The sequence below is a fragment of the Aquarana catesbeiana genome, linkage group LG09 (genome assembly GCF_042186555.1).
Source record: "Aquarana catesbeiana isolate 2022-GZ linkage group LG09, ASM4218655v1, whole genome shotgun sequence".
NCBI lineage: Eukaryota > Metazoa > Chordata > Amphibia > Anura > Ranidae > Aquarana > Aquarana catesbeiana.
Window position 1 is genome coordinate 311,976,531 of NC_133332.1, and position 144,179 is coordinate 312,120,709.

Here is a 144,179-nt window from a genome sequence, read left to right on the forward strand (position 1 = left end):
CTTTCTTTCTTTCTTTCCTTTTCTCTTTCTTTCCTTTTTTCCTTTTCTCTTTCTTTCCTTTTTTCCTTTTCTCTCTCTCTCTCTCTCTCTCTCTCTCTCTCTCTCTCTCTCTTTTTCTTTTGACGTTCATTCTTTCCTACTTTCCTTCTTTCTCTCTCTTTTTTCTTTCTTTCTCTCTCTCTCTCTTTGTTTCTTTCTCTTCTTATTTTTCTTATTTCTTTGTTTCTCTGTCTCTTTCTCTCTCTTTCTCTTTTTCTTTCTTTCTTTCTTTCTTTTTTTCCTTCTTTCGCTCTTTCTTTCGCTCTTTCTTTCGCTCTTTCTCTCTTTCTTCGTTCTTTCTTTCCTTTTCTCTCTCTCTTTTTCTTTTGACGATCATTCTTTCCTCTCTCCCTTCTTTCCTACTTTCCTTCTTTCTTTCTTTCTTTCTTTCTTTCTTTCTTTCTTTCTTTCTTTCTTTCTTTCTTTCTTTCTTTCTTTCTTTCTTTCTTTCTTTCTTTCTTTCTTTCTTTCTTTCTTTCTTTCTTTCTTTCTTTCTTCATTCTTTTTTTCCTTTTCTCTCTCTCTCCCTCTCTCTCTCTCTTTTTCTTTTGACGTTCGTTCTTTCCTACTTTCCTTCTTTCTTTCTCTTTTTTCTTTCTTTCTCTCTCTCTCTTTTTGTTTCTTTCTCTTCTTATTTCTTTGTTTCTCTCTCACTTTCTCTCTCTTTCTTTCTTTCTTTCTTTCTTTCTTTCTTTCTTTCTTTCTTTCTTTCTTTCTTTCTTTCTTTCTTTCTTTCTTTCTTTCTTTCTTTCTTTCTTTCTTTCTTTCTTTCTCTCTCTCTCTTCATTCTCTATTCCTCTCTCTCTTTCCTTCATTGTTCCTTCTTTCCTCTCTGCCTTCTTACCTTCTTTCTCTCTCTCTCTCTCTCTCTCTCTCTCTCTCTGTTTCATTCTCTCTCTTTTTCTTTCTTCTTTCCCTTCCTTTCCTTTCTTTTCCTTCCCCCCCCCCCCCCCCCCCCACCCCACCTCTCTCTCTATCATCCAGTATTAGTTATTCTAGTGATATAAGAACACGGATTGTTCCATCCCTCCATGTTATTATGGGACACCTCTGTGTGATGGGGTTGCGTCTTCCTTTGTGCTCTCACACATTTCTCGGACTCTCTCATTGTTCCCATGACAACTACACAGGTATGTACAAAGCCATCCCTTATGTCTCTGTCATTTTCCTCGGGGCTCTTTGCAGAGATTGGCGGCTGGGAAAGGTTAGCGCCATCATCAGGGGTCAGCGCTTATTTACACTTCCATTAGGCATCGATCTGGCGGTGCGGTAATGACCTCTGTTAGATGAATACATGAAATGGTGGGTGGATTGGCGGCGCACCGAGCGGCTCTCTAATAAAGAGCGTGAATTGCTGGGCCGTCTCTTTCACCTTGACATTGTATCTTTCTTCATTTAAGTCCTTGTTCTTCTAATCGAAGCCAGTCCTTGTCCTCGGCGACTCACTTCACTCCGACGCTTGTTATTCCGTCTCACTTCTGGAAAAACAACGACTCCAGCTTGTCCGCTCGCCTCGTTTTATGTGCACAACCAGCGAGACGCCGACGTGTGCGCTGCATGCCAATGTCCGGGAGCGTCCCTCCATTCTGCAGTGTGGACTGGACCTTCTCCCCAGGTTTATGGATGGTGGAGATTAGGTCGGCCGCGTCCAAACTCATTACCATTCCTCTTATAATAGCCGAATGCTTAATATTCTGAGACCTTGGGGCGACCGACGCCTGGGAGGAAGGACTGGCGAGATAAAGACGGCGAGCGAAAGATTTCCTTCCTCGTGTCGCAGTGTTCATTATGGAGCACTTTTTTCTCAAGAACGTTCTGTGCCGGGGGGAGGGGGGGCTCATCCCTACAGAGACATAGAAATCCCAACACGTCCCAGACCAGAAAGGGGGGGGGGGCATAGATAGGCACGGGGCTGATTTACTAAAGCCGAATATAGGCTGTTCATTTTGCAAGGGAATTTGCACTTTGCAAAGGGAATGTTCCCCAAAGCTTAGGGAATGTGGGGAAATATTACCATGCAAAGAAGACCCTAAGCGGTGGCCCTCCTTACATCAGGCATCCCTCCTTACATCAATTGTCCCCCAGTGGAGCCCCCCTTACTTCAGGTGTCCCTCAGCGGAGTCCCTCCTTACATCAGGTGTCCCTCAGCAGAGTCCTCCTTACATCAGGTGTTCCTCAGTGGAGTCCCTCCTTACATTAGGTGTCCCCCAGTGGAGCCCCCTTTACATCAGGTGTCCCCCAGTGGAGCCCCCCTTACATCAGGTGTCCCCCAATGGAGCCACCCTTACATTAGGTGTCCCTCAGCAGAGTCCTCCTTACATTAGGTGTCCCCCAGTGGAGCACCCCCTTATATCAGGTGTCCCTCAGCGGAGTCCCTCCTTACATCAGGTGTCCCCCAGTGGAGCCCCCTTATATCTGGTGTCCCCCAGTGGAGCCCCCCTTACATCAGGTGTCCCCCAGTGGAGCCCCCTTACATCAAGTGTCCCTCAGTGGAGCCCCCTTACATCAGGTGTCCCACAGTGGAGCCCCCTTACATCAGGTGTCCCCTAGTGGAGAACCCTTACATCAGGTGTCCCTCAGCGGAGTCCCTCCTTACATCAGGTGTCCCCCAGCGGAGCCCCCTTACATCAGGTGTCCCCCAGTGGAGAACCCTTACATCAGGTGTCCCTCAGCAGTGTCCCCCTTATATCAGGTGCCCCCAGCGGAGCCCCCCTTTACATCAGGTGTCCCCCAGTTGAGCCCTCCCTTAGATCAGGTATCCCCCAGTGGAGCCCCCCTTTACATCAGGTGTCCCACAGTGGAGCCCTCCCTTACATCAGGTGTCCCCCAGTGGAGCCCCCCTTTACATCAGGTGTCCCCCGGTGGAGCCCCCTTACATCAGGTGTCCCCCAGTGGAGACCCCTTACATCAGGTGTCCCCCAGCAGAGTCCCTCCTTACATCAGGTGTCCCCCAGTGGAGCCCCCCTTACATCAGGTGTCCCCCAGTGGGCCCCCCTTACATCAGGTGTCCCTCAGCGGTGTCCCCCCTTACATCAGGTGTCCCTCAGCAGTGTCCCCCTTATATCAGGTGCCCCCCAGTGGGCCCCCCTTACATCAGGTGTCCCTCAGCGGTGTCCCCCCTTACATCAGGTGTCCCTCAGCAGTGTCCCCCTTATATCAGGTGCCCCCCAGTGGAGCCCCCTTTACATCAGGTGTCCCCCAGTTGAGCCCTCCCTTATATCAGGCGTCCCCCAGTGGAGCCCCCCCTTTACATCAGGTGTCCCCCAGTGGAGCCCCCTTACATCAGGTATCCCCCAGTGGAGACCCCTTACATCAGGTGTCCCCCAGTGGAGACACCTTACATCAGGTGTCCCCCAGTGGAGCCCTCCCTTACATCAGGTGTCCCCCATTGGAGCCCCCTTACATCAGGTGTCCCCCAGCAGAGTCCCTCCTTACATCAGTTGTCCCCCAGTGGAGCCCCCTTACATCAGGTGTCCCCCAGTGGGCCCCCCTTACATCAGGTGTCCCTCAGCGGTGTCCCCCCTTACATCAGGTGTCCCTCAGCAGTGTCCCCCTTATATCAGGTGCCCCCCAGTGGAGCCCCCCTTTACATCAGGTGTCCCCCAGTTGAGCCCTCCCTTATATCAGGCGTCCCCCAGTGGAGCCCCCCTTTACATCAGGTGTCCTCCAGTGGAGCCCTCCCTTACATCAGGTGTCCCCCAGTGGAGCCCTCCCTTACATCAGGTGTCCCCCAGTGAATTAATGAATGAATGATTGTTAAAGCGCTGCAGTTGCGAACTGAATCGCCTCAAGGCGTTGGACCGTCCTGTGTTGTCAAGCTTCTTAGAAGAGGTAGGTCTTGAGTTTCTTTCTGAAGGCCTGATGGTTTTCTTCCATGTGAATGTGAGTAGGTAGAGCGTTCCATAGCCGTGGTCCTTGGACTGCGAATCTTCGTTCTCCCTTTGTTTTGTAGCGGGTTTTTGGAATAAGGAGGAGGTTATGGTTAGAAGATCGAAGACTGCGATTGGGTGTGTAGCGTTTTATTTTCTTGCATAGGTATTGAGGAGCGTTTCCATGTATATATTTGTGGGTGAGGCAGAGGGTCTTGAAAGTGATCCGATTCTTTACGGTTAGCCAATGTAGGCTCCTCAGGGAAGGGGAGATGGATTCCCAGGGTTTTTTTCCTGTTAACAGTCTTGCCGCCGTGTTTTGGATGAGTTGTAAGCGCGCAAGCTGATATTGGGGTAGTCCTATGTAGAGGGAGTTTGCGTAGTCGAGTCTGGAATTGATGATTGTTCCCACAACTGCCGCTTTGTCCTCTTCTGGCACGAATGGGGTGAGTCTACGTAACAGGCGGAGGAGATGGTGAGATCCGCTGACTACTGATCCTATTTGTGCATCCATTGACATTTCTGAGTCAAAAAAGACTCCGAAACCCTTGGCTTTGGTGCTTGGCGAGATGGTCTGTCCAAAGATGGTGGGAGGTGTCCATGGGGTCGTAGTTTTGGAATTTTGGTTTCCGTGTAGGAGAAGAAGCTCTGTTTTTGATCCGTTGAGTTTGAGAGAGCTAGTAGTCATCCAGTCGTCTATCAGAGTGAGGCATTTTTCTAGTTGATGAAGGTGGTCTTTTTCTCCGGTGATGCGGAGGTAGAGTTGGGTATCATCAGCGTATGAGTGGAAGCAGAGGTCCGATTTTCTGATGATTTTGAGGAGTGGGCGGATGTAGGGCGGAAGTGGAGCCCCCCTTACATCAGGTGTCCTCCAGTGGAGCCCTCCCTTACATCAGGTGTCCCCCAGTGGAGCCCTCCCTTACATCAGGTGTCCCCCAGTGGAGCCCCCCTTACATCAGGTGTCCCCCAGTGGAGCCCCCCTTACATCAGGTGTCCCCCAGTGGAGCCCCCCTTACGTCAGGTGTCCCCCAGTGGAGCCCCCCTTACATCAGGTGTCCTCCAGTGGAGCCCCCCTTACATCAGGTGTCCTCCAGTGGAGCCCTCCCTTACATCAGGTGTCCCCCAGTGGAGCCCTCCCTTACATCAGGTATCCCAGCAGTGGAGTCTCCGCCGCCATTAGAGTAGACCAGCATTGTCTAACACAGGTCACTTGCCGAGGGGAATAAGCAAGAGGTGGAGCCGGCCGGGTGGCTGCCAATAGAAATTGAGCTGCCGCTAACCCCCCGCCCCGTGGCCTTTCCCACAACATGTGGGTAGACCGAGGGGGGCCGGCGGCATTTCAATGTCTATTGGCAGCCACCCGCCCGGCTCTGCCTCTTGCTTGTTCCCCTCGGCGAGTGACCAGGCTATACGAGAGCTGGTCTTCTGTAAAACGGCGGCCGGCGGAGACATTTCACTGCCGGCCACGGACCTCTAGCAGCGGCGGAAAAAACGGGAAAACACTGATTTCCCGGGACATTTCCCGGGAAACGCTAAAAGTGGGACAAAGGTCTAAATCCCGGGAATGTCCCGGGAAATTCGGGACAGTTGGCAACTATGGTCTATGCCATAGGCTCTTTTCCGTGATCGGCAGGGCCGGGACAAGGGGGTGGGCAGAAGGGGCAGCTGCCCTGGGCACTGTAGTATCATGTGAGGTGGGGGGGGGCACCACAAGGAGATTGGGGGGAGGGGAATTGTGTTGGAAAGGGGAATTTGGGGGGCTGCAGGGGGTAAGTAATGCTCTAGGAGCGAAAATTTTGGGGGGGGGGATGCTAAGAGTTGTGATTTAGGGAGATTTGTTTTGGAAGGGGGAAAGGAGATTTGTACAAGGTGGGGGGATTTGGGGGGAATTTGTGCTGGGAGGGATGAGTTTGAAGTGGGGGAGAAAAGATGTGTACTAGGACGGGGTCATTTTTTTGGGGGGGGGGCATTTGAGCTGGGGGGACTTGGGGGATGGGGAGGCAAAGATTTGTGCTGAGAGGAGGGGGGATTTATACTTAGGGGGTAAGCATGCAGTGCTCAGTGTTTTTGTGGGGAGATTTAATACTCATACATCTTGGGGGGGCAGTTTGGTATGTTCGCCCTGAGCTCTAGATGTGATCTTGTCCCGGCACTCGTAATCGGTGATGCAAAGTGTCTGAGCGCCACACGGCGCCACAGATCGCCATGCTGCGCGCACAAGTGGTCTTTCTTGCAGACATCATATGACGTCCAATCAGGACACTGAAACCCCCCGCCCGTCAATCTGCTTTTGGCCGGGCGGGAACTGGTTTAAAAAGAAGAGACGTGATTGGTGGTGTCCTGCAAAGCTCTATTGCTAAACGTGGCAAAGATCTGCTGACTTCCATCATCCAATCACGTGCCAGTAAAATTGCTGTTTTTTTAATTTAATTTGATTGGGTCTTCATTGCACGGTAATATTTCCCCACATTCACTAAGCTCCGGGGGAACATTCCCTTTGCAAAATGCAACTTCCCTTGCAAATTGAACAGCCTATCTGCCTTTAGTAAATCAGTCCTATGCCTATCTATCTATGCCCCGCCCCCTTTCTGGTCTGGGAAGTGTCGGGATTTCTATGCCCCGCCCCCTTTCTGGTCTGGGAAGTGTCGGGATTTCTATGCCCCGCCCCCTTTCTGGTCTGGGAAGTGTCTTCATTCTGTTTCGTAGCACAACCGGCTATTTCTTCACACAGAATTCGAATCCTTCTGAAAAGTTGGAATTGGTTCGAAAATTAATAAATTTAACGAAAAGGAAACAAATTCCATTACGAAACGAAATTAGTAACGCAACGAATCTACAATACGAAACAAAACAAATTTTTCCGTTCTGCACATACCTGAGCACTAGTGGCGGTGCGTCCGTAAGAGCGCACGGGCGACGCCCCCTCTCTCCTGCCACCCCCTCTGTGCACTATAAATAGATGAATCTATCTATGGCTGCTGCTGCCACCCCCTATTCGGGCGCCTGACCCCTTTTCGGGCGCCGGGTGCCTGAATTACAGTGGCGGGGGGGGGGGGGGGGGTTTGAAGCACCTGATTAGAGCTATAGGCTCTAATAGGCGTCAATAAAGGTAAACAGCGAGCGCCATACTTGGCGCTCGCAGTTCACCCAGCTGTTCACCCAGCTTTCCTAACACTGAACCGCCTCTCCGCCAATCGGGTCTGTTAGCTGTCACCTGATTGGCTGAAACGACAGGCACTGTGATTGGACTCCTGTCAGGAGGAGAGGGTGGGAGATGAGGATGGCAGGAGACGCACGAAGGACCCCGCTCATCGCTGTCACCCGCTGCCCCACCAAGACAGGCTAAGTGCCGGGCAGACGGCGGGCAAGGGAGGGGGGTCACACTGGGAGTATTCAAGGGCACACTGGCAGCATTTAATGGGCACACTGGCAGCATATGATGGGCACAGTGGCAGCGTTTGATGGTACATTGGCAGCGTTTGATGGCACAGTGGCAGCATTTGGCACAGTAGCAGCATTTGATGGCACAGTGGCAGCGTTTAGCACAGTGGCTGCAATTGATGGCACAGTGGCAGAGTTTGATGGCACAGTGGCAGCATTTGATGGAACAGTGGGAGCGTTTGATGGCACAGTGGCAGCGTTTGGCACAGTAGCAGCATTTGATGGCACAGTGGCAGCGTTTAGCACAGTGGCTGCAATTGATGGCACAGTGGCAGAGTTTGATGGCGCAGTGGCAGCATTTGATGGAACAGTGGGAGCGTTTGATGGCACAGTGGCAGCGTTTGGCACAGTAGCAGCATTTGATGGCACAGTGGCAGCGTTTGATGGCACAGTGGCAGCGTTTAGCACAGTGGCTGCAATTGATGGCACAGTGGCAGAGTTTGATGGCACAGTGGCAGCATTTGATGGAACAGTGGGAGCATTTGATGGCACAGTGGCAGCATTTGGCACAGTGGCTGCAATTGATGGCACAGTGGCAGAGTTTGAGGGCACAGTGGTAGCATTTGAGGGCACAGTGGCAGCGTTTGATTGCACAGTGGCAGCGTTTGAGGGCACAGTGGCAGCGTTTGAGGGCACAGTGGCAGCGTTTGATTGCACAGTGGTAGCGTTTGATTGCACAGTGGCAGCGTTTGAGGGCACAGTGGCAGCGTTTGATTGCACAGTGGCAGCTTTTGATGGGCACAGTTACAGCATTTGATGGCACAGTGGTAGCTTTTGATGGCACAGTGGCTGCAATTGATGATTTTTTTCTAAATTTTTTGTGCCCCCCCCCCCCAAAAAAAAATTTTGAGCACCAGCCGCCACTGCTGAGTGCCATCTTGATCCAATGATGTGCATAAGTGTGGCGGCTCTCCGGGGTCTCTGCCTCCTCATTGGCAGAGACAGCAGCAGGAGCCATTGGCTCCCGCTACTGTGAACGGCAGCCAGTGAGCCAATGAGGAGAGAGTGGGGGCGGGGCTGAGTCACGCTCTGTGTCTGAATAGACAGAGCAAGCTGCACTTGGCAGGAGGGAGGGACCAGGAGTGCTGGCGGGGGACTCGAGAAAATGAGAATCGGGGCTGCTTTGTGCATAACCATAAGACTGGGTTCACATACTGTGTATATATATCTATATAGATATATATCTATAGCTATATATATAGATATATAGCTATAGATATATATATAGATATATATCTATATAGATATAGATATATATCTATATAGATATCTATATCTATATAGATATATATAGATATATATCTATGATATATATAGACAAAGAGGAACATCTTTTTAGAGAAAGAAAGAAAGAAAGAAAGAAAGAAAGAAAGAAAGAAAGAAAGAAAGAAAGAAAGAAAGAAAGAAAGAAAGAAAGAAAGAAAGAAAGATACATTTTTTTGGGGAGTTTAAATTTTTTTGATAAAGGACTTTTCAAACATTTGGGTGTCTTTATTTCTAGGCTACTATGTACCCCATACTCATTCATGCATCTACGGCTTCCGGATTCTGATAAGTCCCCAACCTGCAGATCCCCACAATCACCGGGCAGGGGACCTTATCCTCATTAACACAGGAGCAAGATGCTTTGTCAGGGGAGTCCGCCCCCCCCCCCCCTCTTCCCACCATTGAGGGCATATGGCCTGGTATGATTCAGGAGGGGGAAGGAGTCTCCTGTCTATAACAGCTCCTATAGCATGTCCCCAATCTCCATCAACTCCTATATCATGTCCCCAATCTCCATCAACTCCTATAGCATGTCCCCAGTCTCCAAAAACTTCTATAACATGTCCCCAATCTCCAACAACTCATAAGGCATGTCCCCAGTCTCCAACAATTCTTATAGCATGTCCCCAGCTTCCATCAACTCCTATAGCATGTCCCCAGTCCCCAACAATTCCTATAGCATGTCCCCAGTCTCCATCAACTCCTATAGCATGTCCCCAGTCTCCAAAAACTTCTATAACATGTCCCCAGTCTCCAACAACTCTTATAGCATGTCCCCAGTCTCCAACAACTCCTATAGCATGTCCCCAGTCTCCAACAACTCCTATAGCATGTCCCCAGGCTCCAACAACTTCTATATCATGTCCCCAATCTCCATCAACTCCTATAGCATGTCCCCAGTCCCCAACAATTCCTATAGCATGTCCCCAGTCTCCATCAACTCCTATAGCATGTCCCCAGTCCCCAACAATTCCTATAGCATGTCCCCAGTCTCCATCAATTCCTATAGCATGTCCCCAGTCTCCAACAACTCCTATAGCATGTCCCCAGTCTCCAACAACTCCTATAGCATGTCCCCAGTCTCCATCAACTCCTATAGCATGTCCCCAGTCTCCAACAACTCCTATAGCATGTCCCCAGTCCCCATCAACTCCTATAGCATGTCCCCAATCTCTACAAATCCTTTAGTATGTCCCCAGTCTCCATCATCTCTTATAGCATGTCCCCAGTCTCAATCAACTCCTATAGCATTTTCTCGGTCTCCAACAATTACTTTAGCATGTCCTCAGTCTCCATCAACTCTTATAGCATGTCCCCAGTCTCCAACAATTCCTATGGCTTGCCTCCAGTCTCTACAGTCCTGGACCATCTCCTGTAGAATGTCTGCAACCTCCAATGCCGCGTACACACGATCGCTCATTCCGACAACAAAACCCATGTTTTTTTTTTTTCCGACGGATGTTGGCTCAAACTTGTCTTGCGTACACACGGGCACACAAACCTTGTCAGGAAATTCCGAACGTCAAGAACGGGGTGACGTACAACACGCACGACAAGCCGAGAAAAACTAAGCTCAATAGCCGGTGCGGCTCCTTCTGCTTGATTCCGAGCACGCGTGGATCTTTGCGCGTCAGGAATTTGTGTACACGCGATCGGAAATTTACGACAACGGATTTTTGTGTGTCGGAAAATTTTGAGGTCCAGATCTCAAATTTCGTTTGTTGGAAATTCCGACAGGGAAAATGCCCGATGAAGCCTACACGCGGTCGGAATTCCCGACAACAAGCTCCCGTCGGACATTTTCCCCTGTCGGAAAACCCGACCGCGTGTGTACGCGGCATAAAGAGTTTTTCCAGAAGCGTCACGTTCCCTGAATATAATATGTGGCCCTTTGTTAATGTCGAAGGGCGCATAATAACCAGTGATTACCATTAAGGGGAAGATACGTTCGCGCCTAGGATGGAGATGCCAGCAACCCTCTTTTGTTACAGAATGGACTGCTGCTTCGTGAATCTCTGTAATCAGTGTACATGTACTTGTGCTTTGCTTAAATCATCTCTCCCATATGGTAGATAATGACTTGTCATAGAATCACAAAAGAAAATTGGAAACATGCAATTGAATACATCTCCAGTTGTACATAATGATTACAATGATTATTACAATGCCAGTCAATAGCTCTTGTTGCTGTTGCAATTTCACGTTTTTGTGATATAGCCGAGTAACGGATCCCGGAGGATTTATTCTTTCTGTGTTTTTTTTTTTTCCTCCTTTTGATGTTTTAATTGAAAATGAACTCTTTGCTCATATAGAGCATCAATGTAAAAGTAAGTAGGTTTTGTGTTTTCCAGATATAAACCATTCGTAGCAACCAATGTAACATCAGATGGATTAAATTCAGCTCCTGGAAGCTGAATTCTGCCTGCGATGGATCATTCGTTAATTTGCTTGGTGTCATGTGAATTTAACATATACCTGAGAGCGATTGGCTGTCACATCGGTCACATGCTGAGGGCCCATCGCTCCGCCTCCCGAGACCAAAAACTGTCTATGACGGCTCGATCGCTCGGTCAATGTGCTGGGAGAGCATGATACTGTGGTTGTCCATGGATTTGTGGCTTCTGGGTGTTAAAGCCCACCTTTTTTTTTTGCTGCCATACAAGCACGATATTGTCAAAAGTATTGGGACACCTGCCTTTACACCAGGGATATGCAATTAGCGGACCTCCAGCTGTTGTAAAACTGCAAGTTCCATCATGCCTCTGCCTCTGGGTGTCATGCTTGTGGCTGTCAGAGTCTTGCTATGCCTCATGGGACTTGTAGTTCTGCAACAGCTGGAGGTCCGCTAATTGCATATCCCTGCTTTACACGCACATGATCTTTAATGGCATCCCAGTCTTAGTCCGTAGGGTTCAATATTGAGTTGGCCCGCCCTTTGCAGCTAATATGGACATCGCTTTGTGCACTGGTGCGCAGTCATGTTGGAACAGGAAGGGGCCATGCCCAAACTGTTCCCACAAAGTTGGGAGCATGACATTGTCCAACATGTCTTGCTATGCTGATACTTTAAGAGTTCCTTTCACTGGAACTAAGGGGCCAAGCCTAACCCCTGAAAAACAACCCCACATCATAATCCCCCCTCCACCAAACTGTTCCCACAAAGTTGGGAGTATGAAATTGTCCAACATGTCTTGGTATGCTGATACTTTAAGAGTTCCCTTCACTGGAACTAAGGGGCCAAGCCCAACCCCTGAAAAACAACCCCACATCATAATCCCCCCTCCACCAAACTGTTCCCACAAAGTTGGGAGTATGAAATTGTCCAACATGTCTTGGTATGCTGATACTTTAAGAGTTCCCTTCACTAGAACTAAGGGCCAAGCCCAAACTCTGAAAAACAACCCCCCACCATAATCCCCCCTCCACCAAACTGTTCCCACAAAGTTGGGAGCATGAAATTGTCCAACATGTCTTAGTATGCTGAAGCCTTAATGCCCTGTACACACGATCGGACATTCCGACCACAAAATTCATGGATTTTTTTTTTTCCGACGGGTGTTGGCTCAAACTTGCCTTGCATACACACGGTCGCACAAAGCTGGTCGGAAATTCCGAACGCCAAGAACGCGGTGGCGTGCAGCGCGTACGACGAGCCGAGAATGAGGAAGTTCAATAGCCGGTGCTGCTCTTCTACTTGATCCCGAGCATGCGTGGCACTTTGTACGTCGGAATTGTGCGAACGGATTTTGTTGTCGGAAAGTTTGAGAGCCAGATCTCAAATTTTGTGCGATGGAAATTGCGATGGAAACTGTCCGACGGAGCCTACACACGAGCGGAATTTCCAGACAACAAGCTCCGATCACACATTTTACGTTGGAAAGTCCGGCCGTGTGCACGGGGCATTAGTCCGTAGGGTTCAATTTTGGGTTGGCCCACCCTTTGCAGCTACTATGGACCTTGCTTTGTGCACCGGTGCGCAGTCATTTTGGAACAGGAAGGGGCCATCCCCAAACCGTTCCCACAAAGTTGGGAGCATGAAGTTGTCCAAAATGTCTTGGTATGCTGACGCCTTAAGAGTTCTCTTCACTGGAACTAAGGGGGCCAAGCCCAACCCCTGAAAAACAACCCAAAACCATAATCCCCCTCCACCAAATGATTTGGAGCAGTGCACAAAGCAAGGTCCATAAAGAGATGGATGAGTGAGTTTGGAGTGGGGGAACTTGACTGGCCTCAGCCCAATAGAACACCTTTGGGATGAATTAGAGCGGAGACTGAGAGCCAGGTCTTCTTGCCTCAAAGTCATTGCCTGACCTCACAAATGCTCTTCTGGAAGAATGGTCAAACATTCCCATAGATATACTCCTAAACCTCGTGGACAGCCTTCCCAGAAGAGTTGAAGCTGTTATAGCTGCAAAAGGGCGGAGCTAACTCAATATTGAACCCTACGGACTAAGACTGGGATGCCATTAAAGTTCATGTGCGTGTAAAAGCAGGCGTCACAATACTTTTGACAACATTGTGTACGTTTTATGTGAGCAGCAAGAGGTTATTTCAGCATCCCTGCAGTACCTGGTGACATGATCACTGTTATAGGGGAGGATCACAGAGATTTGCACTATGGAAAAATTTGGTTTGTTTTGGATTAATATAGTTTAATAATTTTCTTTTATCATATTGGTTATGTTAGCATGATTAATTTTCGGAATTTGTTTTGTATATTGGGATTTGGTTATTATATATTTTTTTCAAATCCATTTGAATTTTGGAAGTTGGCTATATTTGCTCTATCCTGTTCTATACCATTTTATTTCTATTCTTCCTCGTTCAATATTTTTATTAAGCTTTACATGAAATTTACATAACAATCTGTAAGCTTATACATGGGAAACAGTCAAATCATGAATAATAAAAAAAATGAGTATATAAGTCACTGTATGTTCTATTTTCTATTCTATTCTTTTCTATTCTTATCATCATTTTATTTCACTTTTATACCAAAATAAATTATAATGAAATGAAATAACGAATTTGAAAAATTTGAAAATTAATTAGATTTAGAAAAATGAAAAAAAAAAATTATTTGAATTTGAATCTATTCTTTTCTATTTTTATCATGATCTTATTTCAATTTGGTATCTTCCCGTATTATATTTTCGAATTGGAATTCATTTTCAAATTTAAATTTGAAAATGAATTTGATTTTGAAATGGAAACATATTGCAATAAATAATCTTTCTAATTTGAATTCATTTTCAAATTATTTTTAATTTCTTATTTCATTACGTTATTTGGTTTCATTATAATTTTTTTGGGGGATTCATTGAAATCTGTTACTACTGTGATTCAGACATTCAGATATATCCCAATCTCTGAACAACAAAAATTTAGTCCATATTTTGATTTGTAACGAATCGGATTGCACATGTCAGCTGACCACTTTTAAACCCAGCGTGCTCGCTGTGAAAGAATAGGCCCGGGAGCAGAAGGGCAGCTTAGGGAGTAGGGGTGCGGTCTAGTGGGGGGTCTGGTGGCCAGGGGACAGCGGGATCTGGGGATGCTTTGCTTCCCTTTTTGTTGATTGCTCTGGTCTCCGGCTGCATGGATCTTTTGGGAAGGGGATCTGTGTCTGGGCCCCTCGCTCCTTCGGTCTCGCCGGTTTCAGCCTGGACGGGGCGGTGGATCGGCGGATGCCCGCCGTGGGAGCGCCTTTGCTGCCGCCAGTGGTGCAGGCGGCTCCACAGCCACCCGCTGCAACAGACGGGTCAACCACAGTCCTCCCTGGGTCTTCAGGGACCTCACAGGGTAATGGGTACCACCCTGGGGGAATTCCTCATCAGACGGGGTGTGGCTGGCGGATGCTGCATGGTGCGAAGTTTATGTGTGCTACGACCTATGAGGGCTCCTTAGGGACTCATTTGAAAGCAGAGATTAGGGAGAAGATTTGGAAAGGGAACTATGTGGAGATTTTTTTCACTGCTGCTACTGGAGAAGTTTAACCTGGACAGGGTTAAACCCGATGAGAGCAATAAAGAGAAAGAAGAGAAGCGACGCTATAGACTTATTCCACAGACATTCATCAACTGGCTCTAAGCGTTTAACATATTAGCTAGCATCATAGAGGAGAATGCGCCGGAGAATTGTTCGGCGTTGTTTTGCTCACTGGGCAGTGAGGCCCAGCGGGTCTATGGGGGGTGGCTGCGATATGACGAGCAGTTCCGGCAGTGGAAGGCTGAGGGACCGTCATTGTGATGGGATCACAAAGACATTGGTTTGTGGATGAAGCTCATGACACAGGCCAGGGTCGCTCCGTCCCCCTTTCCTGTTGGGGCCGGGGAGGTGCCAATACCTTTTCACCATCGGCCACAAAGCGCAAGGGGTTCTGCTGGCAGTTTAATGAGGGCGCATGCAGATTCGGGGGGTTCCTGCTGTTTCCGCCACGAGTGCTCTGGTTGCGGAAGTTCACATTTCTTGTCTATGTGCTTCAAAAAAAGGAAAGAAATCATCTGGCGCTGGAAAAAAGGGAAGACACCAGTGAGGGTGGAAAAAATAGCACCGTACCTAAGTAGGTATCCGAATAGGGATGCTGCGAGAACTTTGTGGTTGGGTTTTCAGGAGGGTTTTTCAAATTCCGAGTTTGTTGGCCAGTATTCCCCCGTTTCGGCTAACTTGAAGTCGGCTTATGTTCATTCTGAAGTAGTTGCTGGAAAATTGCAGAAGGAGGTGGCATTGGGGAGGATGTCGGGCTCATTTTCTGTCCCGCCGGTGGCAGACCTGTCCATGGAAAGTTGTGTCTATGGGAATGTTTGACCAATCTTCCAGCAGCACATTTCTGAGGTCAGGCACTGATGTTGGGGCGATAAGGCCTGGCTCGCAGTCTCTGCTCTAATTCATCCCAAAGGTGTTCTATCGGGTTGAGGTCAGGACTCTGTGCAGGCCTTTCAAGTTCCTCCACTCCAAACTCACCCATCCAAGTCTTTATGTCTGGTTCCCTCTTGGGCAGTCCCCAAGAGGGAACCGAACCAGTTTCGCCTTATCCATCACCTTTCCCACCCAAAATGGGGGTCGGTGAATGATGCGATCGATCCCTCCCTATGTACTGTCTCATACGCATCGTTTGATGAAGTGGTGAGGTGGGTTCAACAGTTTGGTCGGGGGGCTCTTATGGCCAAGACTGATATCGAATCAGCTTTTCGCCTGTAGCAGATGCGATAAACCGGAAAATGGCTATCTTGGCCTTTTTGTTTAAAATGACAGGTGTTGAGGATGTTATGAAGGCGTTTATTGTGTAGATGGCCCTGAGGGGTTATAGAAAGGGTCGATGGTAGGCCAGATTCCCGGCGACCCTTGTCGTTGGGTATGCTGGGAGTGTTGAAGGAAGAACCCTGACCTTAACTCTACTGTACACCTTTGGGATGAACTGGAATAGCCATTGTGAGCCAGGTCTTCTCATCCAACATCAGTGCCTGACCTCACAAATGCTGTGTTGGCTAAATGAGCAAAAGATTCCCACAGAGACACTCCAAATGTTGTTAAAACCCTTCTTAGAAGAGTGGAGAATATTATAGTATCAAAAGGGACCAACTACATATGAATGTCCATCATTATGGAATGGGATCTCCAACAAGCTCAAGGCTCTGCACAGAACCCCTACCTTAACCCTACTGGGATGAATTGAAACATCATTTTAAGCTAGGTCTTCTCACCTAACATCAGTACCTGACCTCACAATTGATATTTTTGTCTAAAAGGGCACAAATTCCCATAGACACACTCCAAGTGCTGTGTAAAGCTTTCTAAGAGAAGTGGAGGCTGTTCCAACCTTAAAGGGGACCAAGTATTTATTAATGCCCATGGTTATAGAATTGGATGTCCAACAAGCTCAAAGCTCTGCAAAGACCCATGACTTAACCTTACCAAACACCTTTGGGTTGAATTGGAATAGCCACTGTGGGCCAAGTCTTGTCAGCCAACATCAGTACCTGACCTCACAAATGCTCTTTTGGCCAGATGGGCAATAATTGCCACAGAGACACTCCAAATGTTGCTAAAAGCCTTCTCAGAAGAGTGGAAGATGTTAACGCATCAAAGGAGACCAACTACATATTAATGCTCATGGTTATGGAATGGGATGTCCAACAAGCTCAAGGCTTTGCACAGAACCCCTACCTTAACCTTAGCAAACACCTTTGGGTTGAATTGGAACGGCCATTGTGAGAGAGGTCTTCTCATTCAACATCAGTACTTGACGTCACAATTGATATTTCTGACCAACTGGGCACAAATTCCTACAGAGAAATTCCAAATGTTGTTGAAAGCCTTCTCAGACAAGTGGAGGATTGTCATGGTTATGCAATAGAGTTTGTTTGTCAGCTTACCTGTCTCCATGTGTTCATCTCTAAAGACCAGCTGTCTCCCACCTGATTGCTTTTATTAACTCTCCTCTAGCATGGCTCCACCCTAGCTCCTATCTGAGAACTCTATATTAACCTCTGCACTGCAGGCCAGCCCTGCTGATCAACCTTTGTGTGTTTGGCTTCCCGTTCCTGCCTGCCGTGTGCTCTACGTTTGTTTCTGTTACTGACCTTGGCGTGTTCTCTACTATTCCTGTCTGCTCGTGACCCTGACCTGTGGCGTGTCCCCGACCATCCCTGACAAAAGGAATAGGGAATCCGCGCAACGGAATTGGGGAACTAAATGGGAGAACTAAATGGTGGACTGCTGCCCTCACATACGCTGACTCCACCGAAATGGAATAAGCGAAAAATTGTGAAAGAAAAAAGGATGTGAGTGTGGCGCCGTCCCAAATCCTATTTTTAAGACCAGCTTCTCAAATAAATTATAAGTGCAGAATTTATATATTAAATTTAAAGTGACTTGTGCTATAATTCATCGAAACGATATTCTGATAAATGAACAAATAAATCAATTCTTCCAATACATTATAAATACCAAAGTGACTTGTGCCATAATTCATTGAAAAAATAAATAAACGAGATCAAATGTATCACACGTGACATGCAAAAATATCATAAACCATAAATTATGTGATTACTAAAGTATTAATGAACAGTCCATATAAATGGTGTTGCTATTTAAAACTGGTTGTGATACGTGCCCAGTGCACCATAAAGTGAAAAACAACGTTTGCTGTGAAATTTCTTGGTGTATCTCTTTAAGCCAAAACCAGGTGTATTCCAAGTGCTGGTGTCTCGCGTTGTGATTGTGCAGAGACTCACCAGCTTTTTATCCCCTTCAGGGGTAGCGTGCAGTCACAGTATGTGCCACTGTGCGGCAGTACTTGGTAGGACCAGGATCAAGGTGATAACGTTAGGACATGAAGGAGAAAGAAAAGGGTTCCATAGTGTAAAACCGTTTAACACTTTTTATTAGGTCAGATACAGGTGGTACTCACATTGTGGTAGATCGAAATGAGCAATAAGCAATAAGCAATAAGATGTTCCAGAGCGTCAGCTACGAGGAGATGTCTGCAAGGCGTCCAGTTTAAGCCACGCCCTATGTACGTTTCGTCACACGGACGTCTACGGGAGCGTGGTCCTTGCATCATCTTCCCTCCCTTATATACTGTGCGGTCTGTAATGAGCTTGCGTTCCAGCGGCCATGTTTTTTGTGCTTGTGTTCCAGCGGCCATGTTTTTTATGTGCATTTGCGTTTAGGCAGCCATGTTTTCTAAGATATTGCGGACCGGAGACCGCGGCCCATTACCTTATGATTATGGCACCATAGAACGGCCAGATAGTGAAGGGACCGAGGTCCCCATCAATCTATCTAAGCCAGAGCTTCCTTATTAAGGGCCTAGCAGTGACACCATACGGGTATATAAGCCCCTTGTATGTTTGTGTCACTGTTACATGGATCAGAATGTGATCTTATATTTTTGCCTGTTTCTACCGCACAGTATACTTGGTTTACAATTAATAGCCTGACCTTACCCTTAAAAATACAATAAAATACACAAACGATATTACATTCTTATCTAATATATTTGTGTAAAACCATTTATATTAAAAAGTATATTATTTTTATTAGAAAGTGCATTTAATTAAGATATATTTAAATAAACCTATTGGTATAGAAAACAAAATTAATAAAAAATTAATAAAAAAAGTACCAAAGGGGAAAAAAAGAAATAAAATAAAATAGAATAGGAATAAAAGTAAAATAGATAAAAATCTTTTATTCTTTTTTGTTAAAAATTAAAAATATTTAAAAATATTTAAGAATTAAAGGATGTTGAGGGTGGGATACTGGGGTTAAGTGTTGTCTGTATATAGGGCCAGGAGATTGGGCAAGGGGAAGTTATGTATGAGAAAATTTATATTAAAATAATATTTGAATATTAGTGTTCTAATAATTATAGAAGAGATAAAAGGGGGATCTAGAATTATTTTTTTTAAAGGTCTAGAAAATAGTGCTACTTATGGGTACATATAAATAAATCCATATGATTGATTCTTAATGTTTTGGGAAAAGAACTGGGCTTTTAATAATTAGTAAGGAAACAACTGAGGTCAACATCTATATTCATTCCTGATGGTTGGAGTGTGTCCAGCTGGAAAATCCATCTAGTTTCGTTTTGTGACACTTTTACTTTTTTATTATCACCCCTCCAGTGCCCCTTAATTTTGCCAATACCGTAAAAAAGCATACCCCTAGGGTCTCTGTTGTGGTATTCTCGAAAATGTCTGGATACACTATGTTTTTTAAAACCATTCTTTATGTTTGTGATGTGTTCCCTAATTAAGTGTTCTTGCATAGCAAGACCACTTACTGTTATCTCACATATATATTATTCTTATTAGTGGGACTGCTTTAGCAGTCCCACTATTGTTATTCGATTTTATTTATTTTTATTATTCCGTACGTTTTTTGGCTCTGCGTAACTTCTGCATACTTTCGGCTATTAAAACCATTTAACTATTAAAATGTTCGTCTCTTTCAGCTGATGATGGGACTTTTTCAACTTTTTTCCTACTATTTATACTTTTTAAAATATTAAGCTTTTTAACACTTTTTTTTTTTAACACTGAAGTCAATGGGAGCATGCTTGAAATCCTTAAAATCTTCTTCCGCTCCCAAAAGTTTCAGCTCCTTCATACTTTCACCTACAGACGCCAAACAAACTTTAAAATGTTCACAAAATATTCAGCTATCTGGCTATATCTTTTCAGTTTGATATCTTTTACAGTTTTTGTGAAAAAGCTGTTTGTTTAGTGGTCATTTCAAGAAATTTTAGCCATTAAACGGAGTGTACTGTGTTGGTTTTGTTGCCATGGTTACCAAAGATTCTGTTATACACAGGGGGGAGGTGGCTGGAGCATCTCAGCTCTGATTACAGAGCCCGGGGGAGGGGACAGACACACCATGTACTGATTTATAATAGAGGAATATGATGGGGCAGTTTTGATAGGGTAATTCTGATGGGGCAGTTTTGATGGGGCAATTATGATGGGGCAGTTTTGATGGTGGCAATATGATGGGGCTGTTTTGATAGGGCAATTCTGATGGGGCAGTTTTGATGGGGCAATTCTGATGGGGCAGTTTTGATGGTGGCAATATGATGGGGCAGTTTTGATGGGACAATTCTGATGGGGCAGTTTTGATGGTGGCAATATGATGGGGCAGTTTTGATAGGGCAATTCTGATGGGGCAGTTTTGATGGGGCAATTCTGATGGGGCAGTTTTGATGGTGGCAATATGATGGGGCAGTTTTGATAGGGACAATTTTGATGGGGCAGTTTTGATAGGGACAATTTTCATGGGGCAATTCTAATGGGGCAGTTTTGATGGCAATATGATGGGGGCAGTTTTGATGGTGGTAATATGATGGGGCAATTCTGATGGGGCAGTTTTGAGGGTGGCAATATGATGGGGCAGTTTTGATGGTGGTAATATGATGGGGCAATTCTGATGGGGCAGTTTTGATGGGGCAATTCTGATGGGGCAGTTTTAATGGGGACAATTTTGATGGGGGCAATTCTGATGGGGCAGTTTTGATGGCGGCCATTTTAGCAATTTAGCTATTCAGCATTCCCACGCATTTTCCCCAGGAAATGCATTTTCTAGTTATTATTATAGCCAAATTTACCACCCTAACTCCTCCCACAATTTTTACACTACATAGACAAGTAATATACCGAAACGTGCAGATTGTTCCCGAATGGTGTGCTATTACTTTGTGGAACGTTTCGCCAAATGGTTCACGAAATATCGTCATTTTTGCGGCTAAATTGGTCCCATAGGAATGAATGGGGAAATGTTCAAAACTAGAGTGGGAGGTGACAAAAGCTGAAAAATCAGGACATGATTTCAAAACTGCCTCATTTTCAAGCCCACCTACACAAATCTTATATCAAAACGTTCAGCTATCCCTGCTGCCACTAAACATGTCCACGGCTAAGCCATAGTCCTGATAGTTTTCACAATATGACCATTTGTTTGCAACTCACGCCGTCCATTGACATTCATTGAAACTACACTCTAGCCCCTTCAAATTTGAAGGGCAATATCTAAACTGCGACCGTGCCTCCATTTTTAATATTTCGGAGACATACTATACATCAAAATCTAGGTCTGGGTCTTGTGATTCTCACAATATAAAGATCTTCGCTGTAGGATTTATAGTTTTTAAAATACGGCCATTTGAATTACTGCACAGTTACTACATCTATCATGGTCCTGTGTATTGTGTATTGAGCAGTATTTGTGAAGCATAAACAGGGCATGAGCGTTGCTAGGAAACAATGATTGTAAACACAAGATGCTGAGACCCCCCAAATGCATGTGGTCATACCTTCATCTGCTAGATGAAAGTATGACAAAAGCTGACCCCCCCCATGATCAGCCAAAATATTATGACCACAACATGATCAGCCAAAACATTATGACCCCCCCATGATCAGCCAAAACATTATGACCACCCCATTATCAGCCAAAACATTATGACCCCCCCATGATCAGCCAAAACATTATGACCCCCCCATGATCAGCCAAAACATTATGACCACGCCATAATCAGCCAAAATATTATGACCCCCCCATGATCAGCCAAAACATTATGTCCACCCCACGATCAGCCAAACCATTATGACCACAACATGATCAGCCAAATCATTATGACCCCCCCATTATCAGCCAAATCATTATGACCCCCCCATGGTCACCCAAAACATTATGTCCACCCCACGATCAGCCAAACCATTATGACCACAACATGATCAGCCAAAACATTATGACCCCCCATGATCAGCCAAAACATTATGACCACGCCATAATCAGCCAAATCATTATGACCGCCCCATGATCAGCCAAAACATTATGCCCCCCCCCCATGATCAGCCAAAACATTATGACCACGCCATAATCAGCCAAATCATTATAACCACGCCATAATCAGCCAAAATATTATGACCCCCCCCATGATCAACCAAAACATTATGTCCACCCCACGATCAGCCAAAACATTATGACCACAACATGATCAGCCAAAACATTATGACCACCCCACGATCAGCCAAAACATTATGACCACAACATGATCAGCCAAAACATTATGATCACCCCATGAAAAAAAAAAAAAAATTAACAATCATTTTTGAAAAAAAATCATTTTTGAAGAAAAAAATCTTTTGAAAAAAAAAAATACATATATTTTTGAAAAAAATAATCTTTTGAAAAAAAAAATCATTTTTGAAGAAAAATGTTCAGCTCTTTCAGCTAATGATGGGACTTCAACTTTTTTACTACTATTTATACTTTTTAAAATATTAAGCTTTTTAACACTTTTCACAGTTACTCAAGCCACTCCACCCAGTTACTCCGCCCGCTCCAGTTGTCGAGGCAAGAACACTTTTCACTATTTCCCCAGAAATTGTAGCTTTTCTAGTTCTTATGTGTAATTTCCTAGTAGTGCGTCCCACGTACTGTTTACGGCACGGGCATTCTAACGCGTAAGTGACGTGTGTATTATTGCACGTTATCAGATCCCTGATTGTGTATTCTTTCCCATTTGCTGTTGACTTAAACTTCGTTATCTTCTTGTTTGTTTTTTTTGCTCTCTCTGCAAGGTAAACATTTCCCACATTTATAAAAGCCTTTCAAGTTGTTGCTTATTCTAATTTGTTTCGGGAGGTCAAGTGCATTATGCACTAGTTTATTTCTAAGGGTTGAGGCCTTCCTATAAATAAAAATGGGTTTCCTTGGTAGCACCGTTTTTAAAATCTGGTCCAATTGTAGTATGGGCCAGTGTTTTTTAACAATCGATTCTATAGTTCTATATTGTCTGTTATATCCAGTCAGGAAGGCAAGGCCCAATAATTACTTTTTTTCTGGTTTATGGGTATTCTGTCTGCCTTCCATTAATCTATTTCTATCTGCGTATCCGCATAAATTGTCCCTTTGGGATACGCAGAAATTGCAGCAACATAACCGATTTTGACGAACAAACAGACATCCTAATCAAGCGGTTTGTGGATAAGGGATACAAAAAGAAGGATCTATTATCATTAAAATAAAAAATAAAAAACATAGATAGAAATAGATTAATGGAAGGCACACAGAATACCCATAAACCAGAAAAAAATAAATTATTGGGCCTTGCCTTCCTGACTGGATATAACAGACAATATAGATTCCCCACTGAGAACGTCAACGTATGACGAAACGCGTCTGGGAGGGACGTGCTGACGTCACCACGTTGCCATAGTGAGGACGGGAGAGTGTCTGATTTGCCGGCCGGCTCCGTTTTTACTTTCGCTTTTAACCTTCAAGTTCGTGTAAGTGCTACTTTACTTTTAATAAACCTAGTATTATACAGTATTATGCTATTGGCTCCTTTTCTATCATATGTGCGCCTGAGCCTGGATCCTACTGTGGCAGGACATATCCTTCTCGTTCCCCATAGGAGCTAGTTTGGGATTCGATACATCTGTTTATCCCATTTAGAGATCCGGTATGCAGGATCTCCTGAAGGTTTGCTGCTGCTTTCTACCTGGTGTTTTTTCCATGCATGGTGATTAATCTCTGGCTTGATTTACCCCGCTCACTTGGTTTTTCTATCTGGTAAGCAGTTTGCACGTATGATTTTCTGCACCTAGAGGATTCATGTCTTTCCCTGGGTGATCATTATATGCCTATTTTTCCTCCTTTTTCTGGTAAGCAGATCTGGGTGCCATTCACGTTTTTTTGTTTTCCTATTTTTGTTTTATTCTATCTTTTCATTCCAGCATTTATATTTTGCATGTTGGTCTGACACTTATACAATCACCCCCAGTTGTTCTCCCTTACACTGGATTCTTATGATCACATATGATTTTTTTGGGTTTAGATTGAGATTGAGTGTTGCACTATTCTGTTTTTGAGGTGTTTTTTTTTCATCACACATTTATTCAGGAGGACTATCACGTCACTTATTTGTGATAAGACCTATTCTTATTTTATAAGAGACATTTTTTTGCACATATTTATTGGTACTTTTTAAATTAATTTTTTATTAATTCTGTTTTCTATACCAATAGGTTTATTTAAATATATCTTAATTAATCAGAACTCCTAGGGGCATTGCGGATGCTTTTCAACACTATTATTCTCAATTGTACAACCTCCCCACACGACCTCAACAGTCTCCACGACACAACCCACAACTCCCTGACATGGAAAATTACATATTGGAAACGGCCCTCCCACGAATAGACCCCCCCTACTTCCACAGCCCTAGAGGAAGTCCTGACGTCTTCGGACTTTCTATTAGCCATTAAAGGATTGAAATCTGGAAAATGCCCAGGGCCTGATGGCTTCTCACCCAGATTCTACAAATCATTTGCACATTAATTAAGCCCCACTTCTCACGGCGGCGTTTAACTATCTAGATGAAGATCACCCTCTCTCCAAATCCCTCCTTTCTGCCACCATCTCAGTCATACCTAAACCCGGAAAAGACCCCTCTCAATGTACTAGTTATAGGCCCATTTGCCTCCTTAATGTGGACGTTAAACTCTTTGCCAAGATCCTAACCAATCGTCTTTCACCCCTTTTACCCTCTATCATACATAGAGATCAAGTGGGCTTTGTCCCTGGTAGAGAGGCCAGGGACAATACCACAAAAGCGATCCACCTGATTTCCTACATCCGTAAACACAACCTGAAGGCCTGCATCCTTTCTTTCGACGCTGAGAAGGCGTTTGACCGGGTCAATTGGCAGTTTCTACGCCTCTCTCTAGAACAGATTGGACTCGGCCCTCATTTATATCCAAGGTGATGGCACTTTATTCTCATCCCACAGCCTCTGTGCTGGTCAATGGCTCCTCATCCACCTCATTTGTGATCTCCAACGGAACTAGGCAGGGCTGTCCTTTGTCTCCCCTGCTTTTCATTCTAGTGATGGAGCACTTGGCTACGGCCATTAGGCAAAACAATAACATCATGGGAATACAGACGCCATCATCTGAAGTTAAACTCTCACTTTATGCAGATGATCTCCTTGTCTACATTCAACAACCCCACACCTCACTACCCTCCTTAATGCAAGAGTTCCGCAGATTTGGAGATCTAGGTAATTTTAAGCTCAACATGTCTAAGACAGAAGCCCTTAACATATCCTTAACTCCCCCTACCCTCGCACAACTACGGGCTAACTTCCCATTCCAATGGGGATCAAGGGGCATCTCCTACCTTGGGGTCACCATCCCATCCAACTTAGCCGACCTTTATAACCTCAACTACCCTCCTCTCCTATCCCGTATCCGGAAAGAATTAGATACGTGGAATCAGACACCACTACCCTGGTTTGGCCGCATCAATACATTAAAGATGGATACACTCCCTAAATTACTATACGTTTTCCAGACGATTCCGATACTCATCCCTCAACGGTTCTTTACTTCTCTACGATCTATGTCTATACGTTTTGTCTGGCAACAGGGGATGTCTCGTATTCGACATGCCTTGTTGACATACCCCAAAACACGGGGTGGGGTTGGCCTTCCGGACTTTGAAATGTACCACAGGGCTGCAGTCCTCTCTAGGATCCTCGAGTGGTTCCCTCGCCCATTCCCCAAGGCATCTACTGCCGTAGAACAGGACCTCTCCACTCCTGACCTTCGAGCTCTGCTCTGGGGATATGGTCGAAAACTGTCCACCTTAGCTAATTTCTCTCCATTAACGACTGCAGCATTATACCTGTGGTACAGAAAGGGACTATTAACATACTATCCACTGACCCCTCACCACTTACTTCGCTCTTTGATCACCCAGACCTCCCTCAGGGCATGAGCTCCAACTCAGTGGGCCCATATTCACGGGATGCCTGGCCTACAGCTAACTCATTCATACACCCGACTACGGGCATGCCTGCTCTTCCAAGAGATAGAGGTAATTGGCTTACAGCACTACGTATTTCCTCCTTTTGCTCTGACCTGTTTTCTTCCACCCACACTCATAGACCTCTGACTAGCTACGAGCAGCTGTGTTCTCTCTTGGAAACGCCTAAACATTTACTATCCACCATTTACAAACTGTTACACTCATTGACTCATGACCAGCTTCCACCTTACACGAGGAGATGGGCCGCGGACCTGGGCAGAGATCTCTCACTGGATGACTGGCAAAAGTCATTTCACTTCACGCACAAGTCCTCCATCTCTTGCCACATACAAGAGAAAAATTTTAAACTTCTGACAAGATGGTACAGGGACCCCCAATCGCTACACAAAATTTTTCCATCTACTACCACGGCTTGTTGGAGATGTGGAGATTTAGAGGGAAGTTATCTACATATATGGTGGAATTGCAATGCCATCCAGCCATTATGGTCACAGGTCTTTGCCATATACAGTAGCCTCTACGATAGGCCTACGGCGCCCATGCCTGAAGTAGCGCTGTCGTCTATGCCAGTATTTCTCAACTCCAGTCCTCAAGGCGCACCAACAGGTCATGTTTTCAGGATTTCCCTCAAATGAAAGGGCTGTGGTATTTACTAAGGCAGTGAAACTGATCAAATCACCTGTACTAAATTAGTGGAAATCCTGAAAACATGACCTGTTGGTGCGCCTTGAGGACTGGAGTTGAGAAACACTGGTCTATGCTACCAGGCTCAATACCCTCTCAGAAACTAACCCTGCTCCGCTTTTTTCTCTCAGCAGCTAGGCAACTTATACCACTCTAGTGGAAAACCACTACCACTCCACCGTTGTCCTCTTGGGTCTCCATTGTTAACGATATCATGCGAATGGAGGAGATGATCGCCCTAGACAATGACACTTATGATAAATTCAAAACTTTATGGCTAATTTGGATTGATTACTCCACCTCAAATGCCCTTAAAAATCTACTAACGCCACCTAACTCAACAAACTCTATTCAGAACTTCCAGTGTGTTGCCCCAGGGCCTGCCTGCTCGACTTGACCCCCCCCCATCCTTACCTGTTCCCTACCCTCTCTCCTCTTCTTTCTCATTCTCTTTACTTCACCACCCTTTTCTTCCCCTCCCTCTTATGATATATGTAGCAGACATTGAAACTAACGATTTTTAGTTGCTCTGTAACATGGTTACTTTATTATTCATGGTATTGAAATTATGCCAAACTAATACTTATCCATTTCTATATTCTATGCTGTTTTATATGTATAGTTTGTTACGCAGGCGAATTGACCTTTACCATGCTATTTACTATATAAAACATTTTGCCAAATGTTGAATGGCATTGTATAACCTTGCAAACTTAATAAAAATATATTTAACTCTAAATATATCTTAATTAAATGCACTTTCTAATAAAAATAATATACTTTTTAATATAAATGGTTTTACACAAATATATTAGATAAGAATGTAATATCGTTTGTGTATTTTATTGTATTTTTAAGGGTAAGGTCAGGCTATTAATTGTAAACCAAGTATACTGTGCGGTAGAAACAGGCAAAAATATAAGATCACATTCTGATCCATGTAACAGTGACACAAACATACAAGGGGCTTATATACCCGTATGGTGTCACTGCTAGGCCCTTAATAAGGAAGCTCTGGCTTAGATAGATTGATGGGGACCTCGGTCCCTTCACTATCTGGCCGTTCTATGGTGCCATGATCATAAGGTAATGGGCCGCGGTCTCCGGTCCGCAATATCTTAGAAAACATGGCTGCCTAAACGCAAATGCACATAAAAAACATGGCCGCTGGAACACAAGCACAAAAAACATGGCCGCTGGAACGCAAGCTCATTACAGACCGCACAGTATATAAGGGAGGGAAGATGATGCAAGGACCACGCTCCCGTAGACGTCCGTGTGACGAAACGTACATAGGGCGTGGCTTAAACTGGACGCCTTGCAGACATCTCCTCGTAGCTGACGCTCTGGAACATCTTATTGCTTATTGCTTATTGCTCATTTCGATCTACCACAATGTGAGTATCACCTGTATCTGACCTAATAAAAAGTGTTAAACGGTTTTACACTATGGAACCCTTTTCTTTCTCCTTCATGTCCTAACGTTATCACCTTGATCCTGGTCCTACCAAGTACTGCCGCACAGTGGCACATACTGTGACTGCACGCTACCCCTGAAGGGGATAAAAAGCTGGTGAGTCTCTGCACAATCACAACGCGAGACACCAGCACTTGGAATACACCTGGTTTTGGCTTAAAGAGATACACCAAGAAATTTCACAGCAAACGTTGTTTTTCACTTTATGGTGCACTGGGCACGTATCACAACCAGTTTTAAATAGCAACACCATTTATATGGACTGTTCATTAATACTTTAGTAATCACATAATTTATGGTTTATGATATTTTTGCATGTCACGTGTGATACATTTGATCTCGTTTATTTATTTTTTCAATGAATTATGGCACAAGTCACTTTGGTATTTATAATGTATTGGAAGAATTGATTTATTTGTTCATTTATCAGAATATCGTTTCGATGAATTATAGCACAAGTCACTTTAAATTTAATATATAAATTCTGCACTTATAATTTATTTGAGAAGCTGGTCTTAAAAATAGGATTTGGGACGGCGCCACACTCACATCCTTTTTTCCCGACTATCCCTGTTTGCCTGTGACCCTGAACCTTGGCGTGTACTCTGTTGTCCTTGTCTGCTTGTGGCCCTGACCTTGGCTTATTCCTTTACTATCCCTATCCTCCTGTTGCCTACTGTGGGTGTGAGCTGGGGGACTTTGGGGGTCGCGACCAGGTGCCAGTTGCAGCCCAGTCCATCCTCACCACTAGAGGCTCTGGTGAACACCTGCTCTTAGACTCCGTGCCCCAGGGAATCCTACGCTCTAACCCCAGTGGGATCCGTGTTGGTGTTCCAGCGGCCCTGCCTTCCTTACACCCGGACTCCCGCAGCAGTCAGCCGTAGGGTCCACTACCTTGCGGTGCACTCCTGATCCCAACGGTGTGCATCTGTCAACTAGCCTCAAGGTGACCTGACAGTTTGATCAGCTGACGTGCCGCTTCCTGCAGCCGATCCATTGCAGGGCATAGTTCGCAGACTCGAGACCCAGGAATCTAATCAGACTAAGGTGATGCTATTCCTTAAGGATCTGGCTTCCCGCTTTGAGCAGCTCCAGGCCTCCTTGGGAAATCCGAACCTGCAGCCTCAAGTACAATCAGCAGCTGCACCTATCGCACCAGTCGCAGCCACACATTCATATTTACTGCCAGCTCCGTCCCGTTTCTCTGGGGACTCCAAGGCCTGCAGGGGCTTCCTCAGCCAATGCACTATTCATTTTGAGCTCCAGCCTCAAAACTTTCTGTCTGATCGGGCTAAGGTAGCCTATATCATTTCCCTCCTCTCTGGTGAAGCTTTAGCTTGGGCTGCCCCCCTGTGGGAGAAGAATGACCTGGTAGTTTCCAGCCTGTCCGACTTCTTGAAGCTTTTTCGTAATATCTTCGAGGAGCCAGTTTGGGTTTCTTCAGTGGCTAGTGCACTTTTACGCCTTTGCCAAGAATCTTGTTCAGTGGGACAATATGCGCATCAGTTCTGTATCCTCACAGCTGAATTGAGCTGGAACAATGAAGCCCCGGTCGCAACCTTTTTGCATGGCCTCTCTGACCGAGTGAAGGACGAATTAGCAGGAAGAGCCATCCCCGCCGGTCTGGACGATGTAATTTCCTTGTGCAATCAGATTGACATTCGTTTCCAGGAGAGGTCCCTAGAAAAAAGACGCCAGCACCCCCTAGGTCCTAGTCAGCCAGAACTCTTCCCCCGTCGCTCTGTGGAGCATCCATTGCCTGCTGAGGAACTTATACAGCTGGGCCGGACCAGAATAACCCAGGAAGAACATGCTAGACGCAGAACTCTGGGCTTGTGTCTTTATTGTGGGGGCAAGGGTCATTTTTGTGACTCCTGCTCGCTTTGTCCGGGAAACGCTCGGGTCTAATACATTTGGAAGGTGGAGTATTGGACCCAGAAACATCACCTTCTCGTCTTCTTCTTCCGGTGTTCCTCCATGTAGGCCCTTCTCCCCAATCGGTCCTAGCATATCTGGACTCCGGGGCTGCCGGCAATTTTATGAACTGGAGAACTGCTTCTTCTATGAAGTTTACCCTTTCTCCTCACACTTTATCAGTGTTTATGGAAGACATCCTCAACTCCCTCTTCCTATGACCTGTTCTTCCGAAATTCCAGCCTTGGCTACTGTTCAGGAATCATTCAATTCCATGTGGGCTGACGTTCATGATTCCCTCCAGAAAGCTGCCAACAAATTCAAGAGTTTTGCTGACCGTCGCAGACGTAAGCCGCCTTCTCTTCTGCCAGGAGACAAAGTCTGGCTCTCCACCAGGAACATCAAACTCCGGGTTCCTTCTCTCAAATTTGCCCCAAGATTCATTGGTCCGTACACCATAACTTCTAAACTGAATCTGGTTTGTTTCAAGCTCCAGATTCCCAAAAGCCTCAAAATCTCTAACTCCTTCCATGTTGCCCTTTTGGAGCCTTTAATCCTCAATAAGTTCTCTCATCCTCTCTCTACCGCAGCTGAGGATAATCAGGAGTACGAGGTTAGCCAAATTTTGGATTCCCGACTCTGTAGAGGTCTTTGCACCTCGTCTATTGGGGAAGTTTTTTATTTGAAGTTCCCCTCTAAACCTGGTCCCAGGCGGGGAAGGGGGAGGTCTCGTAAGAGGGGGGGTACTGTCATGGTTATGCAATAGAGTTTGTTTGTCAGCTTACCTGTCTCCATGTGTTCATCTCTAAAGACCAGCTGTCTCTCCCCTGACTGCTTTTATTAACTCTCCTCTAGCATGGCTCCACCCCAGCTCCTATCTGAGAACTCTATATTAACCTCTGCACTGCAGGCCAGCCCTGCTGATCAACCTTTGTGTGTTTGGCTTCCTGTTCCAGCCTGCCGTGTGCTCTACGTTTGTTTCTGTTACCGACCTTGGCGTGTTCTCTACTATTCCTGTCTGCTCGTGACCCTAACCTTTGGCGTGTCCCCGACCATCCCTGTTTGCCTGTAACCCTGAACCTTGGCGTGTACTCTGTTGTCCTTGTCTGCTTGTGGCCCTGACCTTGGCTTATTCCTTTACTATTCCTATCCTCCTGTTGCCTACTGTGGGTGTGAGCTGGGGGACCCTGGGGGTCGCGACCTGGAGCCAGTTGCAGCCCAGCCCATCCTCACCACTGGGGGCTCTGGTGAACACCTGCTGGCTCTTAGACTCCGCGCCCCAGGGAATCCTACGCTCTAACCCCGGTGGGATGCGTGTTGGTGTTCCAGCGGCCCTGCCTTCCTTACACCCGGACTCCCGCAGCAGTCAGCCGTAGGGTCCACTACCTTGCGGTGCACTCCTGATCCCAACGATGTGCATCTGTCACCTAGCCTCAAGGTGACCTGACAAGGATGTTATAGTATCAAAGGAGACCAACTACGTTGTAATGCTTGTGGTTATGGAATTGGATGTCCAACAAGCTCAAGGCTCTGCACAGAACACTGACCTTAACCTTACACATCCAACATCAGTATCTGCCCTTACACATGCTGTTTTTGGATGAATAGTCACAAAGTACGACAGACACACATTCGAAAATATTTTGGAAAGCCTTTCTAGAAAGGTAGAGGTTGTTACAGCTGCAAAGAAGGGTTCAACTCCATATTGAAGGGCAATGATGGAATACGTCCAACAAGCTAGTGTATTTTTAGACATTTTATTTACTTTAGAATAAAGTGCTTTTTAAAATGCTTGAAAAATACTTGATTCTTGTCCTTCAACATTTAAATATATTATAGCCGGGATAAATATTTAAAATAAATGTACTTTCATTTTTTCAGTGTGGGCCTACTTTAAAAGAAATTCTCGATGCGGATATTGACACCGATGATCTGAAAGATGAAGAGACACCACCAGTTGATTCCACAGAACCATCTTTGGTTTGCGCGAGTCCCTAATCCTATCCTTCACATCTCCGCTTCACATCTAGGCTCTTTTCATATTTTAGATGTAAAAAAAAAAAATAAAAGAACAAACTCCCCAATGCATTTCATGCTGGCCTTAAAATAAATGACAGTCTTTTTTGTTCTATCTAGTTGACCTTCAGCATTTCAATAGCGTGTGCAGAAAAAGACTTATCAGCCTCCTTGCTACATGCATTAGTCATAATAATAATAGCTGTATATATACTTTAGAACACAGAATGTTGAATATGTTTGTGATTTAAAATGTGTACATTTTCAGATTTAATTGATATTAATGTGTAAAAAAAAAAAAAAAAATGGGCTAATATTCTCTGAAGCCAATAAAACTCAATTAAAAAGACAGGAGTATATTTTATATCATTTATATTTTTCAACAGCTAATACTTGTTAATGTGATAATTTGAGAACGATATTTATTTGCCATAATTGGGGTAAAAATAAATAAATAAATAAAAATAATAATTAAGAAAAAAAAGAAAAGAAAAATAATACATATATCTACACTGTAGATATATATATATTTATTTTTTAAATGTAATTACAGATAATTATAAGCCATAATGTGCCCCTTTTGCGGGCTCTCAGTTTGCTTCTTTGTAGTAAATATTCTGTTTTTTTTTAGAGGCTTCAAGATCAAGTTGAAATGAAGTGGAAAATGCACCAGCAGTGACTAGTCTCTTGTTGAATGGTTCAGTCCAAAATCTTAATTAGACAAAGCTTACAGTCACTTTGACTAACTCATAATCCTCTGGGAGTCCTTTATCATCTATTACATTTTTACTTATAAAAATGTATCAGCAGTGACTAATCTCTTGTTGAATGGCCATACCATTCCTGTCCCATTAAAAGGGAATTTATGTTTTTTTTTTTTATTGAATAATAACATCTGGTTGGCTGTTACTTGTTATATTCTACATAGCAACCAACCAGATGTTACTTCTGCATCTATACCCACAATGGACAAGTGACAACTCAAATCAGAACTAGCATCATGAGTGACTAACCTCCTGTTGAATGGCTCAGTCCTAAATTTAATTAGGAAAAGCTTGCCATCTCTTTGGCTAACCCATAATGCCTTGGGAATCCTTTATCAAATATTACATTTTACTTATAAAAATGTATCAGCAGTGATTAGCCTCTTGTTGAATGGCCATATCAGTCCCATCCCATTACAAGGGAATGTACATATTCTATTGAATAATAACATCTGGTTGGTTGTTACATGTTGGTACATTTGGCAACCAACCAGATGCTCCTTCTGAGTCTAAACCCACAATGGACAAGTGACAACTCAAAGTGGAAGTAGTATCATCAGTAACTAACCTCTGGTTAATTGGCTCAGTCTAAAATTGAATTAGACAAAACTTGCTGTCTCTTTGGCTAACCCAGAATCCTCTGGGAATCCTTTTTCCTACATTACATAAGTTGGTACATATAGCAACCAACCAGATGTTCCTTCAGCATCTTAACTCAGAATGGACAAGTGACAACTCAAAGGGGAACTATTCTCCGCAGTGACTAACTTCTCATTGAAGTTAGTCACTGTTCAGTCCAAAATGTAATTAGACAAAACTTTCTGTCTCTTTGGCTAACCCATAATCCTCTGGGAATCCTTTATCATATATTCAATTTTTACTTGTAAAAATGTATCCGCAGCGACTAATCTCTTTTTGAATGGCCATACCATTCATGTCATATTACAAAGAAATGTATGTATTCTATTAAATAATAACATCTGGTTGGTTGCTACATTTTGATGCATATAGCAGCCAACCAGATGTTACTTCAACATCTTAACCCACAATGGTCAAGTGACAAATTAAAGTGGAAGTAGTATTATCAGCGACTAACCTCTGGTTGAATGGCTCAGTCCAAAATTTTAATTAGACAAAACTTGCTGTCACTTTGACTAACCCATACTCCTCTGGGAATCCTTTATCATGTTTTACATTTTTACTTATGAAAATGTATCAGTAGTGACTAATCTCTTGTTGAATGGACATACCATTCCTCTCCCATTAGAAGGGAATTTATGTTTTCTTTTGAATAATAACATCTGGTTAGTTGGTACATGTTGGTACATATGGCAACCAACCAGATGCTCATTCAGCATCTTAACCCACAATGGACAAGTGACAACTTAAAGTGGAAGAAGTATAACCAGTGACTAACCTCTCGTTAATTGGCTCAGTCCAAAATTTAATTAGACAAAGCTTGCTGTCTCTTTGGCAAACCCATAATCCTCTGGGAATCCTTTATCATGCATTACATATGTCGGTACATATAGCAACCAGGCATGTACTGGACATCGGGACTACCGGGAGTTTCCTGGTGGGCCAATGGCTCAGTGGGCCTTTTTTTTGCATCGGCGGGGATTCAGGGAAGGCGGCCAGCAAAGAGGGCAGTTAGATATGAGAGCCCTGAAGGGAGAAGAGCTCCACCCCCTCCCTGACCACCGGAGAGGCGAACAGGAGAGGGCGCGGTCAACCCCCTACGCTTCCAGAACATCGATTCCTCCACCTCCTCTCTGCTCCAAGAACAGTGCGGCCTGGGCCGGATTACAGGCTGACTGGGGGCCCGGAGGAAGAGAACATGCGGGAGGCGGAGGCTGCCAAGGAGCCTCTGGAAGGAGTAGAGCAACGAGAGTACCCTCGAGTCAAGAGAGAGACTCAGCGCTGCTCCTGCTGGCCATCAGGTACCCGGCATCCTACACATACATGCCCGTGCACAGAGCCTGGGGGGAGCAGAGGAGGGACTGCAGATAGGGACAGTGCTATGTGGTCTGTCTCTCAGCCCCCTCCACTGTCTCTCAGCCCCCCTCTGTCTCTCAGCCCCCCTCTGTCTCTCAGACCCCCCCTCTGTCTCTCAGCCCCCCTTCTGTCTCTCAGCTGCCCCCTCTGTCTCTCAGCTGCCCCCCCTCTGTCTCTCAGCCCCCTCTGTCTCTCAGCCCCCCTCTGTCTCTCAGATCCCCCTCCGTCTCTCAGCCCCCCTCTGTATCTCAGCTCCCCTCTGTCTCTCACCCCTCCTCTGTCTCTCAGCCCCCCTCTGTCTCTCAGACCCCCCTCTGTCTCTCAGTCCTCCTTCTGTCTCTCAGCCGCCCCCTCTGTCTCTCAGCTGCCCCCCTCTGTCTCTCAGCCCCCTCTGTCTCTCAGCTCCCCTCTGTCTCTCACCCCCCTCTGTCTATCAGCCCACTCTGTCTCTCAGCTGCCCCCCTCTGTCTCTCAGACCCCACTGTCTCTCAGCCCCCCCTTCTGTCTCTCAGCCGCCCCTCTGTCTCTCAGCTGCCCCCCCTCTGTCTCTCAGCCCCCCACTGTCTCTCAGCCCCCCCTTCTGTCTCTCAGCCGCCCCTCTGTCTCTCAGCTGCCCCCCCTCTGTCTCTCAGCCCCCCACTGTCTCTCAGCCCCCCCTTCTGTCTCTCAGCCGCCCCTCTGTCTCTCAGCTGCCCCCCCTCTGTCTCTCAGCCCCCCACTGTCTCTCATTCCCCCCACTGTCTCTCAGCCCCCCTCTGTCTCTCAGCCCCCCTCTGTCTCTCAGTCCTCCTTTCACACTGGGGCTGGCAGGCGTTGAGGGTAAAATGCTGCTAGTTTTAGCGGCACTATTCAGCTGCTAGCTGAGCGCTTTTGACCGCCGCTGGCGGCCGAACAAAGGGTTAAATGTGCCCATGTAGCGCCGCTACCAAAGTGCTTTGCAGGCGCTCCGGCAGGGGTGCCAATTCATTTCAATGGGCAGGAGCGGTGAAGGAGTGGTGTATACATCGCTCCTCCACTGCCCCAAAGCTGCTGCCTGTGGGACTTTTTTTAACATGCTGCCAGCGCAGCGCCCCCAATGTGAAAAGCCCTCGAGCTCTCACACTGGGGCTGCAGGGGAGGCATTTTTTAGGTGCTTTCCAGGCGCTATTTTTAACCCAGTGTGAAAGGGGTCTTACACTCACCCCCTCTCTCTCTCACCCACCCTCCTCTCACCCCCTTTCCCTCAACCCCCCATCTCTCTCTCTCACTCCCCGCCCCCCTCTCTCTCTCACCCCCTCTCTCTTTCAACCTCTCATGATATACTATAATGGATGTAGGGTCTTTTTGGTGGGTGTGATTTTTATTTTATTTTTAAGGGGGGTAGCATTTTATTGAATTAAATTGGGCCGGTCTGGATGAAGTCCAGGGCCAAATTTTTGTCCCAGTCAAGCCCTGATAGCAATCAACCAGATGTTCCTTCAGCATCTTAACCCACAATGGAAAAGTGACAACTCAAAATGGAACTAGCATCAGCAGTGACTTACCTCTCGTTGAATAGCTCAGTCCAAAATTTAATTAGACAAAACTTGTTGACTGGAACCAACATGTTAGAATGATGGGATCCTACTAAACTACCCCTCAGGGCACCACCCCATCCATCTAAGCATTGCATTATACTACTCTCTCTCCTCATGTAAAAGGGTAAAAAGGGGAGAGTCAAAGCTTTTGACTCCCCTCTTTTTTCCCCTTTTACATGAGGAGAGAGAGGTTAGTACATTGCAAAGCTTGTTGTCTTTTTGGCTAACCCATAATCCTCTAGGAAAACTCTATCATGTATAACATTTTTGCTTATAAAAATGTATTAACTTATTAACTTTACTCTCTCCCTCTCCTCCACCTCCTCTCCCTCCAAGCACCTAACGGTTACCCGTAGAAACCTTCGCCAGCTCAACCCTTCTCTTCTCTACTCTGCGGCTGACCACCTCTATGACTAAAAATCGCACCGCTGTCTTGTACCGACCTAGCCACTTCTGTCTACAACACTTCACTTCTAGCCTCACTGGACACACTGGCCCCCATCACTACACACAGAATCAGGCCCCGACCCCATCAACCCTGGCAAACGGATGATACTAGAAGTCTGAAAATACACAGCCGGGCTCTCGAGCGCCTGTGGCACAAGACAAAGTGTCAGACAGATTTCAGCCAGTATAAATCTGCCCTCCAAAAATACAATTCCAGCCTCCTCACTGCCAAGCAGACCTATTTCATCACTCTCGTTAAAAACTTAGAATCCTGTCCCCGTCAACTCTTCTCTACCTTCAACTCTCTACTTCGTCCTCCACCGCCTCCACCCATTAATTCACTTACTGCTCAGGAGATCGCCAATCACTTCAAACAGAAGATTGATACAATTCGCAAGGAGATCTCTACTCTTCAGATACCGTCCACACCTTAAACCTCATGTTCACAGGTACAATCATTGCTTCCCTCTTTCAACCCCACCACTATTGACGAGGTTGCTAAATTACTTGCTAACGTCGATCTTACCACCTGCCCTCTGGATCCTGTTCCCTCGCAGATGCTACGTTCACCCTCTGGCTCTATTCTACACTCTCTAACCCACATCTTCAATCTCTCCCTCTCTTCTGGCATCTTCCCTAACTCTCTAAAACATGCATTTGCCAGACCCATACTTAAAAAGCCCTCTCTGGACCCATCCAATCTTAACAACCTACGCCCCATCTCCTTGCTCCCCTTTTTATCCAAATTCCTTGAACGTCTAGTCTACAACCGACTGAGCGTCCACCTTGCCGATAATAGCCTTCTTGATCCCCTTCAGTTTGGATTTCGCCCTCAACACTCCATAGAAACTGCTCTCCTAAAACTAACAATCTGCTAGTGGCCAAAACTAAGGGACACTATTCTGTACTCCTACTCCTGGACCTCTCTGCTGCCTTTGATACGGTTGACCACCCCCTCCTCCTCAAAAAACTCCATGCCTTTGGCCTCCGCGACTGTACTCTTCGCTGGTTCTCTACCTACTTGTCCAACCGCATCTTTAGCATTACTTACAATTCTACTTCTTCCTCTCCTCTTCCTTTCTCTGTTGGAGTCCCCCCAAGGTTCTGTTCTTGGACCCCTCCTTTTTTCAATCTACACTTCCACCCTCGGTCAGCTGATAGCCTCCCACGGCTTCCAATACCATCTTTTTGCTGACGACACTCAAATCTATTTCTCTACCCCTCAACCCACTCCATCACTCTCCTCGCGTATCACTAATTTACTATCAGATATATCAGTCTGGATGTCACACCACTTCCTCAAACTTAATTTATCCAAAACCAAACTTATAATTTTTCCTCCCCCACGTGCCCCTCCCCCAATCTCTGTCAAAATCGATGGCACAACTATCAGCCCATCCCCGCATGCCAAGGTTCTAGGTGTAGTCCTGGACTCTGAACTCACCTTTAAGCCCCACATCCAATCACTGTCCAAATCTTGCCGCCTCAACCTCCTCAACATCTCCAAAATACACCCCTTTCTAACCAATGACACAACAAAGCTCTTGATTCACTCGCTGGTCATCTCTTGCCTTGATTACTGGAACTCCCTCCTCATTGGCTTACCTCTACATACTCTATCCCCCCCTTCAATCCATCATGAATGCTGCTGCCAGACTCATCCACCTTACTAATCGCTCTGTGTCTGCTACTCCTCTCTGTCAATCCCTCCACTGGCTTCCGCTCACCCAACCAATTAAGTTCAAAATATTAACGACTACCTACAAAGCCATCCACAACTCTGCCCCCAGCTAGGGAGGGTTGGGACCTAGTCTCAAAATACCAACCTAATCATTCTCTTCGTTCTTCGCAAGACCTCCTGATCTCTATCTCTCTCATCACCTCCTCCCATGCTCGCCTCCAGGACTTTTCCAGAGCCTCTCCAAGCCTATGGAACGCCTTACCCCAATCTGTCCGCTTATCTCCTACTCTATTAGCTTTTAGACAATCCCTAAAAACCCTTCTCTTCAGAGAAGCCAACCCTACCCACACCTAACAACTGTATTTTCATTTTGTCCATCTGATCATCCCCCACAGCTACTACCCTTTGTTCCACTTGACCCTCCCTTCTAGATTGTAAGCTCTAACGAGCAGGGCCCTCTGATTCCTCCTGTATTGTATTGTAATTGTACCGTCTTCCCCGATGTTGTAAAGCGCTGCGCAAACTGTTGGCGCTATATAAATCCTGTATTATAATAATAATAATAATATTAGCAGTGACCAATCTCTTGTTGAATAACCATACCATTCCTGTCCCATTACAAGGAAGTTTATGCTTTCTATTGAATAATAACATCTGGTTGGTTGCTACATGTTGGTACATAGAGCAGCCAATCAGATGTTCCTTCAGCATCTTAACTCACAATGGCCAAGTGATAACTCAAAGTGGAGTGGCTTACCTCCAGTCCAAAATTTTAATTAGACAAAGCTTGCTGTCTCTTTGACTAACCCATAATCCTCTGGGAATCCTTTATGATGCATTATATTTTTACTTATAAAAATGTATCAGTAATGACTAATGTTTTGTTGAATCGCCATACCATTCCTAAGCTTGCTTTCTCTTTGACTAACCCATAATCCTCTGGGAATCCTTTATGATGCATTACATTTTTACTTACAAAAATGTATCAGTAATGACTAATCTTTTTTTGAATCGCCATACCATTCCTAAGCTTGCTTTCTCTTTGACTAACCCATAATCCTCTGGGAATCCTTTATGATGAATTACATTTTTACTTATAAAAATGTATCAGCAATGACTAATCTCTTGTTGAATGGCCATACTATTCCTGTCCTACTAAAAAGGCATTTATGCTTTCTATTGAATAATAACATCTGTTTTTTTGCTACATGTACATATAGTAGCCAACCAGATGTTACCTCAGCATCTTAACCCACAATGGACAGGTTTCAGCTCAAAGCAATAGTAGTATCAGCAGTGACTAACCTCTCGTTGAATGGCTCAGTCCAAAATGTAATTCGACAAAGCCTGCTGTCTCATAACCCATAATCCTCTGGGAATCCTTTATCATGCATTACAATGTTGCTGCATATAGCAACCAATTAGGTTTTACTTTAGCATCTTAACCCACAATGGACAAGTTTCAGCTCAAATCAATAGTAGTATCAGCAGTGACTAACCTCTCGTTGAATGGCTCAGTCCAAAATGTAAGTAGACAAAGCCTGCTGTCTCTTAACCCATAATCCTCTGGGAATCCTTTATCATGCATTACAATGTTGCTGCATATAGCAACCAATTAGGTGTTACGTTAGCATCTTAACCCACAATGCACAGGTTTCAGCTCAAAGCAGAAGTAGTATCAGCAGTGACTAACCCCTCGTTGAATGGCTCAGTCCAAAATGTAATTAGACAAAGCTTGCTGCCTCTATGGCTAACCCATAATCCTCTGGGGGTCCTTTATCATGTATTCCATTTTTACTGCGTATGTGCAGCTTGTGAGCGTTAAAGCTCACGCTCTTTGTGGCCGCACATATGCATTACATGAAAGGCAAGAGGCTGATGCATCTTTGTATGTTCATTCATTTTATTACCATAAATATTAACATTGTGATATTGTTTTAGGCCAGCTGAGCCCACCCTGGAAGCCTGGCTGAAAAACTCCCAGTTGGCAATCCCCACACCCGGCCTTGTTGCTCAGATGTGCAAAACCATTGTTTTTCACCCCTATAATGATGGGAATGAGCACCAACCATTTCCATCCTAGCAACAAGGCAGGAAGTTGGGATTACTAACTGGGAGTTTTAAAGGCAGCCTTCCAGGAGGGCCCAAATGGCCTTTAGATATGACAATATATTTTTTTTTTACAAAGCTGCACAATTTTTTTTTTATATCCACCAGTCCCCCTTGACCGCATAGGCTATTGTCTGAAAAAGGTGAACTTAACCTTTGAATGTTCAGAGCAACCGCTGTGGTCGTGTTGGGATTTTTTTTTTTTTTAACCGCAAGGTCGCTGAGAACTATGGAGAGTCTGTTCCATGTTTGACGTCTATTTTGTGTTGCAAAAATCAATATTTAATATACCTTACATGTTTTGTGTCTTCCAAGTAGCCGAAGTGGTTTCTAGTTCTGCATAAAAAAGCAGAAGCTGACCTTTCACGCGGATATTTGGGGCTGCAAGAAAATGCTGGCTCAAAGGATACGTTCTATGCAAACTACGTTCTGTTCATGTTCTCGGAAAAATCCTGCTGGTGAAGGTGCCTTCGTTCCATTTACGTGGTTCATTGGATGAGGAAACTTTCATCACCCCTAATAAATAATTCAGAATTTAGTCTTCTTCGCTGGTAACAAATCTAAAGTTCTGGTCACTAAAGTCTCCACATCTGAGGCAGGGCTAGAGAAGCAGACTGGAGAATCCATAGAACAACATGGGGATAATGGTGATAATATGACCATATAACACTGTATTCCAGGCAAATCACCTGCAGGGGTGGATTAATGCACAGGCTGGTCTAGGCTGCCGCCTAAGGCCCCACGTGTGCAAGGGGCCCCCGATTGGCTATGATATTTTTATTAATTTATATATATTTCTGTATATGTAGAATAAAAACCATGCCTGCGTGTTATACGAATACGCCGATAAATGTTTTTTTTACCAACAGGATCGGGCGGTCCGCCCCGGGTGCCACCCTTTGGGGGGGGGGGGGTGTCCGGCCAGCTGTACCGCCTCTCCTGGCCCTGGGACAGCGCTGCCAGCATACTTTAAAGTTGAGAAAACATTACTGCCAGCCCGTTCTCATGCGCAGCTCTTCGTGTGTCACTCTCAATGTAAATGGAAGTCTCTTAATACCTCAATTAAATGAAAGCCGCTCTCCTTCTCCCGCTCCACCTCCTTCCCGAGTGTAGCCTTTGATTGCAGGAGGAGAGCGGTCATGTGATCGTCAATGAAACGGCAGAGGAGAGCAGTCACATGACCGGGTCACGAAGAATGGCGTTAATTGAGGTATTTAGAAGCTTTGATTTACAATGAGTGACACAGAAGGAGCGGTGTATGAGAAAGGGCTGGCAGTGATGTTTTATCAACTTTAGAGTATTTTTTCCCAGGAGACCCCCAGTCTGGGCAGGGGGGCTTTATAATGAAAGAGGCTTGTGTGATATGCAGGCAAAGGGGTCTGTGTACTATGCAGATGTCTGTGTACTGTGCAGGGAAAGGGGTCTGTGTACTGTGCAGGGGAGCTGTGTACTGTGCAGGGGGGCTGTGTACTGTGCAGGGGGTCTGTGTACTGTGCAGAGGGTTGTGTACTGTGCAGGGGGGCTGTGTACTGTGCAGGGGGTTGTGTACTGTGCAGGGGGCTGTGTACTGTGCAGGGGGGCTGTGTATTGTGCAGGGGGGCTGTGTACTGTGCAGAGGGTTGTGTACTGTGCAGGGGGGCTGTGTACTGTGCAGGGGGGCTGTGTACTGTGCAGAGGGTTGTGTACTGTGCAGGGGGGCTGTGTACTGTGCAGAGGGTTGTGTACTGTGCAGGGGGCTGTGTACTGTGCAGGGGGGCTGTGTATTGTGCAGGGGGGCTGTGTACTGTGCAGAGGGTTGTGTACTGTGCAGGGGGGCTGTGTACTGTGCAGGGGGGCTGTGTACTGTGCAGAGGGTTGTGTACTGTGCAGGGGGGCTGTGTACTGTGCAGGGGGGCTGTGTACTGTGCAGGGGGGCTTTATAATGAAAGAGGCCTGTGTGATATGCAGGCAAAGGGGTCTGTGTACTGTGCAGGGAAAGGGGTCTGTGTACTGTGCAGGGAAAGGGGGCTGTGTTATGTACAGGGGGTCTGTGTACTGTGCAGGGAAAGGGGGCTGTGTTATGTGCAGGGGGTCTGTGTACTGTGCAGAGGGTTGTGTACTGTGCAGCGAAAGGGGTCTGTGTACTGTGCAGGGGGGCTGTGTACTGTGCAGAGGGTTGTGTACTGTGCAGGGGGGGCTGTGTACTGTGCAGGGAAAGGGGGCTGTGTTATGTGCAGGGGGTCTGTGTACTGTGCAGAGGGTTGTGTACTGTGCAGCGAAAGGGGTCTGTGTACTGTGCAGGGGGGCTGTGTACTGTGCAGAGGGTTGTGTACTGTGCAGGGGGGCTGTGTACTGTGCAGGGAAAGGGGGCTGTGTTATGTGCAGGGGGTCTGTGTACTGTGCAGAGGGTTGTGTACTGTGCAGGGACAGGGGTCTGTGTACTGTGCAGGGGGGCTGTGTACTGTGCAGCGAAAGGGGTCTGTGTACTGTGCAGGGGGGCTGTATACTGTGCAGAGGGTTGTGTACTGTGCAGGGGGTCTGTGTACTGTGCAGAGGGTTGTGTACTGTGCAGGGAAAGGGGTCTGTGTACTGTGCAGGGGGGCTGTGTACTGTGCAGGGGGGCTGTGTACTGTGCAGGGGGGCTTTATAATGAAAGAGGCCTGTGTGATATGCAGGCAAAGGGGTCTGTGTACTGTGCAGGGAAAGGGGGCTGTGTTATGTGCAGGGGGTCTGTGTACTGTGCAGAGGGTTGTGTACTGTGCAGCGAAAGGGGTCTGTGTACTGTGCAGGGGGGCTGTGTACTGTGCAGGGGGGCTGTGTACTGTGCAGGGGGGCTTTATAATGAAAGAGGCCTGTGTGATATGCAGGCAAAGGGGTCTGTGTACTGTGCAGGGAAAGGGGTCTGTGTACTGTGCAGGGAAAGGGGGCTGTGTTATGTGCAGGGGGTCTGTGTACTGTGCAGAGGGTTGTGTACTGTGCAGCGAAAGGGGTCTGTGTACTGTGCAGGGGGGCTGCGTACTGTGCAGAGGGTTGTGTACTGTGCAGGGGGGCTGTGTACTGTGCAGGGAAAGGGGGCTGTGTTATGTGCAGGGGGTCTGTGTACTGTGCAGAGGGTTGTGTACTGTGCAGGGAAGGGGGTCTGTGTACTGTGCAGGGGGGCTTTATAATGAAAGAGGCCTGTGTGATATGCAGGCAAAGGGGTCTGTGTACTGTGCAGGGAAAGGGGTCTGTGTACTGTGCAGGGAAAGGGGGCTGTGTTATGTGCAGGGTGTCTGTGTACTGTGCAGAGGGTTGTGTACTGTGCAGCGAAAGGGGTCTGTGTACTGTGCAGGGGGGCTGCGTACTGTGCAGGGAAAGGGGGCTGTGTTATGTGCAGGGGGTCTGTGTACTGTGCAGAGGGTTGTGTACTGTGCAGGGAAAGGGGTCTGTGTACTGTGCAGGGGGGCTGTGTACTGTGCAGCGAAAGGGGTCTGTGTACTGTGCAGGGGGGCTGTATACTGTGCAGAGGGTTGTGTACTGTGCAGGGGGTCTGTGTACTGTGCAGAGGATTGTGTACTGTGCAGGGAAAGGGGTCTGTGTACTGTACAGGGGGGCTATGTACTGTGCAGGGGGGCTTTATAATGAAAGAGGCCTATGTGATATGCAGGCAAAGGGGTCTGTGTACTGTGCAGGGAAAGGGGGCTGTGTTATGTGCAGGGGGTCTGTGTGCTGTGCAGAGGGTTGTGTACTGTGCAGCGAAAGGGTCTGTGTACTGTGCAGGGGGGCTGTGTACTGTGCAGAGGGTTGTGTACTGTGCAGGGGGGCTGTGTACTGTTCAGGGAAAGGGGGCTGTGTTATGTGCAGGGGGTCTGTGTACTGTGCAGAGGGTTGTGTACTGTGCAGGGAAAGGGGTCTGTGTACTGTGCAGGGGGGCTGTGTACTGTGCAGCGAAAGGGGTCTGTGTACTGTGCAGGGGGGCTGTATACTGTGCAGAGGGTTGTGTACTGTGCAGGGGGTCTGTGTACTGTGCAGAGGGTTGTGTACTGTGCAGGGAAAGGGGTCTGTGTATTGTACAGGGGGACTGTGTACTGTGCAGGGGGGCTGAGTACTGTGCAGAGGGTTGTGTACTGTGCAGGGGGGCTGTGTGCTGTGCAGGGGGGCTTTATAATGAAAGAGGCCTGTGTGATATGCAGGCAAAGGGGTCTGTGTACTGTGCAGGAAAAGGGGTCTGTGTACTGTGCAGGGAAAGGGGGCTGTGTTATGTGCAGGGGGTCTGTGTTCTGTGCAGAGGGTTGTGTACTGTGCAGCGAAAGGGGTCTGTGTACTGTGCAGGGGGGCTGTGTACTGTGCAGGGGGGCTGAGTACTGTGCAGGGGGGCTGTGTACTGTGCAGGGGGGCTGTGTACTGTGCAGGGGGGCTGTGTACTGTGCAGAGGGCTGTGTACTGTGCAGGGGGGCTGTGTACTGTGCAGAGGGCTGTGTACTGTACAGCGAAAGGGGTCTGTGTACTGTGCAGGGGGGCTGTGTACTGTGCAGGGGGGCTGTGTACTGTGCAGGGGGCTGTGGGAAGTTTTTTTTCCTGAAACTTCCCTCTTAATGTAAGGGTGCATGTTATATGCACTCTGAAAATGAAACAAAGGCGCCACTCTAAGTGCAGTAAAAAACATGGAGTTTAATAAAACTGTAAAAAGGTACTCACAAAGGTACATAATGAACAAGCATATTGGCAAAAGCTGCCGGATATCTTGGGAGTGAGTCTGGTCCGTTTCCTGGATTGCAGTGGTGTCCGATGGATGTTGGCACTTCCTGCCGTTGGAATGTATGATTGTTCTGCTGTTGATTATTGCTTGTTTTTATGTGCTGCTGCTGCTGTTTATGGTATTTGTATGGCTTTTATTTTATTGGAATATTACACAGCGTTTCGATTGGTCTCTGTCAGGATGTTGTGATTTTGCCTCAGTTAAACAGGAGCTGCTGCAGACGTTTTTGGCCTAAGTGTTGGTTTAGAAAGGTAAAATCTGTTACCAGCTTGCAGGTGTATTTTGAATGCTTTTTTTCTGTGGCATTGCTGTTTATAGTAGGCTCATGTCTGAATGTGTTTGGGCTGTAGACCTGAGAGTAGCACTTGAGGCGTGTAATATAGGTCTACCCTTTTACACATGGCACTAAATAATTTATTTTCTGGTAAAGCATGCTTAGAAGGGGCCACAGAAAAAGTAGCCTAGGGGCCCATGACCACCTTAATCCTCCACTGATCACCTGACCATTTAACCCCAGAGGAACCCTTCCAGGCCTTTGGGAACCCTACATAAAGCCAAGTCATTGGGGGTAAATGGGAAAGAAAGGCTCCTTACATTGGTGATCAGTGGGAAGAATGTTCCTTACATTGGTGATCAGTGGGAAGAATGTTCCTTACATTGGTGATCAGTGAGAAGAATGTTCCTTACATTGGTGATCAGTGGGAAGAATGTTCCTTACATTGGTGATCAGTGAGAAGAATGTTCCTTACATTGGTGATCAGTGAGAAGAATGTTCCTTACATTGGTGATCAGTGAGAAGAATGTTCCTTACATTGGTGATCAGTGGGAAGAATGTTCCTTACATTGGTGATCAGTGGGAAGAATGTTCCTTACATTGGTGATCAGTGGGAAGAATGTTCCTTACATTGGTGATCAGTGAGAAGAATGTTCCTTGCATTGGTGATCAGTGAGAAGAATGTTCCTTACATTGGTGATCAGTGAGAAGAATGCTCCTTACATTGGTGATCAGTGGGAAGAATGTTCCTTACATTGGTGATCAGTGAGAAGAATGTTCCTTACATTGGTGGTCAGTGAGAAGAATGTTCCTTACATTGGTGATCAATGAGAAGAATGTTCCTTACATTGGTGATCAGTGAGAAGAATGTTCCTTACATTGGTGGTCAGTGAGAAGAATGTTCCTTACATTGGTGATCAATGAGAAGAATGTTCCTTACATTGGTGATCAGTGAGAAGAATGTTCCTTACATTGGTGATCAGTGAGAAGAATGCTCCTTACATTGGTGGTCAGTGGGGAGAATGTTCCTTACATTGGTGATCAGTGAGAAGAATGTTCCTTACATTGGTGGTCAGTGGGGAGAATGTTCCTTACATTGTTGATCAGTGAGAAGAATGTTCCTTACATTGGTGGTCAGTGAGAAGAATGCTCCTTACATTGGTGATCAATGAGAAGAATGTTCCTTACATTGGTGATCAGTGAGAAGAATGTTCCTTACATTGGTGATCAGTGAGAAGAATGCTCCTTACATTGGTGATCAGTGGGAAGAATGTTCCTTACATTGGTGATCAGTGAGAAGAATGTTCCTTACATTGGTGGTCAGTGAGAAGAATGTTCCTTACATTGGTGATCAGTGAGAAGAATGTTCCTTACATTGGTGATCAGTGAGAAGAATGTTCCTTACATTGGTGATCAATGAGAAGAATGTTCCTTACATTGGTGGTCAGTGAGAAGAATGCTCCTTACATTGGTGATCAATGAGAAGAATGTTCCTTACATTGGTGATCAGTGAGAAGAATGTTCCTTACATTGGTGATCAGTGAGAAGAATGCTCCTTACATTGGTGATCAGTGGGAAGAATGTTCCTTACATTGGTGATCAGTGAGAAGAATGTTCCTTACATTGGTGATCAGTGAGAAGAATGTCCCTTACATTGGTGATCAGTGAGAAGAATGTCCCTTACATTGGTGATCAGTGAGAAGAATGTTCCTTACATTGGTGATCAGTGAGAAGAATGTTCCTTACATTGGTGATCAATGAGAAGAATGTTCCTTACATTGGTAGTCACCAACAAAAATGGCAGTTAGAGAGTTGGGAGAAACCATTTACCACTGACAGGGGTGCATAGAATGATTTAATTTGTTAGTCAAGTCTAAATCTCCAAGTCTAACATCCCCCCCCCCAGACTGACAATGCTGCTGTCCAAAGGTGCCCCCTGGGCTGCTCCATCCGTAGTTGAGCCCCCCTAATACAGGAAGTGTGTTACTGGTTAGATCACCAGGGGAAATAAAGAAACAAAAAAACAGGAAAACAAAGGCAGCTACCACATCTAAGGATTGTAAGCTGCAATATATTACATTTTTGCTGTTGGGTTCAGCTACTCTTTAACTTAAAAGAACTTAATTTCCTGGTTCTATTATGTCATCTGATCTTTTTTTTCCACTTTAAAATGTGTCGTCATCATCATAATGAAAGTACGGGGTTTTCATTGGAATGATAAAAGTAGCCATACTGGCAGTGATCTAACACATGCCGGAAGCTTGCTCAGAAAATACGTTTATTTCCTTTTAGTGGATATGGACTTCGTATTTCAACAGTCGGGGGAGAAGACTTGTCGGCTTTTCATGGAAGAATGACATCAGCGATACACAGTGCCGAGGGCCGCCGAGAAGCCAGCTGTGCTTGGCCTGATCTTTTGGATGATCCTGCTTGGAGTTCCCCCCGAGATGCAACCAGCTGTTATACAAAAATGCTAAACAATGAAATTAGAATATCAGAAGAGATGGAGCATGAAAAACACCCTCTTAGGGTTCTATCTATCGTATTTGAAATCACTTAAGCCCCCCCCCCCCCCCCCCCGGCCAATTACTTTCTTAATCCTAAGTCTTCTCACATGTATGTAAAAAAAAATTATATATATATATATATATATATATATATATATAAATTTTTTCTTTTGCTAGAAAATTACTTGGAACCCCCAAACATGATATATATTTTTAAGCAGAGGCCCTAGAGAATAAAATGGGGGGCGTTGCAATTTTTTTTATGTGACTTTGTATTTTACGCAAATTTTGGGGAAAAAAAAAACACTTTTATGAATACCAGTGCACACAAACAAAATATAAAACCCATTTTTTTTTTTGTAGAATAAAAAAAAAAAAGATGACATTACTCCGAATAAATAGATGCCAAACATGAAAAAATTGGAACGGCGACAAACTACGGTACATTGTTACCACTTTAGATTTACACAGGAGGACTGGTGTTAGATTTATTGCTCTGAGGTTCGTGGAGATATCCTGACATGTATGGTGCAGTCGCTGTTTACGTATGTGTGTTGGTGTACATTCATCTTTGCGCACTCTAAATTAAAAAAAAATTTAAACTTAATTACATATACGGTATATATTATTTTTCTTTTATATTTACACTCTCTTTTTTTTCTGTTTATCTCTTGTAATAGCAAAAAAAAAAAAAATTGATAAAAAAAAAAAAAAAAAAAAGAGGCAGTGTGAATATAAAAAAGTAATTGAATAAATAATAATAATAAAAAAAATAAATAAATAAAAAGCATCAGATCACACCAAGATTTAATTGTAATTTATATTTAATTTAATTTTAATATAATTTTTGGTATATTTGATGCCTTCACAGGCCGGTAATGGCTTGCTTATGTTAGACTGAAACCGGAAGTGACAAAATACTCGTTACTTCCAGTTTCTTAGACCATAGAGATGATCGGGAACATTCCAGGCCTCAGTCATCTCTATGAACCGCCAGGTGGGACCCCCTTCCGCCGCCTGTAAAAGCGTTCCGGCGGCTAATTAGCCGATAGGATCGCTTTTACATAAAAATCCATCGCCAGCTTAAAATAAAAGATACCGGGATGATGCCTGTATAACCCCTTCAACCTGATGCCATACGGGTGCATTGCAGGGCCTGAAGTGGTTAATTAAAGCCCAATACTAACTATGTCCCCTTCCCCTCAGCCCCCAACCCAATAACAGCCCTGCATGCATTTGTAGCCCCCTGGAGTTTAGGTAAGGTTGCTCCTCGCAAATTTACTTGCCAGGGATAGTTATCCTGGTTGATTGTTAGAGATCTAATGATTTCTCCCTAAGTTTGGCCTTGTTGCACTTTTCTCTTCTACCACTAGGTGGCCGGGTACTTGGTTGGTTCTAGATATGAGAAGGGCAACGCAAGGTTAGGCTATGGGTATATGGAGTATCTTAGCCAATGGGCAGGGGTTTTCTTAAATCACTTGGCCTGCTGGGAGAGACTATATATTTGGGTGGAGTCAGGTGATCTATGTTGTGTGCCTCCTGGACGGCTGTCTGGGTGGACGTGTGTCGTATTGCCAGGGCTGCTAAGCTGGAGATGGGGCCTATCCCAGGGGAATCTGGCTGCTAGGCTGTCTGAGGGCCTATCTAGAAGCAAGAGAGCAGCGCAGGGTTGGGATTGCGGCTTGCAGTCCAACCAGAAGTGATGGTTCTGCCGGTCGGAGAACCTGTCATGGTTGGAGGTAGAGGGAAAGCTGTCGCCAGTAAGGGACTATCCGCCTTATTACCAGGGACCACCGTGAGTAACTGAAGCAAGTACCGGAGCAGCATTCTCACCAACCGGGGACGGTGAAGAATCTGGAAACTTCAGTGGGTATCAATCAAGGGACCCAGCCAGTGGAGGTGACGCTTGCAGAGCAGCCCTGTGTGTCAAGCTAGGGACCGAGCAGGCCAGCGGGGGTGAAGTTTGAGAGGTATCTTGAATTTCAAGTTCGGGACCCAGCAGAGAAGCGGTGGTAACGCTTTAGGAAGATACCATTGTGAAGATTGAAGGAGCTCAAGGGATTCAGTGACAGTGAATCAGTGGGTCTAGTGAGAGACCAGAAGCTCAGTGGGCAAAGAACTACAAGGAGCAATTGTAGTGGAAGTGAAAGAACCAGGGCTTTTTTTCTCAGAGAATAGGTGCAGGAACTGCCCCTTTTGGGAGTTACCCATTGTCTTTGCCCCTACCTACCTCTGAGCACCAGTCCTTGGTTCCACCCTCTACCCACCTCTGAGCACTACCCCTTTTAGAGAATACAGAACCAAGTAACATTTGTGGTACTAAGTAACTTGTATGGAATTTGTTATTAAAAATAAGAAAAGCAGTAAAATAGACCCCCCACAGCCAACGACAATAGACCCACCAGGAACAATAGATCCCACCCCTGTAACAATGGACCACCTACAGCAAAATACCACCCAGCAACAGTAGACCCTCTAGCAGCCAGCTATAATAGACTGCTCCCTCAACAGTAGATCCCTCCCAGCGACAACTGACCCCCCAGCAACATAAGACCAACCCCAGCAACAACAGACCCCCCACCAGCAACAATAGACCTCCCCAGCAGCAATCAACCCTTCTGCATAAATACATCCCCTCCAGCAACAATAGATCCATCATCAGCCAGCATCAATAGACACTGTAGCACAACCCAGCACTCCTTGCCATTACATACATTCAGTGGTGGATGTGCCGGAACTGCGTTCCCCCAGAAAAAAAGCCCTGGAAAGAACTATTATGCTTTGTGTTAGGAACTGTTAAAGACTGTTGCCATAGGAGACAGTATTCCTGCACGTGTAGATGTGGCATCTTGCTGGAATAGGGGAATGGAATATTCAAAGAGTAAAAGAGCATTTGAGGTGGACCGAATTCTCAATTCTGAGGGCAGCCAAAGAAACAAACAAAAAAAAAAGGAGGGGAAAGGTAGAGCTCCTTGCCAAAGTCATAGACTAGAAAGATCAGGGGAGGTTGGGGCAAACAGGGTCAATTGGGAAAAGGTGGAGATCGGAGAATTAGAGTGGAGAGGAAACTGTTGCCAGCCCAGATCTGGTCCACTAAAAGTTATTGAAGTTCACACGTTCACAAGTGTCCATCATGAAAAAATAATTTGCTGAGAATATAAACTTTCCACCCAATAGTGCCACCTGTTTATAAATTATTGATCGCAATAATAAAGAATTGACTTCAGATCCTCCATATGGTGGATCTCTGCAGCCTTGGAATGGTAGGAGGGTCATTTCTGTTTCCAGAGCCTAAGAACACTAGCCCTGAACAGAAAAAAAATTTTTGTACATACTTTTCTTCAGATGTCTTCAGGTCAATCATCTGACCTGAAAGATTCTCCTTCTATTCGGCTCTTCTCCGACACTGAGTGGTCCAAAATGGTGCAGAGAGCTTTGCTGATGTAATAAGGTCAGTGCTATTCTCTGCATCATTGTACTGTGAGTTTTTTTTTATGATATTGACATTACGAAAAACTAATTTCGAAATGTATTCATAACATAAACCTAGATGAGATACTATGTTCATACATAACAGACACAACAACAAGTAAATGAACCTTATCTGAAACCGGGTAGTGGAATATTTAAAGGGGATAAGAGCATTTGCGATGGACAATTCACAGAATTTTTTTGATATACGTAGAAAGGAAAAATCCAAAATTCTGAGGGCAACCAAAGAAAAAGAAAAAAAAGGAGGGGAAAAGTTAGAGCTCCTTGCCAAATTCAGAGACTAGAAAGATTGGGGTAGGTCAGGACAAACAGGGGCAATTAGAAAAAGGCAGAGATAGGAGAAGTAGAGTGGAAAGGAAACTGTTGCCAGCCCAGATCTGGTCCACTAAAAGTTACTCAAGGTCACATGTTCTAAGTGTCCATCATAAAAAAATGTTTTCCTGAGAATATAAAATTTCCCCCCAATAGTGCCACCTGTTTCTAAATTATTAATTCCAATAGTAAAGAATTGACTTCAGATCCTCCATATGGTGGATCTCTGCAGCCTTGGAATGGTAGGAGGGTCATTTCTGTCTCCAGAGCCTAAGAACACTAGCCCTGAACAGAAAAAAAAATGTTGTACATACTTTTCTTCAGATGTCTTCAGGTCAATCATCTGACCTGAAAGGTTCTTCTTCTATTCGGCTCTTCTCCGACACTGAGTGGTCCAAAATGGTGCAGAGAGCTTTGCTGATGTAATATGGTCAGTGCTATTCTCTGCATCTGTCACATCAATACTCCCCGAGGCCGAGATGCCGATAGTGGCTCGCCCTTACGACCATGCGCACCCGAACCCCCGAGGGTGAGACAGGGGATCGGAAGCACGCGGAGGCACGGGTTTCCGGTAGTAGCTGTGAGAAGGCTCAGGATCACTAGGATGGTGGAAAGCCTCCTGGCGGAGCCGTGCAGGACCGGTGTGCCTAGTGCAGGGAACAAAGGTTAAGAGGTATTCAACAGACAAATAGAAAGTCCTTATGACTGTGGAGATTAGGGGGTGTCAGCCCAGCGGAGAGAACGGTTGTATTCACAGGCAGAGATCAGGGTATCCGGCAGACAAGAGAGTGGTCCTTTAAACAGGCAGAGGGTCAGGGTATCCGGCAGACAAGAGAGTGGTCGTTTAAACAGGCAGAGGGTCAGGGTATCCAGCAGACAAGAGAGTGGTCGTTTAAACAGGCAGAGGGTCAGGGTATCCAGCAGACAAGAGAGTGGTCGATTAAACAGGCAGAAGGTCAGGGTATCCAGCAGACAAGAGAATGGTCGTTTAAACAGGCAGGGATCGGCTAACAGAGACTCAGGAACCAGGAACAAAGCACAACGCAGGGTACAGCTGACGACAAACCAGCAACCCGACTGGGTGCTGGTGTCGTCTCAAGTAGCCTCCCGGTGAGCGCGTCAGCGTGACGCGCTACCGGGCACCCGCACGCGCCGCACCATCAGGCCGCGAACGGGTGCACATCTCAACAACAGCCCACCGCGCATGCGCCCCGCAGCCCGGCGAACGGAGGCGACTTGTCCTTCGTGACAGTGCCCCCCTCCTAAGGGCGGACACTGGACGCCCAGGCTAGACATCAACTCCGGATGGTTTCGATGAAAGGTTTGAATTAAGCGAGGAGCATGTAGATTCTTCGCAGGCTCCCAAGAATTGTCCTCAGGTGGGTATCCTTTCCATTGGATCAGGTACTGTAGCTGCCTGCCCTTCTTTCTACAACCCAGGATAGCCTCCACCTCGAACTCGTTCTCCCCATCCACCCTGATTGGTGGGGGAGGAACCTCTCCTCTTTCTGGAAAAGGACTGGACACAACAGGCTTCAACAGGGATACGTGGAAGACAGGATGGATCTTGTACGTTTTAGGCAGAACTAGCTCCATGGCCACAGGATTGATGATCCTTTTGATAGGAAAAGGGCCAATGAATTTAGGTCCCAATTTTCGGGATGGCAACTGTAGCTTGAGGTTAGAGGTGGACAACCAAACTTCTTCCCCTATATTAAATGTTGGGTTTTCCTTCCTACCTCGGTCATACTGCTCCTTGTAGGCCTTTTGAGCTTTTTGTAACATGTTTTGGATTTCTTGGAAGTTAGTTTGCAAAGATGTTATTCTGTCCTGCACTGCAGGGACTGTTATTTCGGGAATGTCCTTGGTCAGAAACGTGGGATGGAATCCGCAGTTGGCCCAGAAGGGCGTTTGGTTGGTAGCTGCGTGAACTGAGTTGTTATACGCAAACTCTGCGTATGGAAGAAGTTTTGCCCAATCATCCTGGGATCCCGAACAGAAGCAACGGAGGTATTGCTCTAAGGTTTGATTTGTTCTCTCCGTTTGGCCGTTGCTCTGAGGGTGGTAGGCTGACGAGAGGCACACTTTAATATCCAGGGCTTTACAGAGTTCCTTCCAGAATTTGGACGTGAATTGCACGCCTCTATCAGACACTATACTCCTTGGTACACCGTGAAGTCTTATGACCTCTTTCAGGAAAATATTGGCTGTCTCTACTGCGGAAGGAGTACCTTCCATAGGCAGAAAGTGGGCCATCTTGGATAGACGGTCGACCACAACAAAAATAGTAGTGTAGCCTTCTGAGGCCGGTAGGTCCATGATGAAATCTACAGATACGTCGGACCACGGTCGTTCTGGAATAGGTAGTGGTTTAAGTAAACCCCAGGATCTGGTGTTTTGGCCCTTGTTACGTTGACACAGGGGGCAAGAGGCCACATAATCCCTGCAATCCCGTCTCCAACCCGGCCACCAGAAAGAGCGAGAGATCAGGTCAGCTGTCTTCCTAACCCCGAAGTGACCGGCCAATTCATGGTCGTGGCACATCTTGAGGGCTGTTAACCGAGTTTGTTGAGGTACAAAAATTTTGCCCCGGATCCAAAAGAGACCTCCGTCTTTCCTCAGAGATTGTACCTCCGGGTCCGTACATGTATTGGACGACATCTTGATGGAGGACACTAAGTCTGTCTGTGTCAACCCAAGGAAATTTTGAGGTGCAAGAATTGTGCTTGGTTCCGAAGTCTGGAGGTCTGCTGAGAACATCCGGGAAAGGGCGTCTGCCTTCCCATTCTTTCTGCCAGGTCTGTAAGAGATGTGGAAATTGAAGCGCGAAAAAAAGAATAAGGCCCAACGAGCTTGTCTGGGTTTGAGGCGTTTTGCTGTTCGGAGGTATTCAAGGTTCTTGTGATCTGTGAAGATCATCACTGGATGGAGTGCCCCCTCAAGTAAGTACCTCCATTCCTCCAGGGCAAATTTTATGGCCAGCAGCTCCCTGTCACCTACATCGTAATTTAATTCTGCCACACTGAGTTTTCGGGAAGCGAATGCAACTGGATGTAAGATGACTTTAGGTCCTTGTCTTTGAGAAAGGATTGCTCCTGTGGCTATTTCTGATGCATCCACTTCTAGTACGAACGGTTGGGAAGGATCAGGATGCCGGAGAATGGGAGCGGAACTGAACAGATCCTTTAGTTTCACGAAAGCTTCCTGTGCTGCTTTGGACCACTGGAATGAGCCATGCCGGCGGGTTAATTGAGTGATGGGTGCCACTATGGTGGAGAATCCAACGATGAATTTCCGGTAAAAGTTAGCGAATCCTATAAATCGTTGGACCCCCTTTTTGTCAGATGGAGCTGGCCACTCTTGAATAGCATGTATCTTTTGGGGATCCATCTCTACCCCATTTGCCGAAATGATGAACCCCAAGAATTGCACGACTGATTTTTCAAACTCACACTTCTCCATTTTTAGGTAGAGTTTGTGTTGTTTCAGAATGGCCAGAACTGTCCTGACGTGACCCCTGTGAAGTTCAAGTGTAGAAGAGAAAATTAGGATATCATCCAAGTAGACCACAAGAAAATCATCTAGGTATTTGCGGAAAATGTCGTTCACCAGGTGTTGAAAAGTGGCCGGAGCATTACAAAGCCCGAAGGGCATCACCAAGTATTCGAAATGCCCGAACCTGGATCTGAAGGCCGTCTTCCATTCGTCTCCGGCCCTAATTCTGATAAGGTTGTATGCCCCCCGGAGATCTAATTTGGAAAAGACTCTGGCTGACCGAAAACGTTGGAACAACTCTGGGATGAGCGGTAATGGGTACCGATTCTTGATGGTGATGTTATTTAACTGCCGGTAATCCACACAGGGCCTAAGGGAACCGTCCTTCTTCCCGACAAAGAATATACCCGCTCCGGCAGGTGAAGATGAGGGACAGATGAACCCCTTTTCCAGATTCTCGTCAATATATTGTTTGAGACCCTCCAGCTCCATTTCAGAAAGAGGAAATATGCGACCAAAAGGAATCTCTGATCCTGGCAATAGATCGATTGGGCAGTCGTTTGTTTGCTGAAGACCTCCTGGAATTCATGATACTCCTGAGGGACATGTTGGAGGTTAACTGAAGGAGCTGAGATCGTAGCACAGATCTTGGGTTTCAAAGGGCGGCAGTGTTGAGAACAGTAAGAAGAGGGAAATGAGACCACCTTAGAACTCCATTGAATCAAAGGATCATGGGCCTGTAGCCAGGGTAGGCCTAAAATGACTGGGAACATGGGAGATTGAATAAGGTCCAGGCGTAGGAGCTCTTGGTGTCCCGAATCAGTAGTCGCTAGAATAGGTCGAGTCTCTTGGGTGATTGGACCTGAGCTGGGAAGGGACCCATCAGCCAAGTGAACCTGTAGGTGTTGAGTTTTGGTTTGTAAGGGCACATGCAGGTTCCCGGGCCAGGGCAGCATCCATAAAGCAGCTACACGCACCCGAATCAATGATCGCCGGCAGGTGATGACCTTCCGGTAGCTGTAACGAGATAAACAACATGACGTAAGATTTAGAGGTATTGTTATCTTGATAAGTCATTGTTTTGGGCTGAAAGAACTTACTAGGCCTTATCGGGCAGTTGCGCAGGAAGTGACCGGCTCCCCCGCAATAGAGACACAAGTTGGATTGCCGTCTACGTTGTCTCTCTTCTGAGGTTAGTGGTGGCTGTATCAAACCAAACTGCATAGGTTCGGAATCGGGAAGAGTAGTAGGCCCAGCTGTTATAGGTGATGATATTGGAATGGGTTGGAGTCTTGAGGCCGTCCACGCAGGGCGGGGGTTTTGGAATCGTTCTGACCGACGTTCCCGCAAGCGTCTATCTAATTTGGTGGCTGCCTGAATTAACTCCTCCAAAGATGCGGGGGTTTCCATCCTGGCCAACTCATCCTTGAGGAGCTTCGACAGGCCTTGGCGGTACTGATAGCGTAAGGCTGGCTCATTCCAGTTAGTGTCGGCCGCCCATTTACGGAATTCTACCGTGTAATCCTCAATTGGTCTCCTTCCCTGAACTAGGTGGTGCAGGATAGCTTCGGCGGTAGCCATACGTTGTGGGTCATCATAAAGCTGTGACATACTTTCGAAGAACGTGTCGATAGTATTAAGCACCTGACTCCCTGATTCCATCAGACCGTGAGCCCAAGCCTGAGGTTCTTCTGACAGCAAAGAAATCGCAAATCCCACCTTGACCACTTCTGATGCGAAGGTTCGGGGTTGCAGAGCAAAGTAGAGGGTGCATGCATTCTTAAAAGCTCTGAACTTTTTAAGGTCCCCTGAGAACCGTTCCGGTGTGGGGACCCTAGGTTCCGGAAGTGCCATTACGACTGTAGGAGTGGCAGCAACCTGAGGAAGCGGGCCTTCATTACTAGGTGCGGGAGCTGCGGCTGTAGCCTCTGCACTGAATCTGCCAGGGTGGAGACCTGTTGGCATAGGATCTCCAAGGGAGAGCGCGCTCTGTCGGCCTCGGACATCTGGCTGGTTTGTACTGTCACGTCAATACTCACCGAGGCCGAGATGCCGAGAGTGGCTCGCCCTTACGACCACGCGCACCCGAACCCCCGAGGGTGAGACAGGGGATCGGAAGCACGCGGAGGCACGGGTTTCCGGTAGTAGCTGTGAGAAGGCTCAGGATCACTAGGATGGTGGAAAGCCTCCTGGCGGAGCCGTGCAGGACCGGTGTGCCTAGTAGTGCAGGGAACAAAGGTTAAGAGGTATTCAACAGACAAATAGAATGTCCTTATGACTGTGGAGATTAGGGGGTGTCAGCCCAGCAGAGAGAATGGTTGTATTCACAGGCAGAGGTCAGGGTATCCGGCAGACAAGAGAGTGGTCCTTTAAACAGGCAGAGGGTCAGGGTATCCGGCAGACAAGAGAGTGGTCATTTAAACAGGCAGAGGGTCAGGGTATCCAGCAGACAAGAGAGTGGTCGTTTAAACAGGCAGAGGGTCAGGGTATCCAGCAGACAAGAGAGTGGTCGATTAAACAGGCAGAAGGTCAGGGTATCCAGCAGACAAGAGAATGGTCGTTTAAACAGGCAGGGATCGGCTAACAGAGACTCAGGAACCAGGAACAAAGCACAACGCAGGGTACAGCTGACGACAAACCAGCAACCCGACTGGGTGCTGGTGTCTTCTCAAGTAGCCTCCCGGTGAGCGCGTCAGCGTGACGCGCTACCGGGCACCCGCACGGGCGACGACGCGCACACGTGGACCGCCGTGCACCCGCGCGCGCCGCACCATCAGGCCGCGAACGGGTGCACGTCTCAACAACAGCCCACCGCGCATGCGCCCTGCAGCCCGGCGAACGGAGGCGACTTGTCCTTCGTGACAGCATCATTGTACTGTGAGTTTTTTTTTTATGATATTGACATTACGAAAAACTAATTTCGAAATGTATTCATAACATAAACCTAGATGAGATACTATGTTCATACATAACAGACACAACAACAAGTAAATGAACCTTATCTGAAACCGGGTAGTGGAATATTTAAAGGGGATAAGAGCATTTGCGATGGACAATTCACAGAATTTTTTTGATATACGTAGAAAGGAAAAATCCAAAATTCCGAGGGCAACCAAAGAAACAGAAAAAAAAAGGAGGAGAAAAGTTAGAGCTCCTTGCCAAAGTCAGAGACTAGAAAGCTTGAGGTAGGTCAGGACAAACAGGGGCAATTAGAGAAAGGCAGAGATAGGAGAAGTAGAGTGGAAAGGAAACTGTTGCCAGCCCACATCTGGTCCACTAAAAGTTACTCCAGGTCACATGTTCTAAGCGTCCATCATAAAAAAATGTTTTCCTGAGAATATAAAATTTCCACCCAATAGTAATAAATTATTCATCGCAATAGTAAATATTTGACTTCGGATCCTCCATATGGTGGATCTCTGCAGCCTTGGAATGGTAGGAGGGTCATTTCTGTCTCCAGAGCCTAGGAACACTGTACATACTTTTCTTCAGATGTCTTCAGGTCAATCATCTGACCTGAAAGGTTCTCCTTCTATTCGCCTCTTCTCTGACACTGGGTGGTCCAAAATGGTGCAGAGAGCTTTGCTGATGTGATAAGGTCAGTGCTATTCTCTGCATCATTGTACTGTGAGGTTTTTTTTTTATGATATTGACTTTACAAAAAACTCAATTTGGAATGTATTCATAACATAAACCTAGATGAGATACTATGTTAATACAAACAGACACAAAATCAAGTAAATGATCCTTATCTGAAACCGGGTAGTGGAATATTTAAAGGGGATAAGAGCATTTGCGATGGACAATTCACAGAATTTTTTTGATATACGTAAAAAGGAAAAATCCAAAATTCCGAGGGGCAACCAAAGAAACAGAAAAAAAAGGAGGGGAAAAGTTAGAGTTCCTTGCCAAAGTCAGAGACTAGAAAGATTGGGGTAGTTCAGGACAAACAGGGGCAATTAGAAAAAGGCAGAGATAGGAAGAGTAGAGTAGAGAGGGAACTATTGCCAGCCCACATCTGGTCCACTAAAAGTTACCCAAGGTCACACGTTCTAAGTGTTCATCATTAGATTTTTTTTTATTCCTGAGGATATAAAATTTCCACCCAATAGTGCCATCTGTTCTTTTTCCATGGTATAGAATTGCCTTCAGATCCTCCATATGGTGGATCTCTGCAACCTTGGAATGGTAGGGGTGTGGGGGTGGAGGGGGTAATTCCTGTCTCCAGAGCCTAGGAACACAAGCCCTGGCCAATATTTACTGGGTGATCAATTTATTTTTTTTGTACGTACTTTTCTTCAGATGTCTTCAGGTCAGACATGAAGGGTTCTCCTCCTATTTGCGTCTTCTCCGATGCTGGGTGGTCCAAAATGGTGAAATTCATGACATTTTTAGAATATGTAGAAAGGAAAGATCCTCAATTTTGAGGAGAATCAAAGAGGTAATAAAAAAAAGGGGGGGGGGGGGGTAGAGATTAGGGGAGATAGGGGGAAACAGAGGTAATTAGGAAAAGGAATGGGAGTGGTGGAGGGACAAGCTGGATCCTTACGGTTATCTCCCACTGGTATTGCTATCCTCAAGTATTGATGTCCGTGTAAATGATCTGGTTACCGTCAGGCAGCTTCTACACCCCAGAGGATCTCCATGGCCTCCTTGGCTTGTAGTGTAATGTAACAAAAATGGAAATTGAAGCGCCAAACTGCTGCTAAGAGGTCCAAAACACTTTGGGACTTTAAATGACGTGTGTGGCAAATGGCTGGCAGATAACCCCACGTAATTTAAATGTATCCAATTACACAGGAGGAATCATAAACATAATATATATATGAAGTTGATTACTATAAAAAGCAATTTTATTTAAAAAGCTATATCAACAAGAGTAGAAATATAAATGATTGCAACAATACAGACATATGATGAGAAACCTCGATCAATGATAAAATTGGATCACAGCGTATTTGAAACATGATAACATGGACCAAGAGCTGGTTGTAAACAAATATTGATACAGCAATGTACAGTTGGTAAAGTATGAACAAAATTCATGAGTAAAACCTGATACATGATATGGTGAAACAATTGCATCTTATAAGCTCGACGCGTTTCGTGGAGTATGTCCCACTTCTTTAGGAGAGGATGCGTTATGGATAACTGTAAAAGAATATATAAACAATACTGTAATCTGATGGGTGGGCAAAAATAAAAAGAGGAAGAGGGGAAACTTGAATCCACCCCAATAAAAACAAACCCCTTCCTAGTATATTCACAACTCAGCTCTGGGTGCAGCACGTAATGTTGTGGATAACGGGCTCGTTAGGGGACGTCTGTACTGGGAACTGTGGGGGTAAGTCCGTGACCATCCGGGGCAAAAAAGGAGGACCTCAAGGGAGATACAGATCTCAAGTGCATGGTGAATAATACCAGATACAACTTCATTCTATTAAAAAAACAGAAGGTTGTTCCAAAAAGTAGCCAACATGTTTCAGGGTTTGCCCCTTCATCAGAGCTTGATTAACAACAATGTGAATAGACTAGAGGGGAAGTGGATCTTTAACATTATTTTGTTGTGTTGTGTTGAAATTTTTGGCTAAATGACAGCTTCCCGACTCTTTGCCAGGGATTTGTCAGGGCTGGGCTCAGCCCTTCCTTCTCTGAGCTGGCCGCTCAGCTGTCGGCTAATTGCAAGCTCCCTTCTCTCCACAGTGACTCACCTGTTGATGATATCCTGCTCGTCAGTCCTGCCTACTTAAGCCGTCCAGTCCAGATGATCTCTGCATTCGCCTTGGTCACATCTCTAGAGATGTTCCTGTTAAAGACTTGCTTGGCTGACATTCCCTCTGGCTCCAGATCCTGCTTGCTTTTATACTTCACTGTTCTCTGGCTCCCTGACGTTTTGGCTTGTCTGGCTTGTCTGACTATCCGTTCCGGTTCCTGAACTCTGGCTATGTTTTGACTACGTTTACTCTGTTTACCTTTTTTTATTATTAAACAAGTGTGATTTAACTGTATTTCTGTCTCAGTCTGATTCATGGTTTCTGACAGGATTGCCCTTTTCTTTAACAGACCCTTATCCTGGCTGAGGGCCTCATATAGATGTTAATGGCTCAAAAATGGCACAGGGTTCCCTTTCTAATTGAAACAAGGCCTTTCAGGTCTTTTAAGAAGGATTTCACACACACACACACACACACACACACACACACACACAAAGTTGTGAGGTCTCCCCTAATTCTGTATGGATTTTCATGTGGAGCCCCACACAAAAATAAAAAAAGTGTGAGCCCCCCAAAAAAATCCATAACAGACACCTATCTGATCAAGCTGCCTGGCAGGCCCCTGAACTATAACAAGCAACATGCCCTCAACTTGGGGGCACCTTGTAAGGTGGGACCCCCCCTAGCAAAGCATCTAATTTTTGTGTTAATGAAGAAAAAAGGCTTCTTCCCCACAACCCTGGCCCAGTGGCTGTGGGAGTCTGCAATTCAGGGGCTCATCGGAATGTGAAGGCTCCCTTTAACATACTTCGATGTCCATGGAATCCAGCATTGACCTGTTGTGATCCTCCGCTACCCCACCGCACGTTAAAGCAGAGTTCCAGGCTAAAATGAAAGTAGGTCTGGAACAATAATGAACCCAATCCCCCTCACCCCTCGCAGCTACAGTATTTGTAACTGCTGACTTAAAAAAAAAATTTTTTAGAGGCTGGAACTCCGCTTTAAGTCCTGCGCTGGCATCTTCTTTGCTTATGTCATCACTGATCCATCAGCCTCCTGGGATATCTACATCAGATATCTCAGGAGGCATCGACTTCAACACAGGACAAGATCCCTCCCCCAGCTGCTGGGTGGAAGCTGATGCCTCCTTGGATATCTATGCCACATATCTCAGCAGGCACCAGCTTCCAACCAGCAGCTGGGGGGGGCTCATCCTGGGTGGAAGTCAAGGCCTCCAAGGATACAGTATCTGATGTAGATATCCAAGGATGCTACTGGATAAGTGATGACATATGCAAATAAGATGCCAGTTTGGGATACCTACATGAGATATCTCAGGAGGCCTCCTCTTCCACCCACGAGGAGCTCCCCACCAGCTGCTGGATGGAAGCCGATGCCTCCTGAGATACTGTATGTGGCATAGATTTTCAAGGAGGCTGCTGAAGCAGGGCTGACGCCATTCTAGCCCAGTTAAAAATGGAGGCAGTAAGGGTTTTTTTATTTTAACAAAGTCAATTTTTTGCTGTGAAGGTCCACTTTATGATTACGTTGAATTGGAAAAATAAGTATTGGAGGATCTATTATCACTGGCGACCCAGTTGTACTCTTATAATGAAGTCAAGTGGTTTGGCCCACCACTCCAAATACAACACATGTAACCCACTAGGAGTAGAACAAACCACCAACCACTGCCCCCTTTACAACCTACATGATTGTCTCATGAAGAGATTTCACTGAAGATCTGGTCTGGAGAATTCACTGGAGAAATGTCTGGCTGATATTGGAAGGAGGCATCCAAGTATCCAAGGGCATTGTGAGTACAGACCTGAGTGTAGGATCCTAGTGACTGTGCGCTGCTGCCATCCCTTGGGCATCAGTATTAGAGCCAGGGCTTTTTTTTCTCAGGGAATAGGTGCAGGAAGCCCCCCCTTCCTACCTACCTCCGAGCACTGTTCCTTGGTTCCACCTCCTACCCACATCTCAGTATCGCCACAGGGCCTAGTATTATTTTGTGGTGCTAAGTAGTTTCTATGGAATGTGTTTATGATCCCCTGCAGCCAGCAGCAATAGACCCTCCCCCGAGCAACAATAGATCACTCCCATCAACAATTCACCCCAAGTAACAATACATCCCCCCAGCAACAATAGACCTCTTCAGCAAAAATAGACCACCACACACAAATAGATCTCCTCCACCAACAATAGATCCCCCAGTAGCCAGAATCAATAGACCCTTCAGTACACCCCAGCACCCTTTGCCATTGTATACATTCAATGCTGGAGGTGCCGGAACTGTGTTCCCCCATGTTCCCGCTAAAAAAAAAGCCTTGGCTAAAGCTTACTCGATTTGGGACAATTCTTATGGTGTCTTAGTGCTGCTCAATCTCTTAATTGCTCATAGAGTGATTGTACTAAGCCTTGCGAAATTGAAGAGTGTCCTCTTGTTACTGTACTGTGTTACTGGAGTGTCCCACAGCTCCCTGCACCCTATCCAAGTTCAACTTGCAATAAAGCATCAAAAAGATACTCTTAGACCAGGGGTGTCAAACTCAATTTCATCCCTGACCGCAACAGCATTATGGTTGCCCTCAAAGGGCCAGTTGTATCTGTAAGACTAGATGTCCAGAGCACCCCTTTCCCCTTACATTAGATGTCAAGAGCCCCCCGACCATCAGAACTCAAGAGTCCCCCACCATCAAGGCCACTGATAAGGCAGTACAGCCAGCCCTCCTGTACTGGGCCTGAGCCCCATCAGTTTAAAAGGGGGGCCAAGCACCTGCTGAGCAGGAGGGCCAGCTGTACTGTCTTATTGCAGACACTGGTCCTCTTCTGCCTCCCCCTGCAGCACTGCCAGCTTCTCCTCCTTTTTCTCCCTGTGGCTGCACTGCAGGGGGGTTGGTTCTAGCACATGCGCCCCTTACATCTGCTAACAGGGCCCCCCGTGTACCCCTTTCCCCCACAGCACTGCCAGCTTCCCTCCTCTCCTCTCCCGCTGGCAGCCTCTGCGTGCACACCAGGAGATGTTTCAGGATGGAGAGCGGGGCAAAGGGGACTGTAAATATGTCATTTTCTGGCCCCTCCTGAATGAACACAGTGAGCGATCGATACCAATCACCTCTGTGTCCATTCATTACGGAAGCATAGTAAACGGTGTTAACCACGCTTCAGTTTGTGAACGAGCAGGAAGCCTCAGAGCATGTCCTATTCATTCTTCTGTGCAGCTGAGGCTGTAAAGAAAGGAACTGATAAATGTATGTCCTCAGGGGGGCCCTGTCAGGTAGGTTGTATAGGGACATATTTTCCGGCCCCTTCCCCCAATCTCCATCCTGAAACATCCCCTGTGTGCCCGCAGCAGTGGCCAGTGGCACAGGAAAGAAGGGAAGCCACCAGCGTTGCGGGGGGAAAGGGGCACACGGGGCCCGGACAGCAGATGGAAGATGTGCATGTGCTGGAACCAATCCACTTGCAGCGCAGCCCTGATCACAGTGCACCCCCCCCCCTTACCATGTGCTGCTGCTGGGAAGAAGCTGAAGGAGGCGGTGAAAAGTAGAAGGGGTCTGGAGGAGGGCCAGAAGAGGGCTGGAGTCAACTGCAGAATAATAATAAAAGCGAAAATAAAAAGAGAAGAAATTATATTAACAAAAGGCAAAATAATGAATTTGTTCCACAGACCACCGATGCAATGAAGGATTCTTTCTACTGGCCACCAGAGAGACCAGCAGAGAGATTTGGTTCCAAAGGGTGGACATTGTTAGGGGCAGTTGGAAGCTCCGAGAGTACATACAGGTTAGGTGGACATGATTTTAGTTTGGAAATGCCGGTTTTGAACAATATTCTTCCCACAGTTTTTATACGTAACAATTAACATGTATGAAAGCCTTTGTTGGCCTTTAAATTCAGGAAGCCCTAAAAGGTTTCAGTTTCTCAATGAAAGAGAATAAAACAGGACTGAGTTCGAGGAACATTCCAGCTGTAGGTTGTTGAAAAAACCCAAATTAAAATAATTCCTCTTTTTTTATGCAAATTCTGTGGTTGCTGTATATTTACTATTCCATCTAAGACAACCTTACTCAACCTTAATGCACGAAGGAGCCTTCAGGAACCTCAGGGAACCCCCTCTAGAAATGATCACGTCTCTCTTATTAGTATGATGTCAGAAGTAATATGTACGGTAGATATAATATTCAATAAAATAATATGGAATACCTAGAGCTTGACACCCATGGTGGATCATTTTATAACGTTCTCTACTCAAAATGACAATATTTTTAAGAATATATATAAAATTAAAAAGTAGACAATATTAATGGCCAGAGAAGAAATGAAGACAGCTTCCCTTTCCAAGGTAGTCTTCGGAGAACAATATGCTCAGTGGGAAGAATGCTCCTTACATTGGTGGTCAGTGGAAAGAATGCCGATTATATACAGTGCCTTGAAAAAGTATTCATACCCCTTGAAATTGTCCACGTTTTGTCATGTTGCAAACAAAACAGTAAATGTATTTTATTGGGATTTTATGTGATAGACCAACACAAAGCGGAACATAATTGGGAAGTGGAAGGAAAATGATAAATGGTTTTCCAAATAGTTTACAAATAAATATCTGAAAAGTGTTTGTGTGTGTGTGTGTGTGAGGGGTGGGGGGGGATTTGTATGGCGCCCCCCGGAGTCAATACTTTGTAGAACCTCCTTTCTCTGCATTTACAGCTGCAAGTCTTTTTGGGGATGTCTCTACCAGCTTTGCACATCTAGAGAGGGACATTTTTGCCCATTCTTCTTTGCAAAATATCTCAAGCTCTGTCAGATTGGATGGAGAGCGTCTGTGAACAGCAATTTTCAAGCCTTGCCACAGATTCTCAATGGGATTTAGGTCTGGACTGTGACTGGGCCATTCTAACACATGAATAAGCTTTGATCTAAACCATTCCATTGTAGCTCTGGCTGTATGTTTAGGGTTGTTGTCCTGCTGGAAGGTGAACCTCCGCCCCAGTCTCAAGTCTTTTGCAGATTCTAATATGTTTTCTTCTAAGATTGTCCTGTATTTGGCTCTGTCCATCTTCCCATCAACTCTGACCAGCTTCCCTGTCCCTGCCGAAGAAAAGCATCCCCACATGATGCTGCCACCACCATGTTTCACAGTGGGGATGGTTTGTTCAGGGTGATGTGCAGTGTTAGTTTTCCGCCACACATAGCGTTTTGCTTTTAGGCCATAAAGTTCAATTTTGGTTTCATCTGACCAGATCACCTTCTTCCACAAGCTTGCTGTGTCCTCCACATGGCTACTTACAAACTGCAAACAGGACTTCTTATGACTTTCTTTCACCAATGTCTTTCTTCTTGTCACTCTTCCATAAAGGGCAGATTTGTGGAGAACACGACTAATAGTTGTCCTGTGGACAGATTCTCCTACCTGAGCTGTGGATCTCTGCAGCTCCTCCAGAGTTACCATGGGCCTCTTGGCTCTTCTCTGATGAATGCTCTCCTTGCCCGGCCGGTCAGTTTAGGTGGACGGCCATGTCTTGGTAGGTTTGCAGTTGTCCCATACTCTTTCCATTTTCTGATGATGGATTGAACAGAGCTCCGTGAGATGTTCAAAGCTTGGGGGATTTTTTTATAACCTAACCCTGCTTTATACTTCTCCACAACTTTATCCCTGACCTGTCTGGTGTGTCCCTTGGCCTTTGTGATTCTGTTTGTTTACTAATGTTCTCTAAAAAAACTCCGAAGGCTTCACAGAACAGCTGTAATTATACTGAGATTAAATGACACACAGGTGGACTCTATTTACTAATTAGGTGGCTTCTGAAGGCAATTGGTTGCTCTAGATTTTATCAGGGGTATCAGAGTAAAGGGGGCTGAATACAAATGCCCCCCCCCCCCCACTTTTCACATATTTATTTGTAAAAAATGTTGAAAACCATTTATAATTTTCCTTCCACTTCACAATTATGTGACACTTTGTGTTGATCTATCAAATAAAATCTCAATAAAATACATTTATATTTTTGGTTGTAACATGACAAAATGTGGAAAATTTCAAGGGGCATGAATACTTTTTCAAGGCACTGTAGGTGGTCAGTGAAAAGAATGCTCCCTATATTGTTGACCAGTGGGTAGAATGCCTGTTATATTGATGGCCACTCAGAAGAATGCCCCTTACATTGGTGATCAGTGGGAAGAATGTTCCTTATATTGGTGGTCAGTTGGAAGAATGTTCCTTACATTGGTGGTCAGTGGGAAGAATGACCCCTATATTGGTGGCCAGTGGGAAGAATGTCCCCTATATTGGTGATCAGTGGGAAGAATGTCCCTTACATTGGTGGTCAGTGGGAAGAATGGCCCACTATATTGGTGATCAGTGGGAAGAATGTCCCTTACATTGGTGATCAGTGAGAAGAATGTTCCTTACATTGGTGATCAGTGAGAAGAATGTTCCTTACATTGGTGGTCAGTGGGAAGAATGTCCCTTACATTGGTGGTCAGTGGGAAGAATGTTCCTTACATTGGTGATCAGTAAGAAGAATTGTCCTTACATTGGTGGTCAGTGGGAAGAATGTTCCTTACATTGGTGATCAGTGGGAAGAATGTTCCTTACATTGGTGATCAGTGGGAAGAATGTTCCTTACATTGGTGGTCAGTGAGAAGATTACATTGGTGATCAGTGGGAAGAATGTTCCTTACATTGGTGATCAGTGGGAAGAATGTTCCTTACATTGGTGGTCAGTGAGAAGAATGCCCCTTACATTGGTGGTCAGTGGGAAGAATGTCCCTTACATTGGTGGTCAGTTGGAAGAATGTTCCTTACATTGGTGATCAGTGGGAAGAATGTTCCTTACATTGGTGGTCAGTGAGAAGAATGCCCCTTACATTGGTGGTCAGTGGGAAGAATGTCCCTTACATTGGTGGTCAGTGGGAAGAATGTTCCTTACATTGGTGGTCAGTGGGAAGAATGTTCCTTACATTGGTGGTCAGTGAGAAGAATGCCCCTTACATTGGTGGTCAGTGGGAAGAATGTCCCTTACATTGGTGGTCAGTTGGAAGAATGTTCCTTACATTGGTGATCAGTGGGAAGAATGTTCCTTACATTGGTGGTCAGTGAGAAGAATGCCCCTTACATTGGTGGTCAGTGGGAAGAATGTCCCTTACATTGGTGGTCAGTGGGAAGAATGTCCCTTACATTGGTGGTCAGTGAGAAGAATGCCCCTTACATTGGTGGTCAGTGAGAAGAATGTTCCTTACATTGGTGATCAGTGAGAAGAATGTTCCTTACATTGGTGATCAGTGAGAAGAATGTTCCTTACATTGGTGATCAGTGAGAAGAATGTTCCTTACATTGGTGATCAGTGAGAAGAATGTTCCTTACATTGTTGGTCAGTGGGAAGAATGTTCCTTACATTGGTGGTCAGTGAGAAGAATACCCCTTACATTGGTGGTCAGTGGGAAGAATGCTCTATGCATTGGTGGTCAGTGGGAAGAATGCTCCTTACATTGGTGATCAGTGAGAAGAATGCCCCTTGCATTGGTGATCAGTGGGAAGAATGTTCCTTACATTGGTGGTCAGAGGGAAGAATGCCCCTTGCATTGGTGATCAGTGGGAAGAATGTTCCTTACATTGGTGGTCAGTGAGAAGAATGTTCCTTACATTGGTGATCAGTGGGAAGAATGTTCCTTACATTGGTGGTCAGTGAGAAGATTACATTGGTGATCAGTGGGAAGAATGCTCCTTATATTGATTGTCAGTGGGAAGAATGCAAATTAATTTGCCGGGACTGTGAATATTTAACAAGCTGGATCCACCACCAACCTGAATCTCATCTCTACCCTTAACTCATGCCACGCTCCCATCATCCAAGGCTCTCTTTTATTAAAGCTTAACGAGCCTTCCAATATGAACATCACATGTTATTCCCCTCTTTGCCTGTTTTGTTTCCTCTTGATAATCTGATAGTTACAGGAAATACCGGCATTGTTAAATGTTCCGAAACTCTGAGTGGGATCACTGATACTTCTTGTGACAATAGACATTGAAGCACACTCTACTTCCTCTTTTCAATTGTGTTATGTCAGTTTAGGTGGACTGCCATGTCTTGGTAGGTTTGCAGTTGTCCCATACTCTTTCCATTTTCCGATGATGGATTGAACAGAGCTCCGTGAGATGTTCAAAGCTTGGGAGATTTTTTTATAACCTAACCCTGCTTTATACTTCTCCACAACTTTATCCCTGACCTGTCTGGTGTGTCCCTTGGCCTTTGTGATTCTGTTTGTTTACTAATGTTCTCTAAAAAAACTCCGAAGGCTTCACAGAACAGCTGTAATTATACTGAGATTAAATGACACACAGGTGGACTCTATTTACTAATTAGGTGGCTTCTGAAGGCAATTGGTTGCTCTAGATTTTATCAGGGGTATCAGAGTAAAGGGGGCTGAATACAAATGCCCCCCCCCCCACTTTTCACATATTTATTTGTAAAAAATGTTGAAAACCATTTATAATTTTCCTTCCACTTCACAATTATGTGACACTTTGTGTTGATCTATCAAATAAAATCTCAATAAAATACATTTATATTTTTGGTTGTAACATGACAAAATGTGGAAAATTTCAAGGGGCATGAATACTTTTTCAAGGCACTGTAGGTGGTCAGTGAAAAGAATGCTCCCTATATTGTTGACCAGTGGGTAGAATGCCTGTTATATTGATGGCCACTCAGAAGAATGCCCCTTACATTGGTGATCAGTGGGAAGAATGTTCCTTATATTGGTGGTCAGTTGGAAGAATGTTCCTTACATTGGTGGTCAGTGGGAAGAATGACCCCTATATTGGTGGCCAGTGGGAAGAATGTCCCCTATATTGGTGATCAGTGGGAAGAATGTCCCTTACATTGGTGGTCAGTGGGAAGAATGGCCCTTACATTGGTGATCAGTGGGAAGAATGTTCCTTACATTCGTGGTCAGTGGGAAGAATGTTCCTTACATTGGTGATCAGTGGGAAGAATGTTCCTTACATTGGTGATCAGTGAGAAGAATGTTCCTTACATTGGTGATCAGTGAGAAGAATGTTCCTTACATTGGTGATCAGTGAGAAGAATGTTCCTCACATTGGTGATCAGTGGGAAGAATGTTCCTTACATTGGTGGTCAGTTAGAAGAATGCCCCTTACATTGGTGGTCAGTGGGAAGAATGTCCCTTACATTGGTGGTCAGTGGGAAGAATGTTCCTTACATTGGTGATCAGTGAGAAGAATACCCCTTACATTGGTGGTCAGTGGGAAGAATGTTCCTTACATTGGTGATCAGTGAGAAGAATGTTCCTTACATTGGTGGTCAGTGAGAAGAATGTTCCTTACATTGGTGATCAGTGGGAAGAATGTTCCTTACATTGTTGGTCAGTGGGAAGAATGTTCCTTACATTGGTGGTCAGTGGGAAGAATGCCCCTTACATTGGTGATCAGTGGGAAGAATGTTCCTTACATTGGTGGTCAGTGGGAAGAATGTTCCTTACATTGGTGATCAGTGAGAAGAATACCCCTTACATTGGTGATCAGTGGGAAGAATGTTCCTTACATTGGTGGTCAGTGGGAAGAATGTTCCTTACATTGGTGATCAGTGAGAAGAATGTTCCTTACATTGGTGGTCAGTGAGAAGAATGTTCCTTGCATTGGTGATCAGTGGGAAGAATGTTCCTTACATTGGTGGTCAGTGAGAAGAATACCCCTTACATTGGTGGTCAGTGGGAAGAATGCTCTATGCATTGGTGGTCAGTGGGAAGAATGCTCCTTACATTGGTGATCAGTGGGAAGAATGTTCCTTACATTGGTGATCAGTGAGAAGAATACCCCTTACATTGGTGATCAGTGGGAAGAATGTTCCTTACATTGGTGGTCAGTGGGAAGAATGTTCCTTACATTGGTGATCAGTGAGAAGAATGTTCCTTACATTGGTGGTCAGTGAGAAGAATGTTCCTTGCATTGGTGATCAGTGGGAAGAATGTTCCTTACATTGGTGGTCACTGAGAAGAATACCCCTTACATTGGTGGTCAGTGGGAAGAATGCTCTATGCATTGGTGGTCAGTGGGAAGAATGTTCCTTACATTGGTGATCAGTGAGAAGAATGTTCCTTACATTGGTGATCAGTGAGAAGAATGTTCCTTACATTGGTGATCAGTGAGAAGAATGTTCCTTACATTGGTGATCAGTGGGAAGAATGTTCCTTACATTGGTGGTCAGTGAGAAGAATGTTCCTTACATTGGTGATCAGTGAGAAGAATGTTCCTTACATTGGTGATCAGCGGGAAGAATGTTCCTTACATTGGTGATCAGTGAGAAGAATGTTCCTTACATTGGTGATCAGTGAGAAGAATGTTCCTTACATTGGTGATCAGTGGGAAGAATGTTCCTTACATTGGTGATCAGTGAGAAGAATGTTCCTTACATTGGTGATCAGTGAGAAGAATGTTCCTTACATTGGTGATCAGTGAGAAGAATGTTCCTTACATTGGTGATCAGTGAGAAGAATGTTCCTTACATTGGTGATCAGTGAGAAGAACGTTCCTTACATTGGTGATCAGTGAGAAGAATGTTCCTTACATTGGTGATCAGTGAGAAGAATGTTCCTTACATTGGTGATCAGTGAGAAGAATATTCCTTACATTGGTGATCAGTGGGAAGAATGCTCCTTACATTGGTGATCAATGGGAAGAATGCTCCTTATATTGATGGTCAGTGGGAAGAATGCAAATTAATTTGCCGGGACTGTGAATATTTAACAAGCTGGATCCACCACCAACCTGAATCTCATCTCTACCCTTAACTCATGCCACGCTCCCATCATCCAAGGCTCTCTTTTATTAAAGCTTAACGAGCCTTCCAATATGAACATTACATGTTATTCCCCTCTTTGCCTGTTTTGTTTCCTCTTGATAATCTGATAGTTACAGGAAATACCGGCATTGTTAAATGTTCCGAAACTCTGAGTGGGATCACTGATACTTCTTGTGACAATAGACAGTGAAGCACACTCTACTTCCTCTTTTCAATTGTGTTATGTGTTCATAAGAACGCCAACGTACAAAAGCCAAAAGCCCTAAAGAGATGCATGACAGAAGAAAGGAGTGGAATGAGTGAAAGGTGTAAACCCTTTACATAACTGACAGGTATCGTCTTGTGTTTCATTGAAAAGTAATAATAGTGTTCTAAGTGAGCCAAGTGTATTAGCCTGTGGCAGCCAACAGGCAATAATCCATTGTTTGAACAAACCAACCAACTTTATCTTGTCTGCAGACTGGTAGAGTCGTAGGATCAGTGTGGACACAAGGCCGCAAAGTGCCCAGGGCAAAAATGCCAAATAGTGTCCCCCCCCCCATCAACCTGATGCAGATGCCCCTGATTGTCTTCTGCAGCTGAGACTTATGGTACTAAGACTACAGTGCTGCTTCTGTCTGCCAATCAGTTGCAAGGTGCAAAAAAAAAAAAATGTTAGGCCGACACCTCCAGAGTGCTGGCACCTGGTGTGGACCTGTCCCCCCTAAGTACGCCATTGGTACAGACAACAGACCTCATCACACCAGAGACACACTGGTCCTCTGATCCTGGTTCCTCCTGTCAGGTAGGACAGCCCCCCGGCAACAGGGAAGGTCGGTAAAGGATGAAAGGGGTGAGGGAGGACTCTCATCTTGGTGCCCTTGGTTGCGGCACCCCCCCCCCAACATATGAAGAAACTGCACCCAGGGTAGCTACCCCTCCTGCCCCTCTAGTCCTAACTATGCATAGGATTTATTGGACCTTTATTGGACCTTTGACCCGGGAGTGCCAGTACCCAGTGTGGACTTGTCCCCCCTAAGTATGCTATTGGTGTACAAAATAGACCTCACCACTGTAGACATCACTGCCCCTCTTCTTGGGCTCCAGCAGGGTGGGTCACTAAAGAATGGAATTGTGAAGGCGAAGGCAGGCTCTAAGCTTGGTTGAATATACTCTATGGGCTGATGCAATGCGGCACCCCCCCCTCAACACACAAAGACACCCACCTGGTGCTGCAAGGCAGCAGCCCATAGAGTAGACCTCATCACCGGAGACATCACTGCTCCTCTGCTGAGGCTCCTCCAGTCAGGTAGGGCAGCCCAAGACAGCAGGGTAGGTCACTTATCCTGACACTGCATAGGATTTATTGGACTTTTGTCCCTGAAGTGGCAGTTTCCATTGCAGACCTGTCCCCCCTAGGTACGCCATTGGTGCAGACAATAGACCTCACCACCAGAGACATCACTGCTCCTCTGCTTGTGCTCCTGCTGTCAGGTAGAGCAGCCCCCAGGCAACGGGGTGGGGTTAGTAAAGGAGGAAAGGGGTGAGGGGGGGGCTCCCAGCTTGGTTGAATATACGCTATGGGCTGTTGTCTCATAGAGAAACTGCACCCAGGATAGCTGCCCCTCCTGCCCCACCCCCCCAGTTGCTGACTCTTCATTTATTTGGACTTTGGACTGGAATTTATTGGACTTTTGTCCTGGGCGTGCCGGTACCCAGTGTGGACCTGACCCCCCCCCCCCCAAGTACACCATTGGTTCAGACGAAAGACCTCACCACTGGAGACATCTCTGCTCTGGCTCCTCCTGTCAGGTACTACAGCCTCCAGGCAAGAGGCAGGGTCATTAAAGGATGAATGGGGTGAGGGCAGGCTCTCAGCTTAGTTAAATCTACTCTATGGACACCCCCCATCTCATAAAGAAACTGCATGCAGGGCATCAGTTTCTCCTGCCCCCCCGTGCCAGACCTGCATAGATTCTCATAGGCCTACCTCTCCATAGGCTATACACCCTTCAGTTCTATCATGAATGCTGCTGCCATCTACCTTACCAGCTACTCATTGTCCGCTTCCCCTCTCTGCCAATCCCGACACTGGCTTCCGATTGCCCAACAAATTAAATTCAAAATACTAACAACAACTTACAAATCCATCCACAACTCTGCCCCGAGCTACATCACCAATCTTGTCTCCAAATATCCCCAAAACCGTCCTCTCCATACCTCCCAAGACCTCCTTCTCTCAAGCTCCCTCGTCTCCTCCTCCCATGCTCATCGCCAGGACCTCCTCAGAGCTTCCCCCATCCTTTGGAACTCTTTACCTCAATCTGTCAAGCTATACTCTACTTTGGCTACCTTTGGGAGATCCCTGAAAATTCATCTCTTTCCTCTACCTAACAAATTCATCGGTTCTTCCATCAGCTCATCCCTCGCTGTTAATACCACTTGACTCACCCTATTAGAACGGAAGCTCTTATGAGCAGGGCAGGGCCCTCCTAACCTTGTATTGTAAATGCACTGTGTTAATATTGTAAGATTGTTGGCACTATATAAATCCTGAATAATAATAATATTAATAACATAACCCCTGTATAGTAGTAATAATAATAATAATTACAATCCTGAATAATAATAATATTAATATAACTCCTGTATAATAATAATATTAATAATAATTAAACTCCTGTATAATAATAATTATATAAATCCTGAATAATAATAATAATATAACTCCTGTAGAGTAATAATATTAATAATAAAATATTTCTTCTATTTCTCTTCATTACAAAGACCTCTTTTAGAACTATTGAGCGCCACATTGATATACGCAGTATCCAGCCTTTATGAGATATTTGAATATACTTTTATATATTGCATATTTCCATTCGCATTTCTCTATTTCCAGAAATCATAGGCTATTTTGGAAATTAAGTGGATCAAAAAGATTCCTTGGAGATTATAGGATGTACCTTGTGGTGCCTACACGCACAGTAAAACCATTTCAACAATCCCCATGGAGAGGAAATATTCCCTGGTTTATATATAGGAACTTAACATTTCCCTAAGAACGGCTAATCCTTGGAGACGGTGGAAATTGGGTTCCTTCTTAAAATATCAAGGTGGATCATTTACATGTATCCCGATCGAGATTTCTTGTCCCACATACTGCAAACTACTTGAAGGATAACTCGACTTTTGTGTAAAAAATAAACATTGGAAAAAATGATTTGATATATATATATATATATATATATATATATATATATATATATATATATATATATATATATATATATATATATATATATATATATAGTATCTCACAGAAGTGAGTACACCCCTCACATTTTTGTAAATCTTTTCTTCTATCTTTTCATGTGACAACACTGAAGAAATGACACTTGTCTACAATGTAAAGTAGTGAGTGTACAGCTTGTATAACAGTGTAAATTTGCTGTCCCCTCAAAATAACTCAACACACAGCCATTAATGTCTAAACCGCTGGCAACAAAAGTCAGTACACCCCTAAGTGAAAATCTCCAAATTGGGCCCAAAGTGTCAATATTTTGTGTGGCCACCATTATTTTCCAGCACTGCCTTAACCCTCTTGGGCATGGAGGTCACCAGAGCTTCACAGGTTGTCACTGGAGTCCTCTTCCACTCCTCCATGATGACATCACAGAGCTGGTGAATGTTAGAGACCTTGCGCTCCTCCACCTTCCATTTGAGGATGTCCCACAGATGATCAATAGGGTTTAGGTCTGGAGACATGCTTGGCCAGTCTATCACCTTTACCCTCAATCTCTTTAGCAAGGCAGTGGTCATCTTGGAGGTGTGTTTGGGGTGGTTATCATGTTGGAATACTGCCCTGCGGCCCAGTCTCTGAAGGGAGGGGATCATGCTCTGCTTCAGTATGTCACAGTACATGTTGCCATTTATGGTTCCCTCAATGATCTGTAGCTCCCCAGTGCCGGCAGCACTCATGCAGCCCCAGACCATGACACTCCCACCACCATGCTTGACTGTAGACAAGACACACTTGTCTTTGTACTCCTCACCTGGTTGCCCCCACACACGCTTGTCACCATCTAAACCAAATAAGTTTATCTTGGTCTCATCAGACCACAGGACATGGTTCCAGTAATCCATGTCCTTAGTCTGCTTGTCTTCAGCAAACTGTTTGCGGCTTCCTTGTGCATCATCTTTAGAAGAGGCTTCCTTCTGAGACGACAGCCATGCAGACCAATTTGATGCAGTGTGCGGCGTATGGTCTGATCACTAACAGGCTGACCCCCCACCCCTTCAACCTCTGCAGCAATGCTGGCAGCACTCATATGTCTATTTCTCAAAGACAACCTCTGGATATGACGCTGAGCACGTGACCTCAACTTCATTGGTCGACCATGACGAGGCCTGTTCTGAGTGGAACCTGTCCTGTCATACCGCTGCATGGTCTTGGACACCGTGCTGCAGCTCAGTTTCAGGGTCTTGGCAATCTTCTTATAGCCTAGGCCATCTTTATGTAGAGCAACAATTCTTTTTTTCAGACCCTCAGAGAGTTCTTTGCCATGAGGTGCCATGTTGAACTTCCAGTGACCAGTATGAGAGAGTGAGAGCGATAACACCAAATTTAACACACCTGCTCCCCATTCACACCTGAGACCTTGTAACACTAACGAGTCACATGACACCGGGGAGGGAAAATGGCTAATTGGGCCCAATTTGGACATTTTCACTTAGGGGTGTACTCTCTACTGTTGCCAGCAGTTTAGACATGAACCCTTTGGCTGCGAGAGCCGTTTTTACGTTTTTTTTGCACACATGTTTAAAAAAATTTTAGGCCTGAAGATTACACAAAACCCACAAATATATATTTTCTGAAAGCAGACATCCTAGAAAATAGTATAATGGTAGTTGTCATTTTTTTATGTCACACGGTATTACCGCAAAGGTCTAGAAAACTCAAACTTTCAGTAATAAACACACTAACGTGAATTTTAGGGCAAACAAATGCAATAAATTACTCAAATTTTTGGGGACACGGAGAGCTTGACCCGGAAGTGACCCGGAAGTGACTTCTGAGACGTCGCTTTCGGGGTCACAAGAAGAAGGGGACGTGTATCCGCTCTTCTCCTTCCCCTCTACCCGCCGGCACCTGCCATGGAGATCCCGGGCTCGGGATTATTTATTTATTTAATATAAATAAATAAATGTAAATGTGTGTGTGTGTGTTTATGTATATATATATATAATATATATATATATATTTATATATATATATATATATATATATATATATATATATATATATATATATATATATTAAATATATATATATATATATATATATATATATATATATATATATATATATATATATATATATATATATATATAATATTGTAATTTAATGCTATTAAAAATGACCTGCCTGTAATTTTCTTGCTTGTGTGATTGGCTCATTGATTCCAGAAGTCTGCACTAAGATACAAGTAGTATTTTAGTCATCCTCTGTAATAGGAATTTCAGTTTTGATGAATTTACTCCCCAAGGGTTAAAAACTTCTAAAAGAATGCAGACCCTGCAGATTTTCTCATCACAATACTAAGAGTGTACCAGGTGATTAGAATGAGCCAGACCCTCCCATTCAGAATCAGTCTGCACTAAGATACAAGTTAGATTTTAGGAACCCCCTGCAATAGAAATTTCAGCTTTGGTAAGATACTCCCCAAGGGTTAAATACCACTAAATGGAGGCAGACCCTGCAACTTTCTTTATTAAAACAGTAAAAGTACGTCAGGTAATTATATTGAACCGGACCCTCCCATTCAGAATTATTTTGCATTAAGATACAAGCCAGATTTTAGGCATCCTCTTCAATAGGAATTTCAGTTTTGGTGAGATATTCCTCAAGAGTTAAATACCTCTAAAAAGATGCAGACCCTCCAGCTTTTCTCATCAGAATACTGAGAGTGCACCAGGTGATTATAATGAACCAGACCCTCCCATTCAGAATCAGGGCTGGTTCACATCACAATTTATGCAGTCCAGATGTGTTTCTACATGCACGTTTGCACATGTTTTTGATGCATTCTGGTGCATTTTTAATGCATTTTCCCTTTTTTTCCCCTCAATTCGGTACCTGTGCATCACATGTAGTGGTCTACATGGTCATACAGCCTGCCTAGGAACCCCCACTCCTCTAGAGATCCGGTTATGCCATCACTAAAATAAGGTAAGTAATAAAAACAGAACGTTTTTTTATTTAATTAGCATGAAATGGAGGAACCAAGGCAAGGAAAATAACAGAAAGTGAAACTTCATCTTTAATATGAAATGGATCTAAGGAATGTGTAATAAGACAATCTTGGCGCTATGCTTACATTCCTAAGCAGAGAGAGCCCAGAGTACACAGGGTTAGTTGTCAGGACGGACTTCTACATTGCTTTCTGTGTAGGTGGTATTCCGCTCATGTACCTCAACCTTGTATGTTGCTGCCAAGTATCTTGGATACATTACAAGTTTTACAGAATGCTGAAGGCCTAAAAGTCAGTAATGTCAAAATTGAAATGTCAATGTGCCCAGTAATCAGTTTTTAAAAGGTCACCTAGAGAACAGACATGCTAGTTAAAACATTTAGATGTAAAGGTAGAGTTGACATTCAGCTAAAAATTCTGCAATTAGCTTTCTGAACCCTTCTACAGAAGGTCGGGGTGGGAAAACGGGAAGGAATGCATGTATTATGAATTAAATGAGTCAATAGATAACGGGCGAGACGGGGTGGGAATTAGCAGTTGAAGAAGAAGTGCGGCTGAACAAAAGAAAAAGTTTTACCGCCAGTTCCTTGACTCATTAGAGACAGACATCAAGATGAAAGGATTTAGGGTACTTAAAGTGGACTTATCAACTAAATTTGTGGGTTCAGAAGGAGTCTGCAAAAGGACTGGTCAGTGTGTCACCAATAAAAGCCTGTCTCAACATAGGATTAGTGGTGGTTGCTCTCAACGCCATGGAGTTCCCAATCCTGGGTCCTAAGCAGGGTTATTGGGTTGTTTGATCGGACATCAAGATGAACAGATTTTGTCTACCCGTAATCTTAAAGTGGACTCATCAACTAAATTTGTAAGTTTAGAAGGAGTCTAAAAAAGGACTGGCCAGTGGTCAGTCGTACAGCTCGGGGTGTCCACCAAAATAGAAGAGAGGGAAGCAGGTGAGCTTTCTGAACCCTTCTACAGAAGGTCGGGGTGGGAAAACGGGAAGGAATGCATTTATTATGAATTAAATGAGTCAATAGATAACATGCGAGACAGGGTGGGAATTAACATTTGAACGTTTGAAGAAGAAGTGAACCAAAGAAAAAGTTTTACCGCCAGTTCCTTGACTCATTTTAGACAGACATCAAGGGCTATTGGTCGTGGGCTATTGGTCGCCTTAGAGTGGACTCATCACCTAAATTTGTGAGTTCAGAAGGAATTTGCAAAAAGACAGGCCAGTGGTCACTAGAAAAATCTATCTCCACGTAGGATGAGAGTGGTTGCTCTTGATGCCACAGGATTCCCAATCTTGGGTCCTAAGCTGGGTTATCAGGTTGTTTGATGGGACAGCAAGATTAAAGGATTTGTGATACCTGTGGTCTTAAAGTGGACTTATCATCTAAATTTGTGCGTTCAGAAGGAGTCTGCAAAAGGACTGGCCATTGGTCACTGGTAGAGCTCGGGGTGTCAATCAGAATAGGGGAGATGGAGGCAGGAGAGCTCTTAGGGCTTGTTTACACTTGCTTCAACCACTTCATCATCTCCAAAGCCTCCATAGAAGTCTATGACAATGCTAGCAGAACCTGCATAGAGGGAGGCAGAAGAGCCCTTCTAGTGTAGTTGGTTGGTTCAAGAATGAAAATTGTCCCAAAGAAAAAAAATGGTTCAATCATAGGAAAAGATAAATGCCTTTCATCTGTTGAGGCTGTGGTAAACCTAGGAAGTGGGAATGTGCAACCTTTAAGTACATGGATGGGGAAAAAACGATCTCCATGTAGGATAACGGTGGTCCCTCTCGATGCCATGGAGTTCCTGATACTTGGTCCCAAGCAGGGTTTTCAGGTCAGTTTATGAAATCTGTGAGTTCAGAAGGAGTCTGCTGGTCTGATCGGCAGAGGTGCCCGTTGTCATGTCTAAGAATAGGCCAGAGTCATGGGGTTTAACGAACATCGCATTTCTAGTTTTCACCAAAAAATGAATTTCGGAGCTTTAAATTGCTACTTTCTCAGTTTAGGGTCATAACACTGATGATGAGTCCAGTGTGGTGATGTACCCTGTGTCTGGATCTCCAGAAGCTGGATCTCTAGAAGCTGGGTCTTTAGAAGTTGGGTCTCTTGAAACTGGATCTCTAGAAGCTGGATCTCTAGAAACAGGATCTCTAGAAGCTGGGTCTCTAGAAGCTGTCTCTAGAAGCTGGATCTCTAGAAGCTGGGTCTCTAGAAAATAGGTCTCTAGAAGCTGGATCTCTAGAAGCTGAGTATATAGAAGCTGGGTCTCTAGAAACTGGATTTCTAGAAGCTGGGCCTCTAGAAGCTGAGTCTCTAGAAGCTGGACCTCTAGAAGCTTGATCTCTAGAAGCTAGATCTCTTGAAACTGGGTCTCTAGAAGCTGGATCTCTAAAAGCTGGATCTCTAGAAGCTGGGTCTCTAGAAGCTGGATCTCTAGCAGCTGGGTCTCTAGAAGCTGGATCTCTAGAAGCTGGGTCTCTAGAAGCTGGGACTCTAGAAGCTGGGTGTCTAGAAGCTAGACCTCTAGAAGCTGGGTCTCTAGAAGCTGGGTTTATAGAAGCTGGATCTCTAGAAGCTGGGTCTCAAAAGCTGGATCTCTCAGTTTGTTGGTGTTGTTCATTACCATCCTTGTATAAGTCAAGCAAGATTTTTTTTTCTTCCTAATCTAAAGGAACTATATATAATATACAATGTTATATAGATAGTACAGCAGTGCACAGATAAAATACCAAACATTCAAAGGAGGGGCGTGGTCAACGACCGGGATGTGAGGACGTGCTTAGCCTGAGCTCTGTCCGTGCCGCACAGATCCTGCATCGATCCTGCAGACCCGTTCGCCATACAGGGGTCCCATCTGTCCCCACAGCTTCCAGGGAGCAGGATTCGTGCCGCCATTGCCACCATGCAGACCAAGGCAAGATGGCGCCGGCCAGCATGCTGCAAACACACACCAGCCATCCTCCTCATCCACAGTGTGGAAGCAGCTTTCGGGGAAGGGTGAGTCACAGCGGTCCCCTCCCTACTCTGAGCCCAGAGGACCCTCTCTTATTCTCCCCTGCTGAGGACACTAACCCTGATACCCCTAGTGTAGGCATTGCTGGCGCAGTCCCTGCAGAACCATCCCTGACTCAGATTATGGAAGCCATCCAGCACAGTCATGCCTCACTCACTACACAAATGGACTCTATTAAGACAGACTTGTCCTTTCTGAAGCATGATGTCCATACCCTCCGTCACAGAGTGACAAATGCTGAACAACGCATTGGTGCACTTGAAGATGAGACACGTCCCTTGCAGGGCGCTGTCAGGGAGCTGCCCTAAGCCCATGATTATACTACTGATAAGCTCACAGACATGGAGGACCATTTAAGGAGGAACAATTTACGCTTCCTGGGGTTCCCAGAAGGGGCTGAGGGCAAAACGCCGGAGATATTCATGGAAAGATGGCTGCCCACCATGTTTGGCGCCTCTACCTTCTCACCCTTATTCGCTATTGAACGGGTGCATAGAATCCCCCTGCTCCCCCTGCCACCTGGGGCCCCGCCACGTGCCATGATTACTAAATGACTTCACTTCAGGGACAGGGAAGCTGTTCTCAGAGCTGCTCGGGAAAAGGGCAAAGTCTCCTTCAATGGTAGTGGAATTACTATTTTTCCTGACTTCTTGGTAGCAACACAAAAGCAAAGGGTTACCTTTTTGGCCATTAAACGCAGGCTGCGAGAGCTTCATCCACCCTAGGGCATGCTGTATCTTACACACTAACGGATCATTTGCCAGGGCAAGGCCTACTTCTTTACGGATCCCAAGAAGGCGTCCCACTGGGTGGACACCCTGGAGCATCCGGAACGCAGGAACCAAAACCGGAGATCTCCTCCACGCTGAAGATTTATTCTCTCTATTGCATATTGTGACACCTTTGGTATACACCATCTCCTCCTAAAAAAAGGCTAAGGGGGGGTGGGAGAAAGCCAGGATGCTTTAGTTCTTATGATCTCCTCACCCCCCCCCCCATCTCTTTACAGTTGCTATGGGATATTAAGCCTTAATCCTCTGCTATAGAATGTATACCCATCACTTATCCTGGATGACTGTTATCACCATGCTCCTGTTTCCTATTTGATCGTTCTCTCTTGTTATTTTTGACCTTGTCGTTTCCAGACTCAGGGTTACTACATATATTTGTATTGTGCGGACATACACGGATGGAAGCCCGTGGCTATTGACCTTTGCACTCTCCTCAGGGTCTGTGCCATAGTCCTCCTGCCTTGCATTTTTGGTTTTGGGAACAAAGCTCTCATATGTTTGGGTTTGGGAACCGGGAGGGTTGGGATTTTGGGGGACTTTTTTTTATGGTTTCTTCTGTTGTTGTTGCTTTTCCTCTGCATCTGACTAACGGTCAGGCAGACCTTTCTGGTATACGGCTGCTATCCCTAAATGACATGCTGTTGTCTCACATGTCTGGTTTACTCACACTCTTATACACTTCTCATGGCGCGCTGGACTTCATGCTAAGGTTGTTTCCAGCGGGTTCTGGGAAATGGGTTTCACTAGTCATACTTAATCCATACTCATGTCTAGACTACGCTTAGTTTCCTGGAATGTTTGGGGGCTTAACCCCAAGGTGAAACCATCACTAATGTTTGAATATCCTCCTCCAGGAAACCCACCTCCATGGATCTAGGGTCATGGCCCTAAAGAGAGCGAAAACTGCATACGCTATTCATTCCACATACTCCACATATGCCAGGGGCACATCCTTCCTCATAGCTAAATCAGCACCTATCAGTATTAAACACATCAAACTTGATCCTAATGGTTGCTTTGTAATTGTTGTGCTTGAACTCTTGGGTAAGCCCTACACAGTGACTAGTCTATATGCTCCACCACCCTTCACTAGATCATTCTTTGAACGGGTAATGAGCTCCATATTGGCAATAGCAGAGGGCCCTTTATTAATAGTGGGTGACTATAACACGGTACTTGATAACTCCATCGACAGGTTTAGATGTGTTACACAACCCCCCACACCATTAAATTCTTTTCTGACTCAATTTGATCTAGTGGAGGCCTGGAGGTGGAAGTATGCGGATGGGAGAGAGTACTCGAGTCAGTCTGAATCACATGGCACTCTGCCTCGGATTGATCTGTGTCTGGTCTCGTCGGATCTGCTCACTATGGTGACCGAGGTCAAATACCTTCCTAGGGCGGTGTCTGATCATTCTCCTTTGCTGGTGGACCTCGCCCTGGGCACCCCCTCCTTCTATCGGGTATGGTGATTGAGCCCATTGTGGCTGGCTGATCAGGCAGTTGTGGATCAGAGTGTGGCCGTAATGAAATCCTACTGGGTAACTAACCGGCAGAGTGCCTCTGTCCCGGTGGTTTGGGATGCTTTTAAGGCCACCACACACGGCGTTTTTGCTGCAGCAATTGGGCAGGTCCGTAAGGCATCTCAGTCCAGACTGATGGACGTGAAAGGGGATCTTAGGGAGGCAGAAGCTGCTTATTCTGTGACCCCCACCCCTTAGACATACGCTGCCTGGAAGCACAGGGCTAGAGAACTGGACCTGGTACTTCTGGAGCGTACCCAGAAGAAGCTGCTGTATCAGAACCAGCGACTCTTCGAGTTGGGTGACAAACTCAGAGGGAGTAGTGGTAGAACAAAACAAGGAGATAATGGACGCTTTTGTCACATTTTATTCTTCATTATACGCTACTAGAGCTCACTACACAGTTGTGGAATTGGATGACTACTTATCTGAAATCTCGCTTCCAAAACTTCAGGACCAACAGGCTTCACTCTTAGATGATCCTCTGACAGCTGAGGAAATTGGGGAAGCCATACAATCCTTTGCCAGGAATAAAACGCCAGGATTGGATGGATTCCCTATTGAGTGGTATATGCAATTCAGAGATCTACTAATACCTCACCTACTCAGGGTATATAACTATGCTATGAAAACGGGACAGTTGCCACCATCAGTTGTCAGAGGCGCTAATTGTCCTCATTCCTAAACCCCATAAGGATCACCCACTCTGCGGATCGTATACCGATCTCACTCATTAATTCAGATGTCAAGATTCCAGCCAAGGTGCTCGTCTGACGACTGAACACAGTCATTACTACTATTATTGGTGCAGACCAGACTAGGTTCATCCCTGGGCGATCGACGTCTATTAACCACTTGACGACCGCCTCACGCTGATTTACGTCGGCAAGGTGGCACGGACAGGCAAAATCACGTATATATAAGTGATTTGCCTTCCGCGGGTGGGGGGTCCGATCGGACCCCCCCCCCGGTGCCCGAGGCGGTCGTCTTTGGTCCCCCGGCGATCGGAGGTGAGGGGGAGGCCATCCGTTCGTGGCCCCCCCCTCGCGATCGCCGCCGGCCAATCAGATAACTTCCTTTGCTGCTGTATGCTAAACAGCAGCAAAGGAAATGATGTCATCTCTCCTCGGCTCGGTATTCCGTTGCAGCGCCGAGGAGAGAAGACTTCACTGTGAGTGCACTAACACTACACACACAGTAGAACATGCCAGGCACGCAAAACACCCCGATCCCCCCCCCCGATCGCCCCCCGATCCCCCCCAATCACCCCCCCCCCCTCCCTGTCACAAACAGCAGTTTTTTTTTTTTTTTTTTTCTGATTACTGCATTGGTGTCAGTTTGTGACAGTTACAGTATTGGGACAGTTAGTATTACCCCCCTTTAGGTCTAGGGTACCCCCCTAACCCCCCCTAATAAAGTTTTAACCCCTTGATCACCCCCTGTCACCAGTGTCGCTAAGCGATCATTTTTCTGATCGCTGTATTAGTGTCGCTGGTGACGCTAGTTAGGGACGTAAATATTTAGGTTCGCCGTCAGCGTTTTATAGCGACAGGGACCCCCATATACTATCTAATAAATGTTTTAACCCCTTGATGGCCCCCTAGTTAACCCTTTCACCACTGATCACCGTATAACTGTTACGGGTGACGCTGGTTAGTTTGTTTATTTTTTTTAGTGTGAGGGCACCCGCCGTTTATTACCGAATAAAGGTTTAGCCCCCTGATCGCCCGGCGGTGATATGCGTCGCCCCAGGCAGCGTCAGATTAGCGCCAGTACCGCTAACACCCACGCACGCAGCATACGCCTCCCTTAGTGGTATAGTATCTGATTGGATCAATATCTGATCCGATCAGATCTATACTAGCGTCCCCAGCAGTTTAGGGTTCCCAAAAACACAGTGTTAGCGGGATCAGCCCAGATACCTGCTAGCACCTGCGTTTAGCCCCTCCGCCCGGCCCAGCCCAGCCCACCCAAGTGCAGTATCGATCGATCACTGACACTTACAAATTAACACTAAATGCATAACTGCAGCGTTCGCAGAGTCAGGCCTGATCCCTGCGATCGCTAACAGTTTTTTTGGTAGTATTTTGGTGAACTGGCAAGCACCAGCCCCAAGCAGCGTCAGATTAGCGCCAGTACAGCTAACACCCACGAATGCAGCATACGCCTCCCTTAGTGGTATAGTATCTGAACGGATCAATATCTGATCCGATCAGATCTATACTAGCGTCCCCAGCAGTTTAGGGTTCCCAAAAACGCAGTGTTAGCGGGTTCAGCCCAGATACCTGCTAGCACCTGCATTTTGCCCCTCCGCCCGGCCCAGCCCACCCAAGTGCAGTATCGATCGATCACTGTCACTTACAAAACACTAAACTAAACTGCAGCGTTCGCAGAGTCAGGCCTGATCCCTGCGATCGCTAACAGTTTTTTTGGTAGCTTTTTATTGAACTGGCAAGCGCCAGCGGCCTAGTACACCCCGGTCGTAGTCAAACCAGCACTGCAGTAACACTTGGTGACGTGGCGAGTCCCATAAGTGCAGTTCAAGCTGGTGAGGTGGCAAGCACAAGTAGTGTCCCGCTGCCACCAAAAAGACAAACACAGGCCCGTCGTGCCCATAGTGCCCTTCCTGCTGCATTCGCCAATCCTAATTGGGAACCACCACTTCTGCAGCACCCGTACTTCCCCCATTCACATCCCCAACCAAATGCAGTCGGCTGCATGAGAGGCATTTTCTTTATGTCCTCCTGAGTACCCCTACCCAACGAACCCCCCCAAAAAAGATGTTGTGTCTGCAGCAAGCGCGGATATAGGCGTGACACCCGCTATTATTGTCCCTCCTGTCCCGACAATCCTGGTCTTTGCATTGGTGAATGTTTTGAACGCTACCATTCACTAGTTGAGTATTAGCGTAGGGTACAGCATTGCACAGACTAGGCACACTTTCACAGGGTCTCCCAAGATGCCATCGCATTTTGAGAGACCCGAACCTGGAACCGGTTACAGTTATAAAAGTTACAGTTACAAAAAAAGTGTAAAAAAAAAAAAAATATATAAAATAAAAAAAAATAGTTGGCGTTTTATTGTTCTCTCTCTCTCTCTATTCTCTCTATTGTTCTGCTCTTTTTTACTGTATTCTATTCTGCAATGTTTTATTGTTGTTATGTTTTATCATGTTTGTTTTTCAGGTATGCAATTTTTTATACTTTACCGTTTACTGTGCTTTATTGTTAACCATTTTTTTGTCTTCAGGTACGCCATTCACGACTTTGAGTGGTTATACCAGAATGATGCCTGCAGGTTTAGGTATCATCTTGGTATCATTCTTTTCAGCCAGCGGTCGGCTTTCATGTAAAAGCAATCCTAGCGGCTAATTAGCCTCTAGACTGCTTTTACAAGCTGTGGGAGGGAATGCCCCCCCCCCACCGTCTTCCGTGTTTTTCTCTGGCTCTCCTGTTTCAACAGGGAACCTGAGAATGCAGCCGGTGATTCAGCCAGCTGACCATAGAGCTGATCAGAGACCAGAGTGGCTCCAAACATCTCTATGGCCTAAGAAACCGGAAGCTACGAGCATTTTATGACTTAGATTTCGCCAGATGTAAATAGCGCCATTGGGAAATTGGGGAAGCATTTTATCACACCGATCTTGGTGTCATCAGATGCTTTGAGGGCAGAGGAGAGATCTAGGGTCTAATAGACCCCAATTTTTTCAAAAAAGAGTACCTGTCACTACCTATTGCTATCATAGGGGATATTTACATTCCCCGAGATAACAATAAAAATGATTTAAAAAAAAAAAAATGAAAGGAACAGTTTAAAAATAAGATAAAAAAGCAAAAAAATAATAAAGAAAAAAAAAAAAAAAAAAAAAGCACCCCTGTCGCCCCCTGCTCTCGCGCTAAGGCGAACGCAAGCGGCGGTCTGTCGTCAAACGTAAACAGCAATTGCACCATGCATGTGAGGTATCGCCGCGAAGGTCAGATCGAGGGCAGTAATTTTTGCAGTAGACCTCCTCTGTAAATCTAAAGTGGTAACCTGTAAAGGCTTTTAAAGGCTTTTAAAAATGTATTTATTTTGTTGCCACTGCACGTTTGTGCGCAATTTTAAAGCATGTCATGTTTGGTATCCATGTACTCGGCCTAAGATCATCTTTTTTATTTCATCAAACATTTGGGCAATATAGTGTGTTTTAGTGCATTAAAATGTAAAAAAGTGTGTTTTTTCCCCAAAAAATGCGTTTGAAAAATCGCTGCGCAAATACTGTGTGAAAAAAAAAATGAAACACCCACCATTTAAATCTGTAGGGCATTTGCTTTAAAAAAATATATAATGTTTGGGGGTTCAAAGTAATTTTTTTGGAAAAAAAAATATCTTTTTCATGTAAACAAAAAGTGTCAGAAAGGGCTTTGTCTTCAAGTGGTTAGAAGAGTGGGTGATGTGTGACATAAGCTTCTAAATGTTGTGCATAAAATGCCAGGACAGTTCAAAACCCCCCCAAATGACCCCATTTTGGAAAGTAGACAGTTTTTTCTTGTCTTTCTTCATTTTCAAAAACAAATGAGGTCTGCAAAATACTCACCATGCCTCTCAGCAAATAGCTTGGGGTGTCTACTTTCCAAAATGGGGTCATTTGGGGGGGTTTTGTGCCACCTGGGCATTCCATGGCCTCCGAAACTGTGATAGGCAGTGAAGAGTGAAATCAAAAATTTACACCCTTAGAAATCCTGAAGGCGGTGCTTGGTTTTCGGGGCCCCGTACGCGGCTAAGCTCCCAAAAAGTCCCACACATGTGGTATCCCCATACTCAGGAGAAGCAGCTGAATGTATTTTGGGGTGCAATTCCACATAGGCCCATGACCTGTGTGAGCAATATATCATTTAGTGACAACTTTTTGTAAATATTTTTTTTTTTTTTGTCATTATTCAATCACTTGGGACAAAAAAAATAAATATTCAATGGGTTCAACATGCCTCTCAGCAATTTCCTTGGGGTGTCTACTTTCCAAAATGGGGTCATTTGGGGGGGTTTTGTGCCACCTGGGCATTCCATGGCCTCCGAAACTGTGATAGGCAGTGAAGAGTGAAATCAAAAATTTACACCCTTAGAAATCCTGAAGGCGGTGCTTGGTTTTCGGGGCCCCGTACGCGGCTAAGCTCCCAAAAAGTCCCACACATGTGGTATCCCCATACTCAGGAGAAGCAGCTGAATGTATTTTGGGGTGCAATTCCACATAGGCCCATGACCTGTGTGAGCAATATATCATTTAGTGACAACTTTTTGTAAATATTTTTTTTTTTTTTGTCATTATTCAATCACTTGGGACAAAAAAAATAAATATTCAATGGGTTCAACATGCCTCTCAGCAATTTCCTTGGGGTGTCTACTTTCCAAAATGGGGTCATTTGGGGGGGTTTTGTACTGCCCTGCCATTTTAGCACCTCAAGAAATGACATAGGCAGTCATAAACTAAAAGCTGTGCAAATTACAGAAAATGTACCCTAGTTTGTAGACGCTATAACTTTTGCGCAAACCAATAAATATATGCTTATTGACATTTTTTTTTTCCAAAGACATGTGGCCGAATGCATTTTGGCCTAAATGTATGACTAAAATTTAGTTTATTGGATTTTTTTTATAACAAAAAGTAGAAAATATCATTTTTTTTCAAAATTTTCGGTCTTTTTCCATTTATAGCGCAAAAAATAAAAGCTGCAGAGGTGATCAAATACCATCAAAAGAAAGCTCTATTTGTGGGAAGAAAAGGACGCAAATTTCGTTTGGGTACAGCATTGCATGACCGCGCAATTAGCAGTTAAAGCGACGCAGTGCCAAATTGTAAAAAGACCTCTGGTCCTTAGGCAGCATAATGGTCCGGGGCTCAAGTGGTTAACTTACGCAGACTTTTTACTAATATGCCAGTGACTCATGATACTATGGGATCTAGGGCCATTTTGGCCTAGACGCACACAAGGCATTCGACTCAAATGGCCATATCTGCTGGAAGCCTTAGCAAAATTCTGGTTCGGCAAAACCTTTATCAGATGGGTTCAACTGCTTTATCTGAAGCCCACCGCTAGATTGAGAGTAAACGCATCCCTGTCTGGTCCCTTTCTGATAAAGAGGGGCACTAGACAGGGATGTCCCCTGTCACTGCTGCTGTTTACGTTGGCGATAGAACCTTTAGCGGCGCTGATGAGATCCAGTGGGGAGGTTGTGGGACTGACGGTTGGGGGTCTGGAAGAGAAGGTGTCTCTGTACGCTGATGACATGTTAATATACTTGTCGGACCCCCAGTTGTCTCTCTCAGCCCTGCTGGAAATTATTCGGAGGTTTGGCCACTTCTCTGGGTTCTAGGTCAACTGGGACAAATCTCTTCTATTTATGATAGACCAGGCAACACCGATAGTGTTACCTCCCTCTTGCCCTCTACAAGTAGTCAGCTCCTTCAGATATTTAGGGTTTATGATTCAACATCCACTCTCCTCCTACACCAAAATTAATCTAGACCCTCTCATTGGAAGAATGAAAACCACATTAAAGACGTGGACCAATCTCCCTCTGACACTACTAGGTAGGTTAAACATTTTTAAAATTATCTTCTTACCACGATTTCTGAGTCACAAAAGTCAAATTTAAGGAAATAGATTCAATCCTTACCACTTTTATCTGGAAGGGGGAGCAGTCAGGATTGCCAAAAATACCCTACAGTTGCCGGTAATGGAGGGAGGGCTGGCATTACCCTGCCTTCACACCTATTATATCGCCTCACAGTTGGCCCATGCGCATGGGTGGTTTTATCCTGAAGCCAACAATGCGGCCACTGCCCTGGAGGCAACTATACTTACCTCCTATGAGTCCCTCCAAAACCTGATTCACCGCGTGTCCCTTAGAGGGAGAGAGGATGCAACCACCCTAGCAATGACCCTACGGATTTTTAGGCTTACTAAAATGTTGTCATACAATGAACACAATACATACTCACCAAATACTCTACTATGGGGGAATCCAAAACTACAGGAATTGTCCGGCAGAACTGATGGGGTATTCTGGTCTAAAAAAGTGGTGAAAACAATTACGCATCTATTTTCGGACAATATGTTCCGCCCTTTTGAGGAATTTCCTCGAGACTATAATCTACCACGCACGGCCTACTTCCTTTGTCTACAGATACGCCACACTACGGCTACGCAGTTTGGCCGGCGTAACATAATTGTCCAACTCTCTCCGCTAGAACCATTACTGGCGGACCCTTCTCACACCAAACTAGTTTCAACATATTATAGGTCCCTCTTACATTCTACAAATTATAGGCTTAGCAGCACGGCCAATAGATGGAGAGTTGACGTTCCTGAACTGACAGAGGACATCTGGTAGGAAGTTCTTCCCCTCCAGGTTCCCTCTGTCATTTCTTCCCATGACAAGGTCATACAGACTAAATTGCTATACAGATCTTACTTTACACCATGTTTACTGTTTAAATTAAATAGATTACCCTCTGCATTATGCTCCAGATGCGGCACGGCCGATGGCACATTCTTTCATCTGATGTGGGAGTGCAATCCGATTAGGAAGTTCTGGTCGGAGGTCACGGCCTTCATCAGTTCCCTAACTCAGATACCCAACATCGGTGTTTACTGGGATATATTGATGATGATGGTATATCCAAAAATATACAAACTTTTGTGCAGAAGATTGTGAAGAGGGAGACATAGCTCTCTCAAAGGATAATGGGATTTTAAAGGGAGATAATGTTTCTATTAAAGGGTGAGCAATACCAACAACAGTTATTATAAAAATATAAATTTTATTAAGACAAACGAATAAAAAGCAATACAATCTAATTATAATCGAGATACATAACGTGACCATAAATTACAGCTTGTTATATGACATCAGTTTGTGTAAGTATGCAGGAGCAGCCAACATGTTTCGCTTATCGCTTCATCGGGGCACTGCATGCATTTCTGATTTCATCTGGTCTAATACAAGAGAAGAAAATGAACCACTAGACCACACCACTGCACAGCCATTTACCCATAATAGGACCACAGGTCCGATCGGGTTAAGCCGGTAGGGAAATTGGACCGTGTATTATATTGTTGAAACAATGGTCGTCTTGTAAATTATATGGACAGATTCTTTTGAAAAAGATGGTGTGGGAATTGCCATATCGCTAATGGATTAAGATGCGTGTGTCGCACACGCATCCAAGACTACCATTGTTTCAACAATATAATACACGGTCCAATTTCCCTACCGACTTAACCCGATCGGACCTGAGATCCACGGGAAATCAGTACCAGGTGGTCCTATTATGGGTAAATGGCTGTGCAGTGGTGCGGTCTAGTGGTTCATTTTCTTCTCTTGTATTAGACCAAATAAAATCAGCAATGCATGCAGTGCCCTGATGAAGCGATAAGCGAAACATGTTGGCTGCTCCTGCATACTTACGCAAATTGATTTCATATAACAAGCTGAAATTTATGGTCACATTATGTATCTCAATTATAATTAGATTGTATTGCTTTTTATTCGTTTGTCTTAATAAAATGTATATTTTTATGATAACCGTTGTTGGTATTGCTCACCTTTTAATAGACACATTATCTCCCTTTAAAATCCCATTATCCTTTGAGAGAGCTATGTCTCCCTCTTCACAATCTTCCTACTAATACCAGGGACTGAGAGTAATGTTCTGTTTCTAGAAATTGTCCAACTATATATACAGTATATATATATATATATATATATATATATATATATATATATATATATATCCTACAAACTTTTGTGCGTATAGTATTGTATTATGCTAAGAAATCGATAACCATTCATTGGAAGTCTCAATCCTCGCCCACCATAGCCCTTTGGCTCACTACCATTAATCATGCTATACCGTTGTACAAGTTGACATATGAAGCCAGAGGATGCCCAAAAAAATTTCCTAAAGATTTGGGGCTCTTGGGTCAGTCGCCAATCGCCGCCGTTCGGAAATGCACGAAAAGACCCGAGGACAGCTCGGCTGACATAGGCAAATCTCGTGAACGGAGTCTTTCCGAGGTTTGTTGAGGTCAGCCGACGTGTCCTCGGGCCTTTCCGGCCGTTTCCGAGGCTCTCCGGCGCCCCCCCACCTCTGGCTGCATGCGGAATTGCATGCCATTGAAGTCAATGCGGAACGAATTATTTTCGTTTCCATTGACTTCAATGGGGAAACTCGCTTTGATATGCGAGTACTTTGGTTTACGAGCATTCTCCTGGAACAGATTATCCCTTTCATGACTAAGCCTATTTTTGAAATTTGGTGTTTACAAGTTAAAATCCGTATTTTTTGCTAGAAAATTACTTAGAACCCCCAAACATTATATATATTTTTTTAGAAGAGAGTCTAAAGAATAAAATGGCGATTGTTGCAATATTTTTTATCACACGGTATTTGTGCAGCGGTGTTTTAAACGCAAATTTTTGGAAAAGTGACACTTTCATGAATTTTAAAAAATCCAAACAGTAAAGTTACCCCAATTTTTTTGTATAATGTGAAAGATGATGTTACGCCGAGTAAATAGATACCAAACATGTCACCCTTTATAATTGCACGCACTCGTGGAATGGCGACGAACTACGGTACCTATGAATTTCCATAGGCGACGCTTTAAAAATTTTTTACGGTTACCAGGTTTGAGCTACAGAGGAGGTCTAGGGCTAGAATTATTGCTCTCGCTCTGACGATCGCGGCGATACCTCACATGTGTGGTTTGAACACCGTTTACATATGCGGGCGCGACTTCCGTATGCGTTTTCTTCGCTGCGCGAGCTCGCGGGGACGGGGGCGCTTTAAAAATTTTTTTTTTATTTATTTATTTATTTTATTTATTTTTGTACTTTTATAAATTGTGTTTAAAAAATTTTTTTTTTTTTTTTACTTTTATTGCTGTCACAAGCAATGTAAACATCCCTTGTGACAGTAATATGTGGTGACAGGTACTCTTTATGGAGGGATGGGGGGTCTAAAAGACCCCCCATCCCTCCTTTACACTTCAAAGTATTCAGATCGCCGAAAACGGCGATTCTGAATACTGTGTACTTTTTTAAATTCGGCGCCATTGGCAGCCGAGTAAACGGGAAGTGACGTCATGACGTCGCTTCCGCGTTTACAATTAGAAGGCTGGAACGAAGCCGCTCACAGCTTCGTTCCAGCCCGCCCCCAGCCGCCGGAGATTCCCGAATGGACACCGGGCCTCCCGATCGCACGGGAGGCCCGGTAACAGCGGCGGGAGGTGGCGGGAGGGGGGGGATGTCCCCTCCCGCTCCTCCGGTATAACAGCCGAGCGGCTTTTAGCCGCATCGGTTGTTATATTCGGGTAGCCGATCGCCCGCTGAAAACAACGGTACCGGGATGATGCCTGCAGCTGCGGGCATCATCCCGGTATAACCCCGGAAAGCCGAGGACGCATATGTGCGTTCGGTCGGCGGGAAGGGGTTATACTCGTAATCCGAGGTTCCACTATAAAATGATTAAAACAGCTGTTTATGGTCAAAGGGACAGATATGAAACCACATTAACACGCCACAAGACTTACAACATAAAGTAGACCTGAAGTGTGCCCTGGGCGACTGGGCGGTATGCCAAAAAAAGGGGGCATGCCCAAGATAAGTAAATGGATGATTGTGAAAAGGATGTATTTGAGATGTTGCCCTGAAAAGGGGGATGGGTGGGAGGGTACCACGTACTGGAACCGACCAGGACCACAGGTGAGTGGTATGTCTATATACCCCCCCGTACTCCTCCCATAAATTCTGGCCACCATACTGGCCTTCTTATTCAAGGTTGAAGTCCTTCAACCGGGACAGATGTGAACCACATAAACACGGCACAAGACTTACAACATAAAGTAGACCTGAAGTGTGCCCTGGTCGACTGGACGGTATGCCAAAAAAGGGGGCATACCAAAGATAAATAAATGGATGATTGTGGAGAGGATGTATTTGAGATGTTCCCCTGAAAAGGGTGGGATGGGTGGGAGGGTACCACGTACTGGAACCGACAAGGACCACAGGTGAGTGGTCTGTCTAAATACCCCCCCCCCCCCGTACTCCTCCCATAAATTCAGGCGACCATACTGGCCTTCTTATTTTTGGTCGAAGCCCTTCAACTGGGACAGATATAAACTACATAAACACGCCACAAGACTTACAACATAAAGTAGACCTAAAGTGTGCCCTGGTCAGCTGGACGGTATGCCAAAAAAGGGGGCAAAAATATTTGGATAGGGGAGTAATTACTTTATTGGTCTGGTAACATTTATTGAGCAAGCTTGCTGAAGGCTTACGACATTTCTACCTGAGGGCTCGGAATATAGGGGGATCTCCATCTGCCTAACTTCTTGATGGCATGGTCCGGCACCCCGTGTTGTGACGCGGCTGACGCCGCTCCGATTCGAAAGGAGTGTCCAGGATAGGGGCCGGAGTCAAGGCCTAGGTTAACCAAGAGGATCCTGACATGTCTGATGAGCTGTCTACCATTCAGAGGACTGGTGAGAAAAGGTAGCAACGGGCTGGATTCCGATTGGTTGGGCAGATGGGACACCAATGGTCGAGAATTGCTACTGGGCACCAGGCGCCGTGAGCAGGGAAAAAGCTTGATGTCGACCCTGGGGCCGGACTGTTTGGGTTTTGGACGCTACGAGGTGTAGAACAAAGTGATCTTGAAGGCGTGCCAAGGTGGCCTCTACGCAGTATCTGGCAGCTGGGGCCACTAACAGTGAATTCGCCAGGCCGTAAAAAGCCATTAGAAGGCCAGGTAGATGGCCGCATGGATGACCAGGCTGGGTAAGAACCCAAAGGATGGTAGACACGTCCCTCAAGATGGCACTTGTGATGGGCAAACGCTTGCCATTGGCTAATTGCTAGCGCTAATTGCACTAATACAATTCTACCTATTCAAAGGGAATAAAAAGGCTCACTAAAACAAATATAATGTAGACACAAAAACGCAAACAAATACAATAAAACAATAAGAACAAAAGTATATATACACAGTGCATAAAAAGTTCTATATATAAATTCTGCTTACTGCTTATGCTGATTGGCCATTGTGCAATGTAGCTAACCACCTATTTGTCTCCACGTGGGTGGCTACATTACACAATGGCGGATGATCACAAGGAGTACTAGGTATTAATATCTTGGACTTTCATGTATGTGTACATAATTATATACCACAGTTTGTTGATGTATTACAGCAGCATACAATTTTAAGGCTTGACATGTTTGGTGTCTTATTTATTCAACGTAACTCCATATATCTCATAAGAAAAAAAAAATAGATAATTTTTTTATTTGCAAAAAAAAATAATAAAACAGATTAAACCAAAAATAAAATCACAGTAAAAAAAAAAAAAAAAAAAGGGTAATTTTTTTTATTTGCAAAAAATAAAAATAAAACAGATTAAACCAAAAATAAAATCACAGTAAAAAAAAAAAAAAAAAAGGTAATTTTTTTATTTGCAAAAAAAAATAATAAAACAGATTAAACCAAAAATAAAATCACAGTAAAAAAAAAAAAAAAAAAAGAGAAAACAATAGGTAATACATTTACACACAAATTTAAAGCAGAACTAAATTCTATCAATCAACATGAACTAATTTGAAACCTTATGCTGCTAGCATTAGTAAATATATAATAAAGTATATTATATTTACTTGTTTTTTTGTTTTTGTTTTTGTTTTTTTACAATTCTTCAGTGTCTTTAGTTTCTGGCCTAGACCAAAATAATTTCATCCATCCCAGGAGACTCTTCATGGGAGGAGGGGCTTTCTCAGCTACGCCCCACCCTCCCGCCTGCATGCAGGCTGATGACCGCAACAAGAAACAGGAAGTGGTCTGTATAAGGGATTTACTGGCAGAAAAAAAAACATTTTACTATCCAAAGATAAAACAACAAGAACAAGGGCAGAAGATTTAATAGACGGAAAGATGAAAAAAATGACTGAAGGTCCGATTTAAGATGGCCAAGGCCAGAAATGCAAAGGGGGGGGGGTGTTTTAAAGTGATTTCTCAAAAAAAAATAAAGCATGGAGACACGGATGGGTGGGGGAGATTGCTTAGAACATTAAACATGAATTAAACGGTGTTTTCAGTTTGTGGTGCTCAGATAAAGTTAAGATCTGATTTCACTTTAGTGAATTTTTTTACTGAAAAATAACAAAAATGGAAATTCCAACATTTTATTCTCTCGCATATCTCTGCCTTCAGGAATTTTTTAATTTTTTTAATTTTATATATATATATATATATATATATATATATATATATATATATATATAAATATATATATACAGTGCCTTGAAAAAGTATTCATACCCCTTGATCACCACTGGGGTTTTTTTATTTTTCACTATATAAATAAAAAAAAAATAAAAATTGGGGGAAAAAAATAATATATGTATTTTTTTTTTAATACAGTGCCTTGAAAAAGTATTCATACCCCTTGATCACCACTGGGGATTTTATTTTTCATTATATGAATGAAAAAAAGACTAAACATTTGGGGAAAAAAAATATATGTATTTTTTTTTTTAATACAGTGCCTTGAATAAGTATTCATACCCCTTGATCACCACTGGGGTTTTTATTTTTCATTATATAAATTAAAAAAGACCAAAAAATTGGGGAAAAAATATATATGTATATATATATATATATATATATATATATATATATATATATATATATATATATTATTTTTATACAGTGCCTTGCAAAAGTATTCCTACTCCTTGACATTTCCCACACTTTGTCATGTTACAACCAAAAAGGTAAATGTATTTTATTGGGATTTTATGTGATAGACCAACACAAAGTGGCTCATAATTGTGAAGTGGAAGTAAAATGATAAATGGTTTTCCAAATTTTTTACAAATAAATATGTGAAAAGTGTGTGTGTGTGGGGGGCATTTGTATTCAGCCCCCTTTACTCTGATAGCCCGAGATCTAATGAAGCCAGTTGCCTCCAGAAGTCACCTAATTAGTAAATATAGTGTGTAATATAATCTCGGTATAAATACAGCTGTTCTGTGAAGCCCTCAGAGGTTTGTTAGAGAACCTTAGTGAACAAACAGCATCATGAAGGCCAAGGAACACACCAGACAGGTCAGGGATAAAGTTGTGGAGAAGTATAAAGCAGGGTTAGGGTATAAAAAAATCTCCCAAGCTTTGAATATCTCACGGAGCTCTGTTCAAGTCATCATCAGAAATTGGAAAGAGTATGGGACAACTGCAAACCTACCAAGACATGGCCGTCCACCTAAACTGACCGGCCGGGCAAGGAGAGCATTAATCAGAGAAGATCCAAGAGGTCCATGGTAACTCTGGAGGAGCTGCAGAGATCCACAGCTCAGGTGGGAGAATCTGTCCACAGGACAACTCTAACCCGTACACACGGTCGGATTTTCCGACGGAAAATGTGTGATAGGACCTTGTTGTCGGAAATTCCGACCGTGTGTGGGCTCCATCACACATTTTCCATCGGATTTTCCGACACACAAAGTTTAAGAGCAGACTATAAAATTTTCCGACAACAAAATCCGTTGTGGGAAATTCCGATCGTGTGTACACAAATCCGACGCACAAAGTGCCATACTCAGAATAAATAAAGAGATGAAAGCTATTGGCTACTGCCCCGTTTATAGTCCCGACGTACGTGTTTTACGTCACCGCGTTCAGAACGATCGGATTTTCCGACAACTTTGTAGTGACCGTGTGTATGCAAGACAAGTTTGAGCCAACATCCGTCGGAAATAAATCCATGGATTTTGTGGTCGGAATGTCCGATCAATGTCCGACCGTGTGTACGGGGCATTAGTCGTGTTCTCCACAAATCTGCCCTTTATGGAAGAGTGACAAGAAGAAAGACATTGGTGAAAGAAAGTCATAAGAAGTCCTGTTTGTAGTTTATGAGAAGCCATGTGGAGGACACAGCAAACATGTGGAAGAAGGTGATCTGGTCACATGAGACCAAAATTCAACTTTCTGTCCTAAAAGCAAAAAACGCTATGTGTGGGGAAAACTAACACTGCACATCACCCTGAACACACCATATAAATATAATTTTTTTTTTTATTTTGGGGGGGGGGGGGGGTTTAAATAATTTTCAGGCCTAAAAAGTGCATTTGAACACGTTTTCAGAAAGTGGTGAAAGGGTTAAGCGTTATGTAACGTCTATTCTGGACGCACCTATTTGTGTTGGGAGGGAAGAGTATTATGAAATAGGATGTACTTGCAAAAAAAAAAAAAAAAAACTTACTATAGCAGAGAGACTTTAGGAAGAGAGAAGCATGTGTGTGTGTCGGAAGTCTTTTTTTTTTTTTTTTTTTTTTTTAACGCCTTGGCTGCCGGACAGCGACGGTTGCGTAATTGCATGATGAAACCTCTAGGACTCATGACGAATCATTTAGTAAACAGGAGCCTCTTCCTCCAGCAGGAAACATACAGAATGAATTGTTTAGAGTAGATGTAAACCCAATCATTAAAATCTCAGAAAATCTTTAACACGTTTTTAGTCATTTTTTTTTTTTTAAAGTTTATATAAAACTTATTTTTAAACGTGGGCAAAAAAATAAAAAAAAAAATAAAAAAGGCCCTGGCAGTGAAAGGGTTAAACAGATTGAAAAATATATTTAGAAATGACTAAACATATTTTTCAATCTGCTTACCCCATTCACTGCCAGGGCCTTTTTTTTTTTTTTTTTTTTACCCACTTTTAAAAATACATTTTAGGCTCGAAGATTAGTTAACCACTTGCCGACCAGTCCATTTCTGGAACTTTTTGTTTACAAGTTTAAATTAGCATTTTTATTTATTTATTTTTTTGCTAGAAAATTTCTTAGAACCCCCAAACATTATATATATCTATATATATCTATATATAGATATATATATCTATATAGATATATATATCTATATAGATATATATCTATATAGATATATATATCTATATAGATCTATATAGATATATAGATCTATATAGATATATATATATTATATATATCTATATAGATATATACATACATATCTATATAGATATCTATATATATATCTATCTATCTATTTATATAGATAGATAGATATAGATATATATAGATATAGATATCTATATATAGATATATGTAGATATCTATATCTATATATATATATAGATATATATAGATATATATCTTTATATATCTATATATATATTATCTATCTATCTATCTATCTATCTATCTATCTATCTATCTATCTATCTATCTATCTATCTATCTATCTATCTATCTATCTATCTATCTATCTATCTATCTATCTCTATATCGATATAGATATAGATATATAGATATAGATATCTATATATCTATATATCTATATGATATATGTATATATATATATATGTATATATATATATATATATATATATATATATATATATATGTACATACATATGTGTATATGTATATATATATATATATATATATATATATATATATATATATATATATATATATATATATATATATATATATATATACGTATACATATATATATATATATATATATATATATTTATATATTTATTTTCCGCCAGAGACCCGTGTATAGATAGATAGATAGATAGATAGATAGATAGATAGATAGATAGATAGATAGATAGATAGATAGATAGATAGATAGATAGATAGATAGATCTATCTATATATATGTATATATATATAGATTTTTTTTTTTCCGGCAGAGACCCGTGTATATATATATATATATATATATATATATATTTCGGCAGAGACCCTAGAGGATAAAATGGCGATCGTTGCAATATTTTACGTCACATTGTATTCGCACAAAGGTCATTGAAACGCAATTTTTTTTTGAAAAAATACACTTTAATAAAAAAAAAAAAAATAACAAAAAAAACCCCACAATGTTTTATATAATGTGAAAGATGACATTACGCCGAGTAAATAGATAGCTTACATGTCACGCTTTAAAATCGCGCACACTCGTGGAGTGGTGACAAACTATAGTGCTTAAAAATCTCCACAGGCGACGCTTTATAAAAAAAAAAAAAAAAAAAAAGGAGATCTTGCGCTAGAATTATTGCTCTCGCTCTAATGACCGCGACGATACCTCACATGTGTGGTTTTAACACCGCTTACATATGTAGGCGCGACTTATGTTATACGTTCGCTTCTGTGCTTCTGCACATGAGCACGGAGGGATGTGGGCACTTTAAATTTTTTTTTTATTATTATTTATTTTACTTTTTTTTAATTTTATTTATTTATTTTTTTTTTTTACACTGTCCCTTCAATTTTTTTTTTTTTATCCCTTTTATTCCTATTACATGGGATGTTTAGAAATAAGCATGACAGGACCTCTTTATTGAGAAATCTGGGGATCCCAAATCTCTCTTTTACCTTTAAAAGCAAAAAAAAAAAAAAAAAAAAAAGATGTCACTGCTACTACAAGGTCAGACTGGGTTTGCCAAGGCATTTGGTGCACATAAAGTGAATTTATGTCCTTTGTGGCTGTTTGAGGAATATATTTCATTCAAAGTTTTTTTTGTACCCGGAGTTCAGCTTTATTAAGGTTGACCTAATCCTTTAACCGATTTCCACCCGTAAGCCGAAAGATGGCTACAGCTTGGGCTTACTTTGCCGGGAGGGCGTACGTGGACGTCCTCCTGTGATCGTGCTGCCCGCTCCCTCCCTCCGGCGACACGCTCTGTGATTGCTGAGTCCTTCGGAGGTCGTGGTAAAGGGCCAATCACAGTGGCCCTTTACCACGTGATCAGCTGTGTCCAATGACAGCTGATCATGGGATGTAAACACAAGCCGGTTATCAATGTAGCCTCATCAGTGCCACCTATCAGTGCCACCTATCAGTGCCCATCAGTGCCGCCTCATCAGTGCCCATCAGTGCTACCTATCAGTGCCCATCAGTGCTACCTATCAGTGCCCATCAGTGCCTCCTCATCAGTGCCCATCAGTGCCGCCTATCATTGCAGCCTCATCAGTGCCACCTATCAGTGCCCATCAGTGCCGCCTCATCAGTGTCCATCAGTGCCACCTATCATTGCAGCCTTATTAGTGTCACCTATCAGTGCCGCCTATCATTGCAGCCTCATCAGTGCCACCTATCAGTGCCCATTAGTGCCACCTATCAGTGCCCATTATTGCCACCCAACAGTGCAGCCTAATCAGTGCCTCCTCATCAGTGCCCATCAGTGCCACCTATCAGTGCCCATCAGTGCCGCCTCATCAGTGCCCATCATTGTTACCTATCAGTGCTCATCAATGCCGCCATCTTCAATTCCCATCAGTGCCACCTATCAGATCCCATCAGTGCTGCCTATCAGTGCCCATCAGTCCCGCCTATCATTGCAGCCTCATTAATGCCATCTATCAGTGCCCATTAGTGCCATCTATCAGTGCCCATTAGTGCCACCTCTCAGTGCCCATTAGTGCCACCCAACAGTGCAGCCTCATTAGTGCTTCCTCATCAGTGCCCATCAGTGCCACCTATCATTGTAGCCTCATTAATTCCCCCTATCAGTGCCACCTATCAGTGCCCATCAGTGACGCCTATGTTTTCAGCCTCATCAGTGCCACCTATTAGTGCCCATCACTGTCGCCTAATCAATGCCTATCAGTGCTACCTATCAGTGCCCATCAGTGCTTCTTCATCAGTGCCCATCAGTGCCCCTTATCATTGCAGCCTCATTAGTGCCACCTCTCAGTGCCCATCAGTGCCACCTATCATTGCAGCCTCATTAGTGCCACCTATCCCATTAGTGCCACCTATCAGTGCCACCCAACAGTGCCGCCTCATCAGTGCCCATCAGTGCCACCTATCATTAGTGCCCATCAGTGCAACCTCAGCAGTACCCATCAATGCAGCCTATCAATGGCCATCATTGCCACCTCTCAGTGCCCATTAGTGCAGCTTATCAATGCTCATCAGTGAAGGAGAACAATTTCCTGTTTGCAAAATTTTATTACAAACTATGAAAACATTTTTTTTTTTCAATTTTCGGTCTAGTTTCGTTTGTTTAGCAAAAAATAACCCCCCCCCCCCCGAGGTGATTGAATACCACCAAAAGAAAGCTCTATCCGTGTGAAAAAATGATAAAAATGTGTACATTGTTGTATGACTGCGCAATTGTCATTCAAAGTATGACAGAAAGGTTATAATTGGCGCCTGGGCAGGAAGGAGGGGGAGGTGCCCGGTACTGAAGGGATTAAACTGCCTTCCCTCCCAAGGCCCCTCCCCCTGTACTATAGAGGTCACAGTTCAGTATGAGGAACTTTCACATACTTTAAAGATAATGGAATTCCTGATCTTCAGCTTACTTATCCTTTTACTGCACCTTGTTGTGTTCTGTATGCTTTGCTATGTAGCTCTATGCACTCTGTAACACTTATCCCTGCTTACAATTTGTACTGCGCCACATGTGATGATGGCGCTATAGCCGCAGTACCGAGACAAGTTCATCTAGCGCCCAGAGCAAGGATGCGGGACTGCACAGACTCCCTTCGCTTTTAATGCATGCCTTGGAATGGGTCTACTGTCCTGACTCCATTCTCTGCTCTCTTTCTCGGCTGTGCCAGGGGCAACTGCCCCCTCCTGCCCCCCACCCCTTGTCCCCGGTCCTGTATAGCGGCGGCGTTAACCCCCTCCCCCCACGTTAAAGCTAAATTCACAGCTGCAGTACAAACAAGGAAGCTGCTTTACCTGCCCAAAAGAATTTGTGTTTCAGTCCATCCAGTCCCGACTTTTGCACAGCTCTGCCACACAGCACAGGGGCGAGAACCTGGTCTTTTTTAAGCTGCAGTTTCATTTTCACTTACAGATCCTGCCTGTGACTGGACAGTGCAAAAGAGGAGCAGCTCATCTTTCTGTCACTCTGCTCTCTCCATGTGCAGCCTCATCAGTGCCACCTATTAATACCCATCAGTGTTGCTTCATCAGTGCCCATCAGTGCCACCTCATCTGTGCCCATCAGTGCCACCTATCATTGCAGCCTCATTAGTGCCCACTGCCCTCTATCAGTGCCCATCAGTGCCTCCTCATCTGTGCCCATCAGTGCCACCTATCATTGTAGCCTCATTAGTGCCACCTATCAGTGCCCATCAGTGCTGCTTGATCATTGCCCATCAGTGCTGCCTCCTCAGTGCCCATCAGTGCTAGCTATCAGTGCTCATCATTGCAGCCTCATTAGTACCCTCTATCAGTGCCCATCAGTGTTGCTTCATCAGTGCCCATCAATGCCACCTATCGTTGCAGCCTCATTAGTGCCCACTGCCCTCTATCAGTGCCCATCAGTGCCTCCTCATCTGTGCCCATCAGTGCCACCTTTCATTGTAGCCTCATTAGTGCCACCTATAAGTGCCCATCAGTGCTGCTTGATCATTGCCCATCAGGGCTGCCTCATCAGTGCCCATCAGTGCTAGCTATCGGTGCCCATCATTGCAGCCTCATTAGTGCCCTCTATCAGTGCCCATCAGTGCCTCCTCATCTGTGCCCATCAGTGCTACCTATCATTGCAGCCTCATTAGTGCCCTCTATCAGTGCCCATCAGTGCTGCTTCATCTGTGCCCATCAGTGCCACCTATCATTGCAGCCTCATTACTGCCATCTATCAGTGCCCAACAGTGCAGCCTCATCAGTGCCCCCCCAGCCCCCCTAATACCTACCTGAACCCCTCTCGATCCAGCGATGTGCACAAGAGCAGCGGCTCTCCTGGGCCTCTTCTTCCTCATTGGCTGAGACAACAGCTTGCTATGGGGGGGGCAGGAGGGAGGGGCCAGGAACGCCAGTGGGGGGACCAGAGAAGAGGAGGATTGGGGCTGCTCTGTGCAAAACCAACTACACAGAGGAGGTAAATATATAACAAGTTTGTCATTTAAAAACAAAAACAAAAATCTGCCTGTAATATTGCTCAGCCCACTTGATCTATGAAAAAAATCGCACTTTTGTGACCGACACAGAGACGCGTTGCTGTTTGACAGAGGTGTGGGAGGGCGTCATTAATTCTTAATTACACCTCCGCACATCGGAAACCGTGCGCCAAACAGCATTGTGTCTCCCCCCCCCCCCCCGTGTATCTCACAGGTAGGGAAACCCATAAAAAATACAGAGCCTTGAAAAAGTATTCATACCCCTTGAAATATTCCACATTTTGTCAGGTTACAACCAAAAAACGTAAATGTATTTTATTGGGATTTTATGTGATAGACCAACACAAAGTGTCACATAATTGTGAAGTGGAAGGAAAATGATAAATGATACAAATAAATATGTGAAAAGTGTGGGGGGGGCATTTGTATTCAGCCCCCTTTACTCTGATACCCCTAACTAAAATCTAGTGCAACCAATTACCTTCAGAAGTCACCTGATTAGTAAATAGAGTCCACCTGTGTGTAATTTATTCTCAGTATAAATACAGCTGTTCTGTGAAGCCCTCAGAGGTTTGTTAGAGAACCTTAGTGAACAAACAGCATCATGAAGGCCAAGGAACACACCAGACAGGTCAGGGATAAAGTTGTGGAGAAGTATAAAGCAGGGTTAGGTTATAAAAAAATCTCCCAAGCTTTGAACATCTCACGGAGCTCTGTTCAATCCATCATCCGAAAATGGAAAGAGTATGGCACAACTGCAAACCTACCAAGACATGGCCGTCCACCTAAACTGACCGGCCGGGCAAGGAGAGCATTCATCAGAGAAGAGCCAAGAGGTCCATGGTAACTCTGGAGGAGCTGCAGAGATCCACAGCTCAGGTGGGAGAATCTGTCCACAGGACAACTATTAGTCGTGTTCTCCACAAATCTGCCCTTTATGGAAGAGTGACAAGAAGAAAGACATTGGTGAAAGAAAGTCATAAGAAGTCCTGTTTGTAGTTTGTGAGAAGCCATGTGGAGGACACAGCAAGCTTGTGGAAGAAGGTGATCTGGTCAGATGAGACCAAAATTCAACTTTTTGGCCTAAAAGCAAAATGCTATGTGTGGGGGAAAACTAACACCGCACATCACCCTGAACACACCATCCCCACCGTGAAACATGGTGGTGGCAGCATCATGTTGTGGGGATGCTTTTCTTCAGCAGGGACAGGGAAGCTGGTCAGAGTTGATGGGAAGATGGATGGAGCCAAATACAGGACAATCTTAGAAGAAAACCTGTTATGCCGCGTACACACGGTCGGACTTTTCGTCTACAAAAGTCCGACAGCCTGTCCGACAGACTTCCGACGTACCTTCGGCGGACTTGCGGCAGACTTTGTTACGAACGGACTTGCCTACACACGACCACACAAAAGTCCGACGGATTCGTACGTGATGACGTACACCGGACTAAAATAAGGAAGTTCATAGCCAGTAGCCAATAGCTGCCCTAGCATGGGTTTTTGTCCGTCGGACTAGCACACAGACGAGCGGATTTCGGGGTCCGTCGTACTTACGACGTAAAGATTTGAAGCATGTTTCAAATCTAAAGTCCGTCGGATTTGAGGCTAAAAAAGTCCGTTGAAAGTCCGGAGAAGCCCACACACGATCGGATTACCAGCCAGCTTTAGTCCGTCAGCGTCCGTTGGACTTTTGTAGACGAAAAGTCCGACCGTGTGTACGCGGCATTAGAGTCTGCAAAAGACTTGAGACTGGGGCGGAGGTTCACCTTCCAGCAGGACAACGACCCGAAACATCCAGCCAGAGCTACAATGGAATGGTTTAGATCAAAGCATATTCATGTGTTAGAATGGCCCAGTCACAGTCCAGACCTAAATCACATTGAGAATCTGTGGCAAGACTTGAAAATTGCTGTTCACAGACGCTCTCCATCCAATCTGACAGAGCTTGAGATATTTTGCAAAGAAGAAGAATGGGCAGAAATGTCCTCTCTAGATGTGCAAAGCTGGTAGAGAAATCCCCAAAAAGACTTGTAGAGAAAGGGGGTTCTACAAAGTGTTGACTCCGGGAGGCGCCATACAAATGTACCCCCCCCCACACTTTTCACAGATTTATTTGTAAAAAATTTGGAAAACTATTTATCATTTTCCTTCCACTTCACAATTATGAGACACTTTGTGTTGGTCCATCACATAAAATCCCAATAAAATACATTTACATTTTTCGGTTGTAACATGACAAAGTGTGGGAAATCCCAAGGGGTATGAATACTTTTTCAAGGCACTGTATGTTTTCTATGATGACATACATAATATTGGGCTCACTGCAGGGCGCTGGGAATTCCCGCTCATTACATCATATTATGACAGCAGGAATTTCAGCATTCTTCACATGACATTTAGCTGGACTGGCTGCCGGCCAATCTGAAACCTGTTTCTGTTTCCTTTCTTTCCTCTCATCATGTCACGTGGGTCTGCAATGCAATTCGTTGTGCTGTAGTGCAAAGAGCGTGCTGATAGGAGGAGAGAGCAGAGTGACGGAGAGTTGACCTCATCAGCTGCTTGTTTTTCACTGTTCATTCACAGGCTTGGAAGAGGGAATTGGGGGGGGGGGGGGTTGCTAGAAGGGAGGATTTGTTCTAGGAGGGGACATTGGGAGGGGGGGTATTTGTGCTATGAGGGGGGAATTTGGGGGGAGAGGATGTGTGCTAGGAACAGTGATTTGTGTTGGAAGTGGAGGGATTTGTGCTAGGAGGGGGGATTTAGGGAGATATATTCTAGGAGGGGGGATTTAGGAGGAGAGGATATGTGCTTGGGGGGGGGGGGTTGTGCTAGAAGGGAGGGTTTGTTCTAGGAGGGGACATTTGGGCGGGGTATTTGTGCTATGAAGGGGGGATTTTGGGGGAGAGGATTTGTGCTAGGAACAGTGATTTGTGCTGGAAGTGGGGGGATTTGTGCTAGGAGGGGGGATTTAGGAGGAGAGGATATGTGCTTGGGGGGGGGGGTGATTGGTGGGGGAAAATTCATGCTAGGGGGTTTTGGGGGGGGATTTGTGCTGGAAGGGCATTTTGGGGGAGAGGATTCGTGCTAGGAGGGGGAATTGGGGAAGTTAGTGCTAGGAGAGGGGATTTGTGCTGGGAGAGGGGGTGAGAGGAAAAGGATTTATGCTGGAAGGGGGGGTTTGGGGGGGATTGGTGCTGGGAGGGGTGACTGAGAGATTTGTTCTAAAGGGGGATTGGGGGGGCAGATTTGTGCTAGGAGGGGTAATTTGCAGAGGGGGATTGGGGGGATTTTGATAGGAGGGGAGATTTGGCCGGAGAGGATTTGTGATAGGAAGGGGGAATAGTTGGGGGAGTTTGTGCTAGGAGGGGGGATTTAGGGTGGATAAGAGTTATGTTAGGAGGGAGATTTGGGGGTTGTGCTAGGAAGGGGGATTCAGGGGAAAGGATTTGTGCCAAGAGGGGGGATTTGGGGGGAGGATTTGTACTAGGAACATGGATTAATGCTGGGAGGGGGGGTGGGAGAATGGATTTGTTCTGGGAGGGGGGATTTAGGGGGAGAGGATTTGGGGAGGAGGGTTTGTGCTAGGAGGGGGGACTGTGGAGGTTTGTGCTAGGAGGGGGATTGGGGGGGGGGGATTTGTGCTAGGAGCAGTGATTCATGCTGGGAGGGGGGTGGGGAAATGGATTTGTTCTGGGAGGGGGGATTTAGGGGGGCAGAGGATTTATGCTTGGAGTGACCCTGAGTGCTGAATGACCGAGCACTGACCCCATCGTTTTGCTGATGCTTTGCATCGCTCTCCCCCTGATCTGTAATTGGTATAATCCACCTGGCTGTGCTGTGTTGTAGAGCTGTGTAAATCTCAGGGCTGGATGGACCAAAATAGAAATACTTTGGCAGGCCAAACAGCTCCCATCTATGCATTTTATCTTTGTGTTTAGCTGTTTGCCTTTGCATTTACCAGATTTTATCCATTTATTAACTGCTAGAAGCCTCCCTTGTGTAGGCCTACAAAATGTGAAACTGCAGCTGGGTGCCGCCATCTTGGATATAATGTCAGCAGCCCCAGAACTTGAAACTGACACATGGATGTAGGGGGGCACACATGGATTTTTCTGCCCCTAAAAATGGGTCGAATACATAATGTGGCCCTCGTAATAAAATATTAATAAAATATTATAACATGACGCCACAAGGGGCGGAGTCTCATGGTGACGTCACTGGATGGCCAAGCCCCATATAAGAACCGGCAGAGAACGGAGCTGGAAGAACAAGACCAGTGGGAGAAGTAGAGTGGAGGGAGAAGAAGACTGATAGGAGAAGAAGACCGGAGGAAGAACAAGACTGGAGGGAGAAGAAGCCCGGAGAAAGAATAAGACTGGAGGGAGAAGAAGATGGAAGGGGGAGGAAGAACAAGACTGGAGGGAAAAGAAGATCAGAGGGAGAACAAGACCAGTGGAAGAACAAGACCTGAGGGAGAAGAAGACCAGAGAAGAACAAGACTGATGGGAGAAGAAGACGGGAGGGGGGGGAAGAACAAGACCAGAGGGAGAAGAAGACCAGAGGGAGAACAAGACTGGAGGGAGAAGAAGACTGGAGGAAGAACAAGACCTGAGGGAGAAGAAGACCAGAGGGAGAACAAGACTGATGGGAGAAGAAGACTGAAGGGAGAAGAAGACCGGAGGAAGAACAAGACCGGCAGGAGAAGAAGACCAGAGGGAGAAGAAGACCGGAGGGAGAACAAGATTGATGGGAGAAGACCGGAGGAAGAAGACTGGAGAAGGAAGACACATTGAAGATTTTTAATAAAGGACTTGTCAAAACAGTCTCTAGATTTTATTTACACTACACTGCCTTTTTTTGGGATTAATGGGTAAGGGTACATACCCCATACTCATTCACATAGGGGGGCCAGGATCTGGGTGCCCCCCTTGTTAAAGGGGGCTTCCAGATTCTGGTAAGCCTCCTGTCTGCAGACCCCAACAACCACCACCTAGGGTTGTTGGGAAGATGCCCTTGTCCCCATCAACATGGGAAAAAGGTGATTTGGGGTGGGGGGCGCAAAGCCCCACTGCCCCAAAGCACCCACTCCCGCCCCATGTTGAGGGCATGTGTCCTGGTATGGTTCAGGAGGACTTGCTTATCCTCCCCTTTCCTGACGTGCCAGGCTGCATGCTCGGATAAAGGCCTGATATGTATTTGGGGGGGGGACCCCACACCGGCCCCCGAACCTAAAACGGACACACAGATGTAAGGGGGGACTCTGCTAGACACACATAGATGTAAGGGGGGACTCTGCTGGACACACATGGATGTAAGTGAGGGACTCTGCTGGGCACACATGGGTATAAAACAGATTTTTCTGCCCCTAAAAATGCGTCAAATACACAATGTGGCCCTCATAATAAAATATTAATAAAATACTATCACGTGACATCAGAAGGGGCGGAGTCTCATGGTGATCTCATCGGATGGCCAAGCCCCATCTAAGAACTGGCAGAGAGCGGAGCTGGTACAACGACGAAAGCCAGCGTCAGAGGAGGACTGGGTCAGCGGCGGGGGAAAACAGCAGTGGCGACGGCAAAGACAGCAGTGGTGGAGAAGACCAGAGGAAGAACAAGACCGGAGGGAGAAGAGGTGAGAAGAAGACCGAAGGGAGAAGACTGGAGGAAGAAGACTGGAGGAAGAAGACACATTGAAGATTTTTAATAAAGAACTTGTCAAAACTGTCTCTAGTTTTGATAGACCACCTTATCTTTTTTTCAGCTGTCACTCTTCATTGTTCATTATTATAACCTGGTTAGTCTGAAACTCATCATTTACCTGGTACCAAATTTATATCATTGCAAAAAACAAAACAAAACAAAAACAAAACAAACAGAATAAACGCCAAATTGTATGTGATAATGATATATTGTAGAAAAATTCATGTACACCATATGGGCAAACTTTTGTGGTCACCTGACCATGACACCTACAGTATTTGAGCTTGTTGGACATCCCATTCCAAAATCCAGGTGGTAATGTCTCAGACATTCGCTTAGCTGTCAAGAATAATCCCGTATTTTGTCTAACATGTTTATTCCCTATAATAGTCAGATCCCTCTAGTTGCCATAATGCTGCAGCATTTTCCTTAAGTTCCTCAATCAGAAAAATACTGCATTATGGCCACTAGATGGAGCTGACGATCATTGGAAATATACGTATTAGGCAACATTCCTAGGCAGTTTTTAGACCCAGTCACGTGATTGCTGGATCTCTGTGCATTTCTATGGGCAACATTTTGAGGTCACTTGACCAAGACACCTAAATGATCTTGTTGGACATCCCGTTCCAAAACCATGACCGTTGCATAGAATTATAGAAGAGTGGAAAGTCTTATTAAGGAGGTTATATTAATATAGAGTCGCCATTGTGTAACTATAACATCCTGCACTCATCTGGGAAGGATTCAGGCAAAAGAACATGTGTGAGGTCTGACCCCGGTGTTGGATGAGAAGACACGGCTCACAAGCGGCAGCCCCCCAACTGAAGCCTCGCACATGACGTTCTCGGCCCGCGTTCCTCACTTCCTAACAGCACGTTCTGGAGAAATGAGAAAGTGATGACAAGAAAACAATTTGAATTTATTTAAAGGTTAAACACAGCCAAAATATTTTTATTTTTGAGTTCAAAAGTAAGAGGAGCTCTGCAGATTCAGATGTAAAGGGAAACTCTGTACTTTCAGATGTGTCCTGGTATGGTTAAGGAGGGGGGGCACTTGTTTATCAATCCCTTTCCTAACGTGCCAGGCTGCATGCTCGGGTAAGGGCCTGGTATGTATTTTGGGGGGACCCCACACCGGCCCCAGAACTTGAAACGGACACATAGATGTAAGGGGGGACTCTGTTGAGCACACATGGATGTAAGGGGGGGACTCTGCTGGGCACACATGGATATAAAACTGATTTTTCTGCCCCTAAAAATACGTCAAATACACAATGTGGCCCTCGTAATAAAATGTTAATAAAATACTATCACGTGACATCAGAAGGGGTGGTGTCTCATGGTGATGTCACCGGATGGCCAATCCCCATGAACTGTCAGAGAGCAGAGCTGGTACAATGACGAAAGCCAACATCAGAGGAGGACTGGGTCAGCGGCGGAGAAGACAGCAGTGGCAACGGCAAAGACAGCAGCGATGGAGAAGACCAGAGGAAGAACAAGACCGGAGGGAGAAGAAGACCGGAGGAAGAAGAAGACTGGAGGGAGAAGAAGACCAGAGGAAGAAGAAGACCGGAGGGAGAAGAAGACCAGAGGAAGAAGAAGACCAGAGGAAGAAGAAGACCGGAGGGAGAAGAAGACCGGAGGGAGAAGAAGACTGATGGGAGAAGAAGACCAGAGGAAGAAGAAGACCGGAGGGAGAAGAAGACTGGAGGGAGAAGAAGACTGATGGGAGAAGAAGACCGGAGCGAGAAGACTGGAGGAAGAAGACACGTTGAAGATTTTTAATAAAGGACTTGTCAAAACCGTCTCTAGTTTTTTTTTTTTACACTACACTGCTTTTTTTGGGGGGGGGTGAATGGGTAGGGGTACATAGTACCCCATACTCATTCACATAAGAGGGGGGAGGCAGGATCTGGGTGCCCCCTTGTTAAAGGGGGCTACCAGTTTCTGATAAGCCCCCTGCCCTCAGACCCCCACAACCACTACCCAGGAAAGTCGAGAAGAGGCCCTTGCCCCCAAGGAAACAATACAAAACGGGCAATACCAAACAATACAAATAATAAAACAATACAAAAGGAAAATGGGGAAAAAATGTTAAATAGGGTAAATAAAAACAATAAAAATAATAAAAGAATACAACAAATAATAGGGAAACAATAAAAAGGGGCAATAAAGAACAATAAAAATAATATAACAATAATATAATAATACAATAAAAAGCGGGGGAACAATAAAAAGGGGCAATAAAAAATAATACAATAACTAAGTAAGAGAATGGAGAAACAATAAAAGATGGGGCAATTAAAAAAAAATATTAAAGCAATACAATAAAAAATTATGAAACATTAAAAAAAAATATGGGCCCATAAAAATAATAAAACAGTACAATGAAAAATGGGGAAACAATAAAAAATGGGTCAATAAAAACAATAAAAATAATAAAACAATACAATAAAAACATGAAGAAAAAATAAAAAAAAAATGGGCCAAAGAAAATAATTAAACAGTACTAAAAAAAATGGGGAAACAATAATAAAAAAAAGGGCAATAAAAAAAAATAATATAAAATAATATAATAAAAAAAAGGGAAACAATAAAAAAAGAGGTAATAAAACAATACAAATAATAAAACAATACAAAATAAAATAGGTAAAATCATTAAAAAAATGAGACAGATTTGATAGACCACCTGATCTCTTTTCTGCTGTCACTCTTCATTCAATTATAACTTGGTTAGTCTGAAACTCATCGCTTACCTGGTACCAAATTTATATCATTGCAAAAAACAAAAAAACAAAAAACAAACAGAATAAACGCCAAAATGTATGTGATAATGATATATTGTAGCAAAATTCATGTACACCATATGGGCAAAATTTTGTGGTCACCTGACCATGACACCTACAGTATCTGAGCTTGTTGGACAACCCATTCCAAAACCATCTCCATTGAATAGAAGGGTGAATGCAGAAAAATGCCACGGGGTCTATTTATAAAATTCCGGTGGTAATGTCTCAGACATTCGCTTAGCTGTCAAGAACGATCACGTATTTTGTCTAACACGTTTATTCCCTATAATAGTCGGATCCATCTGGTTGCCATAATGCAGCATTTTCCTTAAATTCCTCAATCAGAAAAATACTGCATTATGGCCACTAGATGGAGCTGACGATCATTGGAAATATATGTATTAGGCAGTTTTTTAGACCCAGTGATGTGATTGCTGGATCTCTGTGCATTTCTATGGGCAACATTTTGAGGTCACTTGACCAAGACACCTAGATGATCTTGTTGGACATCCCGTTCCAAGAGTGGAAAGTCTTATTAAGGAGGTTATATTAATATAGAGTCGCCATTGTGTAACTATAACATCCTGCACTCATCTGGGAAGGATTCAGGCAGAAGAACATATGTGAGGTCTGACCCCAGTGCTGGATGAGAAGACACGGCTCACAATCGGCAGCCCCCTACTGAGGACTCACATATGACGTTCTCGGCCCGCGTTCCTCACTTCCTAACAGCATGTTCTGGAGAAATGAGAAAGTGATGACGAGAAAACAAATATTTTATTTAAAGGTTTAACACAGCCGAAACATTTTCTCTTTTTGAGTTCAAATGTAAGAGGAGCTCTGCAGGTTTCAGATGTAAAGGGGAACTCTGTGGATTCAGATGTGTCCTGGTATGGTTCAGGTGGTGGGGCTCTTGAGTTTATGCCACACCAGTGGGGGAAGTACCAGAGTTCCCCTTTACACCAGAGTTTGCAGAGTCTGCAGCGTCCCCCCTTACATCAGAGTTCTCAGTGTTCCCCCTTAACTCAGAGTCCCCAGAGTTCTCCTTTACATCAGGGTCTTCAGAGCCCCTCCTTACAGTGTCATAGAACTGTGTGAGTTCAGATGTAAGGGAAGCTCTGCAGATTCAGATGTAAGGGGGGATTCTTGAGTTTATGCCACAACAGTGGGGGAACTACCAGAGTTCCCCTTTACATCAGAGTTCTCAGTGTTCCCCCTTAAATCCAGAGTTCTCCCTTAGACCAGAATCTGCAGAGTCTTCTCTTACAGTGTGAGGGAACTCTGCGAGTTCAGATGTAAAAGGAGTTCTGCAGATGAAGGTGTAAAGGGGAACGCTGTGGACTCTGATGTAACTCTGTGGACTCTGATGTAACACTCATGAGTTTATGCCACACCAGTAGGAGAACTACCAGAGTTCCCCTTTCCACCAGAGTCCCCTCACATCAGATTGCCCTCCATACATTAGAGTTCTCAGTGTTCCCCCTTTAATCAGAGTCCCCAGAGTGGATTCAGATGTAGGGGGGACTCTTGAGTTCATGTCACACCAGTGTGGGAACAGCCAGATTTCCCCTTTTCCCCAGAGTCTGCAGCGTTCCCCCTTACATCAGAGTTCTCAGTGTCCTCCCTTAAATCAGAGTCTCCAGAGTTATCCCTTACATCAGAGTCTGCAAAGTCCCCCCTTACAGTATCTGGGGACTCTGTGGATTCAGATGTAAAGGTAAACTCTGTGGATTCAGATGTAAGGGGAACTCTGTGGGGTAACTGCCAGAGTTCCCCTTTACACCAGAGTCTGCAGCGTTCCCACTTACATCAAAGTTCCCTGTGTACTTCAGTCCCCAGAGTCCTCCCTTATATCAGAGTTTGCAGAGTCCCCTCTTACAGTGTGAGGGAACTCTGCAATATCAGATGTAAAGGGGAACTCTGTGGATTCAGGTGTAAAGGGGAACTCTTGAGTTTATGCCACACCAATGGGGGAACTACCAGAGTTCACCTTTACACCAGAGTCTGCAGTGTCCCCCCTTACATCGGAGTTCCCACCAAACATTTTATTTATTTATTTATTTATTTCAGCTACTTATATAGCGCCGTCAATTTACGCAGCGCTTTACATATACATTGTACATTCACATCAGTCCCTACACCCTCAAGGAGCTTACAATCTAAGGTCCCTAACTCACATACATACTAGGGACAATTTAGACAGGATCCAATTAACCTACCAGCATGTCTTTGTAGTGTGGGAGGAAACCGGAGTACCCGGAGGAAACCCACACAGGCACAGGGAGAACATGCAAACTCCAGGCAGGTAGTGTCGTGGTCGGGATTTGAACCAGCGACCCTTCTTACTGCTAGGTGAAAGTGCTATCCACTACACCACTGTGCCGCCCAACATCAGAGTTCTCAGTGTTCTCCCTTGAATCACAGTCCCCAGAGTTCTCCCTTACATAAGAGCCTGCAGAGTCTCCCCTTACAGTGTAAGGGAACTCTGCAAGTTCAGATGTAAAGGAAACTCTGCAGATTCAGATGTAAAGGAAACTCTGTGGATTTAGATGTAGGGGAAACTCTGTAGTTTAAGATATAAAGTTAAATTCTGTGGATTCAGATGTAAAGGGAAACTCTGTGGATTCAGATATAAAGGGAAACTCTGTGGATTCAGATGTAAAGGAGAACGCTGCGGATTCAGATGTAAGGGGAAACTCTGTGGATTCAGATGTAAGGGGAAACTCTGTGGATTCAGATGTAAAGGAGAACTCTGCAGATTCAGATGTAAAGTTAAACTCTGTGGATTCAGATATAAAGGGAAACTCTGTGGATTCAGATGTAAAGGAGAACTCTGCGGATTCAGATGTAAGGGGAAACTCTGTGGATTCAGATGTAAGGGGAAACTCTGTGGATTCAGATGTAAAGGAGAACTCTGCAGATTCAGATGTAAAGTTAAACTCTGTGGATTCAGATATAAAGGGAAACTCTGTGGATTCAGATGTAAGGGGAAACTCTGTGGATTCAGATGTAAGGGGAAACTCTGTGGATTCAGATGTAAGGGGAAACTCTGTGGATTCAGATGTAAAGGAGAACTCTGCAGATTCAGATGTAAAGTTAAACTCTGTGGATTCAGATATAAAGGGAAACTCTGCAGATTCAGATGTAAAGTTAAACTCTGTGGATTCAGATATAAAGGGAAACTCTGTGGATTCAGATGTAAAGGAGAACTCTGCGGATTCAGATGTAAGGGGAAACTCTGTGGATTCAGATGTAAGGGGAAACTCTGTGGATTCAGATGTAAGGGGAAACTCTGTGGATTCAGATGTAAGGGGAAACTCTGTGGATTCAGATATAAAAGGGGAAACTCTGTGGATTCAGATGTAAAGGAGAACTCTGCAGATTCAGATGTAAAGTTAAACTCTGTGGATTCAGATATAAAGGGAAACTCTGTGGATTCAGATGTAAAGGAGAACTCTGTGGATTCAGATGTAAGGGGAAACTCTGTGGATTCAGATGTAAGGGGAAACTCTGTGGATTCAGATGTAAAGGGAACAGGGCTGGACTGGGACAAAAATTTGGCCCTGGACTTCATCCAGACCCGCCCACTTTAATTCAATAAAATGCTGCCCCCCTTAAAAATAAAATAAAAATCACGTCCACCAAAAGGCCCCTACATCCATTATTGTATATCATGAGAGGTTGAAAGAGAGAGGGGGTGAGAGAGAGAGGGGGTGAGAGAGAGAGATGGGGGGTTGAGGGAAAGGGGATGAGAGGAGGGTGGGTGAGAGAGAGAGGGGGTGAGTGTAAGAAAGAGGGGGTGAGTGTAAGACCCCTCTCACACTGGGCTAAAAATAGCACCTAAAAAACGCCTCCCCTGCAGCCCCAGTGTGAGAGCTCGAGGGCTTTTCACATTGGGGGCGCTGCGCTGGCAGCATGTTAAAAAAAAAGTCCTGCAGGCAGCATCTTTGGGGCAGTGGAGGAGCGATGTATACACCACTCCTTCACCGCTCCTGCTCATTGAAATGAATTGGCACCCCTGCCGGAGCGCCTGCAAAGCACTTTGGTAGCGGCGCTACATGGGCACATTTAACCCTTTGTTCGGCCGCCAGCAGCGGTCAAAAAAAATTGGGCTAACTTTGTATAGTTTTTTTTTTTAATTCATGAAAGTGTCTTTTTTCTTAAAAAAAACTGCATTAGAAAGACTGCTGCGCAAATACAGTGTGACATAAAATATTGCAACGATCGCCATTTTATTCTCTAGATTCTCTGCTAATATATATATATATATAATGTTTGGGGGTTCTAAGTAATTTTCTAGCAAAAAATATGGATTTTAACTTGCAAGCAACAAATGTCAGAAATAGGCTTTAGCCAGGTTAAAGTTATTTTCTAGCTTAATGTAATTTTCGAGCAAAAAACGATTTGCGCGAAACAACATAGTCTTTTATATTTTACAAAAAAAAATTGGGTATTATTTTGTGTTTTTCACTACAGTTTATTTAAGTGTATTTTTTCCCCTGAAAATAAGCATGAAAATATTGTGCAAGGTAAAAAAAAAAATTGCAACTGTCATTTTTTTTTTAAACATTGTGGTTTTTGTGTTATAATTGCTTTGTTTATAGTCATTTTCTAGCTAAAAAAAAAAAATGCATATTTTTACATGTGTGTGAAAATTTCGAAAAATAGTTAACACTATCAATGTGCCAATGAGGAATGCATTTCCTGTCAAAAGGATAATCGCTCACCACTGGAAAAAGCCGAACACAGCAAAAAATGCCAGATCCTTCACATGACTTGTCATTGAGCCAGTAAAGGGAAAGACGTCAGAGGGTGAGAATCAACGTAAAGAAACAATGGTTAACCTTGCTGATCTTCCCCTCGCAGGACAAGGGACTTTTCTGGAGCTCATATTCTTCAAGAAGAAAATTTCCCCTTTTTCAAAGCAACGTGCCGAACACGCGCTTGCTGAGCACATCTGAAAAACGACTGAAGTAATAAAACATTCGATCCAACCGGCCCAGGCAATTTCTTTGTTTCTAGGTGCTAAAAAAAATAAAAAAATAAATATTTTTTATTAATATCTATCTATCTATCTATCTATCTATCTATCTATCTATCTATCTATCTATCTATCTATCTATTTATCTATCTATCTATCTATCTATCTATCTAGCTATCTATTGATCTATTATCTATTGATCTATTATCTATTGATCTATCTATCTATCTATCTATCTATCTATCTATCTATCTATCTATCTATCTATCTATCTATCTATCTATCTATCTATCTATCTATCTATCTATCTATCTATCTATCTCTATTTACAAATAAAATAATTATCTATCTATCTATCTATCTATCTATCTATCTATCTATCTATCTATCTATCTATCTATCTATCTATCTATCTATCTATCTATCTATCTATCTATCTATCTATCTATCTATCTATCCATCTATCTCTATTTACAAATAAAATAATTATCTATCTATCTATCTATCTATCTATCTATCTATCTATTGATCTATTATCTATTGATCTATCTATCTATCTATCTATCTATCTATCTATCTATCTATCTATCTATCTATCTATCTATCTATCTATCTATCTATCTATCTATCTATCCATCTATCTCTATTTACAAATAAAATAATTATCTATCTATCTATCTATCTATCTATCTATCTATCTATCTATCTATCTATCTATCTATCTATCTATCTATCTATCTATCTATCTATCTATCTATCTATCTCTATTTACAAATAAAATAATTATCTATCTATCTATCTATCTATCTATCTATCTATCTATCTATCTATCTATCTATCTATCTATCTATCTATCTATCTATCTATCTATCTATCTATCTATCTATCTATCTATCTATCTATCTATCTATCTATCTATCTATCTATCCATCTATCTCTATTTACAAATAAAATAATTATCTATCTATCTATCTATCTATCTATCTATCTATCTATCTATCTATCTATCTATCTATCTATCTATCTATCTATCTATCTATCTATCTATCTATCTATCTATCTATCTATCTATCTCTCTCTATATATATATATATATATATATATATATATATATATATATATATATATATATATATATATATATATACATTTTTTTTTTGTAACAAATAAAATAATTAATAGAATTTGGAAATAAAAAAAAAAAAAAAAATACAAATTGTGTCAAGTAAATCCTGGACTGATTACATGACCTATGGGGGAGTTTTTATATATATATATATATATATATATATATATATATATATATATATATATATATATATATATATATATTTCGTACCCCTTGGGATTTTTCACATTTTATCACGTTACGTTTTTATTTATTTATTTATTTATTTATTTATTTATTTATTAATGCTTTTTAATTATTTTATTTTTATTTATTTATTTATTTTTTTACAAATAACTTTTTTTTTTTTTTATTTGAGAAGAGTACATGTTTACAGGGTATTGGCATTGGTATGACAGTCAATAAACAAAATAACATAAAGAAAAGGAGATGGCATACACTGGAGAACTCACGAAGGTCTATTGTCATTGCACAAACACAATATTCTGATCTGTAATCGTGAGTACTCCAAATCACTCGGTACATTGTAAGGAGAGATTGTTCAACATGCGGTGTGTTCAAAATAAGGAGGGTCGTTCGGCCGTCTCATTGCATGTGGATGCAGTGTCTAACCAAGTGTCCCAGATCTTTCCCATATTTGGCGCGCCCCCTCCCCTTACATTAGATATCAAGAGCCACCCCACCATCAGAAGCTGAGTCCCCTGCTCTCCCTAACATCACAGTGAATCCCCTTTCCTTATGCTGCTGCTGGGAAGAAGCTGGATGCATTTCTTGAAAGCAGAAAGTAGGGGTCTAGAAGAGGACCAGAGGAGGTCTGGAGCTCTCCTGCAGCTGCAGGAGAGGTGTGAGGGCCACATGAAATGGCCTGGAGGGCCTTGTGTTTGATGCCTGTGGTCTAGGGCAATATGTAAGTGGAGACCCCATCACGTCATGCATGAATTTCATGCGGAACCAGTAGTCTTGTATTATTGGGCGGGACCAAATGATATGAAAGAAGTTGCTGGTGGAGCTACCACATCTGGTGCATAGTGGGCTGTGGTCAGTTCTATATTTAGCCAGGCCTAGAGGAGTCAGATAAGACCTGTGTAGGATGTATAATTGTGTGAGGCGGTCTGAGGGCTTGGGAGAGACTTTTTTTACATGTATCTAACGCATCCTATCATTCGTCATCCTCCATCTCCCCCATGTCCCCAGTCCAGCGATCTTTCAATGGATAGGCAAGTGTTGTAGCAGTTGGGCGGAGGAGAGAATTGTAAAATATTGAGATAAGTTTCTGGCCCAGTTATTAAGATTTCGAATGTCCAATTGTTCCAGGTTGAGGGGGATTATCACGAAATTGAGTCTGTAAGGGGTGGCGGAGCTGGAGGTAACGAAAATGCATAGAGTTAAGGTAGACTGAATTCATCTTTGAGTCGTTGAAATGACTTCAGGATATTACCACAAAATACATCTGTAATGCCGCGTACACACGAGCGGAATGTCCGATAGAAGAAGTCCGACGGAGTCTTTTCATCGTATAACCTGGTCTTGTGTAGGCCTCATCGGACCTTCCTTTTCGAAAATTCTGTCGGACCTAGAAATCTTTCCGACGGAACCCATTCCTATCGGGAAAACCGCTTGTCTGTATGCCGTCTGTATGCTGTTCCGACGGACCAAAAAACGACGCATGCTCTGAAGCAAGTACGAGACGTAAGCTATTGGCTACTGGCTATTGAACGTTCTTTTTCTAGTCCCGTCGTGCGTGTTGTATGTCACCGCGTTCTGGACGGTCGGACTTTGGTCGGACTTTAGTTTGACCGTGTGTAGGCAAGACCGCTTGAATGGAATTCCGTCGGAGTTCCGTCAGAGTTCTGCCGGAGAAACCTTCGGCGTTTAGTCCGCCGGCAAAACCGGTCATGTGTACACGGCATTAGCCTCATCACACCCTGAGAAATCCAAAGATTATGGTCTGCTATCGTTAGTAATTCTTTTAGGCCTGGGTTGTCCCAGAAGGGGTGTCTCCTAGTGTGTGTGGGGGTCTTAAGCCTTCTAGGGCTTCTAGGGCTGTCGTTAGGGAAGGGCCAGCGTCTTCTAAAGTAAAGTAACATGTCGTCTGCGTATAGACTCACTGTCTCTATCAAGTGTCCGCATTGCAGACCTTTGATTCCTGAGTGTGTTCGTAACGAGGACACCAAAGGTTCCACCGCCAGGGCATATAACAGGGGGGACAAAGGGCATCCCTGACGTGTGCCCCTGGAATGGGGGAGAGCGCCAGAGATCCTCCCGTTGACCAACACCCTGGCGTTAGGATCTTGGTAGAGGAGTTGGATCCACTTGCTAAAGTTGGGCCCGAATCCAAACCATGCCAGACACTCCCAGAGGTAGTCCCACTCTACAGAATCGAATGCCTTTGCAGCATCTAAAGACACCACAATTCTGGACCCTATCTGGTCATGTCTGGCCTGCAGGTTCATATATAGCCTGCGCAGGTTAAAAGCCGTGTTTTTTTGCAGGCATAAACCAGTCTGGTCCAGGTGGATTAGGGAGAGGATCACTTTATTCAATCGTAGTGCCGGGACTTTGGCCAAGATCTTAATGTCTAACTGAAGGAGGGATATTGGGCGATACGTTTCGGGGAATTCCAGATTGTTACCAGGTTTGGGTATGAGTACTATAAAGGCTTCACTCATCGGTTTAGGTAAGGAGCTGGATCTAAATATATGGGAGAATAATTCGTATAGTTTGGGGACCAGGGTTTTGCTGTAGGTTGTGTAATATTCAAGGGGAAGGCCATCTGAGCCAGGAGCCTTCGATGGGTTAAGGTAGGACATCGCCTCCACAATGTCCTCCTTAGAAATGGGAACTTCCAACATCTCAGTCTGGGATTGGGACAGTGTGGGGAGGGCAATATTAGCTAAGAGTGCCGCCACCTCCTCCCTGGGGTTGTTGGTAGTAGAGGAGTATAGGAACTCCCCAGCCACCTTGTCAGGGTCAGTGATCAAAACGTCAGCAGCATTTCGTAGGAAAAAAGAGTGGAACTCCCCAGCCACCTTGTCATTGTCAGTGATCAAAACGTCAGCAGCATTTCGTAGGGAGACCACAGTAGGTGGTCTGTGTTCTAGATGTGTTTATACCTCCATATACCTTAAACTGAATATTCGCTGACTGCTCACATGCATATTTGGTAAATTTGTTTGTCACCATTGTTTCAACTCCATCTGTAACCATGCTCACATTATTTCAATGTTTATTTAGCTATTAAGTCTTACCTAAAATTATGGGTTCCCTTATCTTTACAATTTTGGCCTTTTAGACCCCTTGCAGTTTGATTGTGGTGTGAAAGTTTTGCTTTGCTAGCTGTGTTCCTAATATCCCCTCCTAATTGATTAATTGCCAGATTCTATCCACACCCAACCCAATATAAATACAAGGCCTTTTTTACGGGGGAACACATACAGGGGGCTGCACATACAGGGGGTTCTTCCAAAGAAGTGGGGTTCTTTAAATAAGTGCCACTTCTGCTTTTGCACTTCAGCGATTTGCACAAAGCTAACCACAACAGACTGCAGATGACCTCAATTCCAAATGATCTCACCTTCCTCTCTGAAACATGCACTCTTTACCTCTCCTCCTCTTCACAATTGCATCCTCTCTCCTCAAACTATCTTGTCTTCATCCCTCGGCTCCACCCGACAATCTGTACATATCACCCTCACTTCTCCCCTCCCCCTATTACTGCACCCATCACCTCTTTCTAACTCTAAGCCCACTTGCTAACAAACCCCCCAGGATACTGAAGCATGTCCCCTCACACAAATCATATTCTCATATTACCTCCCTTACTCTTCTGCTTCTCCTAAGCGCTGGAGATATTTCTCCAAACCCTGGGCCTCCCTTATTTAACTGTGCCCAACACACCCATCACCATCACCCTACACCCTCTGGCAGTAGTCGCAATCTACGCAATTTAGTCTCCATTCCTCTTCTTCCCAACACCAGCCTCCCCCTCTCCTGTGCCCTCTGGAACGCCCGCTCTGTCTGCAACAAACTCACTGCTGTTCATGACCTCTTTGTCACTAATTCCTTTAATCTACCTGCTCTCACCGAAACCTGGCTCCACGAATATGACACCCCTTCTCCTGCTTCCCTATCCCAGGGTGGCCTTCACTGGACTCACTCCCCTAGGCCTAATGGACGCAAGGGAGGTGGAATGGGAGCACCTTCCAGGTTATTCACTCTCCTCCTTTTTTTTCTCTCTCATCATTTGAAGCCCACTGTATACGTCTATTCTCTCCTACTTCCCTAAGAATTGCTGTGATCTACCGGCCCCCTGGACCATTATCGACTTTCCTTGATGAGTATTCTGCCTGGCTACCCTACTTTCTCTCTTCGGAAATTCCCACAATCCTTCTCGGTGATTTCAACATCCCTGCTAATACAAACACTCCTGCTACTTCTAAACTTCTTAGTCTAACCTCTTGAGCTGAAGCAATGGGCACAGGCTTCTACTCACTCCGATGCCAACACCCTTGACCTTGTAGTCTCCTACCTATGCACTCCATGCAACTTCTCAAACAATACTTTTCCTCTCTCCGACCACCACCTTATGAGTTTCTCTCTCCCTCTGTCTTCCACCACCTTTCCCTCCAATCGACTAACCATCACCCGTAGAAATTTTCGCAACTTCAACTCCTCTCTCCTCTATTCTGCTACTGACCACCTCTATGACAAAATCTCTCCCCTGTCCTGCCCCAACCAAGCCACGTCCATCTACAATAAATTCCTGTCCTCCACCCTGGACAAGCTCGCTCCCCTCACTACACGCAGAATCAGGCCTCGACCCCTACAACCCTGGCAAACAGATGACACTAAAATTCTCAAAAAACGTAGTCGCGCTCTTGAGCGTCTGTGGCACAAGACTAAGTCTCTCAAAGACTTCAACCAATACAAATCTGCCCTCCAAAAATACTATTCTTTCCTCCACACTGCCAAGCAAACCTATTTTACAGCTCTTATTAACACCTTCTCATCCAGTCCCCGTAAACTCTTCTCTACCCTCTACTCCACCACCTCTACCCACTGGTTCACTCACTGCCCAGGAGATCGCTAATTACTTAAAAAACAAAATTGATACAATCCGTGATGAAATCTCCACTCTACAGGTATCTCCCCCAGCTAAGACCCCATGTCAACAGGTACAACTGACACTCCCCTTATTCAAATCTGCTACTACAGACGAAATTGCTAAACTCCTTTCTATCGCCCACCTAACCACCTGTCCCCTGGACCCTATTCCTTCTCATATGCTACGGTCGCCCTCTGACTCCATTCTATACTCTCTAACCCACATCTTCAATCTCTCCCTCACCTCTGGCATCTTCCCCAATGCTCTAAAACATGCACTGGTCACCCCCATACTTAAAAAGCCGTCCTTGGACCCCACCAATCTTAACAACCTACGCCCTATCTCCTTGCTCCCCTTTTCCTCTAAACTCCTTGAACACCTGGTTTACAACCAACTGAGTGACCACCTCATTAAAAACAACCTTCTTGATCCCCTTCAATCTGGATTTCGCCCTCAACAGTCCACAGAAACTGCTCTCTTAAAACTCACAAATGACCTACTAACTGCAAAACCAACGGACACTATTCTGTACTCCTACTTCTGGACCTTTCAGCTGCCTTTGACACGGTTGACCACCCCCTCCTCCTCAAAAAACTTTACTCCCTCGGTCTCCGTGACTGTGCTCTTCAGTGGCTCTCATCCTACCTATCCCAACACACCTTAGTGTCACTTACAATTCTACTTCCTCCACTCCTCTTCCCTTCTCTGTCGGGGTCCCCCAAGGTTCTGTTCTTGAACCTCTTTTAGTTTCAATCTACACCTCTTCCCTGGGTCAGCTCATTTCTACACTGACGACACACAAATCTATCTCTTCACCTCTCAACTCCTCCATCAGTCTCCTCACGCATCACTAACTTACTAACAGACATATCTGTATGGATGTCATACCACTTCCTCAAACTCAACTTGTCCAAAACCGAGCTTATAATATTTCCTCCCCCACGTGCCTCTTCCCCTGACTTGTCTGTCAAGAGCAATGGCACAACCATCCACCCATCCCCACTTGTCAGGGTACTAGGTGTTATTATCCTGGATTCTGAACTCTCCTTTCGGCCCCACATCCAATCACTTTCCAAAGCTTGCCGCCTCAACCTCCGCAACATCTCTAAACTACGTCCCTTTCTAACCAATGAAACCACAAAGCTCCTGATTCACTCCCTGGTTATCTCTCGCCTCGACTACTGCAACTCCCTCCTCATTGGCTTACCTTTAAATAGACTATCCCCCCTTCAGTCCATCATGAATGCTGCTGCCAGACTCATCCACCTTACAAATCGCTCAGTGTCTGCTACCCCTCTCTGCCAATCCCTCCATTGGCTGCCACTCGCCCAACAAATTAAATTCAAAATACTAACAATAAGTTACAAAGCCATCCACAACTCTGCCCCACACATCACAGCCTAGTCTCAAAATACCAACCTAATCGCCCTCTCCGTTCCTCCCAAGACCTCCTGCTCTCTAGCTCCCTCATTACCTCCTCCCATATCCGCCTCCAGGACTTCTCCCGAGCCTCACCCATCCTCTGGAATTCCCTATCCCAATCTGTCAGACTGTCTCCAAATTTATCCACTTTTAAGCGATCCCTTCTCCACCCCCCGTTCTCCTCTGGCCCCCTCCATGTCCTTCTCCACCACGTTCTCCTCCGGCCCCCTCCATGTCCTTCTCCACCCCCTGTTCTCCTCCAGCCCCCTCCATGTCCTTCTCCACCCCTGTTCTCCTCCAGCCCCCTCCATGTCCTTCTCCACCCCCGTTCTCCTCTGGCCCCTTAAATGTCCTTCTCCACCCCCGTTCTCCTCTGGCCCCCTCCATGTCCTTCTCTGCCCCCGTTTTCCTCCGGCCCCCTCCATGTCCTACTCCCCCCCGTTCTCCTCTGGCCCCCTCCATGTCCTTCTCCAACCCCCATTCTCCTCTGGCCCCCTCCATGTCCTTCTCCACCCCCCCGTTCTCCTCCGGCCCCCTCCATGTCCTTCTCCACCCCCGTTCTCCTCCGGCCCCCTCCATGTCCTTCTCCACCCCCCGTTCTCCTCTGGCCCCCTCCATGTCCTTCTCCACCCCCGTTCTCCTCCGGCCCCCTCCATGTCCTTCTCCACCCCCCGTTCTCCTCCAGCCCCCTCCATGTCCTTTTCCGCCCCTGTTCTCCCCTGGCCCCTTCAATGTCCTTCTCCACCCCCGTTCTCCTCCGGCCCCCTCCATGTCCTTCTCTGCCCCCGTTTTCCTCCGGCCCCCTCCATGTCCTACTCCCCCCCGTTCTCCTCTGGCCCCCTCCATGTCCTTCTCCAACCCCCGTTCTCCTCTGGCCCCCTCCATGTCCTTCTCTGCCCCCGTTTTCCTCCGGCCCCCTCCATGTCCTACTCCCCCCCGTTCTCCTCTGGCCCCCTCCATGTCCTTCTCCAACCCCCATTCTCCTCTGGCCCCCTCCATGTCCTTCTCCACCCCCCGCTCTCCTCCGGCCCCCTCCATGTCCTTCTCCACCCCCGTTCTCCTCCGGCCCCCTCCATGTCCTTCTCCACCCCCCGTTCTCCTCTGGCCCCCTCCATGTCCTTCTCCACCCCCATTCTCCTCCGGCCCCCTCCATGTCCTTCTCCACCCCCCGTTCTCCTCCAGCCCCCTCCATGTCCTTTTCTGCCCCTGTTCTCCCCTGGCCCCTTCAATGTCCTTCTCCACCCCCGTTCTCCTCCGGCCCCCTCCATGTCCTTCTCCGCCCCCGTTCTCCTCCGGCCCCCTCCATGTCCTACTCCACCCCCGTTCTCCTCTGGCCCCCTCCATGTCCTTCTCCAACCCCCGTTCTCCTCTGGCCCCCTCCATGTCCTTCTCCACCCCCCGTTCTCCTCCGGTCCCCTCCATGTCCTTCTCCGCCCCCATTCTCCTCCGGCCCCCTCCATGTCCTTCTCCACCCCCGTTCTCCTCCAGCCCCCTCCATGTCCTTCTCCACCCTTGTTCTCCTCCGGCCCCCTCCATGTCCTTCTCCGTCCCCGTTCTCCTCCAGCCCCCTCCATGTCCTTCTCCGCCTCTGTTCTCCTCCGGCCCCCTCCATGTCCTTCTCCACCCCCCGTTCTCCTCTGGCCCCCTCCATGTCCTTCTCCGCCCCCGTTCTCCTCCGGCCCCCTCCATGTCCTTCTCCACCCCCGTTCTCCTCCAGCCCCCTTCGTCCCCCGCTGCCGGCTCCCCTCCTCTCCTCTCCTCGCTGCGGGGGGAACTAGTTAATGGACACAGCGAATGAGATTGCTTATGTGTCCTGTGATAAATGAGCAGAGTAAACTGTGTCTGTCTGTCTCAAAGGGGAGATGTCAGGGGTCTGTTTAGACCCCTGACATCTCACCAAAGCCCCCCAAAAAATGTTTTAAAAAAATTGTAAAAAACCAAAAAAGTGTGAAAAACTTAAATAAAATAACTACTGACACCGCTCTCCCCTGCCCTACCAACACTGTCCACTGCCCCAACCCCCCCCCCCCCCCCCAGAAAAAAATAAAAAAATAAAAACAAATTAAATTGTAAAAAAAAAATCAGTTATTAAAAAAAAAAAACTACTGACACCATCCACATGCCACCCACCCCCACCCCCTTCCCCAGAAGCACTGCGAAAAAATATTGAAAAAGTGATTTAAATAATATTTTGCCGCAGGGGGTGGGGGGGGGGGTTGCGGGCGAGAAGCGCTACCTCCCTGAAATGAGTTTCTGCAGGTTGGGATGTCTGCAGAAGGGAGTGGGGTATTAAAATTAGGTCTATTCGTGACATAGTGTTACGTGTTGATGAAAAGCAAGAGAACACCTTATCCTGGGGGTGGCAATGTCTCCATGTGTCTACCAGAGCGAGTTCATTAAGGAGTTTGCCAAACTCTCGTGTGGGAGTGGGTGAGGTTAGTGGGGGGGGGTGTCACAGTCAATCCCTCCAGCTCCCTGTCAACCACGTTGTTAAAGTTGCCCATCCATATCGCAGGAACAGTCGGAAGTTGGGACATAAATGTCAAGCCTTCTGTCAATATGTTAAATTGGAAGGGAGGTGGTACATAGATTGCTAATATTAGGAGTTCAAGTCCATTAATTCTGCCCTGGGGGTCAGATCTGAGTGTCAGTAGTGTGAATTGTGCGGGTTTTGGCCACTAAGATTGCGACCCCTCTGGAGTTAGCGGTGTGTGGGGGGCTTGATCCCACCCAGGGTTTTTTGAGTGTTAACATTAACTGGCCCGTGAGATGGGTTTCCACCAGCACCATGACATCAGCACCTTGTGCCTTAAGATATGATAGTGCCGCATTTCTTTTCGGCTTGGCTCTAATACCACGCACATTCCAAGAAATAAATTTTAAATTAGGCATAACACATCAGTCAGACTATCAGTGTCCACGCCGGCCCGTGGCTGCACCCAACAGTGCAAGTCCTCCCTGCAAATGTGAGGACGCAAAGTGTCCTCTGTGGGGCCCAGGGCGGCGAGGTCAGGATATAGGTACGCGATCCACGAGGGACCCGAGGGGCACACCGGCAAATAGGGCCCCAGTGGATCGCTTATGCATGACGTTACCGATCAAATACCGACATTTATAACTCTTCTTCACATCTATCATTTGCAGGACAGTCAACCAACAGGGAACCTTTAAGTAAACTTGAACGAACGCTCTGACATGTCTGGACCGACATCGCCCCGGGTATACAGCTGGGGCTAACTGATGTATCCAGAGAGGCCAGGGAAACAGTGCTTGACTTGCAAAACAGACATTACAGTTGGCAAATAAAACAGCGGGGTCTGTTAGGACTCCCGTAACTAGGGGGGACGATTATCTGCTGAAGGACGTGCAGCAGCGCGAGGAGTGACACTCTTGGCACAGGGCTTCCAGGATAGTATGCATGGGGGAGACAAAAGGATATGAGGTTGTGGATCCATGTCCCAGGCATTGCATCGGGTGGTAGCTTATAAAAAAACACATTTTCGGGGTGTCAATCGCCTCCTACCATCAGGGGACCATGAAAAGAGTGGAGGAAGGTCAAAAGGAGGGTATAGTGAGCAGCGGATATGTCCAGAGAGGGGATGACGTGATGTGGGTGTTCTGGGGAAGAACAGCGAACACATGGAGTCATGAATGGCTTTGGGCAGGGGGTAAGGATTACAGTACCTTGTAGGGGTAGACAAAGACATCCGGATATAGTAGGCGTTCAGCATGTTGTCCATCATGGCAGGGTTCGGACATGTAGTGATGTAGGCTAGCTGTGTCTTATGCATGGGGCTGGATTGGGTGCCGCTCTGTCCTCCAGCCAGGCAAAAACAGCTTCTGGTGTGTCAAAGAAATGCTCCCTGTCTTCTTCCACGACGCGAAGTCTGGCAGGGAAGAGCATGGCGTACGAGTAGTGTCGGATCCGGAGTTGTCGCTTGGCTTCAGTTAAGTGTGCCCTCTTTTTCTGAACTTCCGCAGAAAAGTCAGGAAATACCCTGATCTCACCATTCTTGAAGGAAATGTTGCCTTTCGCTCTGGTGAGGGGGAGGACTGCATCTCGGAAGTTCAATAGCTTTGCAATAAAGGTCCGGGGGAAGGTGCACCTTGGGGAGGGGGTCTGGCAGCCAGTCTGTGAGCCCCCCCCTACAACAAACAATGTGGAGAACTCAGATCTCCCAAATGTGGAAATGAGCAGACTTTCCAAGAATGAGGTGGGGTCGGTTCTCTTCGCTCCCTCAGGCAGCCCCACAAAGCGCAGGTTACACCTGCGAAGCCTGTTTTCCATGTCATCTTGCTTGGCTAGTACTGTGTTGAGCTGATGTTGGAGCCGTTCAGATGCAATCTGCAATGGCGGCACCTCATCCTCCACGTGGCTGATGCGGGTTTCCGTCTCTGTGACCCGGTCTCTGATCTTCTCTAGGTCTTGGCGGATCAGGGACACGTCGATTTTAACTTCCTTGATTTTGCACGTCAGGGTGCTTTTGCAGTCTGATATCGCCTCAAGCACAAGTGCAGTGTCTTCCGCGACCGAGTCTACATGCGGAGGTGTGTCGGCACCACTTTCCCCCCACGGTCCCCCTTCTCCTTAAGTCGGTATTTATCCAACTTTGCGATCGTGTCTGTCACTTTTTTTTTGGTGGCGACATAATTGCTGAGGATGTGAGAAGTCGATGGCTGTGTTTGTGGGGTAGGGAAATTGATATTGGCCAAAGGATTTGCGGTAACGGAGTTCGTACAAGCGGAGCTCCCGATCGGCACTCCTCACACCATGCCGATCCCGGCCACGCCCCCCCCCATTTTATTTTAATTCATAACAAAAATGTACAAATGTATCAATATTCACACAAAAAGCCACAAATCATACTCTGTTTATGTTTTTGATGTGATTTGTTTGGCGCATTCAGTTTGCTTCATTGTTTTAGCAACGTATTATTTTACTGAAAGGGCAGTTGATGCTTGGAATAAACTACCAGCAGAGGTAGCGAGACAGTTAACAGTAAATGGAATGGCCTCAAACATTCTTGGGATAAACATAGATCTATAGTCATGAAAAAACGGAAAGAGTCCAGCAGCAATTCATCAGAGAGGACCGACTGATGTTAGCTAAATATCTTTATTGATTATCAAAATAGAAGAATGAACATATACAAAAACGACACCCACCTCCAACACATGATTAAAAATAAGACAGACGTCTTAATGGGACACAGGTGGCCACCGACCCGATACAAACACCTCACACTCGTCTCACACACAGACAGACAATTATCTTAGACCCGGGTCTAACACAGAGGCATGAGTGATCAGTCAATGAAAAATTAAACAAATATGCCAATGGTAGATTAAAGGCACTTGGGCACGCTTCCAGGGGGATTGTCTGCAGAAAGTGCTTGTGCATTAAGGTGGACGAGAGTTCCCTTGATGTGATAACTGAGGGTATAGTGGCTCTGAAACAACAATATATACAGCGGTATAGATGACAGATGGGGATTGAAGGAAGAAAGCAATTAGCTAAGCTAATATCTCACAAGGAAAACAAATGTAATGATCTATACAGGATATGACTCCTCAATACTTATAGGGCGTACACACGGTTGGACTTTGTTCGGACATTCCGACAACAAAATCCTAGGATTTTTTCCGACGGATGTTGGCTCAAACTTGTTTTGCCTACACACGGTCACACAAATTTGTCGGAAAATCCGATCGTTCTGAACAAGGTGACGTAAAACACGTACGTCGGGACTATAAACGGGGCAGTGGCCAATAGCTTTCATCTCTTTATTTATTCTGAGCATACGTGGCACTTTGTCCGTCGGATTTGTGTACACACGATCGGAATTTCCGACAACGGATTTTGTTGTCGGAAAATTTTATCTCCTGCTCTCCAACTTTGTGTGTCGGAAAATCCGATGGAAAACGTCCGATGGAGCCCACACACGGTCGGAATTTCCGACAACACGCTCCGATCGGACATTTTCCATCGGAAAATCCGACCGTGTGTACGGGGCATTAGAGTGCAAAGCAGCTCACCGTTTGACCTATCTACCTATCAAAGTCCCCTCTTCTAGACGGAAGGTTAAGTTTGTAAATGCCTTTCCATCTAAGGCCCTTCGGTTCACCGTCATGCATTTTCAAAAAGTGCAAAGAGAAGGGACGATCGTCATCCTTGTTGATGATGCTCTGGACATGTTCGCCAATTCTGATTTTAAGCTGTCTCTTAGTTGTACCGACATAAATTAGTCCACAGGGACAGGTGAGCATGTAGATCACACGTGTTGTGTTACAGTTTATGAAGCTATTGATTTTGAATTGTTTGCTACTGTCAGAACTGGTGAACATGTCCGTCCTATCCACGTATCTACAGATGTGGCACCTACCACAAGGGTACATGCCTCTGAGGGGTGGAAGGCAGGTGAGCCAGACTTAATCTCAGTGAGGCCATTGCCGTAAGACGGGACTCTCAAGGGCTATGAATTCGATTGCACAAGACGTCAAACGGTGAGCTGCTTTGCACTCTAAGTATTGAGGAGTCATATCCTCAATACTTAGAGTGCAAAGCAGCTGGCATGGACCATAGGGTGAGTACATGGATTGAAAACTGGCTACAAGGGTGAGTTCAGAGGGTGGTGATAAATGGGGAGTACTCAGAATGGTCAGGGGTGGGTAGTGGGGTTCCCCAGGGTTCTGTGCTGGGACCAATCCTATTTAATTTGTTCATAAACGACCTGGAGGATGGGATAAACAGTTCAATCTCTGTATTTGCAGACGATACTAAGCTAAGCAGGGCAATAACTTCTCCGCAGGACATGGAAACCTTACAAAAAGACCTGAACAAATTAATGGGGTGGGCGACTACATGGCAAATGAGGTTCAATGTAGAAAAATGTAAAATAATGCATTTGGGTGGCAAAAATATGAATGCAATCTATACACTGGGGGGAGAACCTCTGGGGGAATCTAGGATGGAAAAGGACCTGGGGGTCCTAGTAGATGATAGGCTCAGCTATGACATGCAATGCCAAGCTTCTGCTAACAAAGCAAACAGAATATTGGCATTAAAAGGGGGATCAACGCCAGAGATAAAACGATAATTCTCCCGCTCTACAAGACTCTGGTCCGGCCGCACCTGGAGTATGCTGTCCAGTTCTGGGCACCAGTCCTCAGGAAGGATGTACTGGAAATGGAGCGAGTACAAAGAAGGGCAACAAAGCTAATAAAGGGTCTGGAGGATCTTAGTTATGAGGAAAGGTTGTGAGCTCTGAACTTATTCTCTCTGGAGAAGAGACGCTTGAGAGGGGATATGATTTCAATGTACAAATACTGGACTGGTGACCCCACAATAGGGATAAAACTTTTTCGCAGAAGAGAGTTTAATAAGACTCGTGGCCACTCATTACAATTAGAAGAAAAGAGGTTTAACCTTAAACTACGTAGAGGGTTCTTTACTGTAAGAGCGGCAAGGATGTGGAATTCCCTTCCACAGGCGGTGGTCTCAGCGGGGAGCATTGATAGCTTCAAGAAACTATTAGATAATCACCTGAATGACCACAACATACAGGGATATGTAATGTAATACTGACACATAATCACACACATAGGTTGGACTTGATGGACGTGTGTCTTTTTTCAACCTCACCTACTATGTAACTATGTAACTATATATCCTGTATAGCTCATTACATTTGTTTTCCTTGTGAGATATTAGCCCGAATTGCTTTCTTCCTTCAATCCCCATCTGTCATCTATACCGCTGTATATATTGTTGTTTCAGAGCCACTATACCCTCAGTTATCACATCAAGTGAACTCTCGTCCACCTTAAAGCACAAGCACTTTCTGCAGACAATCCCCCTGGAAGCGTGCCCAAGCAACCACCCCCTGATTGCTGAACCCATTGCTGTTTCCAATCAGGGCTGACGATGTAAACAGGTCCTTTAATCGAGTGGGCAACATACATGCCAGTTACTAAAATTGTGTTGATCTGTGCTAAATTGGAGTTGTCATTGGTCCCCCCTTTTTATTTTGTTCCTATAATAGATCTATAGTCAGACAACAAACTTAACACCCCCCCCCTCCAAACGCCCCCCCCCAAAAAAATGGGCAGAGTTAATGGACTACTCTGTCTTTTTCTGCTTTCTATGAATCAAATGTTATTGGAATATATTAACTATTATATATGGTATTTAGGAATTTATGGATTTCTTTTCAATAAAAGCAACAGAGTATATTCGATCCTAATGCCGCGTACACACGGTCGGACTTTTCGTCTACAAAAGTCCGACAGCCTGTCCGACAGACTTCCTGCGGACTTTCGGCGGACTTGCAGCAGACTTTCTAACGAACGGACTTGCCTACACACGACCACACAAAAGTCCGACAGATTCGTACGTGATGACGTACACCGGACTAAAATAAGGAAGTTCATAGCCAGTAGCCAATAGCTGCCCTAGCATGGGTTTTTGTCCGTCGGACTAGCACACAGACGAGCGGATTTCGGGGTCCGTCGTAGTTACGACGTAAAGATTTGAAGCATGTTTCAAATCTAAAGTCCGTCGGATTTGAGGCTGAAAAAGTCTGCTGAAAGTCCGGAGAAGCCCACACACGATCGGATTACCAGCCAGCTTTAGTCCGTCGGCGTCCGTTGGACTTTTGTAGACGAAAAGTCCGACCGTGTGTACGCGGCATAAGAGAAAGTACCCTAAGAACATTCAGTCAGAAGAGAAATTAGCTTAGGACCATTCAATCAGAAGAAAAATACCCTAAGAACATTCAAGCAGAAAAGACATTACCCCAAAAATATTTGATCAGAAGAAAAATTGAATTCAGAACATCCAATTAGAAGGAAAATACCCCAAGAACATTCGATCAGAAGAAAAATTAGCCTCGGAACATTCAATCAAAAGGAAAATACCTTAAGATCATTCGATCAGAAGAGAAAATATCTCAAGAACATTCCCTCAAAGGAAAAAACTATCTAAGGGACATCCAATTAGAATGCCCTAAGAACATTTGATCAGAAGAAAAATTTATTTAGAAACATTCAATCGAAAGGAAAAGAAACATAGGAGAAAATACCCTGAGAACATTCCATCAGAAGAGAAGATACTCTAATATTCAACCTGGTGCCCAGACCTTGCTGGCTTGTTCAGAAGAGAAAATACCCTAAGTTCGTTTAATTAGAAGAGAAGATACTCTAAGACCATTTGACCTGGTGCCTGCCTATATTTATTCGTATTTTATATTTTATTTCATATTCCTTATATTTTTGCCAGGAATTAGGTCCACCGGGTGCATGAGCAAGAGGAAGGGCCCCAGACATTCCTCATATGGCCAAAGTTTTTTGGACACCCATCCATGGCACCTGTTTGAACCTGTTGGCCATCCCCCCCCCCTCCCCGGGATTCTTTCCTAGTGCGTATATATGGAAATATCTGAGCGATCTGGCTCTCATTTGGCTTTCCAATCCAGTCATGCTGAAAAAAAACATAAAGTTTTCCAAAGTGTTTCCACATGGTCAGAAGCGAACGATTTCCTAAAATGTCTTCATAGCGTTAGCAATCCCCTTCCCTGGAAACCTGTGAACTCCTTCATTTCATAAGACCATGACAAAGATCAAAAATAGAAATCTTACAGTTCGGCTGCCGCGTCACCTCGTCTTTTCAGCAATACTACGATTACCATTTACTCAAAGCAATTCCACCCCAACGCATCACGTTTTATGTTTTGTTTGTTTTTCTTAGGCTCTCCCAACTACGATCACATTTAAAATCATTTGTTATTTCCTGAATTAAATGGAAGAGTTCTCCAGGAAGACTGACATTTTTTCTAATCCCCTTTCTGCAGTAACAAGCGATAAACAAAACGAACGTCTTAAAACCTGCTGAGTCAGTGGTTTGCCCCAACCTGGCCCCTGAATCTGTTTTAATGCAGAAAACGCCTAGTAATACCAGCGCGCATCCCTACTGCGAGGTTTTATGGAGGAAGCCTTATATTATGTGGAAGGGTAAACATGCAGCTATGCTGAGATACGCACGTATGACGGTCTTTTCTGACCTTGGTCCATGTGTAGAAAGGTTCCCAGATCCAAACATCTTTATAAGGAGGAAAAAATGTGTTTATATATATACAGTGTCTTGAAAAATGATTCATACCCCTTGACATTTTTCCACATTTTGTCATGTTACAACGAAAAAACGTAAATGTATTTTATTGAGATTTTATGTGATAGACCAACACAAAGTGGCTCATAATTGTGAAGTGGAAGGAAAATGATAAATGATACAAATAAATAAGTGAAAAGTGTGGGGGGTACATTTGTATGGCGCCCCCCGGAGTCAATACTTTGTAGAACCCCCTTTCTCTGCAATTACAGCTGAAAGTCTTTTTGGGGATGTCTCTACCAGCTTTGCACATCTAGAGAGGGACATTTTTGCCCATTCTTCTTTACAAAATATCTCAAGCTCTGTCAGATTGGATGGAGAGCGTCTGTGAACAGCAATTTTCACGTCTCGCCACAGATTCTCAATGTGATTTAGATCTGGACTGTGACTGGGCCACTCTAATGCCCTGTACGCACGATAGGATTTTCTGACAACAAATGTTGGATGTGAGCTTGTTGTGAGCGTGTGTATCCTCCATAGAACATTTATTGTTGGAATTTCCCCCAACAAATGTTTGAGAGCAGGTTCCAAAATTTTCTGACAACAAAACTTGTTGTTGGAAATTCCGATCGTGTGTACCCAATTCCGATGCACAAAAGTCCAGGCATGCTCGGAATCCAGAAGAAGAGCCGCACTGGCTATTGAACTTCATTTTTCTCAGCTCATCGTACGTCTTGTACGTCACCGCGTTCTTGACGTTCGGAATTTCCGACAACATTTGTGTGACCGTGTGTATGCTAAACAAGTTTGAGCCAACATCCTTCGGGAAAAAATCCATGATTTTGTTGTCGGAAAATTCTATTGTGTGTACAGGGCATTACACATGAATATGCTTTGATCTAAACCATTCCATTGTAGCTCTGGCTGGATGTTTCGGGTCGTTGTCCTGCTGGAAAGTGAACCTCCGCCCCAGTCTCAAGTCTTTTGCAGACTCTAACAGGTTTCCTTCTAAGATTGTCCTGTATTTGGCCCCATCCATCTTTCCATTAACTCTGACCAGCTTCCCTGTCCCTGCTGAAGAAAAGCATCCCCACCACATGATGCTGCCACCACCATGTTTCACGGTGGGGATGGTGTGTTCAGGGTGATGTGCATTGTTATTTTCTGCCACACATAGCGTTTTGCTTTTAGGCCAAAAAGTTCAATTTTGGTCTCATCAGGCCAGAACACCTTCTTCCACATGTTTGCTTTGTCCCCCCACATGGCTTCTCACAAACTGAAAACAGGACTTCTTATGACTTTCTTTCAACAATGTCTTTCTTCTTGTCACTCTTCCATAAAGGGCAGATTTGTGGAGAACACGACTAATAGTTGTCCTGTGGACAGATTCTCCAACCTGAGCTGTGGATCTCTGCAGCTCCTCCAGAGTTACCATGGACCTCTTGGCTCTTCTCTGATGAATGCTCTCCTTGCCCGGCCTGTCAGTTTAGGTGGACGGCCATGTCTTGGTAGGTTTGCAGTTGAGCCATACTCTTTCCATTTTTGGATGTTGGATGTGAGATGTTCAAAGCTTATATATATATATGTTTTTCTTATTATATTACATATTTTTAATATGTGCACATTTTTATGTTTTTATGGTCCTCCTAGACCATAGGGATGAGCGGAGGCCATCTCTCCTCCGCTCTTCTCTGTTACCGCTGGATCGGTTCTCGGGGCAACTAATCATACAGGTAAGCCCCGGGAACCACTGGAAAGTGGCAGGACAGGGTGACTGTCTGAGAAGGAGGAGGGTGACTGTCTGAGAAGGAGGAGGGGTGACTGTCTGAGAAGGAGGAGGGGTAACTGTCTGAGAAGGAGGGGGGTGACTGTCTGAGAAGGAGGGGGGTGACTGTCTGAAAAGGAGGCGTTCTCTTTTTCCAGTTAAGCGCTATTTAGCATTTAGCTGCTGTGAGGATATGCCGCGGCAGTTTCTTATTTGGCTTTGAGAGATTCTGAGAGAACAAAGCTAACAAGAACAGTTTATGAGTAAAAGGAAATGTGGAGAGCTGTAGCAATTGGTGTACCGTTTTTCAATAATAGGGTCACTAGGATAAAACATGGGGTTGCGTTGAGTAAATAGATACCAAACATAACAAGCCTTGAAAGTGTGTGCTCCTCTGAAATCGCAAAATTCTCCATAGATGACGGCGTTGACAGGCCATCAGTGTAGAGTTAATCATGAATGGTGGCCTTAATATTATTGCCCTCACTCCGATGATCACGGTGATACCTCACATGTGGGGGACAACTTATGTTCACATGGCACCTGCTCCTTCTGCCCTTGCAGTCCTGGCCCTGTGGGGTGATATGGAAGCTAGCATCTGCTTTAAGTTAAAGAATGTCCGAAGCGTCATCCACCCAAAATTTTTTGGTGACCATTTTTCACATTTTATGAGTATCTTTAAGGCTTGTTTAATTGCTCTTCACGGTAGCTGGTTTATGGATTGTGTATCAATTACCTCTGCTTAATCCTCATAAGGAAATGAAACATGAAAAGAGAAGTTACGCCTATGTAAGGATATAATGCATGCATGGCAATTTTTATTTTTTATTTTTTGCTATACAATGAAAGAAATGTGACCAGACTGTGCGTTGCTTGCCATAACTGGACTGGTGCAGTCACCTCTAGCTCCGGAACCCCTCTCCCGGGTCCTCCAGGGGAATAGCCTCACTGCAGGGAGCGCTTGGCCTAGTCTAAAAGGCCTTTTGCAACCCGCCCTAGTCCTCCACCACCATAAGGGTCAGGATGTCTACAGCCGGCGCAGGTCTACCTCTCCCCGTCCTCCTGCCCTGTCCAGGGCCTCCACTTTCTGACTACATCTGTCTGATGGTGGGGACTCTGGCTCCCATACCTCAACTGTACAAGAGCTCCTCCCAACCTGGTTTATATCTGGGCACTGACCCATTACATGACTATAGGAGGGCTCTAGCTTTAAGGGACCTAATACCTGATTACACTATTCTCTGGAACCACACTCTATTCTGGGACAGAGCCCCCCAGTGGAAGACTAGCTAAGTGTACCTGCTTACAAGCGGTCACAAGACCACTGTAGGTGTGGGTCTGTCTCTAAAGGCCAGAGCTATGGGTGAAGAGAAGTCATGTGGCAGGGCCAGTCTTGGCTGTTATATGGTGATAGCTGTGAAAGCCAATCACAATGGTCACTTGATAAAGATGCCACCACATCCTGGCATTAGAACCCATTTAGAGGGCCAGCGGGAAGGGGTTAAAGAAAGTCCCATAGGAACTGCAAGACTAGTGCAACAGCTGACCAAATCAATCCCTTGCCCCCCCCAAATCCCTGCCCCTAGGACAAACCCACTCCCAAACCCCCCACCCAGCACAAATCTCCCCTCCTAACACAACCCCCTCCAAATTCCCCCTCTTGGCACAAATTCTATTAGGAGTAGTGACAGCAACAGACGGGAAGAGAGAGCTGGGAGAAGGAGTGGGCTGTGCTCTCCCCCCCCCAGCTCCTTTCCCTCCTGTCTGTATACTGGAGTTGCTCTCACATTCCACTGTACAGGGTTTGATTACCACCCCCCACTCACTATTTCTGCGGCCTGGACAGGAAAAGGGAGGGGGTGGTGGCAATCAGCCCTTGTACATTCAGACCAGAGAGGTATTCCTGTGCACAGAGAGGAGCGAGAGAGCACATCCTGCACCTCCTCCCAGCTCTTACCTGTGACATGTCCTTAACAACCGAAGACATCATTGGTTTGTAGGACGCCGACTGGCAGTAGTACAGATAGCAGCAGGGAGAAGGTGAGAACCGGGAGGAGGTGCGGGCTGTGCTCTCCCACTCCTCTCTGTACACAGGAGATAACACATGATCGCGCTTAGGCCGGGCTGTTACTGTGACACCCCTGACGACTGTTTGCGGCAACACTGTTATAGGGAATATCTAGAAGTGTAATGTAATGCTTAATCGTGATCCTGAAAAATCTGTTTGCCTTGAAATTTCCCTGAAAAATAGCAAAGCACTTACTGGTATGTAAAGGTGTGTAGGCACTTCTCTGCCTACAGCCTCATTGCTGTACATCTGCAGTATGAGATCATCCAAATCACTGCTTCCTCTGACTGCTTGTCTCAGGAGATTTGGTGAGGTCACTAATGAGTTATTCCTTGTTCTCCTTGCTGGGGAGGAAGCTGTACCTGAAGACCTTTATTGCAAGGATCTTCTTGTCTCTACTTCACCCATTCTGTGGATGTTAGCTTCCACCTCCTCTCCTGTTGCTTCTTGAATATTCCCCCACCAGTCATCATCATTAGGATGGCCGCTATGACTTGGGGAAGCAAGCCTTGCCCACTAACCAGATAGCTAGCTATTGTTTGGCATCCAAGATTGTGAAGATTGGACAAGCTCACACTGGTACTGGGCAGAAGAGCTCTTCAAATTCGAGAGGGAGCAAAGCTAAGCTAAGGTGACTCTTACATTTTGCTAGGCAAGTTCCTGGAAGGTGAGCATGTTTCCGATGTCCCCCTGGACAACCTCCAGAGGCCCCAGCTCTACAAAGACAGAACTTCTATTACATTGTTAGGGCAAGAGGGTCTGTTTCCCCTCGTTATTCATGGTCTCCTCCTTAAAGTGAATCTGTGGCTAGGCTACGGACAGTCAAATATGACCATACGTGATGTGCATTGGTGGAACCTTGAAAGATGACAACAGTACCTATGTTTATAAAGAAATGTGTTGCACTAAACGTGAAAATCCTAATACAGTATATAGAGTGCAAATAAAAAAACAACTAAGTAATAACAGACAATAGGTGCATAAAAGTCCATATAAAAGCCCCATCGACCATGAGTTGAAACATAATAAATTGTTTCTTCCTCTATATCTCAATGTGCTACAACCAGACACCTTCACCAAAAAGAGATAACGGGGCATATGCTTACCAGTTCCCCAAGACCGCCTTAATTACAGGATGGTCATAAAACCCTTGTGTGATCTCATTGGTAGATAAGATCATCCTCCACACGGCCTCTGTATCACTCGGGACCGCCGACGCTTGGATATACACAGCCCAACTCTCAATGTGGTAAGTCATATAAAGCAAGAGGAAAAAAGGCCTCTCCATAGTGTAAAACAGTATAAAATGCTTTAATAAATAAAAGATTTGCACTGACATAAATTAAAAAGACATGCGCATGTAACAAACAGCAAACTGGCCCGGACATTCATTTTGCGGTACGCGATGACGTCAGTAAAGGCTCCGCCCAACGTGTTTTGTCATCAAAATACTTCTTCCAGGGCAAGTACCTATGTAACACGTAACAGTCCAGAGGTTTTGTTAGGAAGGACAGACCTTTAGCTGCAAGAGCCCTATTTTCATTTGTTTGCATGTTAGAGCATTGTATTTGATTAACCTGCTTTGGTTATCTCAGCATTAAATTCAGGAATTAAATTCACCATCTGGTGTGCAGCTGGGAAATCCAAGCATAGAGATCTGTTCCAAGGCAGTGTCCTACATAATTATGAAACCCTGCACTTAAATTGCAGCCTTCCATATGGGGACTTTTTCGAGTTTCTCCTTGTGTGACATAATTTCTATTGCAGCTATGAAAGTTGTCCCAAAATTAACATGAAAATTCTTGGAAATATCTCTTCTGTACTCCACTATCTCAAAACAAAGCTCTTTAGTGAAAACAAAGGCTATGCTAAGTTGGGAAGAAGACCTTGGCTTGCTTTTTCCAGATGACCTAATATTTATTTTTGTACACTACATCGGGAACTGGTTCAGAAATGTTTTTCTTCTTCAGCATTACCCCCCCTAGGAGCCGCTGGTAATTTGGTCTTATTCCCCCCGCCCCCCTTCACTCCACACAAAGTCAGGCACAAAGCATTTTGTCATTTTTCCTCTGGCTCAAAGATCAGTCTAGGAATTTCTTTCTTTTTTTTATTGGAACATGGATGAGAAGCATTGGATACCCTGGAACTGTAGAACTATACAACTTGAGGACTCCTTGACTTCTGGCTGTAATGCAGGCTGTATTGCACAATCTCTGGCTGCACTGCACTCTTTTGTCCGTCTCGTACAACTCCTGGCTGTACTGGGCTAACTTCTAGCAGGACTATATGATGCTGGCTGCTTTGCACAACTACTGGTTGCCCTGCACTTGCTTAGTAGACCGAACCACCCCATAGCTACTTATCCTCTGTAAAGGGGGGGGGGCAGTTACTCACTCAGTCCCAGAATGGTTGGACTTCCTTCCACCAACTCCCTTCTGGCTCCATTCAGTCTCTGGACAAGGTTCTCTTCCGTGGGCCCCTCGGTTAATATCTTCCCCTTGGCTCCTCTAGCTCCCTGTCTCCCTGTAGGAGACCCTTGCACAAGGGTCTCCTCCTGTAGGACTGGATGCAGGAACTTATTTTCAACCCAACGATGTAACTTTGGCCATGACCCTCCAGATATTAGATATGGATACTTACATCAAGCCAAGATGGATAGGGTATCAGGAAGAATTTTTTTCCCCGCTGGAGAAAATTGGTCCATGCTTTAAAGCAGGGGTAGGCAATCTTTCAAAGGTTGAGGTCTACCAGGACAACATGGAGGAAATCAAAGATCCCTAGGAGAATGGTGTCCTTTTAAAAAACAAACAAGCACCCAATTAAGAGAAGAAAACAGTGTTTCACAGTAGTGTCCTCTGCCCCCCTTCACATCACCCCACAGAGTAGTATCCTTTCCCCCTATTCACATCACCCCCACAGTAGTGTTGTCTACCCTCCTTCATATCACCCCTACAGTAGTGTCCTCTACCCTTCCTCACATCACTCCCACAGTAGTATCCTCTGCCCCCCTTCACATCACTGCCACCACAGCAATGCACTCTGTCTCCCACAGTAGTGTCCACTGTTCCCTTCACATCACCCCCCCCACTGTAGTGTCCTCTGCCCCTCTGCCATAGCAGTGTCTTCTGCCCCCTTTGTATCGCCGCCCCCCCCCCCACTGTGATGCCCTCTGCCCTCCCATAACAGTGTCTTCTGCCCCCTTTATATCTCTCCCCCCTACAGTAGTGTCCTCTGCCTCCCTTCACATCACCCTCAATGTAGTGTCCTCTACTCCAATTCACATCACTGCCACCATAGTAATGCACTCTGCCCCCCCAGTAGTGTCTTCTGCCCCCCTTCACATCACTGCCACCACAGTAATGCACTCTGCCCCCCCAGTAGTGTCCTCTGCCCCGCTTCACATCACTGCCACCACAGTAATGCACTCTGCCCCCCAGTAGTGTCCTCTGCCCCGCTTCACATCACTGCCACCACAGTAATGCACTATGCCCCCCAGTAGTGTCCTCTGCCTCCCTTCACATCACCCTTGCAGTAGTGTCCTCTGCCTCCCTTCACATCACCCTCAATGTAGTGTCCTCTACTCCGATTCACATCACTGCCACCATAGTAATGCACTCTGCCCCCCAGTAGTATCCTCTGCCCCCCTTCACATCACTGCCACCACAGTAATGCACTCTGCCCCCCCAGTAGTGTCCTCTGCCCCGCTTCACATCACTGCCACCACAGTAATGCACTATGCCCCCCAGTAGTGTCCTCTGACCCCCTTCACATCACTGCCACCACAGTAATGCACTCTGTCCCCCACAGTAGTGTCCACTGTCCCCTTTACATCACCCCCCACTGTAGTGTCCTCTGCCCCTCTGCCCCCCATAGCAGTGTCTTCTGCCCCCTTTATATGCCCCCCCCCCCACTGTGGTGCCCCCTGCCCCCCATAACAGTGTCCTGTGCCCCCCTACAGTAGTGCCCCCCTCTACAGTAGTGTCCTTTGGCCTCCATAGCAGTTTCCTCTGCCCCCTCCTCCCAGTAGTGTCCTCTGCCCCCCACAGTAGTGTCCTCTGCCCCCCCCAGCAGTTTCCTCTGCCCCTTCACATCATCCCCCCAACACAAACACACAGCAGTGTGTATGTAGCACTTTCTTACCTTACAAAGGGTGTAAAGCAGAGCGGAGAGCGGGAAGCAGCACAGTACTGGATAGATGGAGGGAGGGAGCTACCAGAGTTAACTTTTCATATTAACTAACAGGACCGCCGGCGTCCTAGCAACGAATCACCTGCTGGTTAACTTGAAAGGGTAACCGAGGCAGCTCCCGCCCTCCATCCGGTACTGTTCTGCCTCCCGCTCTCTGCCCTGCAGTGAAGATGAGAGCGGTGGAGGCTGAGGAGAAGGACCGGCAAAGCAGCAATGTCTTTGCGATCTACCCATCGGCTGCCAGCGTTCAACGGGTAGGTCGCGATCGACCCACCCCCCCTTTATAGTTTTTTTTTTTTTTTTGCCTTCCTCTAGATCAGCTGAGGGTATAAGATCCAGTATATGGAGGTGTTTCATTTTATTTATTCTATATCTATTTTTTTTTTTTTTTACTGGTTAAGCTAGATGGATTTGCTTCTTTTTTTGTAACTATGTAAGTATGCAAAATTATAATTCCTGGACCCGCGACCCCAGAGCCTGCAATGTTGAGTTCACAGTCTGTTTAT

At 45.0% G+C, this 144,179-nt stretch overlaps 1 long non-coding RNA gene across 1 annotated transcript; it reads left to right on the top strand.

Annotated features, from left to right (window-relative positions):
- The first annotated feature begins 1,005 nt into the window (after window positions 1-1,005).
- Window positions 1,006-61,400, top strand: LOC141108766 (uncharacterized). Its single transcript, XR_012236121.1, has 2 exons — window positions 1,006-1,169; window positions 61,096-61,400. It is a non-coding gene; the product is annotated as an uncharacterized lncRNA (long non-coding RNA).
- Window positions 61,401-144,179: the final 82,779 nt, after the last annotated feature.